Genomic DNA, 102,570 nt, shown 5'->3' on the forward strand with positions numbered 1-102,570 from the left:
TGGCACATGGTATTCAGGCCAGAGTTCAATCTTGGTTTCAGACCAGTGAATCTTGTTTCTCATTGGACAGAGTCCTTTAGGTGCCTTTTGCCAAACTCTAAGTGGGCTGTCATGTGCCTTTTACTGAGAAGTGACTTCCGTCTGACCGCTCTACCATAAAGGCCTGTCCCTCTGGAAGGTTCTCCCATCTCGACAGGAGGAACTCTGGAGCGCCGTCAGAGTGAACATTGGCTTCTTGGTCACCTCCCTGACCAAGCCCCTTCTCCCCTGAGTGCTCAGTTTGGTTCCAAACCTCTTCTATTTAAGAATGATGGAGGCCACTGTGTTCTTGGGGACCTTCAATGCTGCAGAAATGTTTTGTTTACTTCCCCAGATCTGTGCCTCTACGGACAATTCCTCTTCAACCTCATGGCTTGGTTTTTGCTCTGACATGCACTGTCAACTATGGGACCTTATATAGACAGGTGTGTGCCTTTCCAAATCACGGACTCCAATCAAGTTGTAAAAACATCTCAAGGATGATCAATGGAAACAGGATGCACCTGAGCTCAATTTCGAGTCTCATAGCAAAGGGTCTGAATACTTATGTTAATAGGGTATCTGTTTTTTAGATTTAATACATTTGCAAACATTTCTAAAACCCTTTTTCTGGTTTGTAATAATGGGGTATTGTGTGTAGAATCTGTAGATTGATGAGGGAAAAAATGTATTTGATACATTTTAGAATAAGGCTGTAACGTAGTGTCACGCCCTGACCTTAGAGAGCCTGTTTATTTCACTATTTGGTTAGGTCAGGGTGTGATTTGGGTGGGCATTCTAGTTTTCTATTTCTTTGTTGGCGGGTATGGTTCCCAATCAGAGGCAGCTGTCTATCGTTGTCTCTGATTGGGAATCATACTTAGGCAGCCTGTTTTCCACCTGAGTTTGTGGGATCTTGTTTTTGTTCAGTTACTGTGTAGCCTGCAGAACGTTACGTTCGTTTATCTTTTGTTGTTTTTTGGTGTTCATCTAAAATAAAGAAAGATGTACATCTTCCACGCGGAGCTTTGGTCTCATTCCGACGACGGACGTAGTAACACGTTGCAAAATGTGAAAAGGGGAAGTGGTCTGAATACTTTCCGGATGCACTGTAAATGTAGCCTATAAATTACAAAATAATTATACATTTATGGATTTAAGGTTTTATTTTCTCTTTATTCAACCCCCTCCGCCACCTACCCGCCCTTCATCCACACAATATCTAATGACCCTAAACCCGCAAGCTATGCGTTCTAATGAATGATATGGAATGTGTTCCACAACACGCTAGCAGAGTGGAACTGACCACCCACGGAGTTGCATTATTTTCCAGAGAACGCATAGAGCCCCCAGTTTATTATCCCTTTATAATTTAACACGTCACTAGAAATGTGTTCATTTCCAAGTAGAAATGTGTTCAACATCCACTGAACTAGCTAGCAAGTTTACTAGATAGCTACAGTAGTTGCCATGGTAACCAACCAGACTTGCTAGTTTAGCTAACCAAACCATCAGTCCTAGCATGCTATTATGAAAATCGAATTCAACAATACCAATACTGTTTTCAAATGAGACTTTTTCTTTCAAATGTAGCTAAAAAAAAACATGTAAAAATTAACTATACCGTGCGTTATAGGGAAATAATGCATGCTCTAGAATACCCTTCAAGCCACTCAGAAAGAAGAATTCAACAATGCCATGTTATAATTAAGCAATAAGGCCCGAGGAGATGTGGTATATGGTCAATATACCATGGCTATGGGCTGTTCTTATGCACAATGCATTGCGTAATGCCTGGACACAGCCCTTAGCCGTGGTTTATTGGCCATGTGTCATAAACCCCCAAGGTGCCTTATTACTATTATAAACTGGTTATGAATGTAATTAGAGCAGCAAAAATAAATATTTTGTCATACCTGTGGTATACGATCTGATATACCACAGCTGTCAGCCAATCAGCATTCAGGGCTCGAACCACCCAGTTTATAAAGCCTACTGGATGGTTCGAGCCCTGAATGCTGATTGGCTGAAAGCTATATTTATCAGACCATATACCAAAAGATGAAAAAATATGTATTTTTACTGCTCTAATTAAGTTGGTAACCGGTTTATAATAGCAATAAGGCTTCTCGGGGGCTGTATTCAGGCACTCCGTTTTGAGTCGTGCATAAGACCAGCCGTTAGCCGTGGTATATTAGCCATATATCACACCCTCTCTGGAAGTAAACTTGGAGTCACGTGATAATATGTTTTCTGGGCCTCCCACTATGACTCGGCAAACCATGCAGTTTATTAGGCTACAGATTAAATAGAAAAAACTTCACAGGGTGGTGCATGTGATGAGCTGGATGCTCCTTTGCAATAAATATAGAGGGTCTTATTCTGGTGATAAGATTGATGCTTTTATAATAATAATCTCATAATGTATGTAGCCTACCCGCACTGTATCAGCGAGCTGTTGGCTAGAGCACACATGTCAAGACCAGTTAGCACATTTGATATATAATGCAACTGTTTGTGACAAAAACCATCAGTAGAGTTGAACATGCGATGGAAATCCATTTAACTTGGATTTTTCATTCAATACATGGGAATTTAACTACAAACGTTGTTTTTATGTGCACTATGTCATCACGCACATACTTTTATCCTCAATAAATCAGTTTGATGGAAACACATTTCTGGTGTGAAAATGCACATGATTTTGTGCAGATTATAGAATATTCGCATGAAACCCTGTCGCAAATTGAATGCAAACCTAGCTGATGGGGGACTTTTATTTTGAAGGCGAAACTCAAATTCCACTATTGTGGCTACCTTCACATAGGTGTGGTTTTGCGACCTGCCTGGGTAAAGGCAAATATGTGCAAATTTGGAAGTCCAACCAGCAATGAACACTGGATTAGCTTTCATTATTAAATGCAAAATGATCCTACATTTTTTGCTCAAGATTGATATGTGGGTTAATTTTGATTACTAAAAAGTAGCCTGAATCATTTTGTTATCACAATAGTGTACATTTTTTAAAACTATTTATTTAAAAGAAAAGATGAGTATGGCCAATTCATAATAGATGTATTATTATGTATTAGTATGGTCATGTCAAGACGCCTGGATAGGTTTTTAATGTATATCAGCTGACCACTTAATGTTATTGCAATCTGGTGCCCGACGGCACAGTCAATGACATGGCATGCAACCATTGGTTGATGCATGCAACGTCTGAGCAGTAGAACACAACACACGTGTTGATGCAGTTCAGAAAGGCAGTAGCGGAGGGAGTGACGACGGTACAGGGAGGGAGAAGCGCCAGTTGGGTAGACAGGCCCGGAGCTCGTCTGCATGATTTAAGAGACCACTTATCAACATTAATGCAATTAAGGTTGCCAAAATTACTTGGCTCTGATATCTAACAACCATGGTTAGACTAACAATATGATGCCCAAAATGCACTGGAATTGGCTTTTTTCTGTTACTTGATTGGAATAAAGTTTGTTGTACTCTCAAAACTGTTAACACTCCATACCCAACTGTGTGCCTGTGAGATTGGTGACAGACCATTAGCTGGGTCATCTAAGGGGCATGTGCTATGCGTGTTTGGCTCCAAAGTCTCCCAAGTGCTGCTACTACTACAGTACATGTGTTGCAACATACTGTATGGCTGAATCCCAAATCACCCAACTCCCTCCGGCCCTCCATTTGCACATTCACGCGCGCCTCCATCATATGCACAAGTGGCCCAAAGCTGAGGGAGTGAAAATGATTGAGGGTTTAGGGGCTAATTAGACCCTCCAATAGCCACATTGACCAAGGCTGCAGGCTCCAGAGTGAAGTGCTATCCCAACACGCACCACAATATATGTTTAGAATTTGCTCAATTTCATACAAATTAATTGAGAGGTGTGTTTAATGATATGACGTGTGTTTGTTTGTGACTGATTTCGAAACTTGACATATAAAACAAATGAAATACTTACCAAATTAAATTGTTTTACTGTAACATCTTGTAAAACAACTGGGGGATTTGTTTAATTTAATTTCATGTTTTATTATTTAAATGTGAACATGAATTGCATCATTCAAGTCACCAGTGTGTGCTGAAGTTGATAGGTTTATTGATCCCTCGCCACTCTATGGAAGTCTCGTTCGGTTGTCACTGGGGCCTTTTCTCATTTGGGCAAGTCCGTCTTCCGCCCTCTCTCCTCTGTCCTCTCATCGATAAGTGGTCAAGTGGTCGATAGCCTCCTTTTGGCAAGGAAGAGTCTTTTGCAGAAGAGTTTTGAAATCTGTTTGTATAAGCAATTGTTTTCTCAAAGGAAAAAAGCATGCGAACATTTAAAACGATATGCTACTTTCATCTGGAAAATGTCTTGCACAACTTGCTACATTTGTTTTTATAACTTTATAAATGTATTTTGGAATTCCACCCTGTAAATGTAATTTGCCTGATGAGGCGCGATTGGAGGAGTCTCATTTCGTATGAGCACATTTTCGTACATTTTCCCTCTCTTCGATTACCTTACCTTTATCAAAAGGAAGCGTCAGAGAACGGAGAAGAGAGGATGCAGGAGTTTAACAAATCCAATTGAGAAAAGGCATAAATCGTATACAGCTACGGACAGAAGTGACTTTACGTAGCAGGTTAGAACAGCACATATAAGCCTGGGACAGTAACCACTCAAAGTTGGCCTTCGTGGGAGTGACCTATTGAGTAAAGTATTTGTCATCATTTCATTTTTGCAAATCATATGAGGCGTGGCTCTGTGCTTGTTGTGTGCATACAGGGATGGTTAGCGGGAAGGTGCTGTGTGAGATGACTGGTTGGTAGCACTCACTTCTGTCATCAAGAAGTGCTTTGAGAGACTAGTCAAGGATCATATCACCTCCACATAACCGGCCACCCTAGAACCACTTCAGTTTGCATACCACCCCAACATACCCCCAATGTGGTACGCAATCACTATCACGCTGCCCTATCCCATCTGGACAAAAGGAATACCTATGTAAGAATGTGGTTCATTGACTACAGCTCAGCATTCAACACCATAGTACCCTCCAATGAGCCATTGGGCCCGCCCTGCAACCTCATTGGATAGTGCTGGACTGGCCTCTTGCAAGCCGTCACTAAAATGCGAGGGGCTTAGGCTCATAGGCTAGAACTCTAATTATTAGGGAGCTGGCCCATGTGGGGCTAAATGTAGGGTAAATGGTGGCGGCACAGCTTCAAGAAAACTGTCGCCTTGAAACTAGAGATTTCATGGTTAATTGAGATAAAACAGTAATTCTGCGCATAGATTATTCGAGTATGAACTACACATTTACACAACCAGCCCAAAGTGTGGGGTTTAAAAAATACATTCTTAGTCGCCAAAGTACAGGAGTATGTCTTTAATTGCTCACTTCATGTTTTAATAGATTGGCCCTAGGTCTAGCTCCAGGGGTATGACAGAGCTGTGACAATCCAGTTGGATATACAAGTATTTCAATTTATCAGAACCAAATTATCCATCCATATAGTTCGAATGACTGAAATCCTAAAGTGTTCTGTACAGTTGGCCATGGACCTGAAAACTCCGGGAAAGATACCAATAGGCCTGCTGATTAATATTTAACAAAACTGGAATGGTAATGCACGCCTGGAGTTGAGGGCAGGAATTGTCTGATACGTTTTTGGCGAAATAAAGTAAATATGCTGCTTACCATTCCGTTGAAAGTTATTAGTGCGCATTTCTTCTTTAGTTACACCTCGTGTTGTTCATTATTGGGAAATGTCCAGACCACTCCAGATATTCCAGCGATTGCTAAATATTTCACCACAAAAGGTAGATATGAAGAAGTGAACCCTTACCTCATTGATGACATACTCGCTGTAAACAAATCTCTTGTAAAGCCCCCATCTGCAGAATGTCGCGAAATTCATCTGACTGCTATCATACGGCACGGTTCAAGGTACCCGACGACGAAAAACGTCAAGAAGATGCGAGCACTTCACAATCTTGTTGTACAGAAGGCCTCTGGAGAGGAGCGCTGGTTGCGTGAAATTACGCAGTGGAAGATGTGGTACACTGATGAGATGGATGGCCGTCTCGTTCAGAAGGGAGTCCTCGACCACAGGCATTTGGCAGTCAGGTTGTCCAAGTTATTTCCATCATTGATATCTAAGGAGAAGCTACAAGATGGTCACATCAAGTTCATGACCAGTTCTAAGCACAGGTGTGTGAACAGCACCCTTTCTTTCCAGGGAGGACTGGCAAAGCTCTGGGACATAGAAGGTAGATATAACCCTACTCGATGTCTGTATGATAGCATCGTGTCAAAGTGCAAGCATATTGCATACAACTCTTTGTTTATTATTTGCAAGACATAAGGCATATATATACTAAGTAGGTCAATGTTAGCCTTGTCGTATTTGAGGAAAGCTCAACTACGTTCTTATATCGAGGCGGGGTTGAGGATCGATAACTGGTCAATTTGCTAGTAAGAGAGTGGCCAAGTCGGCGGGATATCTGTTTCCCTCCAGAAGGTAGCGTTGTTCTTCGTTTCGCCCACCAAGCGAGTTTTTGGATGGAGGTCAGTGAGTCGAATTTGGTCAACAAAAAAACGAATGGGTTATTTGCGGGAATGATCGAATAAAAGTTTCGTAATGCTTAAGTTGTTAAGCGTGTACTAACAAGGACACGTGACATCCCGGCAACTTTATACATTTTTTTTCGGAGTTGTCTCGAAATTATTATGCATATTAATGGTATTAAATAAACCCTAATCGAATATTTAAAATATATTACAATAATGCGATGTATCTACCAATCCAAGAAGGTCAGTTGGGAGCTAGAGAACCCGCCGAGTTGCTTTGTGGCTCCCATTGTTAGGGTAGAGAGAGGTATCTTGTCAGTATATCCATAATCTTTGCTAGCAACAACAGCAGTCGAAACATATGGTGCTTTCAAGACAACTGGTAACACGGGGGAAAAAAAGAGGTCAAATCATGACGTCAGTTTATTTTCGGGTCGGAATGTCCGAATTTAAGAAAGATGCTCGAGTTTTCTTGTTCAGTTGGATGACTGTTTTTTCAGTTCCCAGTTGTCTTGAACGTGGCATCCATGCTTATCAATTCAATTCAATTCAATGGGCTTTATTGGCAGATAATATACAACAATTAAATAAACAATAAAAATGAACAGTAAACATTACACTCACAGAAGTTCCAAAAGAATAAAGACATTACAAATGTCATATTATGTATAAATACAGTGTTGTAACGATATACATAAGGGAAAATAAATAAGTATAAATATGGGTTATATTTACAATGGTGTTTGTTCTTCACTGGTTGACCTTTTCTTGTGGCAACAGGTCACAAATCATGCTGCTGTGATGGCACACTGTGGAAAGAAAATGTACACTGCTAATCTCAGTGTATGTAGTACCTCAAGGCCGCTACACCTGCAGTTGAGCAACACAAATTAGGAAAAAAATTTGGTGGTTGTATTCGATAAAAGTTTTTATTAAAAGTATGAATTTCAGCACCCCACAGTAGGACCACAGTTGTACAGGAAACATGTAGATACAGGTAAGCGTTTTCAGAATTGACATTTTTACAAGTATAGACTGATAAATCACGCAACCAGTTATCAATACTCAACCGCTTAGATATAAGAGAACAGAGTTTAGCGTTCCTCAGCTAGGCTGGTCCCAGATCTGTTTGTGCGTTTGCTTACACTATTTGTCATTGACAAGCTAAACAATTGACCCTTCGCTAAGCTCCGACCCCATTGGTTACTGTTGTGTCCTCGGACAACATGTTCCCTGGAATCCCAATTCCCCAAATTGTTTGGCATGAGTTGGTAGGAGAGCAGAAACAACACCCACGCTAGGTAAATGTAATACCGATATTATATTTTGTCATAAGTGGTCATTTTTCATATTGCATTGGCCAGCAGTCTTTTGGAAGTGAAATTATAAACAATGTGTCATAATATGCAGGGTTATAACACTATCGATAACACTGTAAAAAAACATTCTGAACTTGTCACTAGCTTTTCATTTGTGCTTTTCATTCACTTTCATTGACCTTAATATTATTATAATTTTAAAAACTTTGAAGATCTCCCTTTGAATGACCAGTGCCTTCTATGTTTGATTCCAAAGATGAAGAGATTGACTACGAGGTGAACGATGCACTGATGAGGTTCTTTGACAAATGCACCAGGTTTGTGGAGACTGTCGACAAGAACCAGTCAGCCATGGCTGAGCTGGACAAGTTCACGTCCAGTGCAGAGATGAGGAGGGTGCAGGAGAAGATAGCAGACCGGCTCCTGGTCCCCTACAGCCACATTACATCAGGTCTCCATCTCTAGCCTATCTGTCTCTATCTCTATTTGTGTGTGAGTTGTCACAGGACGTTGGGAAACAAAAATGTCTATTCTACAGTGGATAGTAAATATTTTATAGCTATTCTATTATTACTGAGAGGGCTATCCTCATGATGTTGCTCATGTTCTCTATACAATGAACGGATCTCCTTCAGATCTGCTTGATTGCAAACATTTTACAGAATATTTAGACACTAGATGGGGCTGTTTTCTCACTAACAGTACAAAACAGTTAAGCCCTCCCATATACAATTCCTTCAACTGAATGGTTTTGTCAGAATGTCAGTTTTACATGGAATGGCGGCAGGTAGCCTAGCGGTTAAGAAAGTTGGGCAAGTAACCGAAAGGTCGCTGGTTTGAATCCCCAGGTCGACAAGGCAATTAAAGTTCCAATGGAGCCGTTTTTTTATCTCAATATCAAATAATTTCTGGGTAACAATTAAGTACCTTACTGTGATTGTTTTTAGAGACCGAGCTATATGTTGTTTGGGGTCCGATATGATTCCTGTATTTTGAGGGGGAAAACGTACCGATACTGATATATCTGCCGATGTACTGTTTTACAGTGGGGGAATTAGTGTAATTTTTCCACACTGAATTCTCATACATTGCCATACAAAAGAGCAATTGTCCAATAACTGCTTCAAATATTGATTCCATACATTGTGACAATAATGGCACATCATGAAAATGGCCGCAAGTGTTCACATTAGTGCCCTCAGGAAGTATTCATACCCCTTGACTTATTCCACATTTTGATGTGTTACAGCCTGAATTCAAAATGTATTAAATTAAATAAAAAATCTCACCTATCTACACACTATACTTCACAATCACAAAGCGAAAACATGTTTTTAGACATTTTTGCTAATTTATTGAAAATTAAATACAGAAATATCTAATTTACATAAGTATTCACACCCCTGAATCAATACTTTGTAGACACACCTTTGGCCGCGATTACAGCTTACAGTCTTTCTGGGTAAGTCTTAAGAGTTTTGCAAACCTGGATTGTACAATATTTGCACATTATCATTATTTTATTTCTTCAAGCTCTGTCAAATTAGTTGCAGATCAATGTTAGAAACCCATTTTCAGGTCTTGTCGTAGATTTAAATCGAAACTGTAACTTGGCCTCTCAGGAACATTCACTGTCTTCTTGATAAGCAATTCCAGGGTAGATTTGTCCTTGTGTTTTAGCTTATTGTCCTGCTGAAAGATGAATACATCTCCCAGTGTCTTGTGGAAAGCAGACTGAACCAGAATTTTGCCTGTGCATAGCTCCATTCTGTTTTATTTTTTTATCCTGACAACTCCCCAGTCCTTAACGATTACAAGCATACACATAAAATGATGCAGCCATCACTATGTTTGAAAATATGGAGAGTGGTACTCCGTAATGTGTTTTATTGTATTTGCACCAAACATAACAATAATAATAATAATATTCAGCACAAAAAGTGAAGCGCTTTTTTTCCACATTTATAGCAGTATTACTTTAGTGCCATGTTGCAAACAGGATGCTTGTTTTGAAATATTTGTATTCTATACAGGGTTCCTTCTTTTCACTCTGTCAATTAGGTTGGTATTGTGGAGTAACTACAATGTTGTAGATCTATCCTCAGTTTTCTCCTATCACAGCCATTAGACTCTGTAACTGTTTTAAAGTTACCATTGGCCTCATGGTGAAATCCCTGAATGGGTTCCTTCCTCTCTGGCAACTGAGTAAGGAAGAACACCTTTATCTTTGTAGTGACTGGGTGTATTGATACACTATCCAAAGTGTAGTTCATAACTTCACCATGCTCAAAGGGATATTCAATGTCTGCTTTTTTTCCCCCATCTACCAATAGGTGCTCTTCTTTGCAAAACATTGGACAACCTGCATGGTCTTTGTGGTTGAATCTGTGTTTGATGGACTTTACAGATAATTGTATGTGTAGGGTACTGAGATGAGGTAGTCATTCTAAAGTCATGTTCTACACTATTATTGCACACAGTGAGTCCATGCATCTTATGTGACTTGTTAAGTACAGTGCCTTGCGAAAGTATTCGGCCCCCTTGAACTTTGCGACCTTTTGCCACATTTCAGGCTTCAAACATAAAGATATAAAACTGTATTTTTTTGTGAAGAATCAACAACAAGTGGGACACAATCATGAAGTGGAACGACATTTATTGGATATTTCAAACTTTTTTAACAAATCAAAAACTGAAAAATTGGGCGTGCAAAATTATTCAGCCCCCTTAAGTTAATACTTTGTAGCGCCACCTTTTGCTGCGATTACAGCTGTAAGTCGCTTGGGGTATGTCTCTCAGTTTTGCACATCGAGAGACTGACATTTTTTCCCATTCCTCCTTGCAAAACAGCTCGAGCTCAGTGAGGTGAATACTTTCGCAAGGCACTGTACATTTTTACTCCTGAACTTATTTAGGCTTGCCATTACAAAGGATTTAAATACTTATTGACTCAAGACAGTTCAGCTTTTTATTTTTTATTCATTTGTAAAAAATAATAATAATAATAATTTTAAAACATCATTCTACTTTGACATTATAGGGTATTGTGTGAAGGCCAGTGACATAAAAATCTCAATTTAATCTATTTTAAGTTCAGGTTGTAACAACAATGTGGAAAAGGTCAAGGGGTGTAAATACATTCTGATGGCGCTGTAAGCAAGAGATTTCCTTTTTTCATCCTATTTATTGAATATCGGTTATCGGTGGAGTTATTGGCCGACACCAATGTAGCGTTTAAAGGCCAATATTATCCTACAATATCGGTGAACCTATATATCAGTCGGGCTCTAATTGTTTTCAGTTAAAATAGTCACAAAAAAAAATAAAATAGCTTCTTATCGAAGAGCAATTTCTCAAGCAAGAATTTAGCTAGCACTGTCAGGGAGTGGTTGGAGTTGGGAGGGGAAAACTAGCTGTTATTGACAGAGATGTTTTGATCTCTCTTTCTTATTGGCCTGTTAACTAATTTACCACCAGGTAATATCACCAGGCAGGTCAAAACTCACAGGCTGACATTTCTGTCGGTCTTTTCAAGTAGCTCTTACACTGAAAGGGCATTATCATAATTTTCACATTTATTTTTCCAACCTCATAGTGTGGAAATATATTAGAGCTGGGCGATATGGACAAAAATACACATTGCGATAAATTGCCTGAATTGATCCGATAACGATAAATAGAACGATAAGTTTGTAACATTAATGTGAACCACAGTTTAAAAGCAAATATCTTTTAAACTACTACTACTAGTTTGATGGTTGTAGCCATCATTTGTGTCATTAACAATCACCCATTTTAGCAAACTTATTTTGTTTCATACTTCACATTATCATTATGAACAATATCAGCAAATGCCTGCGAAATGTGATCGGTATGGTTGTTGTCAATCATTTTCGGTTTATTGTCCTAGCTCTAAAATACAATACTTAACCAAAAGTATATGGACACCTGCTCGTCGAAAATCTCATTTCAAAATTATGAGCATTAATATGGAGTTGGTCCCCCTTTGCTGCTATAACAACCTCCACTCCTCTGGGAAGGCTTTCCACTAATGTTGGAACATTGCTACAAGGACTTGCTTTCATTCAGCCACGAGTATTAGTGAGGTCGGTCACTGATGTTGGGCGATTCACATTCTGTAAGCTTGTGTGGCCAACGGGTGTGGCTGAAATAGCCAAATCCACTAATTTGAACGGGGTGTCCACATACCTTTGTATAAATATATAACACAGAAAAATCCCATTTTTGACTGCACTGGGCCTTTAAACCTAATTGTTCCATAAGTCGATCTGGATAAGTGTCTGCTAAATGACTCAAATGTAATGGCTCCTGTGAACACTTTGCCATTACTTTCCCCCTGTAGACATGGCTGAGGCTGCATTTTACCTGTGTGCTTACGAGTTGGCCATCAAAACCATCAACTCCCCCTGGTGTCAACTCTTTGATGAGGCAGATGCACTGGTACGTCAACTGTATTCCCTGCAGTAGTAATCATTTTACGTCATTGCAGAGTATTGACCAGTTCAAGTGAAAATGGAACCATTTATTATTTATGGGGAACTCTATTTTTTGAAGCAATGATCAAAAACATTGAGGTTCGTCAATATTGGAGAGATGAATTAGATGCATCTAGCCTAACTAGTAATCCATTGAGCTTTTTATGTGAAGTGCTTTTGCTGATAGGACATTAATCTAAAACATAATGAATGTATTATTTACAATATCCTCACCTAATCTACAGTATGAATAGATGTCTTGCATTGTCAATAAGAAGCTGGGCTATGTGGGTGTGTCCTGTTTTATAAGGTAAGTTGGCCCAGCTCTCAGGTGGCCTAGGGGAAATCCTACCACGACTCTACACAATGAGAGATTGTCTATCTGAGGCCGTCACTCACCGAAGTATTCATACAAAGCCTACCCTACATATCATGGTATAAGATGCATTCGGAAAGTATTGAGACCCCTTAACGTTTTTCCACATTTTGTTACGTTACAGCCTTATTCTAAAATGTATTCATGTTTTTTTTCCCCTCACCAATCTAAACACAATACCCCATAATGACAAAGCAAAAAAGGTTTTTCAGACATTTGCAAATTTATATATATAAAAAAATGAAATATCACATTTACACTAGTATTCAGACCCTTTGCTATGAGACTCGAAATTGACCTCAGGTGCATCCTGTTTCCATTTATCATCCTTGAGATGTTTCTACAACTTGATTGGAGTCCACCTGTAGTAAATTCAATTCATTGGACATGATTTGGAAAGTCTATATAAGGTCCCACAGTTGACAGTGCATGTCAAAGCCATGAGGCCAAAGTAATTGTCCGTAGAGCTCCAAGACAGGATTGTGTCGTGGCACAGATCTGGGGAATGGTACCAAAAAATGCCTACAGCATTGAAGGTACCCAAGAACATTGTGGCCTCCATCATTCTTAAATGGAAGAAGTTTGGAACCATCAAGACTCTTCCTAGAGCTTACCTCCCGGCTAAACTGAGCAATTGGGGGAGATGTGCCTTGGTCATGGAGGTCACCAAGAACCCGATGGTCACTCTGACAGAGCTCCAGAGTTCCTCTGTGGAGATGGGAGAACCTTCAAGAATCAAGAATAAATTTGCTAACATTTCTAAAGACCCTTTTTTGTTTTGTCATTATGGGGTATTGTGTTTAGATTGATGATTTTTTTTTTTTTAATCCATTTTAGAATAAGGTTGTAACGTAACTAAATGTGGAAAAAGTCAAGGTCTTTCCGAATGCACTGTACTTATACAGCAATTACCCCACTAACAGGTTAATGTATATGGAAACTATCTAACGTGGTATCCACACAAAGCCTACACCATCTAATCCCATGGTATACTTACACAGCATTTACCTCACAAACAGGTTTTGGAGTATGCAAATGACCTGAAGCAGTTCTGGAAAAGGAGTTATGGTCATGACATCAACAGCAAGTCAAGCTGCATCCTCTTTCATGATGTATTCAGCCGTCTGGATAGAGCGGCCAATGAGATCAGGTGAGGGACTGGTTAGCCTCACGTGTCAGGCTTCATGTCATTCACCAGTATAGCAAAAGGATTAAAAGTGGATGGCCTTTGGGTAAAAATGTAACTAACGTAAAAAAAAGATATATTTTTAGGCTATATGTGTTTAAAAGGACAGGACACTCCAAAATCAAAGTTTGTCAGACGTTTACAAACCCGAAATGTAGTGTAATGTAAACATGAATTGTTGTCCCACGCCATTGGTTGTGTTGGTCCGCGTCTTTATATCCCACATGAATGGAAAAAATCTGGAAATTATAGCGCTTATCTTTTCCATTGATTCCATTCTACTCAACAGATGTCTGGGAAGTGGACGTATCTCAATGCAAGACCACTTTGCCTGGGGCTGTGGTAGCCTTGAGGTTGCCTTTGTGTTGTTGTACCCTTGAGCAAAGATCTTATCCCCTAACCTGCTCAATGGATGCTTCTCTGTGGCTGACCCTGTGCTGCTTCCAGCCTCTTGTAAGTGTGGGTTGTGTCGGAGTTGTTGGGAAAAAACAAGACCGCGAAAAGACAAATGTATGTTTCGCAATGGATACTCCCTAAACCGACCAAAAATTCAAGTGGTATTGTACTTGAGGTCAGAAAGATCTGACAAACTTTGATTTTGGTGTGAACTGTCGTTTTTAAGGGATACTTCCAAAACCGATTAGGACCAAACTGTAATATTATACAAACAACTGCCCGGTACAGTATCTATTGCAAGTGTCAGAAATACTGTTAGAAAATAACCTGTCAACGTGTCAATAGAATATGACACATGAACCTTCTCGTTTGCACCCTGTGTCCTGTTATACATCCTAGTTTAGCCAAGTCCTCAAACTGTCAGTGTCGTATACATGATACTGAGAGAAGTTTAACCAAAGCGCATACATATGGGGGTAGGATTATGGGCAATCCACATCAAACATTATTCAATACTCATTATAGGGTTCAAATGAGTAATACAATTACCCATCCATAGCAGCTCATCATAGAAGTTTGCAGACCTTTTTGTCTGGTCAGGATCCTGTTGTGTGGGTGTGTGTGTGTGTGTGTGCCTTTTCCCTGGACTGTGACGAAATTGTATTTTGTGGTTCACGCACCACACCCACACGTCAATACACGCTTCTGTTACAGAATGAATGTGTCTGTCATGCTGTGTTGCACGCACAGTGCATGTAGCAGCACACCTGATCATAGAACTCGTAAGAATATGAATCTGTGAGTTGTGGCACTCCTCTGTTGTAAAGGTAAGAGGAGATTTGATTTGATTTGATTTTTCAAATAATGTGAATTGATGTACCTGCCACATCATCTCAAGGTTTCTTGTCAGTCAATGGAACACTGTAGGGGAGAGTGGGGTAAATGGAGCCATTTTTTACATTCCGCCTTACTATGTGAAGGGAAATATATTACTCTTTCTAACCGATATCTACACATATTTCAGGGTGTTGTGTATCCTTGGAAATAATTGTAAAAAATATATATAAACATAACAGTTTGTAAAACATAGTTTGTCCAAAAAAAAGTGTTCTCTTGGAACAACTTACCCCTTATGGGGTAAATTGAGCATAGGCCAGGGTAGATTGAGCCGCCTTGGGGTAAGGGGTGCTTCTGTCCTGTGACAGTGGGTGATGGTGCTATTAGGTCATAGAATGGGGCTGTGGTATATTGTATATCTTAAATGTATGTCTACATTCCGATGTAGATCACTGTTTAATATTGCTTACCCTTCCATTTCCATACCCGTTGTCTGGGACAGGGATTTTGTTTCGATGTGCCAATTCGTAGGCAAGATTTCTGCATTTGAGGTTACTAAGCCCATGAAACTGGTCCGTGAAATTCTTGACATTTTTAGCAAGCTCAGACTCCATGTCATCAGATAAAACCTTGTGTGTCTCTGCTAATCTATCATAGCGTGTCGCACAGGTACATGTCTGTTTGTTTCTTCTTTTTTTTACCTCTTCAGTGTCACTCAGTAAAACAAAATATTCCATTGCTGCTGCTCAAATGGACTTCTTCCCTTCTTTCACTTCCTTGGCTGCTCTATCAAGAACCTCAAGGGGGGTTAGACTCCTGCTTGTTTTACGTTTGTATACACAGGGCACAATGTCTGCTCTGTAACCATACAGATTTTGTTCATATGCATGACACATTGTAAAAATACTAATGCATACTAATGTTTGAATGCATAAAACTGAGAAGGCAATCATCATTTGAATAGGGTATGGTGGCCATTGGCTCAACTTACCCTAGGCATTGCCTCAACTTACTCCAAGGCAAACATTTGGACTATATTAGACCACACAGCTACAAGGATACACTTTCATGTTAGGTTTAATCAATTAATTAGACTTTCTGAAAATCCGTTTTTTGGACCTAACTTGCTCACCACTTTTTCCATGTGGTTTCTTCCTTCAGACTCCATGAAATGATGACCACATCGGCAAAGGGAAAAAGCTTGCATTTAGTACAGGGCAACATGCAGGGACAACGTGTTTTCTAAAACCATGTGGTCAATTCCTGCATTCCATACATAAATACAAATCGTTCAAAACTGTTCTCAACTGAGTATATGTCGACTAGTGTATGACAACTAGTGTTTTGCAATTCACTGCCTCTGGTCAAGCAAGTTCTTGTTCACTTACATACCACATTGTTCTGCCGCAAATAAATAATTACCCTCCTGAAGTATACATGTCCCATTCTGTCCCTCAGATCTGGCAGTAATGTCACAGAAGCAGCGACCATCCATGTGGGTCATGCTGACACTCTCCTGCCTCTGCTGACCCTGCTGGGCTTCTTCAAGGACAGCGTGCCCCTGACCTCCAACAACTATGTCACCCAGGGCCAGCGTGCCTTCCGCACCAGCCGCATGATGCCCTACGCTGCCAACCTGGTCCTTGTGCTGTATGACTGCAGTGGAAACCTCCGTCTGCAGGCACTGCTCAACGAGAGGCCCCTGGCCTTCCCAGGCCTGGCCGACAACCAGGGAGAGGAGGGAGCCCCGCTTTACCAGGATGTCAGAGACCACTACGGGGAACTGCTCCAGGGCTGCGACTTTGAGAAGGAGTGCCAACTGTTCCCATCCAAATGAGGGAGTCAACGCTATAAACGGGTGTCATTCATCAGTAAAGTGTGTCTCCACTTTACTTCTATGGCTAGATAATTTGATTGAGAGTGACATTTCTGTGTATATGCGCAATGTTGGAATGGAATTATGATTCACTCTGTTCAAGGCCACAACATCCGTTTATTCAAATGTATGGTAGTATTAGAGACACAAAACAGATTAATCGGACCAAATTTACCAATTGAGATCCATTGGAGGCTCCTAAGGGGAGGACGGCTCATAATAATGGCTGGAATGGAGCGCAATGAATGGCATTAAACACATGGAAACTATGTATTTGATACTATTCCACTCCAGCCATTGCCACGAGCCCGTCCTCCAAAATGAAGGTGCCACCAACCTCCTGTGTTGAGATCAATCCACCAAAAGTGCTGACTTTAATGTAAAGCTTGCCACTGCTACCAATACAGAAGTATTACTAATATTACTAGAATCTGTCAAATCAAACGGGATACAGCTTATGACCAAAAATGACAGTTACTGTACATAGTAGGTGATACACTGCCCCTCTCCAGAAACAACACCTATCCTCCATGTACTTGTGTAGACCTGAGAAGAACGCATAGGTGTAGTCATTATGATTTTTTTTTTTTTTTTTAAGTGGAGATACTACCATATTTCGTACACCTATTGTGGAGGTATAGGCCAGAATTGTGTTTTCTGGACAAGGACTATGTAATTTATATAATGTCCTGCTGCTAGATATTACAGAAGTTAGGCTTATAATTGTTCTAATACTGTATAACTTGATTATTATTAAAGTATAATTTGAACTACACAGGCTAGTTTATTTTGTTAAAACTTTTGAATCGGAAGTGTGAACAGTGAATTGTGACTGGTTGTCCTTTTCTTTGCAATGTAGGAAAATAAATGCCAAATTCTTTACATTTCAATTTATTAAAATGTATTTCATTTTCAGTCAGACATCAGGGGCAAAGTTTTACCGTTGTGTCATTGTTCTTTAGTTGGTTTGCCCTCAATCTTTATAAAACCACTACATAAGAATGGTTGATTTATACAAATAAACCCTATGTAAATTCACCGGTTCCGAAGCTCAGCCCCGCACTGTCGTAATCTCGATACATTGGTTTGCCAACAGGAATATGCAGATTTCTGAACCCTGGAGGAGGATTGGAGGCTGGGCCAGTGGAATGCTACGTGTCTTGAGGTCTTTCTACAGTTCTTAGATGACTATCGTCAAAGTTGTCAAGTAACTCGAGCGAGGCGACACATTCCTACCGGTTATTGGACCTTATACTCTCCGGGTCAACAGTCCATTGGGGTTAACCTTAGCCTAGTGCATGATGTTGGGTGTCAAAAAGCAGCAGACGGTAAGATATACATACACTTATTTGAAACATCATATTCAAATATAAAATAGATTTTGAAAGTTGTCTAATAGCATAAGCATGTATAGAAATGTTGTAGCCCACGAAGCCCAGAGTGCTCGAGGTGCCTAGGCTAGAAATGGTGTAGCCTCAATGCATTTATAAATAATTATTGCGTTGAGTGACCTTAATACGTGTATTTCGTTAACTAACGTTATAACCTCATTCTAATTAAAACCTTTAACTGATAAGTTACATAATAGCAATTATGTGGATAAAGTGCTAGACATGTTTGTTGACCAAACCTACTTCATCAAACAACGGTTAGAAGTCTGATACGATCAGCGCTGTCACTGTTGACCGTGAAGTAGGCTCTTTTCAAGTTTTCACACTGGTAGGAAATTAAACTGATTTGATTTGACATAGGCATTGGTGGAAAAAATGCCCAACTGTCATACTTGAGTAAAAGTATAGATACCTTAATAGAAAATGGCTCAAGTAAAAGAGAAAGTCACCCAGTAAAGTAGTACTTGAGTAAAAGTATTGGTTTTAAATATACTTAAGTATCAAAAGTAAATGTAATTGTTAAATCGTATGTAAGTATTAAAAGTACATTCCTTATATTAAGCGAACCAGACGGTACCATTTAAAATATATATATATATATTTACGGATAACCAGGGGCACACTAACACTGACATAATTTACAAACAAAGCATTTGTGTTTAGTGAGTTACCAGATCAGAGGCAGTAGGGATGACCAGGGATGTTCTCTTGATAAGTGTGTGAATTGGACCATTTTCTGTCCTGTACGAGTACTTTTAGGTGTCATGAAAAATGTATGGGTGTCAGTAAAAAGTTCATATATTTTGGGGGAGAATGTAGTAAAGTAAAAGTTGGCAAAAATATAAATAGTAAAATACAGATACCCAAGAAAACTACTAAGTTGTACTTTAAAGTACATAGGGACTTTACACCACTGCATATAGGTTAAATTGTATATCATTTTTGTTGTTGTTGAGAAGTAGCCTAATGGTCATTAATGACTCGTCATTTAGTTAATTGTATGTCCCACTTAGAATGAACCATAACTGAAGCCTTCACAAATCCTTTATAATACCTAGTGTATTTAAGCAATAAGGCCGTAATTAGAGCAGTACAAATAAGTGTTTTGTCATACCCGTGGTATACAGTCTGATATACCACCGCTGTCAGCCAATCAGCATTCAGGGCTCGAAAATGTTGATTGGCTGACAGCCGTGGTAAATCAGACTGAAAACCACGGGTATGACGAAACATTTATTTTTACTGCTCTAATTACATTGGTAACCAGTTTATATTAGCAATAAGGCTCCTCAGGGGTTTGTGGTATTTGGTCAATATACCACGGCTAAGGGCTGTAACCAGGCCCTCCGTGATGCATCATGCCTAAGAACAGCCCTTGGCCGTGGTATATTGGCCATATACCACACCCCTTCGTGCCTTATTGCTTAATAGGTGGGTCTAATCCTGAATGCTGATTGGTAAAAACCGCATTCCAGCCGGTGTCTATTCCACAAGTTACCATCGACTAAATCTATGACGTTAAAATGCCTATTTACTCTCATCGGCCCAGACAGGCACTTTATAAACTTGCTTTCCACTATTAAAAGCAGCTAGACATTATTTCACATTTCTTTTAGACTAACATTTAGTTTTCAACAGCAGATATTTGTATAAACCTTGCTGCCTGTCTCTCCAACATTTGCAACATTGTTTCAATGTTAATATTTGATCTCCAGATGTCCCATAGTAATGAACATGTCGGGAGTTGGGACATGTTCATCATTTGTATGGATATATACAAAGTACTATCAATAGTTAACAGGTAAAACTTAACAAAGTACAGCTAGTTTGCTGTCTTTCCAGCTTAGGTTTGAAGTGAATGTGTTAGCTGTGTGGTTGGCTAGCTCCTCTGAACAAAGTGTCCTGACGAGAGAGCACATTTTCTACGCCAGTCGAAATCGCGCATCATTAGCTCGTTGTTATGGATGTATCCAAATTAATGTCTCTAGAAAACAAAATAAACAAACGCAAATGTAGCTACTTTGCTGTTATTCTGGCTGCACTGTTTGACTGTAAGTTAGCTGTAGTTGGCTAGCTAGCAAGCAAGGGATAAGAACGCTGCCAGCCAGTATGGCAATGAAATATTTAGAACGAACGACTGAGTCGCGTCCATAGATACAGAACAAAAAGACTAAACAACTGGGTCGCGTGTCTCTGGCAACCGAACCAATAGAACGAACGACCAGCCGGCTTGGGTAGCAACCCTAGATTTGTGTCTGGACTATATCTTGTGGAAGGATGAAATAGTATGAATAACTGAATCAAAATAACGTTTTTAATAAAAATATGTAAATCATTATTTGAATATGTTGGTAACCTGTTGTATAAAAGTGATAATGCCCTGAACACCCGTGCCAATATATCCTCCAAACTTCTCTGGCACTATTACTTAAATATAACAACCTTAAACCAATACCTAGTGACCTCGATCATCAAGCGTTTTGGGCCTCTTGGCATAACGTTTAAGGTGTTAGCTTGACTGTCACTTGACAAGGGTTTGAGTACCGGTTGGGGCTACCCCCCTGAATTCGCTATGTTGGTGTCAAAATTGGGATTGAGGCCATGGGGGAGGCGTTTACACGTGCGGGACTTGGTAAAGAAAAGCATGGGGACACACTCTCCCTAAGGAAGGGGGTAATGTAGTGACCTTAACCCAACACCTACAATAGCAACCTCATGAAGAGGTTCAGACTGTGATTCGAGACCCTGTTGGGGCCCCTACCCTCCGAAATCGCTAAAATATGCTTCAAATCAAGGTTTATTTGTCACCTGTGCCAAAAACAACAGGTGTAGTAGACCTTACAGTGAAATGCTTACTTACAGGCTCTAACCAATAGTGCAAAAAGTGAATAATTTACTAATCACTAATCATTTATAAGCAAATGTTACACCATAGCCTTATAAAGGGTGGCACAGGTTTATGCCACATTTGGCAAAGCCACTGTTCATGTAATGGCTTTGATTCATTTGATTTGTGAAGTATCTAAGTTGTGCCTTAAGCATTTATGAAGCCTTTATAAGTAGGAAGTTAGTATTTAATCTTGTGTAGCTGATACAGGCTACTTCTGTGCTGCTAATGAACTGACAAGGTTTGTGTGGCAGAAAACAATTGGCGTAGGCAGTAAACCAGCTAATACCACAAATGCTTTGTAACAGTGAAATGTAGCTCACTTTAGTCTGCATAGTTTCTACAGGTTTACTTACAATGAGTTAGCCCAGTACTATACGTAGACAACATGTTAGCACAGTATAAGTTGGAAGAGTGTGGAAAGCAGCAAGTTGATAAGGTGCTGGTTCCAATACTTAGCATGTGGTTTTGCACAGGTATCTTATATTATCATGTACCGCTCACACAATCACAGTCTAAACTTGACCTGTGTGGGGAAACATTTGTACCAAACACATGTAAGGAACTGATGTGTATCAACAAATAGACCAATACCCTACATGTTTTTTCATAACCAACCTGTAGACAAAACATAAAGAATGTCACTCAAGTCATTGTTTTCTCAATATTTTGATACACTTAATACTGTAGGCTTACTTTGTCAGATTTCCACTCCGCTCTGATGGAGACTGTATAACTATGCAGTTAGGGTGTGGGAATAGGAAATGTTTCCAATAGTAAGGACAACTGTTTATTTTGTTCTACAGATTAAGTATGATGACAAGGGCAGTAGGGAACATTTTGTTTATCACCTCCTGTAGGTTCTGTTAGAATAGCCTATGTCACATGTTTTACTGCACAGTATCCATATAGAAAATTGAATTTAAACTAGGATGTTCTTGGAGTTGGCCTTACAAGAGCCACTCATCCATCGTATGCTGGAAGGGGCAATGGTAACACAGAGGGAATGAGAGAGGGAGAGTTAGAAACGCAGACGGAATACGAGGGGAAGGAAATGAGAAGGAAGCAGAGTGAAAAAGATGAATGTATTATACTACGGAGAATGAAAGAGAGTGAGAAACAGACAGACAGATTGAGCTGTGTGTGTTTGTGATAGTGACAGAGAGGGAGGGAGGGAGAGGCCAATAAAGGTAGAAGAAGTAGTGGAAGTCGAGTAAGAATTACAGCAAAGGGACAGAAACAATGAATCAATGGATAGATTGATGGAGAGAACAGAGTGATAAAAGTAGATTGAATTGCACAGCATGAGATGTGATTGGATCAGTGAGGTCGGGGCTGCTGAAGTGACAGAAGGAGAGGGTGGAGTGGCAGGGCTGAAAGTAAGGCTAAGTGGTCGTGGGTGTCTGCCGGGGTTTGATGAACGGTACTGTTTGTTTTTTCACCCACTATATGTGTGTTTGTGCATGAGAGGGTGGATGATGATGGGGAAATGCATCTAATTAAGATGTATCACCTTAAAAAATTGAATGTTTCACAAGTTGAATTTGCATAATGCAGTCAGTGATGTGTCATTATTGTAATAATTACACTGTAAGACGTTTGTTTGCCATTGATAGGTTCGCCAAAATGACATGACAGAGGCATAAGCAGAAGGAATTTTGAAACATGGACAACTGTGTAGCATTTCTTTGCATGTAAATGAAAAATCGACTGCAGTGCGTGCTTCAGATAGTTTTCACACCCCTTGACCTTTTCCACAATTTGTGTTATAGCCTGAATGTAAAATTGATTAAATTTATATATTTTTTGTCACTTATCTACATATACAATACTCCATAATGTCAAAGTGGATTAATGTTTTTTGAAATGTTTACAAATTAATAAAAAATGTGAAGCTGAAATGTCTAAATATTTGTTATGGCAAGCCTAAATAAATTCAAGAGTAAAAATGTTCTTAACAAGTCACATGATATGTTACATGGACTCACTCGGTGTGCATTTCTAGTGTCGAGAATAATTTTTGAATGACTACCTCATCTCTGTACCCCACACATACAATTATCTGTACGGTCCCTCAGTCAAGCAGTGAATTTCAAACACATATTCAACCACAAAGACCAAGGATGTTTTCCAATGTCTCACGAAGAAGGGCACCTATTGGTAGATAGGTTAAAAAAAGCAGACATTGAATATCCCTTTGAGCATGGTGAAGTTATTAATTACACTTTGAATGGTGTATGAATACACCCAGTCACGTCAAAGATACAGACGTCTTTCCTAACTCAATTGCCGGAGAGGAAGGAAACCGCTCAGGGATTTCACCATGAGGCCAATGGTGACTTTAAAACAGTTAGAGTTTAATGGCTGTGATAGGAGAAAACTGGGGATGGATCTACAACATTGTAGTTACTCCATAATACTAACACAGGAAAAAAAAGCCTGTACAGAATAAAAAATATTCCAAAACATTCCTCCTGTCTGCAACAAGGCACTAAAGTAATACTGCAAAATATGTGGCAAAGCAATTCACTTTTTGTCTGGAATACAGTGTTATGTTGGTGTCAAATCCAATACAACACATTACTGCGTTCCAGTCTCCATATTTTCAAGCATAGTGGTGGCTGCATCATGTTAGGGGTATACTTGTAATCGTTAAGGACTGGGGAGTTTTTCAGGATAAAAAATGAACACCAACACCATCATTAAGTTTTCGATGATTACAACAGTGGTAGGCCTGATCACCGACAACGACGAGACAGCCTATAGGGAGGAGGTCAGAGAACTGGCCGTGTGGTGTCAGGACAACAACCTCTCCTTCAACGTGATCAAGACAAAGGAGATGATTGTGGACTACAGGAAGAAGAGGGCCGAGCACGCACCCATTCTCATCGACGGGGCTGCAGTGGAGTAGGTTGAGAGCTTCAAGTGCCTTGGAAGGCACTACAGAGGGTAGTGCCAACAGCCCAGTACATCACTGGGCCAAGCTTCCTGCCATCTAGGACCTCTATACCAGGCGGTGTTAGAGGAAGGTCCTAAAAATTGTCAAAGACTCCAGCCACCGAAGTCATAGACTGTTCTCTCTGCTACTGCACAGCAAGTGGTACCGGAGTGCCAAGTCTAGGTCCAAGAGGCTACTAAACAGCTTCTACCCCCAAGCCATAAGACTTCTGAACATCTAATCAAATGGCTACCCAGACTATTTGCATTGCTCCCCCCCTATTTTACACCACTGCTACTCTGTTGTTATCATCTATGCATAGTCACATTAATAACTCTACCTACATGTACATATTACCTCAACTAACCGGTGCCCCCGCACATTGACTCTGTACCGGTACCCCCCTGTATATAGTCTCGCTATTGTTATTTTACTTCTGCTCTTTAATTACTTGATACTTTTATTTCTTATTCTTATCCATATTTCTTTTAACTGCATTGTTAATTTGGGGCTCGTAAGTAAGCATTTCAGAGTAAGGTCAACACCTGTTGTATTCGGCGCATGTGACTAATAACATTTGATTTAATTTGAAATTCGATATTTCTGTATTTAATTTTCAATAAATTTGATAACATTTCTAAAAACAGTTTTTCACTTTGTCATTATGTGGTATTGTGTGTAGATATTTAATATATGTATTCCATTTGGAATTCAGCCTGTAACAACAAAACGTTTAATAAATACTTTCTGAAGGCACTGTATAGGTTACTAGTGATGTAGGTACTAGTGTCATGGAAAATCTGCAAACATGTTGCCCTCGCCTCTATCCACCTGAAAGACTGTACTGTATGTACCTGGAGTTCCCTCCACCACCCTGATAGAAACATACCTCTGTGTGTGGAGGCTGTCGGCCGGCTGGTGTGGTGTGGTATTTGGTAGGAGATGGTGGGTGAGAGTGCAGAAAGAGTGCCCTCTGTTTATACAAGGCTCTCTGTCTGTGGTGGGGGCGTGGGGGCCCTGGTATGGTTAATAACAGGAGGTTGTGTGCGTAACCTACACTGGGTGGGGTAGTGGAAGGGCTGGGAAAGTTTTATGGGGAGTAGGCACTGGTAGGAAAGATGGGGGGGGGCACAAGAGGGGAGGGGGGCATAGAGAGGGAGTGAGAGGGAAGGATGCCACATCATCGCTGGGCTGCAGGCAGCACACTGGCCACATTGTCTGGTCCTGTTCCCTTCATTTCCTGGAGCCAGCCAGCATCCCAACACCACTGCCGTGTCTACCCAGCCAGAGACTGTCTCAGTCGGACTCACTCTGAAGGGGCCTATTCACCAAGTCACATTTGCAACGGTTCACATAGAAATGTGTTTTTTTATAAACCATACCTGACTTTCTATCAGGTTGAATGAAGAATCATGTCTTTTCTACAAAATATATCCCTCTCTGTAAGACTCTGAATATATTTGAATAAGCCCCTGGAGTATTTAAACTCCCCCTAGAAAGTATTTAGTGGAGTCTGTTGGGTTGATATAGCCCACTCGAATGGCAAAGCCTTCTACATATCTGGTCTGTATATCCTGTTTATCTTCTGTCTGTATGTTCAGTTTATTGTGGCAGCACCATTTCACCAAGTAAAATTCCTGTCCATGCAAATTCATTTGGTGAGTAAAGGTAATTCTAATTCATTCAAGCAAAGACAGACTTACTAGGCCTGAAGCAAAACCACGTAATTTATTGCAAGGCAACCATAACAAAAATGGTATGGTCTGTATGGTCCGTATCAAACCTGAACTAAATGAAATGGATTATGGTATGTTTGGCATGAGAAAGCATATGTGGACCAATGGGAGAAAAGAAGTGAGATGCATATGGACAAGATAATATCACACAGGAACATAGCAAAGCAAATGGCTAAACACAAGGACTCATTCCTTACTGTGTTACTGTATTTCATCTCCAACTGCCTAAGAGAATATTCTACATTCTTTCAGCATTTGTATGTAGCCTACTGTAGTTAGTCAAACAAAAAATGTTTGTGAAAGACGGGAGATACGGTAAAATTCTGCATCTTCTTACCCTAAAAAGTTGAAGTTGTACTAAATATGCTTTTGAGAGCAGAATGTGGGTGTGCATCATCTTTGAGCCAGAGACCACATTGATGTCATAACCTGTGGGATATGGGACTGGGGTGGTGTCCAAAGGATGATGTCATTATATATTTTTTTAAATCCTGAGAGCGACATCAGAAGCTGATGAGCTTTGCTCATATGGGTATTTTATAATTCAGTGCAAATTAAAGATAAACAACGTAGACTAGAGCATTACTCGTCAACACAAGTCACTCATTTCCTATTTCCTTCTTCTTCTGCTTTAATTTCAGGATCTGAACAGATCCACCAATGTAGTGTTTCAGGCCCACCATGTGACCCGGAGCAAGAGAGGTCAGGTGGTGGGCACTAGAGGAGGCTTCAGGGGTTGCACTGTCTGGCTCACAGGTAAACCGCTCACCATAGCCAATACTCAATGGATTGTCACTATTACATGTTGCTATTACAGTAGTGCTACTAGGGACTTTAGTGATAATGATACTATTGAGCATTGGCTAATCTCACCTGTACATTCTCCATGTGTCCACCGCCAGGTTTGTCTGGTGCTGGGAAGACCACCATAGCCTTTGCCCTGGAGGAGTATCTGGTGTCCCACGGCATCCCCTGCTACTCACTGGATGGGGACAACATCCGCCATGGCCTCAACAAGAACCTGGGCTTCACAGCCACTGACCGTGAGGAGAACATCAGACGTATTGCTGAGGTGGCCAAGTTGTTCGCAGACGCTGGCCTCGTCTGCATCACCAGCTTCATCTCTCCTTACACCAAGGTCAGGGGTCATTCTTGGGAGTGTTTGTCTACCCAATTCTGTTGGTATTGGTGGTATTGACTTGTGTAGAGTGTTCTGGTGCAAATGGATGCCGTATATCAAGTATAGTGTGTGTTACGATTGACAAGACAGCATTCTGACAATCCTGTTCCCTCTCCTCTTTTGTCTAAAGGATCGTGATGATGCGAGGAAGATCCTTGAGAGTGCTGGGTTACCCTTCTTTGAGGTGTTCATCAACGCTCCTCTAGAGGTGTGTGAGAGTCGCGATGTGAAGGGCCTCTACAAGAAAGCCCGTGCTGGAGAGATCAAAGGTACACACTTTTGGTCCTTTGTTTACATTTTGGTATCCATACATCGAAATGTAACTTCCTTATTATAAGGGAAGGAACATAACTATTCCCTCTATGTGTTCCATTTCTATCTGAAAGAGTCAATCAAACATCCTTTTTTGAAAAGGAATTCTAATGGATTTTTTAATGTTTTAATTTAACCTTTATTTAACTAGGCAAGTCAGTTAAGAACAAATTCCTATTTACAATGAAGGCCTACTGGGGAACAGGGGATTAACTGCCTTGTTCAGGGGCAGAACGACAGATTTTTAACTTGTCAGCTCGGGAATTCGATCGAGCAACCTTTCGGATACTGGCCGAAACGCTCTAACCAGTAGGCTACCTGCTGCCCCAACGTTGTACTAAAAACTGATCTACCTGTGTTCTCAGGCTTCACTGGGATCGATGCAGACTACGAGCGGCCCGAGGCTCCGGAGTTGGTGCTGAAAACAGGAGAGGTCACCGTTAACGAGTGCATTCGGCAGGTTGTGGACCTGCTTAGAGAGCAGGTGAACATGACAGATAGCTCACCTTTTTTACCCGCTCATCTAGCGCTAAACTTTTTAAAAAGTTAAGCGTATGTGTCACGTTCTGACCATAGTTCTGTTATTTTATTCTTTGTTTTAGTATGGTCAGGGCGTGAGTTGGGGTGGGCAGTCTATGTTTGTTTTTCTATGTTGGTTTTTGTGTTCGGCCTAGTATGGTTTTCAATCAGAGGCAGGTGTCGTTAGTTGTCTCTGATTGAGAATCATACTTAGGTAGCCTGGGTTTCACTTTTGGTTTGTGGGTGTTCGTTTCCGTGTGAGTGTTTGTTGCCACATGGTACTGTTTCGGTTTCGTTCATGTTCACGTCTATTGTTTTGTATTTCATAGTGTTCATTTTATGTCTTAACCTGTTGCGACGACCAAACCCGGATCCGGGATTCTATTTATAGACCTAAGCTCATTACCATAACGCAACGTTAACTATTCATGAAAATCGCAAATGAAATGAAATAAATATGCTATCTCTCAAGCTTAGCCTTTTGTTAACAACACTGTCATCTCAGATTTTCAAAATATGCTTTTCAACCATAGGAAAACAATCATTTGTGTAACAGTAGCTAGCTAGCGTAGCATTTAGCGTTAGCATTAGCGTTAGCATTTAGCAGGCAACTATCACAAAAACAAGTAAAGCCTTCAAATAAAATAACTTACCTTTGAAGAACTTCTGATGTTTTCAATGAGGAGACTCTCAGTTAGATAGCAGATGCTCAGTTTTTCCAAAAATATTCTTTGTGTATTAGAAATAGCTCCGTTTTGTACATCACATTTGGCTACCAAAAAAAAAAAAAAAAAAAACGAAAATTTAGCCCTCAAAACGCGAACTTTTTTCCAAATTAACTCCATAATATCAACTGAAACATGGCAAACGTGGTTTAGAATCAATCCTCAAGGTGTTTTTCCACATATCTCTTCGATGATATATCTTTCGTGGAAGCCTGGTTTCTCCTTGCTCTCAAATGGAAAAATAATTGCACCTGGCTTTGCGCTCCAATTTCGACGCAGGGACACCAGGCGGACACTTGGAAAATGTAGTCTCTTATGGTCAATCTTCCAATGATATGCCTACAAATACGTCACAATGCTGCAAACACCTTGGGGAAACGACAGAAAGTGTAGGCTCATTCCTTGCGCAATCACAGCCATATAAGGAGACAATGGAAAACAGAGCTTCAGAGATTCTGCTCATTTCCTGGTTGACGTATCATCTTGGTTTCGCCTGTAGAATGAGTTCTGGGGCACTTACAGACAATATCTTTGCAGATTCTGAAACTTCAGAGTGTTTTCTTTCCAAAACGGTCAATAATATGCATAGTCGAGCATCTTTTCGTGACAAAATATTGCGCTTAAAACGGGAACGTTTTTTATCCAAAAATGAAATAGCGCCCCTAGAGATCCAAGAGGTTAAAATAAACGTTATGGACACTTACCACGCTGCGCATTGGTCCTCCGATCTTTCTCGCTACTCCTCCTCAGAAGAGGAGGAAGAATTGCGTTACAGAAACTCCCACCACCAGAGGACCAAGCAGCGTGGTAACATGCAGCAGCAGCAGCGGCAAAGTACACAGGACTCCTGGGCATGGGAGGAGATTGTGGATGGCAAAGGACCCTGGACTCAGCCAGGGGAATATCGCTGTCCCAAAGCAGAGCTGGAGGCAGCGAAAGCAGAGAGGAGGCAGTACGGCAGTGCGGCTGGAAGCCCGAGAGGCAGCCCCAAAAATGTATTGGGAGGGTCACACGGGGAGTGTGGCGAAGCCAGGTAGGAGACCTACGCCAACTTCCCGTGTTTACCGGAGAGCGAGAGGGACCGGGCAGGCACAGTGTTATGCGGTGGAGCGCACGGTGTCCCCGGTGCGTGTGCATAGCCCGGTGCGGTACATTCCAGCTCCTCGTATCGGCCGGGCTAGAGTGGGCATCGAGCCAGGTGCCATGAAGCCGGCTCTACGTATCTGGTCTCCAGTGCGTCTCCTCGGGCCGGCGTACATGGCACCAGCCTTACGCATGGTGTCCCGGTTCGCCAGCACAGCCCAACCTTACCTGGTTGAATGCTCCCCGTAGCCAGGCCAGTGCGTCGAGGTGGAATAGCCCGCACTGACCTGGCTACGGGGAGCATTCACCAGGTAAGGTTGGGCAAGCTTAGTGCTCAAGAGCTCCAGTGCGCCTGCACGGTCCGGTCTATCCGGTGCCACCTCCACGCACCAGCCCTCCGGTGGCAGCCCCCCGCACCAGTCTGTCTCTCCGTCTTCTCCCTACAGGTGTTCCCACCTGTCCAGCGCTGCCAGAGCCTTCCTCCTGCCCAGCGCTGTCAGAGTCTCCCGTCTGTCCTGAGCCGCCAGAGTCTCCCGTCTGTCCTGAGCCGCCAGAGTCTCCCGTCTGTCCTGAGCCGCCAGAGTCTCCCGTCTGTCCTGAGCCGCCAGAGTCTCCCATCTTTCCTGAGCCGTCAGAGTCTCCCGTCTGTCCTGAGCCACCAGAGCCTCCAGTCTGTCCTGAGCCGCCAGAGCCGCCAGTCTGTCCTGAGCCGCCAGAGTCTCCTGTCTGTCCTGAGCCGCCCGAGCCACCAGTCTGTCCTGAGCCGCCAGAGCCGCCAGTCTGTCCTGAGCCGTCAGAGCCGCCAGTCAGCCAGGAGCCGCCAGTCAGCCAAGAGCCGCCAGAGCCGTCAGCCAGCCAGGAGCCGCCAGAGCCGTCAACCAGCCAGGAGCTGCCAGAGCCATCAGCCAGCCAGGAGCTGCCAGAGCCGCCTGTCATGCTGGCGATGCCGGAATCGCCCTTCACTCCGGCGCTGCCGGAGTCGTCCTTCACTCCGGCGCTGCCGGAATCCCCCGTCCATTCGGGACCCATGGTTAGGGTCCCAGTCGGAGGTCGGTGGCGAGGGTTGCCGCTCATAAGAGGCCACGGGGGCGGTTGAAGAGGCGGACAAAAACTATGGTGAAGTGGGGTCCACGTCCCATGCCAGAGCCGCCACCGCGGACAGACACCCACCAAGACCCTCCCCTATAGGTTCAGGTTTTGCGGCCGGAGTCCGCACCTTTGGGGAGGGGGGGGGGGGGTACTGTCACGTTCTGACCATAGTTCTGTTATTTTATTATTTGTTTTAGTATGGTCAGGGCGTGAGTTGGGGTTGGCAGTCTATGTTTGTTTTTCTATGTTGGTTTTTGTGTTCGGCCTAGTATGGTTCTCAATCAGAGGCAGGTGTCGTTAGTTGTCTCTGATTGAGAATAGTTCTGTTATTTTATTATTTGTTTTAGTATGGTCAGGGCGTGCGTTGGGGTTGGCAGTCTATGTTTGTTTTTCTATGTTGGTTTTTGTGTTCGGCCTAGTATGGTTCTCAATCAGAGGCAGGTGTCGTTAGTTGTCTCTGATTGAGAATCATACTTAAGTTGCCTGGGTTTCACTTTTGGTTTGTGGGTGTTCGTTTCCGTGTGAGTGTTTGTTGCCACACGGTACTGTTTCGGTTTCGTTCATGTTCACGTCTATTGTTTTGTATTTCATAGTGTTCAGTTTATGTCTTAAAATAAACATTATGGACACTTACCACGCTGCACATTGGTCCTCCGATCCTTCTCGCTACTCCTCCTCAAAGAGGAGGAAGAATGCCATCACAGTATGTAATGGAATTGACACTAAACCTAGCTTATAACAAACATATAAAGACAAAACCAAACAAAACGTATCATAAGGGCTTGAAAAAAACTACTAAAGTGATAACTGCTTATGCATACAAACCAGCTGTCATGTTATCTTTACATGACATTGTCCTCTCTCTGTAATTTTTCAGAGTATTGTTCCAAGTGGAATCACAGAGGAGGTGAATGAACTTTTTGTTCCTGAGAACAAGCTGAAGCTAGTTCAGGTCGACGCTATCACACTTCCCACAATCAGCATCACCAAGGTAACAACACACCTCTCCACTACTAATCCATATATTTTTTATGATGACCCAAATGACCATATGTAAATATTTGACTGGGTGGCAGGCTGTGCTCACATTTGCCTCTAGATCTCTCTCTTTTGGATTGTACTATATGTTCTAATCGATTGGGCTGATTGCCAAGGTTTGAAAATCAATTCAAATCAAACATAGTAAATATGCAGCTACAGTATTTGCATTGTATTTGATATGACTTGAATTACTGTGATAGGTAAACCCTAGTATCCTGATAAGTGGAGTTGTTAGTACAACGCTACTTACTGTATTGTAGTAAAACTGTAATAATATGTGCACTTGGAAACTAAAACTTTATCATACCACCATGAAGCATGGAGATACAGTATATCACATGAAATTGGTGTGATGAAAAGTCTTACTTTACTATCTCTGTTGCCTCATGAGCTGTTTTTCATTCAGCATGGTTTTGTGTGGACTCTGCCACCCCTGATAGCATCCAATATCTCTAACATATCAGCTGTTAAGGGATATTGTTAACAGTCAGTAAGTTAAATGCCTACCAGTTTGATGTATATTACCCCCGGTCTGTCCTGTTTAGTTGGACCTCCAGTGGGTGCAGGTGCTGGCTGAAGGCTGGGCCACCCCACTGAAGGGCTTCATGAGGGAGAGGGAGTTCCTCCAGGTGCAACATTTCGGCAACCTCCTCGACGGTAAGAACCACACACACACACCCTTATAATACATCGCAACATTACTCAGCCAATTCTTATTCTCCCCTCTTCATAATGGAGCGAGTGACAGTGGATGGATATTATATAAGGTTGTTTCTAATTGTTATCCTGACCATGTGACTATAGCGAATAACCAGGGCCCGAAGTTTCCCTTGGTAGGTTCACATGTTTAGCACAAACTCCAGGCCCTATCATCACACACATTTATCGTTCCCTGGTTCAGATGGAACCATCAACCAGTCTATTCCCATCGTCCTGCCTGTTACCACGGAAACCAAGCAGAGGCTGGACGGCTGTGCGGCGGTAGCTCTGGAGTTCCAGGGAACCCTTGTGGCCATTCTAAGACAGCCAGAGTTCTACGAACACCGCAAAGAGGAGCGCTGTGCCCGTCAGTGGGGTACCACCTGCCCCCAGCACCCCTACATTAAGGTTATCACTAACCACACACGTTCATTCATAGATGTTTAGCAAACATAGATGTCCTTTGTTGTGTTAAAACAACACTCTGTGCACACTCTTGTGCATCCAATTCCTAGCTATAATGGAGTTGAATGAAGTTGCACTTGAACATATCCATCACGTGAAATATCTTGATATTATGTCATTCATATCTTTACAACATCCACAACTTTTTACAGATGGTGATGGAGGGAGGTGATTGGCTGGTGGGTGGCGACCTGGAGGTGCTGGACCGAATCAGATGGAACGATGGGCTGGACCAGTACCGCTTTACTCCACGGGAGCTCAAGCAGAAGTTTAAAGAAATGAAAGCAGGTTAAAAGAGTTTCTCTAAAGGCAGTACAAATATACAGTACATGGCATAATAAACAAAAGATACATTTGAGTTGGCCTTCACACTCGTACCCACCCGTATGTATACAGGTTGAAAATGGCAGATTTGGCACTGATAAACGTCTAAATTGGAACCCAGTGGCTGTACAGTAACATGCTATACATGACGTCAGAGCTCAGGCTCTAAGCTTCACCGCGCTGTATGGGCTTTGACTGACAGCTGTTCTGAACTTGAGCACTTCATGCAACAAGTAGTTACCCCTATCCTTCCCGCTAATTGGGCAACTTTTGAACACTTTTGGAAAAAGCTGTAAATAAGAGGACTTTTCAAAGATGAGACGTTGAGGATTATAATAAATACCGCTTTGGTGTCATACAAGCAAGCCAAACACCCATGCCCTTCAAATTTCCATATCATAAAACTCATGTCATATACAGTGTCAACGTTTATGATCACTGTGTTTGATGTACAGTTACAAGATTACATGGTGTCACACCCTAGGTTGTTGTTTATTGTGAAGAAAATTCCTCCTTTCTATGTGCACCAAAATGATGATCTGTTTCCCTGAATTGCATTGTGAAAGCCTAACACTGTAATATCGTATTTTGTAACTCAACTAGTCGTGCTGGCAATAGAACAGGCTTTCAAATGATGCCCACTTGTCCCAGATTGCAATTTATAATGTACTGTTTTTCGATTGCTTAAACAACAAAAGAAAACAACTACAAGTGTGCTTGCTCTAGTCCCTCAATGGCAGAGCTAGGCGAGCTCAAAAAAAATGTTATAGTTAAAGTCTGTTCTTTGAGTTATAAAAGTGCATTGGAATGAATTAGGAACTGTGCACACTTTGGAGAGGTGTGTGGCCACTTGAAGACACTAGTTAGTCCTCTCACTCAAACCCATTTAATTGTTTTGTCTTATGTTGCACCTACCCCACAATATTCTTATCATGTTCATGAATATATCCAGAGTATTTTTAGTTTTCATTATCAACAAATGCTACGCAACGTACAGTAAATGTAAAATGAAGTGTAATGTTTGGATTCAGTCTTGTGTCAGGTGAACAGTTGTGTCCTCACCTTTGGTCTAATAATGTCCCATAATCTCCAAACTGTTATTTTTCAATTGCTACTGTGGTTATGCATATGCTTTTCATATTTATTCTGTAAAAAAAACATTGAATTTAGTCCTATCCATATAGTCCAATTCCCACGATTGTAAAGGGTTAAATATTAAGTCAAATAAATTAAGGTTTATGTCTAGCTACAGAAACATATTTTTTTCAGAAGCATTTGACAAAGGACCAGGTGCAAAAAGTAGCATGGTAAAAATGACCATGAGCATCTATCTGGTCCTTTGTCAAGTGCTTCTGAAGAAAAAAACAATATGTGCATGGTAGAATTTCTTGTTTGCACTAGATGGAGACATATTCCTCTGTGTGAGACATTGAGGACTGTTTCGTCATGAGTCAACTGTTGTGCGTACGTTTTCACCCCCTATGTTATCTGCACTGACAATGGTGTTGACTGTTTTTGACCAGTGTTCATTAATTTATCCACAAGTTATGGGGATACCAAAAGGCATGCAAAGTACATACAAAATAAAAATGTATGGGCTCCAACATGACGTTATGTTCACTTGTACAGTTACACAATGAGACCACAGGATGCAAATGATGAACTGAATGCAAATTATGTTTGATATGTCCTCTTGTTACCAACCCCCTACCAACCACTTGTAAGAAAGTCCTCACTGAAGTTAATTCCATATCTCTCTCCTATTCTCTATGACCACCAGATGCCATCTTCGCCTTCCAGCTGCGGAATCCGGTCCACAATGGCCACGCCCTGTTGATGCAGGACACCAAGCGCCGCCTTCTGGAGCGGGGCTACAAGCGACCCGTCCTCTTGCTGCACCCGCTGGGGGGCTGGACCAAAGACGACGACGTGCCCCTGGACTGGCGCATGAAACAGCACGCTGCAGTACTGGAGGAGGGGGTACTGGACCCCACCAGCACCATAGTGGCTATTTTCCCATCCCCCATGATGTACGCTGGACCCACTGAGGTAAGGGTCAACAACACAGCCATCAACACATTCATAGTTTTTGTGTGTTTAGCAGGAGATATGATGCAGAATTTAGTCAGTTACAGTAAGTAAACCCCCATTTGGCGAGGCAGATGATGTCACTGTAGGGCTGTGAATACCCTATTGTGTTAGTCCAGCACTAAGGTTAACATATTTAAGACCATAATGTGTGTGCTTATGTATGAGCATACATTTGTTTTTCCTTCAGGTCCAGTGGCACTGCAGAGCGCGGATGATCGCCGGAGCTAACTTCTACATTGTGGGTCGTGACCCAGCGGGCATGCCCCATCCCGAGACCAAGCAGGACATTTATGAGCCCACCCATGGGGGAAAGGTCCTCACCATGGCCCCCGGCCTCACCTCTGTAGAGATCATCCCCTTCAGAGTGGCTGCCTACAACAAGACCAAGAGGGCCATGGATTTCTACGACAAGGACCGGTGAGTGGAATGTTAAAGATTGATTATGGCTTTTGTAATGCATATTTACAGAAGATTTTATACAGGGCCTGTGGTGGGAAATGTTTGTCAAAGAATCTTCAAAAGCGGACACTGCTGATCATTTTCCTTCTGTCTCTCTCTTTATCTCTCATCTCCATCTATCTCGCTTCCCCTCCTCTGCCTTTCCCAGACACGCTGAGTTTGAGTTCATCTCTGGCACCAGGATGAGAAAGCTGGCGCGGTGCGGGGAGAACCCCCCAGACGGCTTCATGGCCCCCAAGGCCTGGAAGGTCCTGACTGAGTACTACAGCTCTATACAGAAGGACCAGTAACTCAAAGACCAGAGCTCTTAGAAGAGCAACAACTCTAGTCCTCAAGGAATGTTCTAGTTTGATGTTGTTATGTGTTTCATTTCATTATCCCAGTAGATGATTCAGTTAGTAAGGAATCCATTAATGACTGAAATCAAGTGAGACCAAGCAGTCCTGGAGGATTGGAGTTGTGTGCCTATCTTCATTGAATGAAAACCCATGTGATGTCAGAGGAGCTAGTGGTGGGGTTTAAGCAGTGAAAACATTCCTATGTTTGTCTATGTATCTGTAAATCATTATATTTAAAGAAAAGGTATACATATATGAGATATATTTAATCTTTAGAGACTAACATGTATCCCATGATTTTAAAATGTCTCCCACTCTTCTTATTTTGTGAGATCATTATACAGGAAGTTACTGATAGTTTTACCTCCCAAAAGCATTTTTGGATATTTAAAGACGTGCCATTTATGATGATGCAGTAAATAAGTTGCTGGTGATATTTAATTCAATTTTAACATTTCCCACCTACCTATTTCTATTCCGGATGATTGATTTATCATTGTTATCCAATTTCTTTTTCTTGAATTTTCAAACAAAGCTTTTCATCTTCCAAACGTAAGTGCCTTTTCTTCAGAATGTAAACACTGTTTAACTACTGTACTGTATAAAATGTCCCTTCGGGTTTCTAAGAAGTTTGATATGAAGAACTATAAATAGCGTTATGATCATCAATAACTCTTGTATGAAAGATGTTGGCTTACAACTGTAGAGTCTATGCGAAGATTCAAAATGTCAGTGTAGAAATTGTGTGAAGAATTACATTTTATAGAAGAATGAAATTTTATAGAAAAAATCATTAAAACTGTATTTATTGCATCAAACCAGAAAACTGTCTCAAATTGAATACTGTATAAACAATGTATATGTCCATACATGAATGTATCAGACAAGATTTTAAATAAATATTTTATTCTCAACAAAATCACTTAATCTGTATTTCCTAATTTCAGATACAATTTGATTTGATTTGCAAGGTGTTAGTCAATCAGATAAAAATGAAAGGTTGGTACTGACGTTTGGATTAATAGAGCCTGCATCTCTGCTGAGTACAAGACTGAAACTGCAACACTGCTCTCTGCTGGCAGGAGATTGTACTGCAAATAGTTCAACATTTTACATTATGGATTTGATCAAGTTTTGTGATTTGAATTGCACATTGACTCTTGGAGGTGCCTTAAAAATAATTGGTGGGACCAAATGTAACATTGACAATGCTTATGGGGTTGTAAAATGTCATATTGGCTTATTGGGGTATGCTGATAGGAGTACCTGTCTATCACATGTAGAGACCACATGCAGTGAGCTATAAAAGTATTGGGACAGTGACACGTTTTTGTTTTGGCTATGTACTCCAGCACTTTGGATTTAAAGTGATACAATGACTAGAACGTTAAAGTGCAGACTGTCTGTTTTAATTTGAGGGTATTTTCATCCATATCGGGTGAACTGTTTAGAAATTACAGCACTTTTTGTTCCTAGTCCCCCCATTTTAGGGGACCAGAAGTACTGGGACATGTTCACTTATTTGTATTAAATTAGTTAAAAGTTAAGTATGTGGTCCCATATTCATGGTACGCAATGAATGCATCACGCTTGTGATTACAAACTTGTTGGATGCATTTGCTCTTTGTTTTGGTTGTGTTTCAGAGTATTTTGTGCCCAATAGAAATGAATGGTAAATAATGTATTGTGTCATTTTGGAGTAACTTTTATCATAAATAAGAACAGAGTATGTTTCTAAACACTTCTACATTAATGTGGATGCTATCATGATAACGGATCATCCTGAATGAATTGTGAATAATGAGTGCGAAAGTTGCAAATATCATACCCCTCCCCAAAAAATGCTAACCTCCCCTGTTATTGTAATGGTGAAAGGTTAGCATTGTATGATATTTGTGCGTTTGTAACTTTCTCAGTCATCATACTATGGGCCCGTGCAGCCAGGTAATTTCTTGCTTATATTTATGTGTTATGAATCACATTTTCTTCAGTGAGGCGGTTCACATTTGATGTAACATCATGTCCACATTTATGATCCATAACAGCAAATGAGAACATGACTCACTGGGCACAGATGTCAATTCAACGTCTATACCATGTTGGTTCAACGTAATTTCACTGAAACAACATTGATTCAACCAGTGTGTGCCCAGTGGGGATGAAGTGGGCTAAAGAACTCTGAAAAATACACATTAGTATCATAAACTGATTCATCAATTCCAATGACAAGCAATGGTTTTATGGACCCTCTTTTAGATCCTAAATGCATTATGAATTCTTATTATATACAGCAAAGTCAATACACTGAATCAACTGATTTAATACTGAGTGAATGAGTTAACTAAATTAACCTAATAGATTAATTGGATGCATTTAAAATCACCAGAGACTCATGGAGATGGTCCAATGTTCTTGAGGCAGTGATTAATTATGCTTGGCGTTAAACTGCTGTAAGGGCTTGTGTTGCTATGAGATAAGTCTTCTCCCATGTAGGGGTAATATTGGATTTTGGCAAACGCCACATCCTCCCGCCCAGCTGTCAGCTATGTCTAGAGCAGGGGTGGGCAACCCTGTTCCTGGAGTGCTGCAGGTACTGCAGGATTTTGTTCCAACTAGGCACCACACCTGACCAACTGAGGTAATAGATCATTTCAGTGACTGCCTAAATTCAACACACCTGGTCTTCCAGGTTGGTTAAATCAAAATTATGAAGTGCCTGAGTCATTCCAGGGCCAGTGTTGCCTAACCATGAACTAGAAGTTTGGCGTTTAAAATCCTATATACCAGGGATATTGTCACGACTTCTGGTGGACATGTCCAACCGCTCCGATGCCTATGGAGCTGGGAGGTACTGCGCTCAGGGAGACCGGAGGAGGGGCTTTCAGTGTACCATCTGTGGCCGCAGATGTCACACTGCTGTTCGGTGACGTATTGAATCCTCTAGGGTTCGAGGCAGCAGGCAGGGCACTCTGGCGTCACCCCAGGTGAGAAGGCACCATTCTCACCCAGAGCCCTCTGTTGCACACATGTTTTTGTTTGTTACTTTTCCTGAGCTTTTCCTGCATTCCCAGCATAAGGCGCTTGTCGATTCAGGCGCGGCTGGGAATTTTATTGACAGATCATTTGCCCATAGTTTAGGGATCCCCATTGTTCCCGTGGATGTGCCCTTCCAGTTCACGCCTTAGATAGTCAACCATTAGGGTCAGAGTTGATTAGGGAGGTCACCTCTCCTTTGGGCATGGTGACGCAGGGGGGTCATACGGAGAGAATTAGTCTCTTCCTTATTGACTCTTCTGCGTTTACCGTGGTGCTAGGCCTACCCTGGTTAGCTTGTCATAACCCCACTGTTTCTTGGCCACAGAGGGCTATCACGGGGTGGTTGTGAGAGTGCTCAGGTAGGTGTTGTGGGGTTTCAGTTGGTGCCACTACGGTGGAGAGTCCAGACAGGTCTCCACCATGCGCATTCCCCCTGAATATGCCGATTTGGCACTCGCCTTCTCCAAAAAGAAGGCAACTCAATTACCACCTCATCGACGGGGCGATTGTGCGATAGATCTCCTGGTAGACGCTGCACTTCCCAGGAGTCACGTGTATCCCCTCTCACAGGCGGAGACGGGAGCTATGGAAACATATGTGGTCCTCCATTTCACTCGCCTCCTCAAGTTTCTTTTTTGTGAAGAAGAAGAAGGGAGGTCTGCGCCCGTGTATTGACTATAGGGGTCTGAATCAGATCACTGTGAGGTATAGTTACCCGCTACCGCTCATAGCCACAGGATAGAGTCAATGCACGGTTCTTCACCAACACCAACACTCACCGACACTTCCGGCGCCGACAGAGATGGCCGCCTCGCTTCGCGTTCCTAGGAAACTATGCAGTTTTTTGTTTTTTTACATTAGTACCCCAGGTCATCTTAGGTTTCATTACATACAGTCGAGAAGAACTACTGAATATAAGATCAGCGTCAACTCACCATCAGTACGACCAAGAATATGTTTTTCGCGACGCGGATCCTGTGTTCTGCCTTACAAACAGGACAACGGAGTGGATCCCATGCAGCGACCCAAAAAAACGACTCCGAAAAAGAGGGAAACGAGGCGGTCTTCTGGTCAGACTCCGGAGACGGGCACACCGTGCACCACTCCCTAGCATTCTTCTTGCCAATGTCCAGTCTCTTGACAACAAGGTTGATGAAATCCACGGAAACGTGGCTCACTGGAGAGACGCTATCGAGGCGGTGCAGCCAACGGGTTTCTCCACGCATCGCGCAGACAGAAACAAACATCTTTCTGGTAAGAAGAGGGGCGGGGGCGTATGCCTTATGACTAGCGTGACATGGTGTGATGAAAGAAACATACAGGAACTCAAATCCTTCTGTTCACCTGATTTAGAATTCCTCACAATCAAATGTAGACCGCATTATCTACCAAGAGAATTCTCTTCGATTATAATCACAGCCGTATATATCCTCCCCCCAAGCAGACACATCGATGGCTCTGAACAAACTTTATTTGACTCTTTGCAAACTGGAAACCATTTATCCGGAGGCTGCATTCATTGTAGCTAGGGATTTTAACAAGGCTAATCTGAAAACAAGACTCCCTAAATTTTATCAGCATATCGATTGCGCAACCAGGGGTGGAAAGACCTTGGATCATTGTTACTCTAACTTCCACGACGCATATAAGGCCCTGCCCCGCCCCCCTTTCGGAAAAGCTGACCACGACTCAATTTTGTTGATCCCTGCCTACAGACAGAAACTAAAACAAGAGGCTCCCACGCTGAGGTCTGTCCAACGCTGGTCCGACCAAGCTGACTCCACACTCCAAGACTGCTTCCACCATGTGGACTGGGACATGTTTCGTATTGCGTCAGACAACAACATTGACGAATACGCTGATTCGGTGTGCAAGTTCATTAGAACGTGCGTTGAAGATGTCGTTCCCATAGCAACGATTAAAACATTCCCTAACCAGAAACCGTGGATTGATGGCAGCATTCGCGTGAAACTGAAAGCGCGAACCACTGCTTTTAATCAGGGCAAGGTGTCTGGTAACATGACCGAATACAAACAGTGCAGCTATTCCCTCCGCAAGGCTATCAAACAAGCTAAGCATCAGTACAGAGACAAAGTAGAATCTCAATTCAACGGCTCAGACACAAGAGGCATGTGGCAGGGTCTACAGTCAATCACGGACTACAGGAAGAAATCCAGCCCAGTCACGGACCAGGATGTCCTGCTCCCAGGCAGACTAAATAACTTTTTTGCCCGCTTTGAGGACAATACAGTGCCACTGACACGGCCTGCAACGAAAACATGCAGCCTCTCCTTCACTGCAGCCGAGGTGAGTAAGACATTTAAACGTGTTAACCCTCGCAAGGCTGCAGGCCCAGACGGCATCCCCAGCCGCGCCCTCAGAGCATGCGCAGACCAGCTGGCCGGTGTGTTTACGGACATATTCAATCAATCCCTATACCAGTCTGCTGTTCCCACATGCTTCAAGAGGGCCACCATTGTTCCTGTTCCCAAGAAAGCTAAGGTAACTGAGCTAAACGACTACCGCCCCGTAGCACTCACTTCCGTCATCATGAAGTGCTTTGAGAGACTAGTCAAGGACCATATCACCTCCACCCTACCTGACACCCTAGACCACATATGTCAGAGTCAAGGCCCGCGGGCCACATCCGGCCCGCAAGAAGGTTTTTTACGGCCCCTGGGATGATCTTGATTTATTATTAGAACCGGCCCGCAGCAAGCCGGCAGCCCGCAGATCTTTTACACGCACCAATACTACATTTCCCACAATGCAAAGGTGACGCACCGAGCAGTAGGCTGCTTCATTTCAATATTTATTGGCACAGCAGTCGTCAGCATCACAGTAAAATTAACTTTCAGATACCCATCAAAAATGGCAAAACGGAAGGTGGATACTGAGAACCGGGGGTTTCAAACAAGGTGGGAGTCGGAGTATATGTTCACGAAGGTAGCTGGAAAACCTGTGTGTCTTCTGTGTGGAGAAAGTGTGGCGGTACTGAAAGAGTATAATCTGAGACGACATTATGAAACGAAACACGCGGACAAAAACAAGAATATGGACATGGAACAAAGGCTACAAAAGGCAGAGGAATTAAAACGAGGCCTCAAATCTCGACAGGCTCTGTTCAAAAAAGCCAAATCACAAGGCCAGGCTGCTGTCAAGGCCAGTTTTATTTTGGCAGAAGAGATCGCTAAATCAGCCCGGCCATTTACGGAGGGGGATTTCATCAAAAACTGCATGATTAAAGTTTGTGACGAAGTTTGCCCAGAAAAAAGGCAACTCTTTTTAAATGTGAGTCTGAGCAGAAACACCATTGCCGAGAGAGTAGACCAGTTGTCCATCAATCTAAAAGAGCAGCTTGTGAAAAAGGGAAAAGATTTTATTGCATATTCCTTGGCTGTGGATGAGAGCACCGACATTTCTGACATTGCCCAGTTGTCAATTTTCATCCGCGGAGTGGACTCCAACCTAAGCGTGACAGAGGAGTTTTTGGCTTTACGTCCTATGCATGGCACAACTACGGGGCATGATTTGTATGAAGAGGTGTCAAGATGTGTAAATGAGATGGAGCTGCCTTGGGAAAAACTCGTGGGTTTGACAACCGATGGAGCACCTGCGATGTGTGGACACAGGAGCGGACTGGTGGCGAAGATACGGGAAAAGATGCAAGAGGAAAACGCGACAGGTGAGCTGACAGCTTATCATTGTATCATACACCAGGAAGCGTTGTGCGGTAAAGCCTTGAAAATGGAGCATGTAATGAGCATCATCACGCGCACAGTTAACTTTATCAGAGCCAAAGGTTTGAATCACCGCCAGTTCAAGGCATTTCTGACGGAGTTAGAAACGGAGCATGGTGATTTGCCTTATCACACAGAGGTGCGATGGCTAAGCCAGGGAAAGGTGCTTCAAAGATGTTTCGAGCTTCGTGAGGAGATTTGTCTGTTCTTGGACAGCAAAGGGAAAGACACAACACAACTCCGAGACGAAATGTTTCTGTGTGAAATGGCTTTTCTGTGTGACATTACGAGTCATCTGAATGCAATAAACTTGCAGCTGCAGGGTCGGGATCGTGTCATCTCTGATATGTACAGTACAGTGAAGGCATTTAAAACCAAACTGACTCTGTGGGAGACGCAGATGCGGAAAGAAAATTTGAGCCACTTTCCCAGCTGCCAGACCATGAAAGAGAAGCTCTCTACCAGTGCGTTCCCGAGCACACAGTTGGCTGATAAAATAGGTATGCTTGCCGCTGACTTTCGACGCCGATTTGCTGACTTTGAAGCACAAAAAAGCAGGTTGGAACTGCTCGGTAACCCATTTGCTGTTGACGTGGAAAGCTCACCACCAAACCTCCAAATGGAGTTGATTGACCTCCAATGCAATGATGCACTGAGGGCAAAATATGCGGCAGTGGGTGCTGCGGAGTTCGCCCGTTTCCTCCCCGGCACAATGCCCCAGCTGCGCATCCAGGCTGCTCAAACGTTGTCTATGTTTGGCAGCACATACCTGTGTGAACAACTGTTTTCTTTGATGAACCTGAACAAAACATCACACAGAAGTCGACTTACTGCTGAACACCTCCACTCAATTCTGAGGATTTCTTCAGCTCAGAGCCTTACCCCGAACATTGATGAACTTGTGGAAAAGATGGGACACCACCAAGTATCACCCTCAACCTCAAACAAGTGAACATTACTGTGCAATCACATATTTAGAGTTTTTACTCAGTTCAAGTTTAAAAGTTAAAATGTAATATTTGTTTTCACTGCATGTTACTTCTCCTTAAACAAAGTGTTGTTTTTGATTAATAGATTTTTGCACTTTATTTTTTTGTATTTCAATCCAATTATATTTTAAAAATATTTCAGTTGAGTGGATGATAGAAAATTGCTATTATTGTTTTTTCTTTGAAGTAAATTTAGCCCACTTTTGCTAAAATAGAAAATATAGTCTACTGATGGTGCCTTGAATACCGGTTTCTTTCATTTAATGTTCATGTTATGGGGATATTTATATAAAGGAAATTTGTCTTTTGTGTCTGTTGAAAATTAAAGATTACTGACAGAGCCATAAGAAAATATTGCTTTATTTATCTGATCATATTGTAATATATTTGTTAGGTTTTCAGTAGGTTCAATTAGGTTCACTAGACTATATGCGTCATTTAAAAATTTTTCAATGAACATTCGAACAGTCCGGCCCTCGTCTTGTAGCTGATTTTTTTATTTGGCCCTCCGTCCATTTGACTTTGACACCCCTGCCCTAGACCCACTCCAATTTGCTTACCGCCCAAATAGGTCCACAGACGACGCAATCTCAACCACACTGCACACCGCCCTAACCCATCTGGACAAGAGGAATACCTATGTGAGAATGCTGTTCATTGACTACAGCTCGGCATTCAACACCATAGTACCCTCCAAGCTCGTCATCAAGCTCGAGACCCTGGGTCTCGACCCCGCCCTGTGCAACTGGGTACTGGACTTCCTGACGGGCCGCCCCCAGGTGGTGAGGGTAGGCAACAACATCTCCTCCCCGCTGATCCTCAACACTGGGGCCCCACAAGGGTGCGTTCTGAGCCCTCTCCTGTACTCCCTGTTCACCCACGACTGCGTGGCCACGCACGCCTCCAACTCAATCATCAAGTTTGCGGACGACACAACAGTGGTAGGCTTGATTACCAACAACGACGAGACGGCCTACAGGGAGGAGGTGAGGGCCCTCGGAGTGTGGTGTCAGGAAAATAACCTCACACTCAACGTCAACAAAACTAAGGAGATGATTGTGGACTTCAGGAAACAGCAGAGGGAACACCCCCCTATCCACATCGATGGAACAGTAGTGGAGAGGGTAGCAAGTTTTAAGTTCCTCGGCATACACATCACAGACAAACTGAATTGGTCCACTCACACAGACAGCATTGTGAAGAAGGCGCAGCAGCGCCTCTTCAACCTCAGGAGGCTGAAGAAATTCGGCTTGTCACCAAAAGCACTCACAAACTTCTACAGATGCACAATCGAGAGCATCCTGGCGGGCTGTATCACCGCCTGGTACGGCAACTGCTCCGCCCTCAACCGTAAGGCTCTCCAGAGGGTAGTGAGGTCTGCACAACGCATCACCGGGGGCAAACTACCTGCCCTCCAGGACATCTACACCACCCAATGTCACAGGAAGGCCATAAAGATCATCAAGGACATCAACCACCCGAGCCACTGCCTGTTCACCCCGCTATCATCCAGAAGGCGAGGTCAGTACAGGTGCATCAAAGCTGGGACCGAGAGACTGAAAAACAGCTTCTATCTCAAGGCCATCAGACTGTTAAACAGCCACCACTAACATTGAGTGGCTGCTGCCAACACACTGACACTGACTCAACTCCAGCCACTTTAATAATGGGAAGTGATGGGAAATGATGTAAATATATCACTAGCCACTTTAAACAATGCTACCTTATATAATGTTACTTACCCTACATTATTCATCTCATATGCATACGTATATACTGTACTCTATATCATCGACTGTATCCTTATGTAATACGTGTATCACTAGCCACTTTAACTATGCCACTTTGTTTACATACTCATCTCATATGTATATACTGTACTCGATACCATCTACTGTATCTTGCCTATGCTGCTCTGTACCATCACTCATTCATATATCCTTATGTACATATTCTTTATCCCCTTACACTGTGTACAAGACAGTAGTTTTGGAATTGTTAGTTAGATTACTTGTTGGTTATTACTGCATTGTCGGAACTAGAAGCACAAGCATTTCGCTACACTCGCATTAACATCTGCTAACCATGTGTATGTGACAAATAAAATTTGATTTGATTTGATTTGAACTAGATCTCAGGAGCGCTTATAACCTGGTGTGTATCCTGGAGGGAGATGAGTGGAAGGCGGCTTTCAGTACCACCTTTGGGCACTACGAGTACCAAAACTATGATGTGGGGGATCGGGAGTTGTTATCTGTCGTCAAGGCTTTGAAGGCATGGAGACATTGGCTTGAGGGGGCTAAACACCCTTTTATCATCTGGACTGACAGCCGCAATCTGGAGTACGTCCGGGCAGCGAGGAGACTGAACCCTCGCCAGGCAAGGTGGGCCATGTTTTTCACCCGTTTTGTTTTCACCCTTCCTTACAGACCAGGTTCCCAGAACGTGAAGGCAGACGTTCTTCCAGGACATCTACACCACCCAATGTCACAGGAAGGCCATAAAGATCATCAATGCCGTACAGGTTGATGAATGCTCCATCAGTCTACTAAGCCTTTGTAGACGAGATTTTCAGTGCAGGCACGGGCAGGGTGTAGTGGTGTATATTGATGACATTCTGATCTACTCCGCTACACTCGCAGAGCATGTGTCCCTGGTGCGTAAGGTGCTTGGTGGACTGTTGGAGCATGAGCTGTACGCCAAGGCTGAGAAATGCCTGTTCTTTCAACAGTCTGTCTCCTTCCTAGGGTACTGCATTTCCACCTCAGGGGTGCAGCGGTTCTTAGGGTTTGCCAACTACGGTTTTGGTCAGGTAGCGGCTCCCATTACCTCACTGCTGAAGGGGGGCCTGGTACGCTTGCAGTGGACAGCTGAGGCTGACAGGGCTTTTAGTCACCTGAGGGCTCTGTTTACCTCGGCACCCGTGCTGGCTCGTCCGGTTCCCTCTTTGGCGTTCATAGTGGAGGTGGACGTGTCCGAGGCTGGGATAGAATGTGTGCTCTCTCAACGCTCGGGTATGCCACCGAAGCTCCGCCCTTGTGCCTTCTTCTCGTGGAAGCTCAGCCTGGCGGAGCAAAACTATGATGTGGGGGATCGGGAGTTGTTATCTGTCGTCAAGGCTTTGAAGGCATGGAGACATTGGCTTGAGGGGGCTAAACACCCTTTTATCATCTGGACTGACAGCCGCAATCTGGAGTACGTCCGGGCAGCGAGGAGACTGAACCCTCGCCAGGCAAGGTGGGCCATGTTTTTCACCCGTTTTGTTTTCACCCTTCCTTACAGACCAGGTTCCCAGAACGTGAAGGCAGACGCACTGTCCCGGCTGTATGACACAGAGGATCGGTCCATGGATCCCACTCCCATAATCCCAGCCTCCTGCCTGGTGGTGCCTGTAGTGTGGGAGCTGGACGAGGACATTGCGCGGGCGTGCAGTGCCCGCTCCCCTCCAGTGTCCCGCTGGGCGTCTGTACGTTACATCTGCTGTCTGTGACCAGCTGATCTATTAGGCCCACATGTCACCCTCCTCTGGTCATCCAGGCATCGGTCGGACGGTGCGCTGTCTGAGCGGGAAGTACTGGTGGCCCACTTTGGCTAAGGACGTGAGGTTTTATGTTTCCTCTTGCTCGGTGTGCGCCCAGTGTGAGGCTCCTAGGCAACTGCCCAGAGGTAAGTTACACCCCTTACCCGTTCCACTGCGACCATGGTCACACCTGTCAATCGATTTCCTTACCGATCTTCCCCCATTACAGGGAAACACCACAATCCTGGACGTTGTGGATCGTTTCTCTACGTCCTGCCGTCTCCACCCTCTGCCCGGGCTCCCTACGGCCCTACAGGCTGCGGAGGCCTTGTTTACGCACGTCTTCCGGCACTACGGGGTACCTGAAGATATAGTGTCTGATCGAGTTCACCAGTTCACTTGGAGAGTCTGGAAGGTGTTCATGGAAGGTCTGGGGGGTCTCGATCAGCCTTACCTCAGGGTTTCATCCCGGGAGTAATGGGCAGCTGGAGAGAGTTAACCAGGATGTGGGCTTCTGAGGTTCTATTGCCAGGACCGGCCGGGGGAGCGGGCAGCGTTCGTGCCCTGGGCAGAGATGGCCCAGAACTCACTTCGCCACTCCTCCACTAACCTCTCCCCCTTCCAGTGTGTTTTGGGGTATCAGCCGGTTCTGGCTCCTTGGCATCAGAGTCAGACAGAGGCTCCTGCAGTGGACGACTGGTTCCGGCGCTCGGAGAAAACATGGGACGCTGCCCAGAAAGTTGGCGCAGACCGTCACCATAGTGAGGACCGGATCTGGCTCTCGACCCGAAACCTGCCCCTCCGCCTGCCCTGCCGGAAGCTGGGTCCGCGGTTTGTGGGGCCATTTAAAGTCCTGAGGAGAGTGAACAAGGTTTGTTACAGGTTACAGCTTCCCCCCGATTACCGCATTAATGCCTCGTTCCATGTGTCTCTCCTCAGGCCGGTGGTGGCTGGCCCGCTCCAGGAGTCTGAGGTGCGGAAGGTTCCTCCACCCCCTCTGGACATCGAGGTGCTGGATCTCTGCTGCGAGAGTTCCATCGTCTCCGCCTGGATCGCCCTGCGCCTCGCCCTCCGGGTCGTCCCCGAGGCCGGTGTCGACGTGCCGAAGTCGATGTCTCTCCTTGTTTGGGCGGTGTTCGGCGGTCGACGTCGCCGGTCTTTTAGCCATCGCCGATCCATTTTTCATTTTCCATTCATTTTGTCTCATTGTCCCACACACCTGGTTCTCATTTCCCTTCATTATGTGTAGGGTGTATTTAACCTTTCTAGCGCGGAACCCCTCGACAACATTCCGCTGAAAAGGCAGCGTGCAAAATTCAAAAATATTTTTTGGAAATATGTAACTTTCACACATTAACAAGTCCAATAAAGCAAACGAAAGATAAACATCTTGTTAATCTACCCATCGTGTCCAATTTCAAAAATGCTTTACAGCTAAAGCACAACATATGTTGGGTCATAGCCAAGTAAAAAAAACAGTATTTTTTTCCAGCCAAAGATAGGAGTCACAAAAAGCAGAAATATAGATCAAATTAATCACTAAACATTGATGATCTTCATCAGATGACACTCATAGGACATCATGTTACACAATACATGTATGTTTTGTTCGATAATGTGCATATTTATATCCAAAAATCTCAGTTTACATTGGCGCCTTACGTGCAGTAATGTTTTGATTCCAAAACATCCGGTGATTTTGCAGAAATATTCATAATAAACATTGATAAAAGATACAAGTGTTATTCACTCCTTAATGCAACCGCTGTGTCAGATTTCAAAAAAACTTTCCGGAAAAAGCATAATCTGAGAACGGCGCTTAGAGGAATATCCGCCATTTTGGAATCAACAAAGTTAGAAACAACACCATAAATATTCACTTACCTTTGATGATCTTCATCAGAAGGCACTCCCAGGAATCCCAGTTCGACAATAAATGACTGATGTGTACCATAAAGTTCCAAAATGTATGTCCAAATAGCCACTTGTTGTTAGCGTGTTCAGCCTAGTAATCCATCTTCATGAGGCGCAGGCACTTCATCCAGACAAAAACTTGAAAAGTTCTGCTACAGTCCTGTAGGCTACATGTCGTGTTATAGGGTTTTGTTCACAAGCCAGATGGGTTTGGAATGTTCCTCTATTTTTGAAATATTCTATTTGATTACTTGGATGCATGATCAACCATTGTTTCAGTTATAACGGTGTAATACCAACATTAATCATCTAACACAGAAGCAGAGAAAATAACTAGCCTCCTATAAACTGGCCCTTTTATCCTAATCAGATAACACTGCTGTTTTATCAACAAATGGTTCTAGAAACTAGGAAGAAATCCAAATAAGGTAGTGACCTTCATCAACTGCTACAAAGTTAAAAACATCAGCTGTTACAGAGTTAGAAAATGGTAATAAAGGAATGACAGACGTCAAAGGATTATCAGTTCTCAACAACATGAAACAGTAGTAATAACATCAAACAGTAGTCCTAAACTTATCAACTAACAATGGTGCTAACATGTTTCTCCATTTCCATGTGAAAGCATGTGTCAGTGTCTCCCTGCTCCTACTCACACCGGGATCACAATTTGATTTGTTTTGTATTTGTCACATACGTAGAATACAACCTTACTGTGAAATGCTTACTTTACAAGCCCTTAACCAACAACGCAGCTCAGAAAATTGAGTTAAGAAAATATTTACTAAATAAACAAACAAAAAATATATTATTTAAAAGTAACACAGTAAAATAACAATAATAAGGTTATATACTGTACAGGGTGTACCGGTACCAAGTCAATGAGCGGGGGTACAGGTTATTCAAGGTCATTTGTACATGTAGGTATGGATAAAGTAACTATGCATAGATCAAACAGATTAATAACATGGGGCACCACAGAGAAGTTTATTTAAGGAGTTCCATCTTCCGAATTAACTCTTAGAGATCTCTTACATTTCAGTCATCAATCAGTCTTGAATTATTCTTTACCTTCTATCAGTCTCATCTGAACGTCGTCAAATTCTTGGTTATCTGCACGAACCCTAGTTTCCACAATGAATCAGCAATATATAAATTGGCTTAATAATTGATTTACTAACAGAAATACATTACAAACAAACAGTAGATATTGGTTACTATCAATGATAGAAAAGTCCCTAGAGGGCTAAGCGGATATGACGGCTTGGTCGACAAAGGAAAGGAGTAGGTACTGAGAAAGAGAGCGGGATAAACAAAATGGATACACTACACACAATCTATAATTATATTAATTGCAATGTTAATCTTTTGCACATGAATGGCCGCTCATTTGAGAATAATTGCAATGTATATATATTTACACCCGTATGTCTTTGTGGTCTTCTCTGTTGGAATCCTCGATCATCCTGTAGGGTTAATCAGAGTCTCTGGTTAACTTTCCCAGAAGTCACAGTGCCTTTCGTGGTTGTAGGTGGTTAGAATGGATACTTCAGACTATCATTCGGAAATGTTCTCATAGAATAGTATTCTCATTGTAGATTTACATAATTTCTAGCTGCAGACTAGTAATTTTACGTCTAAGATTTGCTCTTATTCTGTAGTGATCGATAGTGTCACGTTCTGACCATAGTTCTTTTGTGTTTTCTTTGTTTTAGTGTTAGCCTTTTACTAGTTGTATTGTAGTTGAACCTACACATGGCAAGGCATGACTATTTTTGCGATTTGTTTTGGAGGTGAAAGACCACTGGACTTATTTTACGACCAGTGTGGTACACCTCAGTAATATCTTAAATGTGTTCTAAGATAATCCCCGTCTAGGGGTCTATCTGCTCCTCACTGTTATCATAGGGGAGTTTACAAATATATTTTTTTTCTGCTCTGCCGGCCTCATACGGTGTTGCACTTGATCTCGGTGAGGCTCATCAAGGGTCTGGGCTAGTATTCCCCTTTTTTGTGTCTCGGGAACGAGTGATACGTCCTGGAAGTGTAGTTTCAGCATGACTCTCAATGTAAGAGGCGAGGTAGTCTGAGTTAAACCTTGAAGTGTAGTGTCGCATCGTTCTACTAACATTTTGTTGGCTTCAAAGCCCTTTTGAGATCATTGAACAATGTTTGAGAGATGAGCGATATTGTCGTGCCAGAATCAATTAGTGCATAACAAGTTAAGCATTCCTCCAGGACTGTTTCCAGGCATGGCCGTTTAGAGTTGCGTTTAGTGGACATATTCTCCACAAAGTGGAGTGGTCATCCGCAATGGCGTGATGTGCCATTTCTGTTCAAGGTGAAGGCAGATCAACTTTTTTGATTTTGAGTGGGCTTGGCTTTAGCGAAGCTTTTGACCTTTTTCTTCACAACCTGTGTATCAGAGTCTATAGACAAAGCCTGTTGGCTTGTTTAATGATCGAGCGGGCCCTGGATAGGGTCTCGAGTGAGAGCGGGAGATATTCTATTTTTTACGTCCTCGCTAAGGGTTTGAATTCCTGCTGACCTGGTGTCCGGCAATTCCCCGTCTAGTCCTTGTGACTTATCATTTACCCTTTTCCCAAATATTTCTCACTTTAGTTCTTCACATAGCAGAACTTCTAGGGAACATTGGTCTACATTTTGATTGTCCTTTAACCCTTGGTTACCCTTGTGTTCTGACACTTTGTGTGGGTTGGGTGATGGACCGTAGCGAACAGGTCGATTGTAGTGGTAGTCGTTTCGATGGCGACGTACTTTACAGTTATTTCAACCTCGGTGGTTATTGGATTTGTGGTTTCGTGGTACAAACTGTTGTTGTGTGTCGTCTCTCAACGCTCTAATACCTGATAACGCACCCTCTAACTGGAGTGAGTGCTCCTGGTCAAACTTCAAAACCGAGTGGTCAGGGCTCTTAATGTGGTGAGCTTTTGATGCCTCAAAAGCTGTGCTTACTAGCTCTTTGAGTTGTAAGATAGGCAAGCCAACATGGGCTGTAGGGCCCTAGTAGGTAATGAAGGTGGGATACTTGTTCAACAGAAACATTTGTTTGATTGGTAACAGCTCTTCCATTCCAGTTTCACTGAGTACGCCAAAGTAAGCTAAATGAAGCCTATGATAGTAAGCTTGTGGGTGTTCATTCCGAGCTTGTTTGACAGTGTAAGCCAGTGATCTATCGTGTTTGCGAGTAGCAGAACCAGTGAATTTTCATTTCAAAGCTGTGGCAAGTTTATCGTAATCGTTAAGCACATGCTGCTATTGTAGACGAATGAACCTCATCACGTGTCTATTTGACGTTCGCTTCAACAAGTAAACCCTGTCAGAACCCGTAGCTTTCGGGTAGCCATCCAATGCATCCTCTATGTCAGCTAGGAACGTCTCAGTATTGTTTGGCTGACCTGGAACGGGGTCAAAGGTGGGGAAATTCTTGACGAATTTGTCAAGGCGTTCTACACCAAGCGGACGGATAGGGTTGGCTTCATCCTGTGGGAAAATTGGGTCCGAAAGGCCAAGAGGAGAAGCCAAGCTTTGCCTTTGCTGACGAAGAGGTGCCATATTACTCAGTGCCGAATGGCCAAGAGGAGAAGACTGAGGGACACATGAGGGAGGCAAAGTCTGAAACCTTCTATCATCTTCACTCTTTTGAGTACCGGGCTCCAGTTGCTTGGTTGGGTAGTCACGCTGTAGTGTGTGACCGTTCTGGAATTCTACCAGATTGTAACTAAGAGTGGTATTCTGTCGTTGTTGTCTCCTTTGTTGGAATACTTGATCGTCCTCTAGTGTTCATCGGAGTCTCTGGTTAACTTTCCCAGAAGTCACAATGTCTTTTGTGGTTGTAGGTGGTTAGATTGGTTACTTCAGACTACCATTCGGAAATGTTCTCATAGAATAGATGCTTCCGCGGTTGTCGGTATTCTCGTTCTAGACTTATGTCATTTTGGTTGCGGAACTGGTGGCAGTGAAGTCAGACGCAGGAGAGCAGAAATAGGTAATAGCCGGAGCAGTCTAACATCAAATCCAACGGCAAATAAAAAAGAACCTAGAGCATTGTTCCTTACCCCATCTCTGGGGGCCAAAAATACACACTACCATCTAATTATGTAAATGAATTTCACATCAGTTTCCAAATCTAAGAGGCGTAGTTTACTATTATACAACTTGATGTTAATGTTTCCTCACCCTTAAAGTAGTCTTATGGGCCAGGAGAAACTGTAATCCATGGTTCAGTTTTCTTTAAACAGCCACCACAACCTAACAATCAAAACAAGCCTAATTGTATTTGTCACATGGTTCGTAAGCAACAGGAAAGAAAATAAAGATATAATAGAAAAGTGGTAATAAATACACAATAAGTAATGATATCTTGGTTATATACACGGACTAACAGTACCGATTTGATGTTCAGCCGAACAAGGTAATTGAGGTAGATATGTACATATAACTAGGAGTAAAGTGACAGATAGTCATCAGTAGCAGCAGCATATGTCACGAGTCAAAAAAGTTGGTGCAAAAAGTAACTTGGCAAGTCATGCAGTAGCAGTCTATGACTTGGGTGGCTGGAGTCTTTGACAATTATTTGGGCCTTCCTCTGACACCGCCTGGTATAGAGGTCCTCGATGGCAGTGAGCTTGGCCCCAGTGATATATACTGGGCCGTACACACTACCCTCTGTAGCGCCTTGCGGTTGGATGGCAAGCAGTTGCCATACCAAGCAGTGATCAACCTGTCAAGATGCTCTCAATGGTGCAGCTGTAAAACTTTTTGAGGGTCTGAGGGCTCTTGACAAATCTGTTCAGCCTCCTGAGGGGGAAGAAGGTATTGTTGTGCCCTCTTCACGACTATGTTGGTAAGTGTGGACCATGATAGATCCTTAGTGATGTGGACACTGAGGAACTTGAAGCTCTCGACCCGCTCTACTACAGCCCCGTCGATGTGAATGGGGGCGTGCTCGGCCTTCTGTTCCCAGTAGTCCACAATCAGCTCCTTTTTCTTACTGCTGTTGAGAGAGAGTTTGTTGTCCTGGCACCACACTGCCAGGTCCCTGACCTCCTCCCTATAGGCTGTCTCGTAGTCTGTGATAAGGCCTACCACTGTTGTGTAATCGGCAAACTTAATGGTGTTGGAGCCGTGCGCGGCCACGCAGTCGTAGGTGAACAGGGAGTACAGGTGGGTACTAAGCATGCACCCCTGAGGACCCCCATGTTGAGTGTCAGCGTGGCGGATGTGTTGATGCCTACGCTTACCACCTGGGGGCGGCCCATCAGGAAGTCAAGGATCCAGTTGCAGAGGGATGTGTTCAGTCCCAAGGTCCTTAGCTTGGTGATGAGCTTTTGAGGGCACTATGTAGTTGAATGTTGAGCTGTAGTCAATTAACAGCATTCTCCCATACAGTGGCCTTCAGAAAGTATTCACACCCCTTTACTTTTTCCACATTACAGCCTGAATTTAAAATGGATTAAATTAAGATGTTGTGCCACTGATCTACACACAATATCCCACAATGTCAAAGTAAAATTTTGAATACCACTCTTCATATTTTCAAGCACGGTGATGGCTGCATCATGTTATGGATATGCTCGTCATTGGCAAGGACTAGGGAGTGTAGGTGTTCATCGTGTCCAGGTGGAAATGGGCAATGTGGAGTGCAATAGAGATTGCGTCATCTGTGGATCTGTTTGGGCGGTATGCGACATATGAAACGTATGCCTGGGCAGAAGATATCTCAGAAGAGGAGATGCTTCAATTCATAGGCACCATTTTTTTCTAGGTCAACACCAAAATGTGTACCAAACCCAGTCTAAAAAAGTAGAAACATCAAATATGAGTCATCAACAACAAAACAGTATGTTCCATTTGATCCAGTCAAATCAAGACACATGGTGAGTGACAACATGTCTTGGGGAGAAAAAAATTGCACTGTACTGGTCTTTTCATGACACTGAGTGGAAGTGGATGTTTCCCCTTAAGTCCTAGCCTTCAGAAGTGTTTTACTACAAACAAATGGCCTTTCATCCCAAGCTTCAGGCAGGGAGAGTTGGTCTGAGCCTTTGAATTTTACAGATCATGTTTGGTGTGTTTTGTGCCTAAGGAATGTTTGACAGACACCCCCACCTCTACACCCCACCCTTGTCTCACACACACACACTCACACACACACACACACACACTCACTCACTCACTCACTCACTCACACACACACACACACACACACAGGTAATTGGTGGTCTCAGAGTCAATTAATGGACCCCATGGATACATTCAATAAGGTAAACTAGGACATTAGATATAATATACTAAAATGGTGTATCTGACTTCTCTCAATTGTTTTATATGATGACATGAACAGATATGCTTGTCAGTCACACTTAAATAGCATAACCCAATTTAAACCGAAAAAAGTGACATTATGTTGGAAACTTCCCTAATTACAAAAAACACGTGATCACATTGACAGAGACTTGCATGCGCTCTGATTGTGTCCTTCCGCTGCCAACAAAAGAACTAGCCGACTACAAAAAACGTAAATTGACAATACACTGACTACGATATAAAACTTATGCAAATAAATAGCTATTCTGAGAATCAACAATTATTTATTTGATAGGAAGAAAGTGTTTTTGATTTCGCTCTAGAACTATATATTTGCGGCGGTAGGATATTTATTTTAAAAACCTAGCCTGCTCTACATTTTCTTCCTCCGTTGGAAGCCATGATGGAAGCTTGAGAATTCAGCTGGAGAGAAACGCGGAAAGATGGTCCCCAGGACATAGCTATCTGTCAGACGAATCTGTGCTCATATTTGATCCCTGTATAGACAATATAAATGCACGGTGGAGCCTGTCACTTTTTCCGGTGTAGTTTAGCAAATAATTCACGACGATGTTGATTCGCTAGGAGGTTTTTTGATTAAAAAAAGGGGGTAACGTTAGCTAGCTAGTTACTATACTGTAGCTTGCTAACGTTAGCTACGAGTGGATACTGTTGCTGTCCTTTCCGAGAGTAACATTATTCTTCAAATTCGAGCGCAGGAGAGTTTTCTCTCCTCGCTGTCCGGTCAATCACGGCGGCTACTGTAGATCAGGAGGTTCGGACCGTCTCTTATACCATACGGTTAGGCGGGAGGAGAATTGTATGTATTTTTCAGGGGGGATTTGAAAACAAATTCCAGGATTGGGAAAGTTGGGCCTGCGTGGAGGAGCAGAGCAAGGCCCGTCTTTATGACCCAGAGAAGACATTCTAGTTAGCTAGTTAATCCTACTCACAACGACTACCACTGCTAGCTTTGCTAGCTTGTCATTGCGAGAAAGGAGCTGCAAAATCAAAAGCGCAAAGGGCGAGCGAGAGGCAAATCAAGCGAAAGCAACGATACTTTTTCATAAATAGACTCGTGTCACTAAGTTAGCTACAATGGCTTCGAAGATAAAATTAATGGTCAGCCGGAACAAAAGGAGATTCCAAGAGGATGGGTTCGACTTGGATTTAACGTGTATCCTTTTCTTAAATAACTAACGTTAGTTTATCATACAGTAAACTAGTCACGTGAGTATGCATATTGTATCAATTCAATAGCGATGATTGCTTGCTAGCTAACGTTAGCTAGTTAAGGTAACTGGCTGTTTTTGATAAGCCGGAAAGCATGTTTGAAATATGGTGGATCTGTCAAATGAGCACGCATAAATGTCTGAATCAAGTATGTATGACATCCAGTAACTACCTAGCTAGTTGTCATTATCAGGTACAGTGCCTTCAAAGTATTCACAGCCCTCGACTTTTTCAACATTTTGTTACAGCTTGAATTTAAAATGTATTGCATTGTGATTGTCACTGGCCTACACGAAAAATACCCCATGTCAAAGTGGAATTATGTTTACAAATTAATAAAACATGAAAAGCTGAAGTGTCTTTGAGTCAAGTATTCAACCCCTTTGTTATGGCAAGCCTAAATAAGTTCAGGAGTAAACGTTTGCTTAAGTCACATAAGTTGTAAGGACTCCCTCTGTGTGCAATTTTTTTTATTTTTATGACAACCTCCTTGCTGTACCCCACACATACAATTATCTGTAAGTCACCCAGTGAATTTCAAAAAGATTCCACCACAGAGGCCAGGGAGGTTTTACAATGCCTTGCGAAGGACATCTATTGGTAGATGGGTACAAATAAAAAAGCAAATGTTAAATATTCCAAAAATGTGGCAAAGAAATGAACTATGTCCTGAATACAAAGTGTTACGTTCGGGGTGAACAACACATTAGCACAGGCAAAATCTTAGGAAAACCTGGTTGTCTGCTTCCCAACAGACACCGGGAGACAAATTCACCTTTCAGCAGAACAATAACCTAAAACGCAAGGCCAACTGTATATTGGAGTTGCTTGCCAAGACAACGTTGAATGTTCCCGAGTGGCCTAGTTAGTTTTGATGTAAATCGGCTTAAATCTTTAGCAAAACTTGAAAATGACTGTCTAGCAATGATCAACAACCAACTTGACAGAGCTTGAAGAATTTTTAAACGAATGTGCAAATATTGTACAATCCAGGTGTGCAAAGCTCTTAGAAACGTACCCAGAAAGACAACTATAATCGCTGTAAAATGTGATACTAACATGTATTGAGTGGGTGTGAATAGTTATGTAAATTAGATTTCTGTATTTTATTTTCAATTTGTTTGCAAACATTTCTAAAAACATGTTTTCACTTTGTCATTATAGGAAATTGTGTAATGAAAAAAATCTATTTGATACATTTTGAATTTGGGCTGTAACACAGCAAAATGTGGAATAAGTCAAGGAGTATAAATACTTTCTGAAGGCACTGTAAGTTGTTACCTGTAACATTAGCCAACACATTATTTTACCAATTTAGCTTGCTAGCTAGGTTCAGGTTAGCAGCCAGTCATTATTACTCAACTTTGTTGGCTACAAATTGTCAATATAGGCATGACTACTTTGCTACTAGATAGCTCATGTTAGCCAGTGATGTAAAGCACTGTAAAAAATACTTGAAAGTACTACTTCAGTAGTTTTTGGGATATCTGTACTTTACTATTTATATTTTTGACAACTTTTACCTCAGTACATTCATAAAGAAAATAATATCCTTTTTACTCCATACATTTTCCCTGACACCCAAAAGTACTTCTTACATTTGGAATGGCTAGCAGGACAGGAAAATAGTACAATTCATTCACTTATCAAGAGAACATCCCTGGTCATCCCTATTGCCTCTGATCTGGCAGACTCACTAAACACTGCTTATTTTGTAAATTATGTCTAGGTGTTGGAGTGTGCCCCTTGTAATCCCTAAATTAAAAAACAAGAATTGTGCCATCTAGTTTTGTTTAATGTAGGGAATTTGAAATATTTTATACTTTACTTTCAATACTTAAGCATATTTTAGTAATTACATTTGCTTTTGATACTTAAGTATCTTTAAAATCAAATACTTTTAGACTTTTACTCAAGTAGTATTTCACTGGGTGACTTTCACTTTTACTTGAGTAAAAGTAATGATATCTTTGATAGAAAATTACTCAAGTATGACAATTGGGTACCTTTTCCACCACTGATGTTAGCCAACCTTCCGCAATGTAAACTAACATTTGGTTTGCTTGCTACAGTAAAACTTGACTTATTTGACAGTGCAGGGAAGCTGGTTGGCTGCTGTAACAATGTTTTCTTCTCTTAGATGAAATATAGATGACATGAGGCATAATTCTAGCTACCTAGCAAACTGTCTAACCTATTGGCCAGCTAATCAACCGCAAACTTGGTTTGCGAACACAGAGACTGCATTTACATAAGCTGCCCAATTCTGATCTTTTACCCAATTATGGGCAATATATCTGAATTTGGCTGCTTGTGTAAACGCAGCCTGACAGTTCTGGGATGTTGGCCCAAAGGCCAATGTATCACAGATTTAATCATTGGACATGTTGGGAAGCAATCGATTTGAATGTTTAAGACGGTGCAATGCACCTTTCGAAAAGCACTGTTAACCAGATTGAGAAACTAAATATGTTCTCATGAATTTGGCAATCATGCAGCATGTGCTGCTAGCTAGCTGTCAAACGTGATCTAAATTAGGTTCCCTTAGGGTATAGGGAACATATCTGGCAACCTTGGATAGAAAACATTTGAAAACGTGCTACTGCCGAAAGAGCCTCAATTCAGTTCATGTTATCTTTATGCAAATTATTAATTCAATATGCCAATTTTCAATGTCTAGCTTTTCAATGAATCACTATACTTTTTACAAATAACATTCACACTGATGCACCACTTCCTGAAAATTCTTAAATTGAGAAGATCTAATGCTAATAAAGTCCAAATGGAATCTGCATGATTGGATATTGTTAATTTATTGAGGTTAACTTCAGAACATCCTCATGTATTCTGTCAAGTGACATAAGTGATCTAGGCCTATACTGATTTTGTTAATATGCTGGTGGTGAGAATGGTAGTCCCTTGCTGCAGAACATCTCATACCTGGCCCTGATATTGAAGACACGTTTAAGGGAGTGCACTGTATTGGTTTGGAGGAGAGATAGTGGGAAGAGTGGACACAGGGATTGTGTTAATTGTATAGTTTTCTCTGACATGGATTATGTGCACAATGTTTATTTGGAGCAGTTTTTTGTGCACTTTGCAAAAAATCTAGGGACTCTAATGGCCTGTATAGTCCTTTTTATCTATGGTGTGGTAGGATGGTGTTCACCCTAATGTCAATACCTTTGACGGTTTAGTGAGGCATTTGTTCAGTTACTTGTGGGCCTGAGCAAATCAAAACGACTTGTCCCACAGTCTGTTTGAATCCACTGGTTGTGCAGGCTATACAGTATTATAATGTAGAGACCATATTGATGTACAGTGCCTTGCGAAAGTATTCGGCCCCCTTGAACTTTGCGACCTTTTGCCACATTTCAGCTTCAAACATAAAGATATAAAACTGTATTTTTTTGTGAAGAATCAACAACAAGTGGGACACAATCATGAAGTGGAACGACATTTATTGGATATTTCAAACTTTTTTAACAAATCAAAAACTGAAAAATTGGGTGTGCAAAATTATTCAGCCCCCTTAAGTTAATACTTTGTAGCGCCACCTTTTGCTGCGATTACAGCTGTAAGTCGCTTGGGGTATGTCTCTATCAGTTTTGCACATCGAGAGACTGAATTTTTTTCCCATTCCTCCTTCAAAACAGCTCGAGCTCAGTGAGGTTGGATGGAGAGCATTTGTGAACAGCAGTTTTCAGTTCTTTCCACATTCTCGATTGGATTCAGGTCTGGACTTTGACTTGGCCATTCTAACACCTGGATATGTTTATTTTTGAACCATTCCATTGTAGATTTTGCTTTATGTTTTGGATCATTGTCTTGTTGGAAGACAAATCTCTGTCCCAGTCTCAGGTCTTTTGCAGACTCCATCAGGTTTTCTTCCAGAATGGTCCTGTATTTGGCTCCATCCATCTTCCCATCAATTTTAACCATCTTCCCTGTCCCTGCTGAAGAAAAGCAGGCCCAAACCATGATGCTGCCACCACCATGTTTGACAGTGGGGATGGTGTGTTCAGCTGTGTTGCTTTTACGCCAAACATAACGTTTTGCATTGTTGCCAAAAAGTTCAATTTTGGTTTCATCTGACCAGAGCACCTTCTTCCACATGTTTGGTGTGTCTCCCAGGTGGCTTGTGGCAAACTTGAAACGACACTTTTTATGGATATCTTTAAGAAATGGCTTTCTTCTTGCCACTCTTCCATAAAGGCCAGATTTGTGCAATATATGACTGATTGTTGTCCTATGGACAGAGTCTCCCACCTCAGTTGTAGATCTCTGCAGTTCATCCAGAGTGATCATGGGCCTCTTGGCTGCATCTCTGATCAGTCTTCTCCTTGTATGAGCTGAAAGTTTAGAGGGACGGCCAGGTCTTGGTAGATTTGCAGTGGTCTGATACTCCTTCCATTTCAATATTATCGCTTGCACAGTGCTCCTTGGGATGTTTAAAGCTTGGGAAATCTTTTTGTATCCAAATCCGGCTTTAAACTTCTTCACAACAGTATCTCGGACCTGCCTGGTGTGTTCCTTGTTCTTCATGATGCTCCCTGCGCTTTTAACGGACCTCTGAGACTATCACAGTGCAGGTGCATTTATACGGAGACTTGATTACACACAGGTGGATTGTATTTATCATCATTAGTCATTTAGGTCAACATTGGATCATTCAGAGATCCTCACTGAACTTCTGGAGAGAGTTTGCTGCACTGAAAGTAAAGGGGCTGAATAATTTTGCACGCCCAATTTTTCAGTTTTTGATTTGTTAAAAAAGTTTGAAATATCCAATAAATGTCGTTCCACTTCATGATTGTGTCCCACTTGTTGTTGATTCTTCACAAAAAAATACAGTTTTATATCTTTATTTTTGAAGCCTGAAATGTGGCAAAAGGTCGCAAAGTTCAAGGGGGCCGAATACTTTCGCAAGGCACTGTAAGTTGCGGCACAGGTTAAGGGGGTTTTGCTTTACTTTTCTATCTTGTTTTAAAATTGATACTTACATGTGACTAATAGGAAAACTGGTCACTGTCTGAGCATTAAGCTTACCCCTCATTGAAAGTGTCAAATGCCACTATTCTGTTTTGAATGGACACCACTCACTGGAGAAAGGCATTTATGTCAATTCAACTCAGTTTATTCCCTGCACCCATTCAGTAGAAGAAACCACAGATGAATGGATAACAGGCTGATTGTGTAAAGATGCTGTTATTGAGATATTGATATCAGATTTGTCCGTTTCTGTGGGGTTTTCTGCTTGTGAGATAGACGCGAGGGTCATTCAACCCCAGTAATTCCTCTGTTGATGAGCAACAGCCAGTCAGTGTGAGTCCCCTCTCTGCTGATCTAAATTCAGGCACTTGTGGCCGCAAACTTTTTTTTATCGGATTTGGCATGGTGTCTTAAAACAATATGAGCTCTTTGCAGTTATGTAATGCAGTAGGGATGGACATTTCAGTTAACCAGTCAAACTGTAGAAAAAATAACATCCAAACAGGAAAATAACGTGACCAACAGAAAATACTATGCATACATACAAGGAACTGACATATTTCATTACGAGCTTAATGAAAATGCGTAACAATAGCAAGCCCTCCGTTTTACAGTCAAATGGCTTATATTGAACATTCAACAGCTGTAGTGAAGCAGGTAATAATATTTTATTTTTAATACATTTACCAAAATGTAATTTGTGTGAACACTGTTCTAATGCGAGCGGTTCCATTTGTGACGTAGATGAACGTCTCCATTAGAAACTTAGAAAGAGGGAGAATCTAACTAGGATGGGTTGCTAATATGACTATGATTGTGCCTTTGGCTTCTGGACAATGAAAGAAAGTTATGAACACCAATAGAACAGGAGAAAAATGCTGCTTAATGGCATGAGGAAGTATTTATAAAATAATTGCATCCATGTTTCTATGGTTGGATTTTGGCTAGGCTAATTTGAAGCAAGGTAAGACGTTCCACATTATTTAAAGTTAAGTAAAATGTTCAGGTTTCAAGCAATGATACTGCCTTAAGATCACATTGCAATGTGGTGGGTGACGAGCTGATAGCCTGCCTACCGTTGACTATAGCCTATACATGCGAATAGGAGGCGCACTTGAATTGAGAGTTGAGATTGAGATATATAAATAGTAGCTATTTTTAATTATGGCCATCAAAACTGTTTTTAACACGCCATTGCATTTAGAATTATTTGTTGCACAATGACTGGGTTTATTTATAAAAGCATATTTAATTCCAATAGCAGCTTTTTTAAAGGGTTTGCTCTCGTGTTGTCTGACAGGTGATGGGCCATTCCGCTCCTCAAACTAGGCTCTGTATGCTGTGCATGTGTGATAAATAATTGATCCTTTTATTTAACTAGGCAAGTCAGTTAAGAGCAAATTCTTATTTACAATGACGGCCGAACCCGGATGACGCTGGGCCAATTGTGCACCGCCCTATGGGACTCCCAATCACGTCCGGATGTGATACAGCCTGGATAATAAATAAGATGCATGACGACTAACAGAAATACACACGTGCCAATTTAATTCCACTAAATTATGCAAATTAACATAAAGACCGATAAGCATGACTGGTCAAATGGGTTTTCGACAGCTAACCGATTAACAGTTAACCGTTTATATCCCTATAATACAGTGTCAGGGTTCTGGGAATAATCCTTATAATAGAGTCCCCATCCCCAACCAACCACCTGCCCTCTTCCCCACATTCTCTCCTCTACTCTTATCCACCCTTCCCATATCATTCGCTCTCTGCCTGCTCCTCTCATTTTCTCTTTTCAACTCTCTCCCCCTCTACTCTCTTTTTTTTTTCTGTTGCCCAGCCGTGGAGTTAGCTAGAGCACAGAGCTGTGGCAGGACAGCTGAAAACGCCAGAGAGAAAAGGCGTTCCTGAAATGTCTGGTTTTTAGAGGAGCTTCCGTCGGGGGTCCTGTATGTGCGTTTCCTCCCAGCTGCAGAATTCCGAGCCCCCCGTGCCCTGGGCTGTAGCTCCTCTAGGAGCTCTGGAGCTTTTTAAAAACACTTAAAATAGTCTGAGTGGAATGATTTTGCCAGTAGGACCAAAGGCAGAGGTGGAGGTTGTAGCCCATTATGTGGTATAGAACGGCCTGCATTTGGTTCCTAATTAGGTCTTTGAGGCATTAATGGAAATGATTATGTTCCTCTATGTAATAGACAGGCTCATATGCTGAAGGCCACAGGCAAGTAGCTTGGCATTATGCAAATACTATAATAAAATCTCTGCTGTGTTTTATTGAATTAATGCAATGTATTGTGTTCCTCTTGAATTTTAATGCCATAGCTGGAATTTGGTAGATACTACGCCTATCTGACATAGGGCATCATATTCTTGCTAGTTTCATTCAAATGTTGGTCAAGTTACATTAGATCTTGGCAAATGTGTTCATCACATCCACAGATACTGCCATTGTACTGTGTGTTTGTGTGCATGCATTATGCAGAAATTAGAGGCAGTTCAAGGGAGTCAAGTCTTCACCTTTCTCACCAGAGTCGTCAGTGGTGTGTCAAATCTTGGAGACCAGTTTTTAAATGATTTGCTCCAAAATAACTTCTGCTAGAAAAAAACAGACATTAAATTAGAGCTGTTTGCCATTCTATTTCTGACACGGTGACACAGGAAACGTACAAAAGGGTGACCTTTCGTCAGTGGTTAAAGTGCAAAATCCCACGGTTTATGTAGGCAGACAGGCTTCAGAATGTCAGTTACAGGTAGGAGTTGAGATGATGTGCAATCAATTCAATAATGTTTTGAGATATGACATTGAAGTTGATATGGACATGATCACACATAATATGGTTGACATTTGTCCTCCAGAGACAGAAATTAGTTTAGTAGTTTAAAGTATCTTTCAAAAAACCGCAGATGCACTAGAAAATGTTCAATATGCAGCTGAAAGTAACAGCTTCATTTTGCACTTAATGAGTGTGTGGGTTTAGCAAAATGGTTGGTCAATAGAAATGTTTTTGCAGTCATCTTAAGTCGTACACAGTGCCATTGAGATGGTATTATTCAAGATATTTTGATGTGTAGCCTAAACCAGTGATTGTAATGAATTTTGGGGTTACAATTAGCCTGTTGCTATATTTTACTCTAAAAATAGGGATCCAGAATTGCTATGTCTTTAGTTCAATAAATTTGCATACATATTTTGTGTGGCTACAAATAGGCTATCACAAATAGCTACAAATAGGCTAATTCCTTTAGGGCTAATTTGCCAACTGAGGAAGTGGAAACTCCAAATGCATTAGCTAGGTTGAGGAATATAATATGTTGCTAGTAAGCCATGTAATTGGTTAATCTAACAGCAAATGTAATAACTTTGTAGCATTCCCAATGATGTCTAGGCCTATGTAATCACTGTAAATGGCAGATGCGTGCTCACCCGTTCCGCATATCTCAAAGCCCATAGCCTACCAGATACTTTTGTTTAAAAAACGGCACTCAGACAGTCAATATTGAGAGTTGAGAAATAAATGTAATACAGAAAGCTGAGAACCTCTTCTCTCCAACAGTCACAACAGTAGTTGCTTTTGGAGAAAAACAAATATTTTGTAAAGGTTGCTATTACAACACATTTTTCTCAGCCACTCCTCTCCCACTAGCCTACTCAGAGCCTGCAGGAAAAATGGGCACAGGCAAGCACTTTCATGCACTTTAGGCCAGGGTTTCCAAAACTCTGTCCTGGGACCCCCCTGGGTGTACATTTTGGTTTTTGCCCAAGCACTTCACAGCTGATTCAAATAGTCAACTCATCAATCTTTGATTATTTGAATCTGCTATGTAGTGCTTGGGCAAAAACAAAACGTGCACGGGGGGGGGGGGGGAGGGGCACTGCTTTATGCTAGTTTGACCAAGTCATGATTTTAGCCACCCCATAATAGAATGTTTTGAATGAAATAACCAGATAGAATTTGGAGCTTGCGCCAATGTGACCAATTAAAAATTTAACTTGACAATTCAAGTCAAAGGGTGGCAAAATGTAACCACCCTGGAGCCCTGTTCGTCGCTGAAGTCACCCCATCAGCGTGTTTCACTGCTCCACTGTTCCTCCCCATGAACCCCATAACCAATTGTCATTTATCCCAACAAGATACTTTTCTTGTCCGTCAAGGCAGGGTCCTCATTACTCTTACATTTGATCTGTTAAATATTCCATGTGATTCGGCTGGGGCTGCAGGAAAATTAAGCCCAACATCTGCGACGATCTCAATATAACTAGGGCTCTATAAATACATGCAGGTCAAGCTGTGTAAATTCTCCTAGTGCACCCACATGTGGGCCCCGCTTGATTAGGAGTGCTCCGGTCCTCTCGGCCTCTCTCTCGCCCTCACACAGCCAACACCATCTGTTATTCTACTGATCACAACCCTTCTGCCCAGCACTGTACTTTCCCTTTTTGTTCATTACTGCACAATGACACCCACATGGTGATACAAACGTCATGATGATCTTTCCTCAGACCTTTTGTGATAGGATTACGTTGTAAGCTAGAGGTTTTGGTATTGTATGAGCTATACAGTGCATTCCAAAAGTATTCAGACCCTTTGACTTTTCCCACATTTTGTTACAGCCTTATTCTCAAATGGATTACATTTTTTTCCCCTCCTCATCAATCTACACATAATACCCCATAATGACAAAGCAAAAACATGCTTTTATATTTTTTGGGATCAAATTTATAATAAAAAAATAAATAAACATAAGTAGACGGAAATATTACATTTACATAAGTATTAAGATCATTTACTTTGTTGAAGCACCTTTGGCAGCAATTACAGACTCAAGTCTTCTTGGGTATGACGCTACAAGCTTGGCACATCTGTATTTGGGGAGTTTCTCCCAATCTTCTCTGCAGATCCTCCCAAGCTCTGGCAGGTTGGATGGAGAACGTTGCTGCACAGTTACTTTCAGGTCTCTCCAGAGATGTTCGATCGGGTTCAAGTCCGGGCCACTCAGGGACATTCAGAGACTTGTCATGAAGCCACTCCTGCCTTGTCTTGGCTGTGTGCTTAGGGTTGTTGTCCTGATGGAAAGTGAACCTTTGCCCCAGTCTGAGGTCCTGAGTGCTCTGGAGCAGGATTTCATCAAGGATCTCTCTGTACTTTGCTCGGTTCATCTATCCCTCGATCCTGACTAGTCTCCCTGCCGCTGATAAACACCCCCACAGCATTTTTGTTATTTTTTATTTAACTAGGCAAGTCAGTTAAGAACAAATTCTTATTTACAATGACGGCCTACCACAGCCAAACCCGGACATCGCTGGGCCAATTGTGCGCTGCCCTATGGGACTACCAATCACGTCCGGATGTGATGCAGCCTGGATTCGAACCAGGGACTGCAGTGACGCCTCTTGCACTGAGATGCAGTGCTGCAGAAATGGTTTGGTACTCTTCCCCAGATCTGTGCCTTAACACAATCTTGTCTCTGAGCTCTACGGACATTTCCTTCGACTTCATGGCTTGTTTTTTGCACTGAGATGCACCGTCAACTGTGGGACCTTATATAGACAGATCTGATCCTATCCAAATCATGTCCAATCAATTGAATTTACCACATGTGGACTCCAATCAAGTTGTAGAAACAGCTCAAGGATTATCAATGGAAACAAGATGCACCTGAGCTCAATTTCGAGTCTCATAGCAAAGGGTCTGAATTCTTATGTAAATAAAGTATCTGTTTTTTATTTGTAATACATTTGCAAAAATTGCTAAACCAGTTTTTGCTTTGTCATTATGGGGTACTGTGTGTAGATTGATGAGGGGAAAAAATAGTTAATACATTTCATAATAAGGCTGTAACATAAAAGAAATTTGAAAACGGAAAGGTGTCTGAAAACTTTCCAAATGCACTGTATATAGGATTTTCTTCTATCTGTGTGTCCTTGACCCAATGGTGACCACAGATATCTATCCAAACATCATTGCTATGGGCTTTCCTGCAGAGCGACTCGAAGGAGTGTACAGAAACAATATAGACGAGGTTGTACGGTGAGTAACAAAACAATTCAAGTTGATAAAGTATCCTGAGGTGTTTTACATTCTCATTAGATGCATTATGTTGTCAATTTCTGTAGTTGCGGAATGTTTTGAATGTAACTACCTTTTACCTCAACAGGTTTCTTGACTCGAAACATAAAAACCATTATAAGATTTACAATCTGTAAGTATACCGCTAAACACTTAAATGCTAATATCAATGTTTTGTTTACAAATTAATTGCTCCTTCATGACTGCTGACGTAATTTCCTTCCTATTTCAGTTGTGCAGAACGACACTACGATGCTGCCAAATTTAACTGCAGAGGTACGCCGTCACAAACAAAATGTTTTTAGAGCCAGGTTGCTTAAAGGAAACTTACTCTTTATATTTCACTCTAACTCTCCACCCGCCAGTTGCACAATACCCCTTTGAAGACCACAACCCGCCTCAGCTAGAGCTCATCAAGCCGTTCTGTGAAGACCTCGACCAGTGGCTGAGCGAGGATGACAATCATGTGGCGGCCATCCACTGCAAGGCAGGGAAAGGCCGCACCGGGGTGATGATCTGCGCCTACCTCCTGCACCGTGGCAAGTTCCAGGACGCCCAGGAGGCACTCGACTTCTACGGGGAAGTGCGGACAAGGGACAAGAAGGTCAGTGACAGTGACTTGCCAGGGGTGGTGACTAGTGATGGGCATTTTACATGATTTAACTATTCAAATATGACATTTTATTATTTGTTCGGATATCCGGATAGTGATTTATCAGTACGACGCAAATGCACATGGCAGAGAACTGAGGACAGGCTGTTTTTTATTCTCTGCTTGTTTTTTGGCTGAAAGCAACAGTGAAAGAGAAGTCCAATTTTTGCCATGATAGAACTGATTCTGTTACAAAAAGGTTTTCTGATTCATGTTTTACATTCATCTGGGTCAGTTATTGTGGGAACTCTGTTAGGTGTGCGCCTGTAGTTGTTATTCAAAGTGGGGAAAATAGCAAAATGTCAAAAAATCACAAAAAATGAACACAAGTAAACGAATAATAACGTCAGTTCGGATATTCAATTAACCGTGCCCATCCCTAGTGGACACTAGACGCTAGTACTCGGTGTGAGAATTTTTTAATAAACGCAGACTAGGCCTAGATCGTCTGTTTTGTCATAGACCTGCCGTGATCAAATTTTTACATTGACATTTTAGTCATTTAGCAGACACTCTTATCCAGAGCAATTTACAGTAGTGAGTGCAAACATTTTCATACTTTTTTGTACTTGCAAGCGCCATGCTCTACCAACTGAGCCACACAGGATTTCAAAGACATATTTTTCACAATCTGTATATCCTATTCTTTGTGGTAATTATTAAATTGAGGTCATTCCCTATCATTGACTGTTTTTGTTGTCTTTCCTTTTCAGGGAGTGACGATCCCAAGCCAACGGCGCTACGTGTACTACTATAGCCACCTGCTGAAAAACAAGCTGGACTACAAGCCTGTGGCTCTCCTCTTCCACAAAATGGTGTTTGAGACGCTACCAATGTTCAGTGGAGGCACCTGCAGTGAGTCACTCATGTTTAACTTGAACTCCGACTCAGGGTGTAGGCATGTAGCTCTTTAAATGGTGTGTATACGGCCACCCACGGTAGTAGAGAATGGTGCAGGTCAACTTGTGTAGTGAGAGCATAGAGTCATATTATGTACTTTACATTGAAGCCAACGAAGCTCTTGATCAGTTGCTTGTACTCTTTAAGAAAGATGGCTAGATATTGATGAGAAAGAGAGCATGGATGACACTATTCTCAGCTGCGTTCAGCAAGGCTGGCTTCTACCTGCTTTATCCAAATTGTGACATGTTTATGCTCTGCAGTTCAGAGGAGGAATTCAGTACGTGTAAATAACAAGTCACCAATGACCTCTTACAGATAGCAAATATAATAACTGCGTTTATTGTTGTCCAGGGATTTTCAGAAAGACAAAGACTTCAACTCCTAGCTCAAGTAGACATTTTCACCTATGATCTTTAATCAAGAGATGTAGTGATCTATGTTTTTCATCTAATAGAATGTGAATGACTATGCATGTACATCTACTGCATGTAATTTGCTTGGCTGAACTTTTCTGTGAAACAATGATTTTAATATCTTTCCATTGTGGTCATATGAAATATGGATTTCTGGTTTAATGTGCCTGAGTCACGGATTATCTTCTTGTTTTTTCTCAATATTTCACTGTTGCACAAAAATGCACCTTTTTCCTCCTTGGATTATCTGTGATGCTCTAACCTAGCATTTGAATGTGCTCAACTGCTCTGAACTAACCCTTCTCTTTCCCTCTTAACACTCCCTAGAGAGGGCCCTATTCTGAGTTTGACGTTCTCTATTTGCAAAGACCTAGATAGAAAACATAATGTTACTTGTTCGCACTCATTTTAAAGTATTGGCTAAATGCTGAGGTGTATTGTAGTGATGTGCAGATCAGCTGTTTGTTCACCCCCCCAAATCTGAGGCCTGCACTCGACCCTAACCCGCAAATATTGAAAATGCGCTGTACCGTCAGATGGCACAACAAATTTTTGAAGAGGTCTTTTTAGATAGGTCCATGTTTCGTCTTATAATTTCCAACATTTTGTTAGGCTATTTGTTAGTCAACTTGTCTATAAATAGATACATGCAGCTTCTCTTCTGTCATTACTTGTTTCCCTTAGACTAAATAAACCCTTTCTCAACAAAATGTCATAAATCGATAGAATGAATGATTCAATCTAGTTGGCATCGGTAAAGTTTGCTTTCTGTTTCCTCTTTCATCTCTGCTTCTCTACAACGATGTTTAGGTACTGGGGAGAAAATGCAATAACTAAAAAATAATAATAATAAGATTTTCAGTACAACATTTCCTAATGACATTGGTTTGACTGGTTTTAAGGAAATTTAAATCTGTTGCAATATTATCAGCTTTTATGATGCTGATAAAGACAGCACATATACAGATGGTCGTGTCCATTCTCTCAGGATGCTAAAATAAATAAATCCTATTTCTCCACTCCTGTTAATATTATATCAGGCTATGAGCGAGGTTATAGAGCTACAGTGTATAACCTCCTGGTTCCTAAACATCTTTCCAGATTCAGTCAGATTCATACTATTCCATTTAACCCATCTGAACAGTACAGTTACCTTGATGTGCCATATTGATATCCCTGTCTTGTGACTGTCAAGTGTATATAGAGGTTCACAATCATCACACACAACATAGCCGGACGGCACTGCTATCATCCTCTCCTACCACTTCAGCAAATCTTTCCCAAACATTAGACTACTGTTCTTGCCCTCCGTTTAATTTATTTTCAACTCTCCATTGCACAGCTTTTCTCTTATTGAATTCAACTCTTAACATGATCCTTTTTTGCCTCAGTCGATTGACATAAACCTTTTCTGCCCAAGTTCCCAAAAGCATTTGGCAATTACAGTGTTTGGCCCTAAAGCCTAGGCTTAGGCAACGCACTAATTCCAGATACAAAATAATTAATGAAAACCTCAATGTAGACTATAGATATAAATTGCACATTACATACATTTATGTATTTGTTATGCATTTTCTCTTTATTTAATCCTCCCGCCACCCACCTGCCCTTCATCCACACAATATTTAATGACCCATAACCCACCCGCACAAGCGGGTCCTGTGGGTTATGAGTCAACCCGCACATCACTAGTGTATTGGGTGAGAAGTTCATTTGGAGAGAACTTTCCTTTTTTAATGGACTAGCATATAAGACTAGCTAGCATATAAGGCGGTTCTCATTGGTGAATACATTATCACACATTGTTAAGAATTAAATTGGCTAGATGCAGGTTTCTACCATTGGGATTTATGGTGGTCAATTGAGATGTTCTTGGAATATCTACAGTCTGAAGTTCCCACATGTTCTTTTTCCTGTGAATTATTAATGTATTGCACCATGTATCCCAAGTCTTGTGGACTAGATTTAACTTCATATCTCCATTTGAAAGCATTGTTTTTAGATATGTGGCTGTGTTTGTATATAATTGATATCCTAGCATATATCTGTACTGTTAGAAGTGTTCCTGCTGTGTTCTGAAGGCCCAGCTTGCCAGCCCAGCCAGGCTGTGAGTTAATCTCCTTCTCTCTCTCTAAGGGGACAGTACCGTTAAAAACAGGAGCGAGCCGATCCCTCTGGGCTTCAAGAAAGGGAATTGGCATTGGGGTAAATGAGCCTTTCATCCGTTTTGATGTCCTTCCCTCATATACTGTTCATTTGGCTCCAGTTCCAACAAGAACTAGAAAGGTAGAACTTATTCTAGTGAAGGCTAGAAGAAGGAGTTGTAGCATTAAAACATCATTGCAATGTGGAGGCATACAAAGACCAACCAACCACCCCCTTATGAGAGGTTTCAAACTCTCACAAATGTAAGGCTATTGTTATAGAAGAAAGCACAACAGTCATCAGAATGGGGTCCCATGTCTTTAGTTCTAGTTCTTTTTGGGTGCTATTTGTGGTCTGGTTATTTCCCCCTATCCTCCTTTGTGGTCTGGTTCTTTCCTTCTCTCCTCCTATATTGGAAAACACGGTTTTAGAGAACTCCCAACTAGGGGTTGCTTTTGTAACTGTCATGGCGGCAACTCCAAGACTACTAAGACTTGTATCCTGTCTTGTCTGGTTCTCTCTACCACCATTACCCTTCATTGCAACCTCTCTCCATATCTCTGAAACACTCACCCCTTTTAGATCCTCAGTTTGTGGTGTATCAACTTAAAGTCAAGATCCACACATCCAACCCGGCTCACACGCGGAGGGAAGAAAAGCACATGTTATTTGAGTTTCCCCAGCCGCTGCCCGTCTGTGGAGACGTCAAAGTGGAGTTCTTTCACAAGCAAAACAAAATGATGAAGAAGGTTGGTTAGTTCCGCCTGTCACATGAGTGTCTCTAATTTCCACCTGGGTTTCCTTGGCTTCAGCTGTTATGGGGTTTTCAATTGCTGCCCCATTGTAGTTATTGTCATAATTGCAGTGTCACTCCAATGTTTACCTGGTATTTTATCATAAAAGGTGTTTTATGTGAGTCCCTTATAGTATCATACATGATAGTCGTAATGACGTTAAATGGCACTCTGATGTTATAATTGGCTAGCTTACCTGGAAATGTATTGAATCATGTTACTATAAATAGCTGATAAGGATTTTCACACTTATGTACTGTAAATGTGTAGCTTTTCTAAGCCGGCATTAGCGTGGTAACTATAACCACAATGATCGTCAGACATACTCCATTACAGTTAGTACCTCTCCCTCTCCACTATCCAGGATAAGATGTTCCACTTCTGGGTTAACACCTTCTTCATCCCCGGGCCACCGGAGGAGAGCATGGAGAAGGTGGAGAACGGGTCGGTGGTGGTGAACGATGTGGACGGGGTTCAGAACCAGTCCACGATTGGCACCCCTCCCCAGGCCCCGCAGAGTGCCGAACGCAGGGACAGCGGCAGGGACAGCGACAGGGACTACCTCATCCTCGCGCTCACCAAGAATGACCTGGACAAGGCCAACAAAGACAAAGCTAACCGCTACTTCTCACCTAATTTCAAGGTGAGCCATTTAAACTAATGGTTGTAATGGAATCTTTTATTTAACTAGGCAAGTCAGTTAACAACAAATTATTATTTACAATGATGACCTACCCCGGCCAAACCCTAACCCAGGAAACGCTGGGCCAATTAATAATATGAGGAAGGTACTGCAAATTTGTTGTGTAAATCTCTCAATTGGTCTTTGCGCTATTAGAATCCTGATGAAATTGAAACATTGGTTTTCAATGACAGCAGTGCTGAGTTCTATTGTTTGACAAGGTTCCTTGTTCTGATATTATGGCTTCCCATTTCTCTCCCTGTCTCGCTCCTTTAGGTGAAGTTGTATTTCACGAAAACCGTGGAAGATTCTTCGAATTCCGAGGCGAGCACTTCGACATCTGTCACTCCGGACGTTAGTGACAACGAGCCAGACCATTATCGATATTCTGACACCACTGACTCTGATCCGGAAAACGAACCTTTTGATGAGGAGCAGCACACGCAGATCACGAAAGTGTGAACTCGTACTTTTTTTATAGGAACACGAAGAAAAAGATATGTACACCAGAGAAAAAAAAGGAGCAAACTTGAATATGAACTCAAAAGAAGAACCTTTGTTCCCCTGCTTCCCCCAAAACGGCAGCAGAGCATCATGTCAAATGCCAATTTTAAAAGAAAAAAATAATATTCTGACCAATATATTGTTTTTAGGACTCTTTTCTTTGGCACGGCCATGTACCATGCGCGAGGTATTGACGTTGTTGGGGGAAGGTGCTGTAGCTGTAATGTTTATATATACACATACATACATACATACATATGTAAACAAACTTTTTTGTGTCATAGACAATGGAAAAGAGTAACAATCAGGAGGACTATGCTGCTCCGTCTCCTGTCGAAACCAAGGCCAGTGCTGCAGTCACTTTGTTTATTTTCCCGTCTTCTCTCCCTCCCTCTTCTCTTCTACCCCCTTCACCACACCTCTTCCCTCATCCTCCTTTACTGTGAATGCTTCTCGTGCTCTTTGCAAGCTGTCTCACACGACGATGACCTTTGGCCTTTGTGCAGTGGAAGCTGCATGCAGGCAGTGGGTTGGGGGCGGGGCTGGGTTATGAGTCTGTGATGTCTAAAGCGATGCCATTCCTTTCCGTACTGTTTAAATTATGCAGAACAAGGCATCCCATGTAATTGTCCGTTTTTTTTTAAATCCTAAAATAATAAAAATATAATACACAAAACAGCAGGGAGACAAGTGTTTGCAATGTCAACACTTTATATACATTTAAAGAACCGTGGCGGTATGCATGTATTGGAATTTAGCACCCATCCCTAATAAATGTATGCAATGTCATCCTTTCTTAGACACAAGCTTTTCAATGTCTTTTAAGATCTCAGGGTTACCCTGTGGATCATTTGTCATAATGGACTTCCTGGTGTCTTTGGAGTGAATTGCATCATGGAAGTTCATGATGTTTTATGATTTAGGTGATTTCACACCATCTGCACTGTGTGTGTGTGTGGGGGGGTTAACCCTAACCCTAAAAATGTATCATGCTTAAATTTTTAAGCTGTTACAGAGTTACAGTTCATGTAAGGACATAAAATAATATCATTAGGCCCTGATCTAAGGATTTCACACTGGGAGTACAGATAATGTATGCATCTGTTGGTCACAGATACCTTAAATAAAAAAGGTAGCGGCGTGGATCAGAAAACCAATTAGTATCTGGTGTGACCACCATTTGCCTCATGCACCGCAACACATCTCCTTCTCATAGTTGATCAGGCTGTTGCCTGTAGAATGTTGTCCCACTCCTCTTCAAGACTGCGAAGTTACTGGATATTGCTGGGAACTGGAACACGCTGTTGTACACTTCGATCCAGAGCATCCCAAATATGCTCAAAGGGTGTCTGGTGAGTATACAGGCCATGGAAAAACTGGGACATTTTAAGCTTCTAGGAATTGTGTACAGATCCTTGCAACATGGGGCCGTGCATTAGCATGCTGAAACATGAGGTGATGGTGGCGGATGAATGGCACGACAATGGGCCTCAGGATGTCAGGGTATCTGTGCAGTCAAATTACCATTGATAAAATGCAATTGTGTTCGTTGTCCGTAGTTTATGCCTGCCCATACCATAACCACACCGCCACCATGGGGCACTCTGTTCACAACATTAACATCAGCAAACTGCTTGCCCACACGACGCCATACACGTGGTTTGCGGTTGGACGTACTGCCAAATTCTCTAAAACAACGTTGGAGGCGGCTTATGGTAGTGAAATTAACATTCAATTTCTGGCAACAGCTCTGGTGGACATTCTTGCAGTCAGCATGCCAATTGCATGCTCCCTCAACTTGAGACGTGTGGCATATTGTTGTGTAAAAACTGCACATTTTTGAGTGGCCTTTTTATTATGCCCAGCACAAGGTGCACCTATTTAATGATCATGCTTATTGATATGCCACACCTGTCAGGTGGATAGATTAACTTGGCAAAGGATAAATGCTCACTGAAATGGATGTAAATACATTTAAAATAAATAAGCTTTTTGAGTGTATTGAACATTTCTGTGATCTTTTATTTGAGCTCATGAAACATTGAACCAACACTTTATATGTTGTGTTTATATTTTTGTTTAGTGTATCTCCACACTATGAGGTTGTAAAATATTGGTTTTGGTGGGATGGAGTTTTTGCCTGCCTGGTGATATTAGTTAATAGACCAGAAAAGGTTCCAAACCGTTCTGCCAATAAAATCTAGTTTTCCGTTTTCCCCTCCCCACTCAGACCAATCCCAGACAGTCCTAGCAAAAATCGTCCTTGAGAAATTGCTCCTTGCTGAGAAGCTATTTTTGTTTCTTTTTGACCATTTTAATTAAAACAATCATAGTAAGGTGCTTAATTTTTACCCAGAAATATTGATATTGAGATAAAAACAACTGCATTGGCCCTTTAAAGGCAATGTGCCTGCATTCCTGGAGACCACATTCATGGTAAATGATGCATATGTTGGATTAATCAGAAAATCCCTTTAAATGTCGATCGCGCTGTAAGGCGGATGTAACGCGGATCAGAATCAATCCCGGCCCTAGTCTGAACAGCATCTATCCATTACCACAACTAGATCAAAAACCCAGACACAGTTGACTTTCATTTCATGCAGGGGCGCAAATCGATTTACATTGCGGGCGGCATACCAAGTTTCTCAACTTTAACCAGTTGATTTCATACCCAGCTATCAGTATCAAGCCAGTGGGATGTCTGTCTGTTTGTCCAGGTCTTCTCCATCCCAGCAGTTGAAGGATAGCCAACTCCGCATTACTTCCTGATAATTGAGATGCAGCCCTGGAGAGAGAGAGAGCGAGAGCTGCCTGGGTAAAGCAGCTTGCTGCGCTCCCCACCCTTCAGTGGCTCCCCAAATGAAAGAGTAACAGGATTAAGTACCATGTCACTGTGATAGGAGGCACAGAGAGGCAGGACCCTGGCTAAAGCAAGGTCCCGGGTCCTCCGATAATAAAATAGAATTTAAATAAAGTACAAAAAAAGTGTTCCCACCCCAGGGACAGTCAGTCACATAATCTCCCCCTCGGCTCTATTAAGAGTCGCTCCCCCGGTCGCCTCATGTTGATGGACATCAAAGACGCAGCTCGGTAGCGAATGAGTCTGGCAGCAGTCGGTGGGGCATTACTGTAATTGGCTAGAGCGATGGAGAGAGAAAGAAAGTCCCTGGTATGTGAGATTAATAATGAATGTGCTGGGTTGGGTTGGGAGACCAGAAGAGAGATGCCTCAGCACTCTCTGAACAAATAAAGACTGAAGCTAAATACACTGGCCTCTGAAAGAATCGAGCTCAAGCTGGCAACCCACATGGTTTTAATTATGCCTTCATCACAGTGACTTATAGATAAATAAAATACAAACGCAGCTTGAAGGTATAGTGAACAGCGATCCCCCAAGAGAAAGATTTCCCCTAATATACTGGGTTTTTCATGGTATTTCTTTAACATTATATCTCTCTGGCTTCACCATCTTACATTCACAGCACTGTATCTCTAAAAGAATGGGAGGGGTAGAGCTTACATAAAATATATAGATTTAAACACTATGATCAAATGGGGGTCAATTTGGCCTATAAAATCTGAGATAAACCCAATCCGGCAAACCTTTTTTCCCCTCCCATCTGCTGGGAGCAGTTGCAAAGTATGGCTCAGCACAGCAGGACCTGGCAACCCTCCCCCAGCTCTCTGCCTGGCTCAGCACAGCAGGATCTGGCAACCCTCCCCCAGCTCTCTCTGCCTGGCTGCACAGCTGTGTTGCGCTTGGATTAGGCCAAGAATAAAACAGGAAGTCAAAATTAAACAAAAGCTTAAAAAAACACAGGCTCTTTAAGTTACCAAAGACTTAGCGGCATGACTCTGACAGCCTGTGGAAAAAACACATACACTACACCTACACGCACTTACAGTATCATATTAAAAACACACATAAACGCTCAATCATTCTGCGAGCACAGTAATTCACATACATTTAGTCTAACACATTTCACACCCCTCCATGCACACACAGACACACAAGCATATTGTCTATAGCTCACGCCCACACATATGGTCCATACACACATGTTAAGTGCCTCAATGCTTTTTTCCCCTTTGCTAGTTTATTGTAGTAGTTTATGAGGGTTATTGCAGCCGAAGAGATCCTCAAAATAATAAATGGCAGAAACATCTGTGGAATATCACTCTCCTCTCTTTGATTGTTCTTCCTAAAGAGGCTCAGAGCTTCAAATCAATACTTTTTTTGTTATGCAAAATTAGCCATTTAGCTACTTCACTGACTTGTCATACGATGAATGAATGAATGAATGACGAGAGAAAAGGTGAGAGCAGTGGCGACCCGTCATTCAGGGCAGGTGAATGCTGTTTTGAATGTTATTTTGGCATTAATACGTGTCACATATTAGTGTCTTAAGAGTTAATAAACCTGCAACCTTTATTGATTAAGGCAGCTTCAAAATGCAGGTGTTTCAGCCTAGCTCAGTGCTTTCTGTGGTGGTGGGGCAGCCAGCGGAAAATACGGAGCGTAGATGTTGGTAATGTTCTCTAGTTTCACTGTGATTGGCTCAGTGTTCTGTCACTCATGGGGACACTACATCACCGCCAAGTCTAAGGGTAGAGCTCGAAAATGTAAGCCTCTTGGGTGCTGCCATAGAGTTAAATTAGAAGTGCCCATCCAAGAAGGCTCAAGGTCATTGACCACAGATAAAATTACGTCATATCACGTTACATCTACCATAGCTTTGATTGGACTTTCAAAATCTTAGCTAGCAGTCATCATCATGAATCAAATCCTTTTTAATTCTTGTCATATGAAGAGAAATTATAGATAAAACGTATCGGTGCTCATCGGCCATTGGACATAAACATTACACAACAAGTTGGAAATCGTAAATTCAACAATGAGTGGTTTGGAAGGAATCAGTGGCTAAATGCAAGCATTGCAAAGCAATCTGCTATTCAGTGGAGTGGCTGTGTGGTCCCAAGTCTAGGATTAAGGGTCTCTTTTCCAAGCTTAAAATGATAAACATTCAACATTGGCCATGCTGTCAATGCTCAAAACAACTGTTAACTCGGAAGACAAGAAAACTGGGAACTCGGGAAAAACGGGACCTCGACTGGGAAAATACGTTTTGAACAGTCATCCAACTCGGAATTGTAAATCCGGAACTCGGGCCTTTTTCTGGAGCTACGACCTGAAGATCACTGACGTCATCATGATTCAACATTGTTTTTTTTCAATAAACAATAAATCCAGAGAATGCCAGACTTTGGTGACAAAGTTTGATGACAACATTTGCCCACGAAGGACCACAGCACCAGCTTCCTGTTCAAGTGAGCACACACAAGCTGTGCTGCAGTACACTGCAACTTTTAAAGGAAGACCCACTGTATGTATACTGTAGCTATGAAAGTAATACTAAGTGTATGTTGTGTAAGCTGTTTGTAGGCCATGTGCCTCCCCCAAATAATTTCCTTCTTAATATCGCCTACTGTTCTGACTGGTGGTGCACATGTAGCCAATAACCTGTTTTAGAGAAATGTAATCATTGAATATTGTAAAAGCTTTCAATGTCTGGTTATATGCCCCCTTTATTTATCCTATGGTTCTGACTTGGTGTACAGGGAGAACACTGCAAGAACGGCCCATGTTCTGAATTCTGTCACTGTCAATTTCAAAAGTGCTGAACAAACAGTTATATTGTCTATGTCCGTCCTAGCTCGCTCATTAATTTCTTAATCGAAATTACGGATTGCCTCTTACTCGCTTGTCGTCCCCTTATGCCATAGTTTGTACATCTCAATTGTTAGTAGAAACCACATTTGTTTAAGCAAGTCACCCATATCAGCTATGTTTTTTTAAAGGCAGTAAATGAGGAAGAATTTACTGTTTTGCTGCCAGACAAGGCTCCGCTGATAGCCAGGTGTAGCAGTGGTAAGGTGTTGGGACTCTGCTGTTGATACAGCTTTATGTAGACCCTAACAGTTTGTGGGCACCGTTTGTCACCATTATAATGCAATTAATATATTGGTTAGTGCTGTGTTGTGTAGTGGCTTTGCTGGCATGCATCCCATATGTTTTGTTTGTTTGCTCCACCAAGATTTACAGTTGCAGTCGGAAGTTTACCTTAGCCAAATACATTTAAACTTAGTTTTTCATAATTCCTGACATTTTATCCTCGTAAAAATTCCCTGTCTTAGGTCAGTTAGGATCACCACTTTATTTTAAGAATGTGAAATGTCAGAATAATAGTAGAGAGAATGATTTATTTCAACTTTTATTTCATTCATCATATTCCCAGTGGGTCAGAAGTTTACATATACTCAATTAGTATTTGGTAGCAGTGCCTTTAAATTGTTTAACTAGGGTCAAACGTTTCAGGTAGCCTTCCACAAGCTTCCCACAATAAGATGGGTGAATTTTGGCCCATTCCTCCTGACAGAGCTGGTGTAACTGAGTCAGGTTTATAGGCCTCCTTGCTCATTTTGCCACAACTTGGAAGTATGCTTGGGGTCATTGTCCATTTGGAAGACACATTTGCGACCAAGCTTTAACTTCCTGACTGATGTCTTGAGATGTTGGTTCAATATATTCTCATAATTTTACCTCCTCATGATGCCATCTATTTTGTGAAGTGCACCAGTCCCTCCTGCAGCAAAGCACCCCCACAACATGATGCTGCCACCCTGTGCTTCACGGTTGGGATGGTGTTCTTCAGCTTGCAAGCCTCCCCCTTTTTTACAAACATAACATTGGTCATTACGGCCAAACAGTTCCATTTTTGATTCATCAAAAGGTCCAATTCTGGGTAACAGTTAACCTTACAGTGATTATTTTTTACCATTTGAAATGAAAACAAACAAAAATAGCTTCTTAGAAAATAACACAAAAATTATTTTGATAGGACTGTCAGTTGGGTTTACTTGATAGCTACCTACACAAATAGCTAGCTAGAACACAGTGTTAATAAGATAAATTCATTTAAAAAGGATTAAAAAAGTCACATTATGTATTATCTTACAATATAACAGCAGTGCTTCACAATATATATTTATTTTTTAATCTTTTCACATCATTCCAATTCCCAATAAATATTTAACCCATTTCGATGCGTCTTATGTTACCTTACTGGGAGGGGAATACTGAAAACGAGCTATTATTGGCAGAGAGGTTTGATATTCTCTTTCTTATTGGTCTATTAAGTAATTTACCACCGAGTGAGAGATGTTCTCACCCGGTCACAAATTGGCATTAGAACTTACCCTAAAATTGGTTGCTTCCCTTATTTGAGTTTATTTAAAAACATTTTTTTTAAACTTTTCTCCCCAATTGGTACAGTTTTGGTACATCGCTGCAACTCCCTCCGAAACATGATCCTGCCACTGCTTCTTGTTCACTTAACCCGGAAGCCAGCTGCACCAATGTGTCGGAGGAAACCCCGTCCGGCCAGCGACGCTAGTCAGCTTGCAGCTTCCCGGCAAGGAGTTTCTAGAGCACTATGGGACAAGGAATTCCCGGCCGGCCAAACCCTCCCCTAACCCGGACGACGCTGGGCCAAATGTGCACTGCCTCATGGGTCTCCCAGTCACGGCCGGCTGTGACACAGCCTGGGATTGAACCCGGGTCTGTAGTGATGACTCGGGCACTGGTAAGCAGTGTCTTAGACCGCTGCCCCACTCGAGAGGCCCCTCAACCCTCCCTGTTAACCCTAAAGAATGTCTGACAACTTCTCAGGGTGTTGGGCCTTTTCCTTCCATTAATGTATTGTATAAACCATAGTCCCACTGCATTTTGTTATGACACTGTTTAATCTATTCAACATTTTATGATAATTTAGTTAGTTAATGTCGGTGTTACTGTAATTGTTTGTCTTTGTGCATGTGTGTGTGTGTGTGTTTGAATATAGTCCCAAGCATGTGACAATCACGTGGAAATAGTTACCGCTGTCACCACAACTAACCCCCTCCCCAACACTCACCACACACTAACGCATGACCACCCATTCCCCACAATGTATTCTAGGAAGAGTGCACTTGTGTCTAGGGTCCATTGCATACAAATCAAATCAAATTTTATTGGTCACATACACATGGTTAGTAGATGTTAATGCGTCTGTAGCAAAATGCTTGTGCTTCTATTTCCGACAGTGCAGTAATATCCAACAAGCAATCTAACAATTTCACAACAACTACCTAATACACACAAATGTAAAGGGATAGAATAAGAATATGTACATAAAAATATATGGATGAGCGATGGCCGAGCAGCACAGGCAAGATGCAGTAGATGGTATAAAATACAAGATATACATATGAGATGAGTAATGTAAGATATGTAAACATTATTAAAGTGCCATTATTTTAACTGACTAGTGATCCATTTATTAAAGTGGCTAATGATTTGAGTCTATATGTCAGTAGTAGCCTCTCTGTGTTAGTGATGGCTGTTTAACAGTCTGATGGCCTTGAGATATAAGCTTTTTTTTGTCTCTCAATCCTAGCTTTGATGCACCTGTACTGACCTTGTCTCCTGGATGGTAACGGGGTGAACAGGCAGTGGCTCGGGTGGTTGTTGTCCTTGATGATCTTTTTGTCTTTCCTGTGACATCAGGTGCTGAAGGTGTCCTGGAGGGCAAGTAGTTTGCCCCCGGTGATGCATTGTGCAGACCGCACCACCCTCTGGAGAGCCTTAGGTTGAGGGCTGTGCTGTACTGTAATTGTTGACATTATACTGTGCTGTACATATGCACATGTCCATAAACAATAAACAATTACAGTATAAATCGTTCACACACAAATAGTCTCCATGTTCACAGAACACACGCACATACAGGAACTTGCAGTATGTTGTGCTTGGCTCAGAGGAGTGTGGTGGTAAAAAGCGTCTCTCTCCTCAGTTGTGTTGGCCTCGGAATAAAGACTCCACATTTATCAGTCTTTACTGGAACATGTCCCATTCTACCTGACTTTTACTCTGAAGTCAGAGCTGGTATAATCCTCCCTCTTTCCTCCCCCTCTTCCTATTTCCTTCTCCGTTATCATTTATTCATGTTTATTTGCAATAATGTTCTATTCATGTTTGTTTCTGTGTAATGTTGCTTATGTTACTTTGAAAAGTGTTTCTTTGAAAATAAAAATATAATTGGTCTGTGCTTGTGAGTGGCTGTATTGCCTAAATACATAGAATATACTGCACTATGAATAACACTCACACGACAGTATGCATGTGTCCTCTCATTTGTACCCAGCACGGCAGCCAGTGTTTTTTAAAGGGCCTGTGATTTGACAGAATCCTGAGGGGAAAAGGGGGATTAGGTTTAGCAGCTGTTTCCCCTCAAACACTGGAGACGATACGCCGTGGCTACGCCATGCCGCTGACGGCAAATTAATAGATGAAAAGGACATGCGTGGGTCGTCTCAGATAATGCTTAAACCCACCCGCTTCTTAAATAGCGAAGAAGGTGTCCTTTTCTTGAACCCAGCTGTGTGAATCCACTGACACACGAGCATGCAAGCAGGCAAGCACACACAAACACACATACACGCAGACACATGGAGAGAGTTGAAGGCATATCGTGTCCATGAGAAAGGTTTAAAACATCATGTCTTTAATCTGAGAGCAGCACAAAGCCAGCCTACAGATTAAGCTGCCTGCCTCTCAAGCTACTGTGCAGCAGATCTAGATGGCCCACACTAAGACCCACAGAGACAGGGGCTTTTAACCCCAGACACGCACACACACACACACTCATATGAGCCCGCTACTGCCAGCAAACCAGAAAACACACGTGCACGCGCAAGCACACACACACACACACACACACACACACACACACACACACACACACACACGCATCAGGCTAAAATACATTCCAGCTCCAGTCATCTCACTAATTGAATTGACAACTAAGGACATGTTTTATTCAAATCAAATCAAATGTATTTGTCACATGCGCCGAATACAAAAGGTTACTGTGAAATGCTTACTTACAAGTCCTTTATGCAGTTCAAAAAAAGAGTTTGGAAAATATTCACTAAATAAACGTTTTTATAAAAAACAAAAAAAACAAATAGCAACAACAAAATGGCATAACAATAATGAGGCTATGCAGTGCTGTAGCAGAGAGAACAGTCTATGACTTGGGTCACTGGAGTCTGACAATTTTTTGTGCATTCCTCTGACACCGCATAGTATATACAGTTGAAGTCGGAAGTTTACATACACCTTAGCCAAATACATTTAAACTCAGTTTTTCACAATTTGGTTTTGGAACAGTGGCTTCTTCCTTGCTGAGCGGCCTTTCAGGTTATGTCGATATAGGACTCGTTTACTGTGGATATAGATGCTTTTGTACCTGTTTCCTCCAGCATTTTCACAAGGTCCTTTGCTGTTGTTCTGGGATTGATTTGCACTTTTCACACCAAAGTATGTTCATCTCTAGGAGATTGAACGCGTCTCCTTCCTGAGCGGTATTACGACTGCGTGGTCCCATGGTGTTTATACTTGCGTACTATTGTTTGTACAGATGAACGTGGTACCTTCGGGCGTTTGTAAATTATTCCCAAGGATGAACCAGACTTGTGGAGGTCTACAATTTTTTTTCTTTTTGATTTTCCCATGATGTCAAGCAAAGAGGCACTGAGTTTGAAGGTAGGCCTTGAAATACACTGTCACGACTTCTGCCGAAGTCGAAGCCTCTCCTTGTTCGGGCGGTGCTCGGCGGTCGACATCACCAGTCTTCTAGCCATCATTGATCCATTTGTCATTTACCATTGGTTTTGTCTTGTCTTCCTACACACCTGGTTTCAATCCCATTCATTACCTGTTGTGTATTTAACCCTCTGTTTCCCCTCATGTCTTTGTCAGAGATAGTTTGTTATTCAGTGTTGTTTTTGTATTGGTGTGCGACGGGTCCTCGTATCCACTTTGTTTATTGTTACATTTAGTGTTTGGAGTATGTTTCGTTTATTGTTATTAAATAACTCCATTACAGTCAATTTGATTCTCCTGTGCCTGACTTCCCTGCCACCTATACACACGACTCTGACATACACCCACAGGTACACCTCCAATTGACTCAAATTAAGTCAATTAGCCTATCAGAACTTTCTAAAGCCATAACTTAACTTTCTGGAATTTTCCAAGTTTTTAAAGGCACAGTCAACTTAGTTTGTGTAAACTTCTGACCCACTCGAATTATGATACAGTGAATTATAAGTAAAATAATCTGTCTGTTAACAATTGTTGGAAAAATGACTTGTGTTATGAACAAAGTAGATGTCCAAACCGACTTGTCAAAACTATAGTTGGTTAACAAGACATTTGTGGAGTGGTTGAAAAACGAGTTTTAATGACTCCAACCTAAGTGTATGTAAACTTCCGACTTCAACTGTCGGTCCTGGATGTCAGGAAGCTTGGCCCTAGTGATATACTGGGCCGTACTCACTACCATCTGCAGTGCCGAGCAGTTGCTATACCAGGCGGTGATGAAACTGGTCAGGCTTCACTCCATTGTGCAGCTATAGAACTTTTTGAGGATATGGGGACCCATACCAAATCTTTTCAGTCTCCTGAGGGGGAAAAGGTTTTATCGTGCCCACTTCACAACTGTCTTGGTGTGTTTGGACCATGATAGTTTGTTGGTGAAGTGGACACCAAGGAACTTGAAACTCTCGACCTGCTCCACTTCAATCCTTTCGATGTTAATGTGGCCTGTTCAGCCCTCCTTTTCCTATAGTCCACAATCAGCTCCTTTGTCTTGCTCACATTAACCTGTTGAGGATGAGAGAGGAGAGGATGTTGTCCTGGCACCACACTGCCAGGTCTCTGACCTCCTCCCTATAGGCTGTCTCATCGTTGTCGGTGATCAGGCCTACCACTGTTTGTATCATCAGCAAACGTAATGATGGTGTTGGAGTCGTGCTTGGCCACGCAGTCATGGGTGAACAGGGAGTACAGGAGGTGACTAAGCACGCACCCCGGAGGGGCCCCAGTTTTGAGGATCAGCGTGGCAGACTTGTTGTTGCCTACCCTTGCCACCTGGTGACAGCCCGTCAGGAAGCCCAGGATCCAGTTGCAGAGGGACGTGTTTAGTCCCAGGGTCTTTAGCTTAGTGATGAGCTTTGTGGGTAATATGGTGTTGAATGCTGAGCTGTAGTCAATGAACAACCTTCTCACATAGGTGTTCCTTTTGTCCAGGTGGGAATTGGCAGTGTGGAGGGCGATTGAGATTGTGGATCTGTTGGGGCGGTATGCGAATTGGAGTGGGTCTAGGGTTTCCGGCATATGGTGTTAATGTGAGCCATGACCAGCCTTCCAAAGCACTTCATGGCTACCGACATGAGTGCTTACAGGGCAGTAATCATTTAGGCAGGTCACCTTCGCTGGGCGCAGGGAATATGGTGGTCTGTTTGAAACATGTAAGTGTTACAGACTCGGTCAGAGAGAGGTTGAAAATATCAGTGAAGACACTTGCCAGTTGGTCTGCGCATGCTTTGAGTACACGTCCTGGTAATCCATCTGGCCTCGCGGCTTTGTGAATGTTGACCTATGCAAAGGTCTTGCTCACATTAGCAACGGAGAATGTGAACACACAGTTGTCCGGAACAGCTGGTGCTCTCATGCATGCTTCAGTGTTGCTTGCCTCGAAGCGAACATAAAAGGCATTTAGTTGATCTGGTAGGCTTGCGTCACTGGACAGCTCGTGGCTGGGTTTCCCTTTGTAGTCCGTAATAGTTTTCAAGCCCTGCCACATCCAACGAGCTTCCGAGCCGGTGTCGTAGGATTCAATCTTAGTCCAGTATTGACGCTTTGCCTGTTTGATGGTTCGTCTGAGGGCATAGCGGGATTTCTTATAAGCATCCGGATTAGTGTCACGCTCCTTGAAAGCGGCAGCTTTAGCCTTTAGCTCAGTGCAGATGTTGCCTGTAATCCATCACTTCTGGTTGGGACATGTACGTATGGTCACTGTGGGGACGACTTCCTTGATGCACTTATTGATGAAGCCGGTGACTGAGGTGGTATACTCCTCAATGCCATTTGATTAATCCCGGGAACATATTCCAGCCTGTATTAGGAAAACAGTCCTGTAGCGTAGCATCCTCATCATCTGACCACTTCCGTATTAAGCGAGTCACTGGTACTTCCTGCTTTAGTTGTTGCTTGTAGAATTATGGTCAGATTTGCCAAATGGAGGGCGAGGGAGAGCTCCCAGTTTTTTCCGATTGCTAAACGACAGTGGACACAACTGGAGTCACATGTGCAAAACTCTAACTACAGTCTGCACAGCAGCAGTTCATGTGGACCAAACTCTAGTTCGTTTTTCATTGCTTGAACACAGTTTTCAAAACTCTACACACTTATCCCATGACTTTAACCACAACCTGCACAACACTGTGGATTTACAGCACTTTGTTCAAATGCTAACACACTGCTGTCAAAACTGTGAACCACACATTGAAAACGGAATAGATTTCAGCCTTGTGCCTTTCAAACACTGCTGATTGCAATTTCAGCTGAAAGGCTAAGCAGGTGTCTTGTTTTAGACTTGTTAGTGAACACACACACATATTACAGTATATATAGGTAGAGCTCAGAAAGACTCATTTTGGAAATGGAACAAGGAAGATGGGTTCGTGGAGGGAGAAGGGTGGCAGGGAGAGGGCGGATGCGTGGAGGAAGACAAAGAAGACAAAGAGCTGTTATTATGAAATAAGGGCTACACTTATAGACCATGTCGTGAACCATGGTCTCTCATTGAGAGAGGCAGGTTTGAGGGTGCAACCCAATCTGCAAAGATCCACAGTGGCATCTGTAATGCGAATTTTCCAAACAGGTGAGAGTTACATCCTTACAGTAAATGAAAACATTACAGGACTCTATTTTGTATTGCAATTATAAAATATTTACACAGATATATATTACAGTAAGTTTGACTGTAAAATATATTTTTACAACAGGACCCAAAGGCTGCCCCCAACAGGGGGAAGAGGAAAAATATTTTCAGATGCGCAGGAAAATGCTATTGTTGACATGGTTGTTGTCAACAATGCAATAAAACTGTGGGAGATTCAAGATAGAGTGCTGGCTGATAATGATATATTTGAAAATGTTAATTCTGTCAGCACAACAACTATTGCTCGAGTCCTAAAGAAACACCAAGTTACAATGAAACAGTTATACACTGTACCGTTCGAGAGAAACAATGAACGGGTAAAAGAGCAAAGATACCAATATGTCCAGGTAAGACGTCTGAGGTTACGTACACAGCTATACAAAATATTTACAGTAAAAAAAAACACTAGCATTTCTACAGTAAAACTGTGCACTTACTGTTTTTCAGAGAGTAATGGAGGTGGAAGCACTGGAAAGACCACATTCATTTGTATTTATCGATGAAGCTGGATTTAACCTTGCCAAAACACGGTGCAGAGGAAGGAATGTTATAGGTCAAAGGGCCACTGTGGAGGTTCCAGGCCAAAGGGGGGGAAATATCACCATGTGTGCTGCAATGGCCAATGATGGTTTGCTTCTCAACACACCACTCATTGGCCCATACAACACAGAAAGGCTTATAGCTTTCCTAGAACAGCTCTATGCTCAGCTAGTGCCAGCAGAACAGGGGGAGCCAGTAAGAAATCCCCAAGTTTTTGTCATAGTTTGCGATAACGTTGCTTTTCACCACTCTGCAGCTGTCACAGATTGGTTTGCAGCACATCACAGATTTATGGTGTTGTACCTGCCTGCATATTCACCCTTCCTCAACCCAATAGAGGAGTTTTTCTCTGCCTGGAGGTGGAAAGTGTTTGGTCACCACCCACATGACCAAATGTCTCTTTTGGAAGCCATGCGTGCCGGATGTGAGGACACGAGTCCAGAGGACTGCCAGGGATGGATAAGGCACTCCAGAAGGTTCTTCCCCAGGTGCATGGCAAGAGAAAACATTAGATGTGATGTTGAAGAAAACCTGTGGCCTGATGCTAGAGAGAGGCAGGATTAGCCCCTCAATTATTTGTTCGAATTACAGTATGTACTTTTATTTTCTACCTTTTTTTTCTCATTACTATAATTCCGTAAATTACTACAGACTATTGAAGCAAACTGCTAATTTTCATTTACCTTAAAGAATTGTTATGTTCTAAAAATTTTAATAAATCATGTGAAAGAATGTCACTCTTTTCTTTGAAGAAAATATTACTTTGTATGAAGTCACTGAAATTGTTCAAACTGTAAAGATGAAAAGTTTGTATATTTTCTGTATTGGTGTTTGATGCTAGTGTTTTTACTCTCAGTGTGTTCTGAGTGACAGTGTGTGTTATCTCAGTGAGGGTTGTGCATAGTGTTTGGCTGCACTGAGCGTGTTTTGAGCCATGTGTTAAGAGTTGTGTTGCTTGGAATGAGTTTTGCAGGTGATGTGAACTGTTTAGCTCAGGTGACTGTTGGTAGTGCAGACTGTAGTTAGAGTTTTGCACATGTGACTCCAGTTGTGCCCACTGTTGTTTAGCAATCGAAAAAAACTGTAATGAAGCTGCCAGTTGAGGACTTGTGAGGCGTCTGTTTCTCAAACTAGACACTCTAATGTACTTGTCCTCTTGCTCAGTTGTGCACCAGGGCCTCCCACTCCTAATTTATATTCTGGTTAGAGCCAGTTTGCGCTGTTCTGTGAAGGGAGTAGTTCACAGCATTGTATGAGATCTTCAGTTTCTTGGCAATTTCTTGCATGGAATAGCCATCATTTCTCAGAACAAGAATAGAGTGACGAGTTTCAGAAGAAAGGTCTTTGCTTCTGGCCATTTTGAGCCTGTAATCAAACCCATAAATGCTGATTCTCATGATACTCAACTAGTCTAAAGAAGGCTGGTTTTATTGCTTCTTTAATCAGAACAACAGTTTTCAGCTGTGCTAACGTAACTGCAAAAGGGTTGTCTAATGATCGATTAGCCTTTTAAAATGATAAACTTGGATTAGCTAACACAACATGCTATTGGAACACAGAAGTGATGGTTGCTAATAATGGGCCTCTGTACGCCTATGTAGATATTCCATTAAAAATCAACCGTTTCCAGCCACAATAGTCATTTACAACATTAACAATGTCTACACTGTATTTCTGATCAATTTGATGTTATTTTAATTGACAAAAAAATTGATTTTCTTTCAAAAACAAGGACATTTCTAAGTGACCCCAAACTTTTGAAAGGTAGTGTAAGTATTCAGACCCTTCACTCAGCACATTTGGCAGTGATTACAGCCTCGAGTCTTCTTGGGTATGACACTACAAGCTTGGCACACCTGTATTTGGAGAGTTTCTCCCATACTTCTCTGCAGATCCTCAAAAGCTCTGTCAGGTTGGATGGGGAGCCTCACTGCACAGCTATTTTCAGGTCTCTCTAGAGATGTTCGATCGAGTTAAAGTCCGAGCTCTGGCTGGGCCACTCAAGGAAATTCAGAGCCACTCCTGCATTGTCTTGGCTGTGTGCTCAGGGTCATTGTCCTGTTGGAAGGTGAACCTTCACCCCAGTCTGAGGTCCTGAGAGCTCTGTAGCAGGTTTGCATCAAGCATCTCTCAGTAATTTGCTCCGTTCATCTTTTCATCAATCCTGACTAGTCTTCCAGTCCCTGCCATTGAAAACATCCCCACAGCATGATGCTGCCCCCCCCAATTCTTCACCGTAGTGATGGTGCCAGGTTTCCTCCAGACGTGACGCTTGGCATTCAGGACAAAGTTTTCAATCTTGGTTTCATCAGACTAGAGAATCTTGTGCCTTTTGGGAAACTCCAAGCGGTCTGTTGTGCCTTTTACTGAGTAGTGGCTTCCGTCTACCATAAAGGCCTGATTGGTGGAGTGCTGCAGAGATGGTTGTGCTTCTGGAAGGTTCTCTCATCTCCACAGAGGAACTCTGGATCTCCATCAGAGTGACCATCGGGTTCTTGGTCACCTCCCTGACCAAGGCCCTTCTCCTCCGATTGTTTAGTTTGGCCGGGCGGCCAGCTCTAGGAAGAGTCTTGGTGGTTCCAAACTTCTTCCATTTGAAGAATGATGGAGGCCACTGTGTTATTGGGGACCTTCAATGCTGCAGACATTTTTTGGTACCTTCCCTAGATTTGTGCCTCGACACAATCCTGCCTCGAACCTCTATGGATTTCATGGCTTGGTTTTTGGTCTGACATGCACTGTCAACTGTGGGACCTTATATAGACAGGTGTGTGCCTTTCCAAATCATGTCCAATCAATTGAAATTACCACAAATGGACTCCAATTAAGTTGTAGGAAACATCTCAAGGATGATCAATGGAAACAGGATGCACTCATAGACTCATAGCAAAGGGTCTGAATACTTATGTAAATAAGGTATTTTTTAAATGATTTTTTATTATACATTTGCATAAAATAATAAAAATCTGTTTTCGCTTTGTCATTATGGGGTATTGTATGTAGATTGAAACATGTATTTCATCAATTTTATAATAAAGCTGTAACGTAACAAAATGTGGAAAAAGTGAAGGAGTAGTTTACCGAATGCACTGTATCACACTGGCAAGGGATATGAACTAACAGGTCATAGTGCAAACAATGCAATTATCACAACATATAGGTTGTAATATGGCTTCCCCCTCCCTGTCTTTGCTTCCTCAGGGACTTCACCCACGCACAGCTCCTGGTGGGGTAGTGATTGTATCAGCCTGACAGATAGGTACATAGACACTAACTCTGAGTATAAGAGTTCATTGGAAGGTTGATGTTTTTGACACACTTTAACAGTAAAGTTTATCCGCTTTGACCACATTGAGAAACCAGCACTCTGTTAGTGGTGGTTTGGGAAACACGTGTGAGAGAGAGAGCACACCCTGATGTTTCCTGTGTGTGTCTGTGTGTCTGTCTGTGTGTGTGTGTGTGTGTGTGTGTGTGTGTGTGTGTGTGTGTGTGTGTGTGTGTGTGTGTGTGTGTGTGTGTGTGTGTGTGTGTGTGTGTGTGTGTGTGTCTACTGTATACTGCATGTGCATGTTGAATGAAAATAAGTGTTATACAAATTGTGAAGAACATTTTTGTATTAGCATATTCCTATGTGTTGTATACAAGCATGTCTCTCTGTATACAATATCTATTAATTTGGTTCCATTTTTGTTTTGATTTGCAATTCACATCAGTGCCAAATAGAATAAACCTTAACTAGCAACATCCTCTACTGTAGGGGCTAACTGAGCAGGGTACTGTAGCTGTTATAAGAGTAATCAGAATAGAAATAGCCTTGATTGAATCCATAAAGCTGCATGTCTTCTTATAGCAGTTCCCCAATCAGCTTCATTTCTCACATACTGTATCTATCTCAAATCAAATCAACGTTTATTTGTCACGTGCACATGATACAGCAGGTGTAAAAAGCATAGTGAAATGCTTACTCTTCCTCAACAATGCAATTATGCTAAATCACATAAAATAATACACATGAGAATGTACACTATATACAAGGCCAATACTAGTACCATTCAATGCGATCGAGGGCGTTGCTATTGTAGCCAGTCAAAATGCTCTCAACGGTACAGCTGTAGAACTTTTAGAGGATTTGAGGGCCTATGCCAAACTTTTTCAACTTCTTGAGGTGAAGAGGCACTGTCGCACCTTCTTCACGACTATGTGCGTGTTCGGACCATTTGAAGTCTTTAGTGATTTGGACACCGTGGAACTTGAAACTGTCTACCTGCTCCACTGCAGCCCCGTCGATGTGGATGGGAGAGTGGATGGGTATAGATGTTAGACACCGCCTGGTATAGATGTCCTCAATGGCTGGGAGCTCGCCCCCAGGGATGTATTGGACCATCCGTACCATCCTCTGCAGAGCCTTGCGGTTGAGGGCAGGCAGCTGCTGCTGATGCAGCCAGACAGAATGCTATCAACAGTGTTTCTGTAGAACTAGAATGTGTTCATAGGAACCCACCCCACCCAGTTGGGGATGGCACCTACAAAGACACAGTGTGTTTGCATGTGTGTGTGTGCTCGTGTGTTAGTGCATGCATGCCTATGTGTGTGCGCAGGGTGTTCCCCCAGTTGCATTTATCTACTATAACAGTACATCATTTATACATTTACATGACCATTTAGTCATTTAGAAGACGTTCTTATCAAGTTTACAGTTAGTATGACAATGTGCTGAGGTTTCATGTCTTTTCACTTCCTCTGTGATTTTGGCAGAGCGAGAGGGAGAGAGGCTTAAGACCTGCAGTTAAAAGCTCTCGACCACAAATAAATGTGTGATTCATCACTTCCTTCCTATTGAGCATGAATAGTGCAAGAGCACAGGGTGTAAACTCTTTTCTCCCCTTCTCTCTGTGTGTGTGTGTGTGTGTGTGTGTGTGTGTGTGTGTGTGTGTGTGTGTGTGTGTGTGTGTGTGTGTGTGTGTGTGTGTGTGTGTGTGTGCGTGTGCGTGTGCGTGTGTGCTGGTTTAGTCCATGTAGTATGTGGACAGAGACCCTGCATACATTAGCTATACATATAAAGTATAAGTATGCGTAGTGTGTGTAGACTGTAGTAGAAGGAGCTCTCCAGTTCTCCTGCCGACCTCTGGTGCCATCTGCCAGCGACAGGGAAGAAATGCAAATCAGCTGCATCCCTATAATCCACCAGGGCCAGCTCTCTCCATTAGAGCAGTCCACAAAACTAAACTAGGTCAGACAGACCAGCAGCCAGCTGTGTGTGTGTGTGTGTATGTGAAAGACGGCACACATGCACAGTTCCTTTGTGTAGTGAGATGACTGTACATGTGTGTATGGGGGATGGAGGTTGGGTTGATATGTTGATATAGAGTCCTTATTATCATATTATCTATCGTGTGTGTTCGTGTGTGTGTGTGTGCAATATCACTTAAAGACATTCTAACACACAACGACCTTACAACACTCATCTTCAAACATATCTTTTAACACAAAATTATCACATGATGTCGACACACAGTATGTGACCAGACAGGGCGGCTTAGAAACTCAATGGCAAATAATGTATCTTATCTGAGCCTGAGCCACAACACAACTGACAGGGAACCTATTAAACTTCTGAAAACCAAACAGCCAGGAGGATGATGCAACATTAAGGCAACACTTGCGTAATGCAGACAGACGCGTCCTTTCTCATATCTCTGCCTGGGACGACGCCTCTGAATTATAAATGAGGACTCTTTGCAGCCACTGTTATGCTCACAATTATGTGTGTTTTTTACTGTGTTATTCTCCATTATAAACTGAGTGGTTTGAGCCCTGAATGCTGATTGGCTGTCACTCGTGGTATATCAGACTATATACCACAGCTATGACAAAATATTTATTTCTACTGCTCTAATTACGCTGGTAACCTGTTTATAATATCAATAAGGCACCTCGGGGGTTTGTGATATATGGCCAATATACCACAGCTAAGGGCTGTGTCTAGGCACTCCGCCTTGCGTCGTGCATAAGAACAGCTCTTAGCCCCCTTTCCCTTATTGCTTAAATATATTATAATCTCTGTCTTTCACCTTGATTTGAGATATTCAATTCCTATTATTTTCATGAACTGTTTTCTCAGTCTTGATTGCATTTACCTTGTTTTTTTGTTCTTGGATAGTCAAGTATAGTGGTGTGGAGCTTCACTGCTCTGTGAATGTGAATGTGTATGTTAATGTGTGAATAGAAGTGTGAGAGAGAGAGAGAGAGAGAGAGAGAGAGAGAGAGAGAGAGAGAGAGAGAGAGAGAGAGAGAGAGAGAGAGAGAGAGAGAGAGAGCAGGGGGATAGAGAGTGTGAATGAGAATGAGTGAGGGAGAAGTAAAACATCCGATCTGACATCTGAAGTTAATTTCATGTAATAAACATGTAGTCACAGTAAGGCCTACAATAAATATGACATGCTTTTAAGAATTGTTCTTGAGAAAACAAAGATATCCTACAGTCAGTAAAGTTAGCTGGAAAATTATATTTTCCTCCTCTAACTTATCTAGCGGGCAGATGTGCACTGTTGAGGGACATGGGACAATGTTTTTCATTTCCTGCGTTAAGATTGTTTCCCTACAGTATATAGGCTAATCTTGCTGATATGCCCAGATGCATGTGTGGAAGTGTCTGCCTTCTTTCTGAACAAATGGTTAGAATGTTAGAATGGGCAAACGAGTGACCTAAGCAACTTTGAGCATGGTATGATCGTTGGTGCCAGAAATGCAGAAAGGCTTCCTGGCCGGCTTCCTGGGCTTTTCACGCATGACATGGTCTAGGATTTACCGAGAATGGTGCGACAAACAAAAAACATTCAGTCAGCGGCAGTCCTGTGGGCAAAAACAGGTCGATGGTCGAAGGAGCAAAAATCGTGCAAGCTAACCGGCGAGCCACAAACAGGCAAATAACAGAGCAGTACTACAGTGGTGTGGCGAACGGCATCTTGGAATGCACAACTCGTCAGTCCTTGTCACGGAAGAGCTATGGCAGCAGACGACCACACCGGGTTACACTCCTATCAGCTAGAAACAAGAAGAAATGGCTCCAGTGGGCATGCGATCAACTACACTGGACAATTGAGGAGTGGAAAAACATTGCCTAGTCTGACGAATCCCGGTTCCTATTGTGTCATGCTGATGGCAGAGTCAGGATTTGGCGTAAGCAGCATGAGTCCATGGCCCCATCCTGCCTGGTGTCAATGGTAGAGGCTGGTGGTGGTGGTGTAATGGTGTGGGGAATGTTTTCCTGGCCAATGTTAGGTCCCTTGATACCAATTGAGCAATGGTGCCATCCCCCAAATAATTCAGGCCGTTCTGGAGGAAAAGGGGGGTCTGACCCAGTACTAAATGGGTGTACCTAATAAACTGGACCATGGCCTTGAGTAGGCTAGGGGACAGACTACTTCAGATTTCAGCATCACCAGCTAGCTAGCTCACATGTCCTATACAAGACCTGTGCAAGTAGAGAGTTTAAGGAGCATGAGGACCGGATGAGGACAGGTTGAGGACAGTGTGATGACATGACAGAGACAGGTGGTGAGGAGTTGACATGTTGACTAGGGGTCTGTACAGCTGCAGGCACACTGGTTTAGCTCATTCTGCCTCTGTTCTGTTTGCATTAAGTCCCTAACCGGATTTCTCAGATACCACTACCCCCGATAAATCTATCTCTATGGGATTTTCAGATGGGATTATTCCTGTCATTCTCTATGGCAGTCAGAGCCGCACTCGGCACAGCCAGTTGTAACAAGGCATACTATTCACTCTCCTTCCTCCATTGTCTTTCCCTCCAGACACTGTCTGGCTGAATGTTCCCAGTCAAATCCCTCAGCAGTGTACAGACACACAGATACACTCAGCTTTAATTAGGCCGACCACTAGAAACGGGGCAGGGAAATCTCTCTGTACAGACATACCGTCTAGAGCCAGCTTTGCAGATTTATTTCTGTGGGTTTTGTGTGTGTGTGTTTTGTGTGTGCGGGAGAGAGAGAGAAAGTATGAGTGTGTGCGTTCCATGCGTGTGTGTGTGTATGTGTGTGTGTGTGTGTGTGTGTTTCAGCACATAAAGTACTCAAAATCCACTCAACACTCTCTGCTTGCCCCTGAGCTTCTCATCATCAGCTCTGAGGTCACGTCCTGTGGTCATGGAGCAGCATGTCTCTTTTCCTGTTCTATGTGCTGTACAACATCAGCTCTCTGGGCAACCTACACTTCCACATCCCCACTGTCCCCTGTACATGCGAAGGCATCAGGCGGGAAGGGGTGCAAAGCAGGCAAACAGTGGCAACAGTCTATGAGTCACATGCCCTCTAAGACGGTCTGCTTACACATTTACAGTGGTCACATCCTATCTCACCCTGTTCTCACTCTGACTGCTAACGTCTTGTGGGCCACAAATGTTTCCATCTTTAGAAGGTCTAAGTTCATGAGTGTTAGGCTGCAGTGGTACCAGGTCAAAGCTCAGAGGTCAGGATCACTGGGCTGAAAGCAACAACACTTTGAAGTTTAGACGGTGTGAATTAAGACTGTCTCCAAAGGGAGATGAATGGTTTGTGTTTACTTGCCTTTCTTGAACTAACACTTGCACTTGTATTTTCTTTCTAGCACTGACTTTGCTGACAGCTGTGTTATATATATTTTTTTCTTCTTACTATGACTGTGATATGCAGTTGTCTTACCTAGCTACCTTAAGATGTACATCGATATGGATAAGAGTGTCTGCTAAATGACTAAAATGTACAAATTTAATGAAGTGAACGTTGAATAATTACTACCTAAACTCAGGCCAAAACACTGTGCAGACTACCTAATTACTCAATTTGGAATGGAAATAATTAAACAGCTTTGAAAACCCTGTTGTCTGATATACTTTAACAGCAAGTCACTTCTACAACTTTACCAGTTTTAGATCAGTAACAGTTTAAACAAATGGGTTACCATTGAATAATAATAACATAGTCTTGAAATTCACTACTGTAAAAAAATAACTTGTTAACATACTCGTGCAAGTAGATCTATTACCTGTGTCCTCTTACTCCACTCACTCTCTGAAGGGAAACTTCGCCATACATTCCTATGCATCCTCCACACAACAAAACACAACACTGCTTTTTCCATCTCTGTGGAATAGCAAAGCTAGTACGAGAAGGAAAAAAAACATTCTGCTGAGGCTTGGAAACCAAATCTACTATTCACCCAAAAAGACTGTTTGGGGAACACAGACTGGCTAGACTTTACGCTTTCAAAATTTGATGAGAAACATTCAGCGCTCATTCAGGGGAATCTCTTCCAAGAAATTAAATGAACGACTGTGTTGAACTAATTCTGTCATCCATTTGGCTTGAATAAACGAGAGGTATTGTCTGGTTTGAAAGCCTCACAGCAAACCGTGGCAGAATCCCCAACCATAGCTGTAAATTAAGGGTCAAAGTACGGTTTTGGAATCTTCAACTGCTGTTACTTTTCAACATAAGTAAAGTACTAACCAAATGATGTGTCTGTGTGCAGGCTATAGGCCTACCTAAAAGTCAGCGTTCAGGGTGAATATGTACTGGCTAACGTAGGCACACATGCACGCACGCACGCACACACAAGCACACAGACACACACACACACACATCTTTGCTTAAAGGCTTTAAGCATCTGATAAGGTGCTACTTGCCAGTCAAGCTCAAACAGGTCTACAAATGCAAACATCCACTCAAAGTATTTAATATATCAATCTATAGGATTAAACAGTCAGACTGGTGTGATATTTACAGTCCTGGGTAAAGATAAACATTAGCTACATCACTCCCTGATGCAATATCAGAGACCTACAGAACAAATACCATTCATCTGACCTAGTCTAGTCTTCATGATGTCACTGTCAATTAAGAAAATGTGAACGATTCAGGTTGAGCTATTTCAATATCAAATGTCCTTCTCCATCAGACTTACATCTGTTGTGAACTGCCAAAGACGTATAATATGTGTGATTGCTTGAAATTATGACACATTTTTCCTTACAGAAATGCCTATAGAGATATGTGACTAAACATGTTTATCAGCTGTATAGGTCTACATTTCAGGTTTGAAGAGCCATAAGAACAGACGTTGTAGGCTAGCACAAAGCTAAGTCGGGACTTCCAGGAATCAGTCAGTCTACAAAGGGCTGAAATTTGATACACTTGAAAACACAAAACAAATCCCACAGGAGGTCTGCTTCTAGGAAGTTCTTGTTCTCCAGCCAAAAATACTTTTCTTTTAAGATAAAAATTAACGTGAGGCCTTTTCGTAGAAAGGCTAAAGTCCTAGTTGACTCCACTTGGCAGAGATCAAACAAATAGTTGAGGGAACTGTTTTTTAAACATTGTTTGTAAAAAAATTTAACATACCAGGTTACATTGAAATAATTCACTGCAACATACCTAGATGATTGTATAGCTAGCTGATCTTAGATCATAGCTTTATGGGCAACCCCTAACCAGAAGCATTCAATCAGCCACGACTTCAGTGTCCATTCTTTCAATACTATTTCTATGGGAAGAATTGAAGATTCTACCACTTTTCTGGTTCACTATATTGTCCCTTTGATGCTGATGGAGACTCCCAGTGTTACAAGCAGTGTCGTATCCACTGCTGGCCATCAAACTAGTACCGTAACTAACTGCTGAATATAAAGTCATCCAGAGGTCTGAGAGGCCTGAGCACAGTCCCCAGACGTATAACAGTAATGAGTCCCGTCCCAGCTGTGCGCCGCTGTGCACTTATCATGTCTACTCTCTATTTCAAACCTGACTGGCCACTCTTGGAATATCCACTATTTCAGTATCCTTTCAGTGATCCCACACATCATACTATTTCCACAAATATTCTTTCCCACTCCCTCCTGCACTATCTATCTGAATAGGACTCACAGAAAACCAATGTGAAGGACTACATTTCCTCTCACCCAGGCCTGGTTCCACGAGGGTGCAAAAGGGGGATTAGCCCCCTAAGTTGAAACTCACACCACCTCAGTTTTAGTTTTATGTCCCTATGTAGAAATAGCTAAAAAGTTCAAATGATTGAATGACAGGTTGACGTTGAATCTGTATCTCTGCTGTGCTGTGTCTGTAATGAATACTCAGGGAGAAAAAGGTGTAAATTCACGCTCAGAGAGCGGCAGGTGTTTATTTCGCCTTCGGAGAAGGCACAAATTTTGGCCACAGGCCGGCAATGGTCATACACAGGTAGGCAAACAGGCAGGTGAATCAAAACTAGGACATAAGGCTCTAACTGGTTCTCACAAACGAGCTAGGAAAAGGCTTAGTGGAGTCAAAACGAACAATACCTCACAAAGGCACAAACAGAATGAACTGAACTAAATAAGGAGCTGATGAGACCAGGAGAGTAACTAACACAGGTGAAATCAATGAACAAAAATGAAAGACAGGGCTACGTCCAAGAACACAAAGAAACAGGGCTACGTTCAAGAACACAACGAAACAGAACACAAGGTTGACTAAGAAAATAAACACAGAACCTTACAGTATCAGCACCATGGACAGAGCGTGCCACGGATTGTGTGTGTGTGTTTGTGTGTAGGGGGGCTATGGAAAGCCACTGGGTGGTTAGGTATGACTCCTTTGAGTGTCCATAAAAAGCATTAAAAAATTCTGCTCATCTGTGGTAAGCTATGTGAATAACGTGGTAAGAGATGTGAATAAAGAGATACGCCTCCGCCTGTAATATCTGATTTTGATTTATAAGGATGGGGTCAAGTTTACAGTTGAAGCTGCTTCACTGAACTCTGCCTCACGCCACACCACTACAGAGTTTTGTTAGCTTCTTAGCTAGCTTTAAAAGGCATTAGTGTTATTAGCCTATTTAGCTCTAACCAGCTAATCTGCCACTGCCATTATGGATATCAGAAATGAAACCACAGAGGCCGCCGCCAAGCCCAACAGCACTGAAGCTGCCGTGCTCCAGCTAGCTCCATTCCACAAGTGCCGCCAGGATAATGGCTTCACCCCCGACTGTTCCTGATAATTAATAGCAACTGGTTCATAGGCAGAGAGTGGCTGGAATACTAGGTTACTGCAGATGTGACATTTTGGTTCCCATGTCAAAAGTCCTGTATTAGGTCTAATGCTAATTCAGACAAGGCCTTGACCCAAGGCATGTATTCTATCTGGAAGCATGCTATTGATAGAAACAAAGGATTCGCTAGACACGCATAAAGCAAGGAGCATTTGAAATGCACTACACTATGGAAAGAAAAACAAGATGTATTCGGCTGCATTCACATAGGCTGTTTGTAATTGGTGAATTACCCTATCTATCTTGTAGCCTATATTCGTTGCCAAATAGGCCTTGCTTTACAGTGTAGGCCGCTGTCCGTTGTGCTGATACAGGGGAGATGGTTTACAGATTTTGCGCCAACATGTCACTTTAAAAGCACTCAATGGTCTTGGAGTCTCGGCATTTGAACTTTATGTTTACTATGGTGTAGCGTTATATAACTAGAATTCAATATAATTCCAATGCAAGAACCCCCCAAAATTGTGCCCCCTCGCCGATTTTAGCTGCCCCCTTAGTCACTTTATCCTGGTGCCGGGTCTGCTCTCACTACTCTCTTGCTCTACCTTCCCTCTCCCAAAAATGTCAATAAGCTATTATAATGGCAGGGGTGATACCATGTATAGTAGCTCTGTTTTTTTTTTTTAAAGGCATCACAGGAGTAACATGTAACAGTAAGTGTTTAACTAATGTACCAACTTACGACTGGATCATAAATATAGTATAAGGCTATTTTATTCTCAGTATACAATCATAAAAATATCACACCAAAAACTCACTACCGGCCTATACAATTAAAATTGTAACAATCGGTCCTCACATCTCCACTGTGATAGCATGTGATATAGTGATTTAGAGTCATGGCTCCAATGAATGTACAAACATACTGTATGTGTCTGATAGAGATGTGTGGTAACTGAGTGATGTGACAGTCGCTGCTGTGCCTCACCAGTAGGGATTACTCCATAAGTGTAGTATGCAGGTCTGTAGGGAGCTCTGGATTGCGTCAACCTTTAACCCTAAAAGTGCAAACAGGGGTAAATTCTAACCCCAATGGGTTAAAAAAAATTATTCTAAACCATATTTTTATCATAAAATTTTACGACATTGTCAAGCAACTAGTCACAGACAAAAAACACAATTAACCACGATTTATGTGATAAAATGGAGGGTGGAAAAATAATCTCTCTTTTGTATACTAGTGGTGAGCGCCTAAAATGAAAATGTGGTCTCAATAGTTAACTTTGTGATCAAATTTGGCACAGAGGGTAGATAGATGTATGTACCCTTAAAAAAATATAGATATGGAGCCACCCCATTTTTGCCTTCTATGGGGAGTGGTAGACTTCTTAATAAAAAATACATCTGAAATGTAAATCCATATTTAGCTACAGTGCATTCGGGAAAAGTATTCAGACCCCTTGACTTTTCCACATTTTGTTACGTTAGAAATTCTAAAATTGATTACAATTATTGCATCCATTATGTCTATCATGGATTCATATTCTATTTGGAACGAATTGATGACATGGGAATATGGCCAGACGTTTTTCCTGTCCACCTGATTTGTTAAAAAAGTTTGAAATATCCAATAAATGTCGTTCCTCTTCATGATTGTGTCCCACTTGTTGTTGATTCTTCACAAAAAAATAGTTCAAGAAAACCTTGACTTTTCCACATTTTGAGGCCGTATAAGTCACAGAGGAGTGTCTTATGCAATGTAGTCTCAACATTGTTGACTGTAGCTAATACACTGACTGGCAGTTTTTGAGGATCACCTTACTGTTTTTGAGGATTTACCAA

General features: G+C 42.1%; 3 protein-coding genes across 4 annotated transcripts; all 3 read left to right on the plus strand.

Moving 5' to 3' along the window:
• Positions 1-5,614: 5,614 nt before the first annotated feature.
• On the plus strand, positions 5,615-17,852 carry LOC139411661 (multiple inositol polyphosphate phosphatase 1-like). The gene is made up of 5 exons (XM_071158280.1): positions 5,615-6,290; positions 8,167-8,361; positions 12,274-12,371; positions 13,802-13,932; positions 16,660-17,852. The coding sequence occupies exons 1-5, from the start codon at positions 5,708-5,710 to the stop codon at positions 17,036-17,038; spliced, it is 1,386 nt and encodes a 461-aa protein (XP_071014381.1). The 5' UTR covers positions 5,615-5,707; the 3' UTR covers positions 17,039-17,852.
• A 372-nt stretch (positions 17,853-18,224) lies between these two features.
• On the plus strand, positions 18,225-37,273 carry LOC139411668 (bifunctional 3'-phosphoadenosine 5'-phosphosulfate synthase 2-like). The gene is made up of 12 exons (XM_071158292.1): positions 18,225-18,405; positions 26,671-26,785; positions 26,932-27,167; positions 27,340-27,478; positions 27,887-28,005; positions 31,815-31,928; positions 32,524-32,635; positions 32,880-33,085; positions 33,295-33,430; positions 35,247-35,515; positions 35,745-35,974; positions 36,165-37,273. The coding sequence occupies exons 1-12, from the start codon at positions 18,376-18,378 to the stop codon at positions 36,304-36,306; spliced, it is 1,848 nt and encodes a 615-aa protein (XP_071014393.1). The 5' UTR covers positions 18,225-18,375; the 3' UTR covers positions 36,307-37,273.
• Positions 37,274-56,026: 18,753 nt separating this feature from the next.
• On the plus strand, positions 56,027-75,061 carry LOC139411676 (phosphatidylinositol 3,4,5-trisphosphate 3-phosphatase and dual-specificity protein phosphatase PTEN-like). 2 transcript variants are annotated; one of them, XM_071158306.1, is made up of 10 exons: positions 56,027-57,060; positions 68,056-68,140; positions 68,268-68,312; positions 68,412-68,455; positions 68,545-68,783; positions 69,545-69,686; positions 72,284-72,352; positions 72,875-73,041; positions 73,451-73,729; positions 74,045-75,061. In XM_071158306.1, exons 1-10 carry the CDS (start codon positions 56,982-56,984, stop codon positions 74,228-74,230), a joined length of 1,335 nt encoding a protein of 444 aa, XP_071014407.1. In that variant the 5' UTR covers positions 56,027-56,981; the 3' UTR covers positions 74,231-75,061. The 2 variants fall into 2 exon arrangements, with proteins under 2 accessions (XP_071014407.1, XP_071014415.1); XM_071158314.1 differs by lacking the exon at positions 72,284-72,352 and having other exon boundaries at positions 56,050-57,060.
• The last annotated feature ends 27,509 nt before the right edge of the window (positions 75,062-102,570 follow it).

This window comes from Oncorhynchus clarkii, chromosome 1 (assembly GCF_045791955.1).
Source record: "Oncorhynchus clarkii lewisi isolate Uvic-CL-2024 chromosome 1, UVic_Ocla_1.0, whole genome shotgun sequence".
Classification (NCBI taxonomy): domain Eukaryota; kingdom Metazoa; phylum Chordata; class Actinopteri; order Salmoniformes; family Salmonidae; genus Oncorhynchus; species Oncorhynchus clarkii.

What these genes read in the sequence shown, in the direction of transcription:
- LOC139411661 (XM_071158280.1), top strand. Translation starts at nt 5,708, where the DNA reads ATGCTGCTTACCATTCCGTTGAAAGTTATTAGTGCGCATTTCTTCTTT. An exon ending in AAAGCTCTGGGACATAGAAG is followed by an intron (nt 6,291 to 8,166) that starts GTAGATATAACC and finishes TTGATTCCAAAG; the next exon opens with ATGAAGAGATTGACTACGAG. An exon ending in AGAGCGGCCAATGAGATCAG is followed by an intron (nt 13,933 to 16,659) that starts GTGAGGGACTGG and finishes TCTGTCCCTCAG; the next exon opens with ATCTGGCAGTAATGTCACAG.
- LOC139411668 (XM_071158292.1), top strand. Translation starts at nt 18,376, where the DNA reads ATGATGTTGGGTGTCAAAAAGCAGCAGACG. An exon ending in TTGCACTGTCTGGCTCACAG is followed by an intron (nt 26,786 to 26,931) that starts GTAAACCGCTCA and finishes GTCCACCGCCAG; the next exon opens with GTTTGTCTGGTGCTGGGAAG. An exon ending in CCCAGCACCCCTACATTAAG is followed by an intron (nt 33,086 to 33,294) that starts GTTATCACTAAC and finishes AACTTTTTACAG; the next exon opens with ATGGTGATGGAGGGAGGTGA.
- LOC139411676 (XM_071158306.1), top strand. Translation starts at nt 56,982, where the DNA reads ATGGCTTCGAAGATAAAATTAATGGTCAGCCGGAACAAAAGGAGATTC. An exon ending in AATATAGACGAGGTTGTACG is followed by an intron (nt 68,141 to 68,267) that starts GTGAGTAACAAA and finishes TTACCTCAACAG; the next exon opens with GTTTCTTGACTCGAAACATA. An exon ending in TGCGGACAAGGGACAAGAAG is followed by an intron (nt 68,784 to 69,544) that starts GTCAGTGACAGT and finishes TTTCCTTTTCAG; the next exon opens with GGAGTGACGATCCCAAGCCA.